A 144,179-nucleotide genomic window follows, 5' to 3' on the forward strand; every position below is an offset into this window, starting at 1 on the left:
TCAAGCTTCTCTCAGCTTGATATGCTTCCACACTGTACATAAGGGCATTCTCGATCATAGGTGAAGAGTTTACATGTGTATTTGCAAGTTTACATAACAATTAATCAAACTCTTGAAACCAAGTCAGTTTTGACCTGAAACAACATGAAATGTTGTAGAATTGCATTTGTGAGCATATGTAATGCAGTTGAGCACATCTAACTTTACAGAATGAAGATATTGCAAAACCATCCAAATCAAGCTTCTCTCAGCTTGATATGCTTCCACACTGTACATAAGGGCATTCTCTATCATAGGTGAAGAGTTTACATGTGTATTTGCAAGTTTACATTGAAATTCATCAAACTCTTGAAACCAAGTCAGTTTTGACCTGAAACAACATGAAATGTTGTACAATTGCATTTGTGAGCATATGTAATGCAGTTGAGCACATCTAACTTTACAGAATGAAGATATTGCAAAACCATCCAAATCAAGCTTCTCTCAGCTTGATATGCTTCCACACTGTACATAAGGGCATTCTCTATCATAGGTGAAGAGTTTACATGTGTATTTGCAAGTTTACATTACAATTCATCAAACTCTTGAAACCAAGTCAGTTCTGACCTGAAACAACATGAAATGTTGTACAATTGCAATTGTAAGCATATGTAATGCAGTTGAGCACATCTAACTTCACAGAATGAAGATATTGCAAAACCATCCAAATCAAGCTTCTCTCAGCTTGATATGCTTCCACACTGTACATAAGGGCATTCTCTATCATAGGTGAAGAGTTTACATGTGTATTTGCAAGTTTACATTACAATTCATCAAACTCTTGAAACCAAGTCAGTTTTGACCTGAAACAACATGAAATGTTGTACAATTGCATTTGTGAGCATATGTAATGCAGTTGAGCACATCTTACTTTACAGAATGAAGATATTGCAAAACCATCCAAATCAAGCTTCTCTCAGCTTGATATGCTTCCACACTGTACATAAGGGCATTCTCTATCATAGGTGAAGAGTTTACATGTGTATTTGCAAGTTTACATAACAATTAATCAAACTCTTGAAACCAAGTCAGTTTTGACCTGAAACAACATGAAATGTTGTACAATTGCATTTGTGAGCATATGTAATGCAGTTGAGCACATCTAACTTTACAGAATGAAGATATTGCAAAACCATCCAAATCAAGCTTCTCTCAGCTTGATATGCTTCCACACTGTACATAAGGGCATTCTCTATCATAGGTGAAGAGTTTACATGTGTATTTGCAAGTTTACATTACAATTCATCAAACTCTTGAAACCAAGTCAGTTCTGACCTGAAACAACATGAAATGTTGTAAAATTGCAATTGTAAGCATATGTAATGCAGTTGAGCACATCTATCTTTGCAGAATGAAGATATTGCAAAACCATCCAAATCAAGCTTCTCTCAGCTTGATATGCTTCCATACTGTACATAAGGGCGTTCTCTATCATAGGTGAAGAGTTTACATGTGTATTTGCAAGTTTACATTACAATTAATCAAACTCTTGAAACCAAGTCAGTTTTGACCTGAAACAACATGAAATGTTGTACAATTGCATTTGTGAGCATATGTAATGCAGTTGAGCACATCTAACTTTACAAAATGAAGATATTGCAAAACCATCCAAATCAAGCTTCTCTCAGCTTGATATGCTTCCACACTGTACATAAGGGCATTCTCTATCATAGGTGAAGAGTTTACATGTGTATTTGCAAGTTTACATTACAATTCATCAAACTCTTGAAACCAAGTCAGTTCTGACCTGAAACAACATGAAATGTTGTAAAATTGCAATTGTAAGCATATGTAATGCAGTTGAGCACATCTATCTTTGCAGAATGAAGATATTGCAAAACCATCCAAATCAAGCTTCTCTCAGCTTGATATGCTTCCACACTGTACATAAGGGCATTCTCGATCATAGGTGAAGAGTTTACATGTGTATTTGCAAGTTTACATTACAATTCATCAAACTCTTGAAACCAAGTCAGTTTTGACCTGAAACAACATGAAATGTTGTACAATTGCATTTGTGAGCATATGTAATGCAGTTGAGCACATCTTACTTTACAGAATGAAGATATTGCAAAACCATCCAAATCAAGCTTCTCTCAGCTTGATATGCTTCCACACTGTACATAAGGGCATTCTCTATCATAGGTGAAGAGTTTACATGTGTATTTGCAAGTTTACATTACAATTCATCAAACTCTTGAAACCAAGTCAGTTTTGACCTGAAACAACATGAAATGTTGTAAAATTGCATTTGTGAGCATATGTAATGCAGTTGAGCACATCTAACTTTACAGAATGAAGATATTGCAAAACCATCCAAATCAAGCTTCTCTCAGCTTGATATGCTTCCACACTGTACATAAGGGCATTCTCTATCATAGGTGAAGAGTTTACATGTGTATTTGCAAGTTTACATTACAATTCATCAAACTCTTGAAACCAAGTCAGTTCTGACCTGAAACAACATGAAATGTTGTACAATTGCAATTGTAAGCATATGTAATGCAGTTGAGCACATCTAACTTCACAGAATGAAGATATTGCAAAACCATCCAAATCAAGCTTCTCTCAGCTTGATATGCTTCCACACTGTACATAAGGGCATTCTCTATCATAGGTGAAGAGTTTACATGTGTATTTGCAAGTTTACATTACAATTCATCAAACTCTTGAAACCAAGTCAGTTTTGACCTGAAACAACATGAAATGTTGTAAAATTGCATTTGTGAGCATATGTAATTCAGTTGAGCACATCTAACTTTACAGAATGAAGATATTGCAAAACCATCCAAATCAAGCTTCTCTCAGCTTGATATGCTTCCACACTGTACATAAGGGCATTCTCTATCATAGGTGAAGAGTTTACATGTGTATTTGCAAGTTTACATTACAATTCATCAAACTCTTGAAACCAAGTCAGTTCTGACCTGAAACAACATGAAATGTTGTAAAATTGCAATTGTAAGCATATGTAATGCAGTTGAGCACATCTATCTTTGCAGAATGAAGATATTGCAAAACCATCCAAGTCAAGCTTCTCTCAGCTTGATATGCTTCCACACTGTACATAAGGGCATTCTCTATCATAGGTGAAGAGTTTACATGTGTATTTGCAAGTTTACATAACAATTAATCAAACTCTTGAAACCAAGTCAGTTTTGACCTGAAACAACATGAAATGTTGTAGAATTGCATTTGTGAGCATATGTAATGCAGTTGAGCACATCTAACTTTACAGAATGAAGATATTGCAAAACCATCCAAATCAAGCTTCTCTCAGCTTGATATGCTTCCACACTGTACATAAGGGCATTCTCTATCATAGGTGAAGAGTTTACATGTGTATTTGCAAGTTTACATTACAATTCATCAAACTCTTGAAACCAAGTCAGTTCTGTCCTGAAACAACATGAAATGTTGTAAAATTGCAATTGTAAGCATATGTAATGCAGTTGAGCACATCTATCTTTGCAGAATGAAGATATTGCAAAACCATCCAAGTCAAGCTTCTCTCAGCTTGATATGCTTCCACACTGTACATAAGGGCATTCTCTATCATAGGTGAAGAGTTTACATGTGTATTTGCAAGTTTACATAACAATTAATCAAACTCTTGAAACCAAGTCAGTTTTGACCTGAAACAACATGAAATGTTGTAGAATTGCATTTGTGAGCATATGTAATGCAGTTGAGCACATCTAACTTTACAGAATGAAGATATTGCAAAACCATCCAAATCAAGCTTCTCTCAGCTTGATATGCTTCCACACTGTACATAAGGGCATTCTCTATCATAGGTGAAGAGTTTACATGTGTATTTGCAAGTTTACATTACAATTCATCAAACTCTTGAAACCAAGTCAGTTCTGACCTGAAACAACATGAAATGTTGTAAAATTGCAATTGTAAGCATATGTAATGCAGTTGAGCACATCTATCTTTGCAGAATGAAGATATTGCAAAACCATCCAAATCAAGCTTCTCTCAGCTTGATATGCTTCCACACTGTACATAAGGGCATTCTCTATCATAGGTGAAGAGTTTACATGTGTATTTGCAAGTTTACATTACAATTCATCAAACTCTTGAAACCAAGTCAGTTTTGACCTGAAACAACATGAAATGTTGTAAAATTGCATTTGTGAGCATATGTAATGCAGTTGAGCACATCTAACTTTACAGAATGAAGATATTGCAAAACCATCCAAATCAAGCTTCTCTCAGCTTGATATGCTTCCACACTGTACATAAGGGCATTCTCTATCATAGGTGAAGAGTTTACATGTGTATTTGCAAGTTTACATTACAATTCATCAAACTCTTGAAACCAAGTCAGTTCTGACCTGAAACAACATGAAATGTTGTAAAATTGCATTTGTGAGCATATGTAATGCAGTTGAGCACATCCAACTTTACAGAATGAAGATATTGCAAAACCATCCAAATCAAGCTTCTCTCTGCTTGATATGCTTCCACACTGTACATAAGGGCATTCTCTATCATAGGTGAAGAGTTTACATGTGTATTTGCAAGTCTACATTACATTTCATCAAACTCTTGAAACCAAGTCAGTTCTGACCTGAAACAACATGAAATGTTGTAAAATTGCAATTGTAAGCATATGTAATGCAGTTGAGCACATCTATCTTTGCAGAATGAAGATATTGCAAAACCATCCAAATCAAGCTTCTCTCAGCTTGATATGCTTCCACACTGTACATAAGGGCATTCTCTATCATAGCTGAAGAGTTTACATGTGTATTTGCAAGTTTACATTACAATTCATCAAACTCTTGAAACCAAGTCAGTTTTGACCTGAAACAACATGAAATGTTGTAGAATTGCATTTGTGAGCATATGTAATGCAGTTGAGCACATCTAACTTTACAGATTGAAGATATTGCAAAACCATCCAAATCATGCTTCTCTCAGCCTGATATGCTTCCACACTGTACATAAGGGCATTCTCTATCATAGGTGAAGAGTTTACATGTGTATTTGCAAGTTTACATTACAATTCATCAAACTCTTGAAACCAAGTCAGTTTGGACCTGAAACAACATGAAATGTTGTACAATTGCATTTGTGAGCATATGTAATGCAGTTGAGCACATCTAACTTTACAGAATGAAGATATTGCAAAACCATCCAAATCAAGCTTCTATCAGCTTGATATGCTTCCACACTGTACATAAGGGCATTCTCTATCATAGGTGAAGAGTTTACATGTGTATTTGCAAGTTTACATTACAATTCATCAAACTCTTGAAACCAAGTCAGTTCTGACCTGAAACAACATTAAATGTTGTAGAATTGCATTTGTGAGCATATGTAATGCAGTTGAGCACATCCAACTTTACAGAATGAAGATATTGCAAAACCATCCAAATCAAGTTTCTCTCAGCTTGATATGCTTCCACACTGTACATAAGGGCATTCTCTATCATAGGTGAAGAGTTTACATGTGTATTTGCAAGTTTACATTACAATTCATCAAACTCTTGAAACCAAGTCAGTTCTGACCTGAAACAACATGAAATGTTGTAAAATGGCATTTGTAAGCATATGTAATTCAGTTGAGCACATCTATCTTTGCAGAATGAAGATATTGCAAAACCATCCAAATCAAGCTTCTCTCAGCTTGATATGCTTCCACACTGTACATGTAGCTCCCTCCAGTAGTCAACACGAAGCACGAGGTCTTGGTTAAAAAACGGGGTTTTATTTCAACAACATATCATGTCAACCCGTGAGAACTGGGTTGAAAGAGAGAAAAAAAATAAAAGGAAATTATAAATACAATGCATGTATGTATGTCTTGAATACAGTTTGTGCCGTTACAGTTACACACTAGTTAACACAAGCTATGCACATGAAATATATCACAGACAACTGGATACAAAAGAAACATACCTCGTAGGCTGCTTCCTACTTAGGAGGGGCTAAATCTCAAAAGCCTTCTTCCTTGTCTTCTTTACTCGGATAATATACATTTAGATATCTTTATATTCTTAATATTTACTTAGCTCGGAGAGCTCTTGCGATGCTATGTTTTAGCTCTACACTTTAGATGTTGTGCCCCCTTTAATTACGTGCGGAACACAAGGATGGCGCTAATTAGTTCCACCTCTACGATATCCTATTAATTTTAGGTAGGAACCAAAAAAATAGTCACAAACTTAACTAAAGCTGAGAGGCAGTTACACTCCCACCAAATCACAAGTGATTTCTCAGAACAGCTTGGAGACACACATACTGCATATAAACTGCACATAATATTAATTTCAAAGTACTAACTATTTACTTATTATCTTAACTTAAGAACTAGTTGAAAGAGTGACTGGAGGATGCTGGAGTCTTCAGTCTGCTTCCAACAATGTAACTGTCTTATGGATGGGCCTCTCCAAATGAACAGGTTTAGAGATGCGCTTTCCTCTTCCATCCAGAGTTGAATCGCCGATAAGCAACTTGAGCCTTCTCACTCTTCCGTCCTTTCCTGGGTACACTTCAATAACCTTTGCTAACTTCCACTGGTTTCGTGGTGTAGCATCATCTTGCAAAATGACAATATCATTGACCTTAGCGTTTCTGCGGTCTTTGGTCCACTTCTGTCTCTGTTGGAGATTGAGGAGGTATTCCTTTTTCCACCGTGTCCAAAAGTTGTTGGCTAAGAGTTGAACTCTGCGCCATCTTTTACGGAGGTACAGATCTTCCCTGACGAACTTTCCAGGAGGTGGAGAGATGATCGTGGATTTCATGGTCAGGATGTGATTTGGTGTCAAGGGCTCTGGACAGGATGGATCGTTCAGATGATCAGTGGTCAGAGGTCTGCTATTTACAACCGCCATAACTTCATATAGGAATGTTCGTAGTGAGGAGCAGTCAAGTTGTCTGGCTGACTGTTCTAGAATGGACGTCAAGACACTTCTGATAGTGCGAATTTGTCTTTCCCAGACGCCACCCATATGACTTGAAGCTGGGGTGTTCATGATGAACTCACATCTCAGTTCTTTGAGTTCCTCTTGATCCATCTCCTTTAATGCTTGAATGAACTCACGCCTGGCACCAACAAAGTTTGTCCCTTGATCACACCTTATTTGCCGTACTGTTCCACGAATAGCGATGCATGAACGCAGAGCGTTAATGAAGGCATCTGTGGTCAAGTCGTCGAGCATTTCAATATGCACTGCTCTGGAACACATGCAGGTAAGTAAGAGTCCATAACGCTTTAACTCTTTTCTTCCTTCCTTGATGTGGAATGGCCCGAAGCAGTCCATCCCGCAGTAAGTAAATGGAGGGGTTGTTTCCATTCGATCTTCCGGGAGATTTGCCATCCTTTGTTGTTCTGTGCATCTTCTGAACTTCCTGCACGTTGTGCATTTGTAAATATGGGATGACACTGCCCTGCTGCATCCCAGGATCCATATACCATTGGATCGGATCTCATTTATGGTCATTCCCCGTCCCTGATGGTGCACTCTCTCGTGATAGTGCTTGACGAGTAATGCCGACACGTGACTGTCTCTAGGGAGAACAGCTGGATGCTTCACATGTGGATGAAGAGCAGCATGAGTTAAGCGGCCTCCGACTCTGAGGATACCTTGGTCATCCAGGAATGGACCCAACTTGTGTAACTTGTTGGCCTTGTCTTTGATTTGTGAGTTCTTATGACACTGGATGCCCTGTATTTCTTGAGAGAGGGTTGCTTGTTGGACCATCTTGATTATGCTGAGCTCTGCATCTCTCCTTTCCTCTAAACTGGTGCTTTCCCAGGACCTTGGCCTGAGGCCTTTCGCTTCCCTTGCACGCCGCTTTAGTCTGGCTATAGCTTTCACCATTCTTGACCAGTCAGAGAACTTTCGTAGACAATCTAACAGTGACCTTATTTCCTTTGCCAGGGTGTCATGAGCCTGGGCCTTCTTGATCTCTGGATCACTACTTGCAATCTCTCCCACCTTGACTACTTCGCTGGTCAGCTCTTTCTGCCAAAGAAAGCTTGGACCCGTGAACCAGTTGGAAGCTACAAGTTGTTTTGCTGCAAGACCTCTTGAGGCATGATCTGCTGGATTCTCTTCGGAAGCCACATACCTCCATTGCGCAGACTCCGTACTTTGCTTGATGCGTTCCACACGGTTTGCCACGAACACATGAAATCTCCTGGCCTCGTTACTGATGTATCCGAGGACAACCTTTGAATCGGTCCAGAAGAATTCTTGTAGGCAATCTATCTCCAGTTCCCTTTTGAGCATGTCACTGGTGCGGACGGCTACGACTGCTGCTGACAGCTCAAGTCTTGGTATGGTGGTAACCTTAGCAGGGGCTACTCTTGACTTCCCCATTACCAAAGAGCAGTGGACTTCACCTGATGCACTGACTGCTCTGAGGTACGAACACTCGCCATAACCTGACACGCTGGCATCAGAGAAATGATGGAGCTCGTAGCTCTGAACCTTAAAGTTTAATGGAATGTAGCATCTCTGAATCTTTACACCAGCCAGGTTTTGCAGGTCTTGGAGCCAAAACTCCCACAGGGGTCGAAGATCATCAGGTAAGATGTCATCCCAACTGAGCTTGTTATGACACATCTGCTGCAGAATCTGTTTTCCCACCAGGATGAACGGTGCCACAAATCCGAGTGGATCGTATACTGAAGCGACAGTGGATAAAACTCCTCTTCGGGTAAGTGGATTTTCTTTCACAATCACTCTGAACTGGAACTCGTCAGAAGCCACGCACCACTGTATGCCAAGTGCTCTTTCCACGTGTAGCTCTCCCAGGGCCATGTCCAGGTCTTGGGCGGCTTTTGCACATTCTTCTTTGGGGATTGAGGCTAGGACTTTCTTGCTGTTGGAAATGAACTTGTGCAGCCTGAGTTTGCCTTTGTTGCAGAGCTCTCTTGCCTCCTTCACTAACTGAATAGCTTGGCTTTCAGACGCTAAGCTTGACAAGCCGTCATCAACGTAAAAGTTCTTCTGAATGAACTTGATGGTGGCTTCACTGAAGTGTCCGTGTCCTTCGGCTGCGAGGTGCTTGAGTCCATAGTTAGCGCAGCCAGGTGATGAAGCAGCGCCAAACAAGTGGACCTTCATCCGGTAGATGGATGGTTTGGCTTCAAGATTTCCATTCTCCCACCACAGGAATCTTAGGTAATCTTGGTCTTCTGCTTTAACGTGGAACTGGTGGAACATGCGTTCAATGTCACACATGATTGCCACTGGACCTTTCCGGAAACGACACAGAACTCTCACCAAGGTGTTTGTCAGCTCTGGACCGGTCAGGAGATGGTCGTTTAAGGATGTCTCTTGAAATCTCGCCGAACAATCGAAGACAACACGTATCTTCCCAGGCTTTTGGGGATGATACACCCCATGGTGTGGGATGTACCATGCTGGAGCTTTATTGAGGTCTTCTTCTGGGACCCTTTCTGCATCTCCACGTGTTATGATCTCATCCATGAAGGTCTTGTAGTCTTTGTAGTACTGTTTGTTTCTTTTCAGCTTCCGTTCTAGGCATCTGAGACGGTGGATGGCGCACACCATGTTATCTGGTAAGTTGGGTCTTTCATTCTTGAATGGCAGTGGCATCTCATAATGACCATTGTCCTTGAGCCTGATGCCTCTTTCCATCTTTGACAGGAATCGGAGATCCTCTTGAGAGATGTGACTGTCCTCCAAAGACCTTTCGACAAAGTCCGATTCCAGCACCTTGATGACATCTGCAGGTGAGACTACCTCTTTGACTTGAGTTCTACAGACATAGTGAACTTCGCTTGTGAGGTTTGAAGAGGACTGAAGACCAGGCATCACTTGCCTCACGATGACCTGGTGACTTACTCCAATTTCATCTCCATAGTCAAGACATGGGTTGCCATAGCCAACTACGCTCCAGCCCAGGTCTGTTCTCTGAGCAAAGGGCTGATTTTCTTTACCAGGCACCACTTGCCTTGGGACAAGAGCTTGAGGACAGTTGTAGCCGATTAGCAGGCCCACGTCGCAGCTTTGTTGAGGAGCAATCTCGTCTGCGATGTGTTCCAGATGAGGCCATGCCTTTGCAGTCTCTGGTGTGGGAATATGATCTCTGTTTGCAGGGATGAATTCTCTTGAGTAGGTCACTGGCAGAGGAATTATCTTGTCTGAGTAGAATCCTCTCACTTGTAGTCCAGTCAGTTTCCGACAGGACACAACTGTGTTTCTTGAAGCCATTGTGGAGAGCTTTAGCTGAACTGGTTCCTTCTTTGTGTGAAGAGTCTTTGCCGTTTCTTCCAGGATGAATGTCGTGTCGCTCTGTGTATCGAGGAGTGCATACACAAGAACTTCACGATCTGGCTCACTTGTGACTGACAACCACACTGGAATGACTGTGGATGTATGAGTGTCTTTAACATTCTGTAAAACTCTGTTGGATGTTGACTCACGTGATGATCTTGCTGCCCTATCTTGTGGCCGCTCTATTTTCCTTTCCCTTGACTTGCCACTGTTCCCTGCTCCACTAAGCCGTGTTGACATCCTTTCTTCTTTGGTGCGATTATCATGGAGGCAAGCTGGATGTCTTTTTTCACACATATCGCAGATCTCTCTGTTTTCACAGTCCTTCGAGCGATGGCCAAACTTCAGACAGCCGAAACACAATTTCTTCTCTTGAACAAACTTGACTCGCTCTGAAATAGTCTCATCCATAAATTTGCGACACTTGTGTAGACTGTGACCTGCCTTCTCACAGAAGACACAGCTTGTGGTAACAGCTTTCTCGTCTGAGTTGGTTGCCAATACCTTTGCTCCATGACCTCTTGTCTTTGAAACCTTGATCTTCTCATTTTCACTTGGTTTTAGAGCGTGGAGGGACGTTATTGGGTTACAGGCGATTTTGGCTTCACGTGTGAGAAACTTGACGAACTGGCTAAAGCTTGGGAACGTGTGACTTTGTTCTTCCACTTCTATCACCTTCCTATTCCATCTTGAGGTCAGCCAGTCTGGAAGTTTAGAGAGTATTTTCTGATTTTCGTTGCAGTCGTTGAGTACTTCAAGACCTCTGATCTGAGACATGGCCGCCTCACAGCTGCGAAGGAAGTCAGCGAGTTCTTGAAGTTCCACACTCCCCTTAGAGTTTATTTTGGGCCACGTATCAAGCTTATCTCTGAAGGCCTTGGCGATAAGGAATGGATTGCCGTATCTCTCTTCTAGGATGGTCCACGCTGCACAATAAGCTGACTCTGTGCCTAGCAAGAAGTAGCTTTCAATGGCCTTTTTGGCTGGTCCACCCACATACTTTCGCAGATAGTATATTTTCTCTTCAGCTGGTATGTTTTTCCTGTCAATAAGTGTCTGAAAGGAGACTTTCCAGTCATTAAATCTGAGTGGGTCGCCGTTGAACGTTGTTGGTTCAGGTACGGGAAGACGACTCGCACTGATGGACTCTGCGAATGCTCTAACAAGAGCTGCAGTATTGTCTTCTTGTTTTGGTTGTGTCAGAGAGTGAGGTGGGGAGCGATGCTGCAATAGGCTACTTTCATGCTTGACTTCCTCATTCTCCTTCGGAGGGACACATTGATGGAGCAGCCCAAATATTTCTTCATCTGAGCATTCACTTTGTTCATATACTTGCTGTCTCGCCTTAGCAGCCTCTAGCTTCTTGATTGTCTCCAATCTTTCTAGTTCTCTGCGCTTGGCTTCCAGCACCCTTTGTCTTTCTGCATTTTCTGCCTCTTGATTAGCTCGTAAATTGGCTGCTTCAGTTTCGAGTCTTTCAAGTTCTTTGATATGACGTTCTTGCTCTAGCAGTACTTTTAAAGTGGCTTCATTGGCAGCAACTTCAGCAGCAGCATCTCGTCTTGCAGAAGACTGGCTTGAACGGGATGTTATTCTTGAGTTAGTTTGAGAATGAGCAGACGACTTGGTGCGGTGAGAGTTGACGCTTACTTTGTCTGAGGCTGCAGCTTCAATTACAGACTCTATTGATTTCACTCTTTGTTCTTCACCCCCTCTTGTGTCTAGAAGAGCCTTTGCAGTCTGGATGATTGTTCTTGTTACTGCTTCGCAGGTGTCTGCTCTGCGACGTGTGTCTTGGTCGGGAATGTCAATGTGCCTTAAATCTTCATAAACAACGTTCAGATTATCTGAGGCATTGCTTATCTTAGTGATGTGGTCACGCAGCAGGTTGTTTGAGCATTGTCCACTCAGCGCTTGTTTGGCATCCTTAGCGATAGCTTTCCACTTCTCGTAGCTCACACTGAAACGGTGTGCAAATCTTCTTACTTGCTGATCGTGCAGTTCTTGGCCCTTTTCCGTAAACCTGCGGACCCTTTGGCTTCTATGTGGCTCTTGTGAGGAAGTGTGGTTATCTCCTGTGCCTTCAGCAGCTTGTGGTTGCATGTCTGCGCAGTGCTGCTGCGCGTCTTCACCTGCACCCTCTTTGTCACTCTCAAAGAAAAGCTCAAACTCTGACATTTTGCTTTAGTTTGGTTTAAATCTAAACTTGTTTTTTAGTTGAGTAAATTACCTTGTTCACAATAATCTAAGTTATGTTTAACTTAGCTTAAGCTCAATTGAGTAGTTGTTTTTAATCTCTGATATGTGAATAGTCAGCCTTTAATTACTTGCAGCTACTGACACTACTTTGGAGAAAAATTACTCTCTGCAGCTAAATTAACTTGCTTTTTCCAAAATAGAAACTGTACTAACTGTACTCAAAGACTAGTAACACTCACTTTGTGATCTATGGAGCTATGGTCTTCTTGCCTGATAACTTGTTATAGTTATATATGGCCTTATTTAAATCTTAAATTACCACAAATGAAATTAAACAAACCAAAAATATTAACTCTTAGTTAAACTTGTACATATACCACATTAAGTAATAACCATTCACTTTTAAGTCTAAATATGACCAATTCTGCCTTACTCTCGGTACTAATAGTTCTTAATATTCACATCCTACTCATCAGTAGACACAATATCAACACAGTAGCAATATCAATCCACTTCAATTTGAGAAAAGGTAAGTAAACAAAACATTAACTAATGGGAAATGCAAAGAAATGTCTCATTCTCTTGCCCAGAACGCTTAATGTCTCTGAATTACAGCTTAATTTGCGTTATGAAACCTGATTCTTCCGTGGGCACTGCCTCTTCTCGCGCTGGAATGAAGGCGCGCACGCGCTGCGATGTGGAGATGTGTCGGCCCAGCCACGATTCGCGCTCTCCTATGCCGTCTTCCTCGCCTACTCATGCGGAGCAGTCGAGTTCTCACTGTAGCTCCCTCCAGTAGTCAACACGAAGCACGAGATCTTGGTTAAAAAACGGGGTTTTATTTCAACAACATATCATGTCAACCCGTGAGAACTGGGTTGAAAGAGAGAAAAAAAATAAAAGGAAATTATAAATACAATGCATGTATGTATGTCTTGAATACAGTTTGTGCCGTTATAGTTACACACTAGTTAACACAAGCTATGCACATGAAATATATCACAGACAACTGGATACAAAAGAAACATACCTCGTAGGCTGCTTCCTACTTAGGAGGGGCTAAATCTCAAAAGCATTCTTCCTTGTCTTCTTTACTCGGATAATATACATTTAGATATCTTTATATTCTTAATATTTACTTAGCTCGGAGAGCTCTTGCGATGCTATGTTTTAGCTCTACACTTTAGATGTTGTGCCCCCTTTAATTACGTGCGGAACACAAGGATGGCGCTAATTAGTTCCGCCTCTACGATATCCTATTAATTTTAGGTAGGAACCAAAAAAATAGTCACAAACTTAACTAAAGCTGAGAGGCAGTTACAGTACATAAGGGCATTCTCTATCATAGGTGAAGAGTTTACATGTGTATTTGCAAGTTTACATTACAATTCATCAAACTCTTGAAACCAAGTCAGTTTTGACCTGAAACAACATGAAATGTTTTACAATTGCATTTGTAAGCATATGTAATTCAGTTGAGCACATTTATCTTTACAGAATGAAGATATTGCAAAACCATCCAAATCAAGCTTCTCTCAGCTTGATATGCTTCCACACTGTACATAAGGGCATTCTCTATCATAGGTGAAGAGTTTACATGTGTATTTGCAAGTTTACATTACAATTCATCAAACTCTTGAAACCAAGTCAGTTCTGACCTGAAACAACATGAAATGTTGTAAAATTGCAATTGTAAGCATATGTAATTCAGTTGAGCACATCTATCTTTGCAGAATGAAGATATTGCAAAACCATCCAAATCAAGCTTCTCTCAGCTTGATATGCTTCCACACTGTACATAAGGACATTCTCTATCATAGGTGAAGAGTTTACATGTGTACTTGCAAGTTTACATTACAATTCATCAAACTCTTGAAACCAAGTCAGTTCTGACCTGAAACAACATGAAATGTTGTAAAATTGCATTTGTGAGCATATGTAATGCAGTTGAGCACATCCAACTTTACAGAATGAAGATATTGCAAAACCATCCAAATCAAGCTTCTCTCTGCTTGATATGCTTCCACACTGTACATAAGGGCATTCTCTATCATAGGTGAAGAGTTTACATGTGTATTTGCAAGTTTACATTACAATTCATCAAACTCTTGAAACCAAGTCAGTTCTGACCTGAAACAACATGAAATGTTGTAAAATGGCATTTGTAAGCATATGTAATTCAGTTGAGCACATCTATCTTTGCAGAATGAAGATATTGCAAAACCATCCAAATCAAGCTTCTCTCAGCTTGATATGCTTCCACACTGTACATAAGGGCATTCTCTATCATAGGTGAAGAGTTTACATGTGTATTTGCAAGTTTACATTACAATTCATCAAACTCTTGAAACCAAGTCAGTTTTGACCTGAAACAACATGAAATGTTGTACAATTGCATTTGTGAGCATATGTAATGCAGTAGAGCACATCTAACTTTACAGAATGAAGATATTGCAAAACCATCCAAATCATGCTTCTCTCAGCTTGATATGCTTCCACACTGTACATAAGGGCATTCTCTATCATAGGTGAAGAGTTTACATGTGTATTTGCAAGTTTACATTACAATTCATCAAACTCTTGAAACCAAGTCAGTTTTGACCTGAAACAACATGAAATGTTGTACAATTGCATTTGTGAGCATATGTAATGCAGTTGAGCACATCTTACTTTACAGAATGAAGATATTGCAAAACCATCCAAATCAAGCTTCTCTCAGCTTGATATGCTTCCACACTATACATAAGGGCATTCTCTATCATAGGTGAAGAGTTTACATGTGTATTTGCAAGTTTACATTACAATTCATCAAACTCTTGAAACCAAGTCAGTTTTGACCTGAAACAACATGAAATGTTGTACAATTGCATTTGTGAGCATATGTAATGCAGTAGAGCACATCTAACTTTACAGAATGAAGATATTGCAAAACCATCCAAATCATGCTTCTCTCAGCATGATATGCTTCCACACTGTACATAAGGGCATTCTCTGTCATAGGTGAAGAGTTTACATGTGTATTTGCAAGTTTACATTACAATTCATCAAACTCTTGAAACCAAGTCAGTTTTGACCTGAAACAACATGAAATGTTTTACAATTGCATTTGTAAGCATATGTAATTCAGTTGAGCACATTTATCTTTACAGAATGAAGATATTGCAAAACCATCCAAATCAAGCTTCTCTCAGCTTGATATGCTTCCACACTGTACATAAGGGCATTCTCTATCATAGGTGAAGAGTTTACATGTGTATTTGCAAGTTTACATTACAATTCATCAAACTCTTGAAACCAAGTCAGTTTTGACCTGAAACAACATGAAATGTTGTAAAATTGCAATTGTAAGCATATGTAATTCAGTTGAGCACATCTATCCTTGCAGAATGAAGATATTGCAAAACCATCCAAATCAAGCTTCTCTCAGCTTGATATGCTTCCACACTGTACATAAGGACATTCTCTATCATAGGTGAAGAGTTTACATGTGTACTTGCAAGTTTACATTACAATTCATCAAACTCTTGAAACCAAGTCAGTTTTGACCTGAAACAACTTGAAATGTTGTAGAATTGCATTTGTGAGCATATGTAATGCAGTTGAGCACATCTAACTTTACAGAATGAAGATATTGCAAAACCATCCAAATCAAGCTTCTCTCAGCTTGATATGCTTCCACACTGTACATAAGGGCATTCTCTATCATAGGTAAAGAGTTTACATGTGTATTTGCAAGTTTACATTACAATTCATCAAACTCTTGAAACCAAGTCAGTTCTGACCTGAAACAACATGAAATGTTGTAAAATTGCAATTGTAAGCATATGTAATGCAGTTGAGCACATCTATCTTTGCAGAATGAAGATATTGCAAAACCATCCAAATCAAGCTTCTCTCAGCTTGATATGCTTCCACACTGTACATAAGGGCATTCTCTATCATAGCTGAAGAGTTTACATGTGTATTTGCAAGTTTACATTACAATTCATCAAACTCTTGAAACCAAGTCAGTTTTGACCTGAAACAATATGAAATGTTGTAGAATTGCATTTGTGAGCATATGTAATGCAGTTGAGCACATCTAACTTTACAGATTGAAGATATTGCAAAACCATCCAAATCATGCTTCTCTCAGCTTGATATGCTTCCACACTGTACATAAGGGCATTCTCTATCATAGGTGAAGAGTTTACATGTGTATTTGCAAGTTAACATTACAATTCATCAAACTCTTGAAACCAAGTCAGTTTGGACCTGAAACAACATGAAATGTTGTACAATTGCATTTGTGAGCATATGTAATGCAGTTGAGCACATCTAACTTTACAGAATGAAGATATTGCAAAACCATCCAAATCAAGCTTCTATCAGCTTGATATGCTTCCACACTGTACATAAGGGCATTCTCTATCATAGGTGAAGAGTTTACATGTGTATTTGCAAGTTTACATTACATTTCATCAAACTCTTGAAACCAAGTCAGTTCTGACCTGAAACAACATGAAATGTTGTAAAATTGCTATTGTAAGCATATGTAATGCAGTTGAGCACATCTATCTTTGCAGAATGAAGATATTGCAAAACCATCCAAATCAAGCTTCTCTCAGCTTGATATGCTTCCACACTGTACATAAGGGCATTCTCTATCATAGCTGAAGAGTTTACATGTGTATTTGCAAGTTTACATTACAATTCATCAAACTCTTGAAACCAAGTCAGTTTTGACCTGAAACAACATTAAATGTTGTAGAATTGCATTTGTGAGCATATGTAATGCAGTTGAGCACATCTAACTTTACAGATTGAAGATATTGCAAAACCATCCAAATCATGCTTCTCTCAGCTTGATATGCTTCCACACTGTACATAAGGGCATTCTCTATCATAGGTGAAGAGTTTACATGTGTATTTGCAAGTTTACATTACAATTCATCAAACTCTTGAAACCAAGTCAGTTCTGACCTGAAACAACATGAAATGTTGTAAAATGGCATATGTAAGCATATGTAATTCAGTTGAGCACATCTATCTTTGCAGAATGAAGATATTGCAAAACCATCCAAATCAAGCTTCTCTCAGCTTGATATGCTTCCACACTGTACATAAGGGCATTCTCTATTACATAGGTGAAGAGTTTACATGTGTATTTGCAAGTTTACATTACAATTCATCAAACTCTTGAAACCAAGTCAGTTTTGACCTGAAACAACATGAAATGTTGTACAATTGCATTTGTGAGCATATGTAATGCAGTTGAGCACATCTAACTTTACAGAATGAAGATATTGCAAAACCATCCAAATCAAGCTTCTCTCTGCTTGATATGCTTCCACACTGTACATAAGGGCATTCTCTATCATAGGTGAAGAGTTTACATGTGTATTTGCAAGTTTACATTACAATTCATCAAACTCTTGAAACCAAGTCAGTTTTGACCTGAAACAACATGAAATGTTTTACAATTGCAATTGTAAGCATATGTAATGCAGTTGAGCACATCTATCTTTGCTGAATGAAGATATTGCAAAACCATCCAAATCCAGCTTCTCTCAGCTTGATATGCTTCCACACTGTACATAAGGACATTCTCTATCATAGGTGAAGAGTTTACATGTGTACTTGCAAGTTTACATTACAATTCATCAAACTCTTGAAACCAAGTCAGTTTTGACCTGAAACAACTTGAAATGTTGCAGAATTGCATTTGTGAGCATATGTAATGCAGTTGAGCACATCTAACTTTACAGAATGAAGATATTGCAAAACCATCCAAATCAAGCTTCTCTCAGCTTGATATGCTTCCACACTGTACATAAGGGCATTCTCTATCATAGGTGAAGAGTTTACATGTGTATTTGCAAGTTTACATTACAATTCATCAAACTCTTGAAACCAAGTCAGTTCTGACCTGAAACAACATGAAATGTTGTAAAATTGCATTTGTGAGCATATGTAATGCAGTTGAGCACATCTAACTTTACAGAATGAAGATATTGCAAAACCATCCAAATCAAGCTTCTCTCAGCTTGATATGCTTCCACACTGTACATAAGGGCATTCTCTATCATAGGTGAAGAGTTTACATGTGTATTTGCAAGTTTACATTACATTTCATCAAACTCTTGAAACCAAGTCAGTTCTGACCTGAAACAACATGAAATGTTGTACAATTGCATCTGTGAGCATATGTAATGCAGTTGAGCACATCTAACTTTACAGAATGAAGATATTGCAAAACCATCCAAATCAAGCTTCTCTCAGCTTGATATGCTTCCACACTGTACATAAGGGCATGCTCTATCATAGGTGAAGAGTTTACATGTGTATTTGCAAGTTTACATTACAATTCATCAAACTCTTGAAACCAAGTCAGTTCTGACCTGAAACAACATGAAATGTTGTAAAATGGCATTTGTGAGCATATGTAATTCAGTTGAGCACATTTATCTTTGCAGAATGAAGATATTGCAAAATCATCCAAATCAAGCTTCTCTCAGCTTGATATGCTTCCACACTGTACATAAGGGCATTCTCTATCATAGGTGAAGAGTTTACATGTGTATTTGCAAGTTTACATTACAATTCATCAAACTCTTGAAACCAAGTCAGTTTTGACCTGAAACAACATGAAATGTTTTACAATTGCATTTGTGAGCATATGTAATGCAGTTGAGCACATCTTACTTTACAGAATGAAGATATTGCAAAACCATCCAAATCAAGCTTCTCTCAGCTTGATATGCTTCCACACTGTACATAAGGGCATTCTCTATCATAGGTGAAGAGTTTACATGTGTATTTGCAAGTTTACATTACAATTCATCAAACTCTTGAAACCAAGTCAGTTTGGACCTGAAACAACATGAAATGTTGTACAATTGCATTTGTGAGCATATGTAATGCAGTTGAGCACATCTATCTTTACAGAATGAAGATATTGCAAAACCATCCAAATCAAGCTTCTATCAGCTTGATATGCTTCCACACTGTACATAAGGGCATTCTCTATCATAGGTGAAGAGTTTACATGTGTATCTGCAAGTTTACATTACATTTCATCAAACTCTTGAAACCAAGTCAGTACTGACCTGAAACAACATGAAATGTTGTAAAATTGCAATTGTAAGCATATGTAATGCAGTTGAGCACATCTATCTTTGCAGAATGAAGATATTGCAAAACCATCCAAATCAAGCTTCTCTCAGCTTGATATGCTTCCACACTGTACATAAGGACATTCTCTATCATAGCTGAAGAGTTTACATGTGTATTTGCAAGTTTACATTACAATTCATCTAACTCTTGAAACCAAGTCAGTTTTGACCTGAAACAACATGAAATGTTGTAGAATTGCATTTGTGAGCATATGTAATGCAGTTGAGCACATCTAACTTTACAGATTGAAGATATTGCAAAACCATCCAAATCATGCTTCTCTCAGCTTGATATGCTTCCACACTGTACATAAGGGCATTCTCTATCATAGGTGAAGAGTTTACATGTGTATTTGCAAGTTTACATTACAATTCATCAAACTCTTGAAACCAAGTCAGTTTGGACCTGAAACAACATGAAATGTTGTACAATTGCATTTGTGAGCATATGTAATGCAGTTGAGCACATCTAACTTTACAGAATGAAGATATTGCAAAACCATCCAAATCAAGCTTCTATCAGCTTGATATGCTTCCACACTGTACATAAGGGCATTCTCTATCATAGGTGAAGAGTTTACATGTGTATTTGCACGTTTACATTACAATTCATCAAACTCTTGAAACCAAGTCAGTTCTAACCTGAAACAACATGAAATGTTGTAAAATGGCATTTGTAAGCATATGTAATTCAGTTGAGCACATTTATCTTTGCAGAATGAAGATATTGCAAAACCATCCAAATCAAGCTTCTCTCAGCTTGATATGCTTCCACACTGTACATAAGGGCATTCTCTATCATAGATGAAGAGTTTACATGTGTATTTGCAAGTTTACATTACAATTCATCAAACTCTTGAAACCAAGTCAGTTCTGACCTGAAACAACTTGAAATGTTGTAGAATTGCATTTGTGAGCATATGTAATGCAGTTGAGCACATCTAACTTTACAGAATGAAGATATTGCAAAACCATCCAAATCAAGCTTCTCTCAGCTTGATATGCTTCCACACTGTACATAAGGGCATTCTCTATCATAGGTGAAGAGTTTACATGTGTATTTGCAAGTTTACATTACAATTCATCAAACTCTTGAAACCAAGTCAGTTCTGACCTGAAACAACATGAAATGTTGTAGAATTGCATTTGTGAGCATATGTAATGCAGTTGAGCACATCCAACTTTACAGAATGAAGATATTGCAAAACCATCCAAATCAAGCTTCTCTCAGCTTGATATGCTTCCACACTGTACATAAGGGCATTCTCTATCATAGCTGAAGAGTTTACATGTGTATTTGCAAGTTTACATTACAATTCATCAAACTCTTGAAACCAAGTCAGTTTTGACCTGAAACAACTTGAAATGTTGTAGAATTGCATTTGTGAGCATATGTAATGCAGTTGAGCACATCTAACTTTACAGAATGAAGATATTGCAAAACCATCCAAATCAAGCTTCTCTCAGCTTGATATGCTTCCACACTGTACATAAGGGCATTCTCTATCATAGGTGAAGAGTTTACATGTGTATTTGCAAGTTTACATTACAATTCATCAAACTCTTGAAACCAAGTCAGTTCTGACCTGAAACAACATGAAATGTTGTACAATTGCATTTGTGAGCATATGTAATGCAGTTGAGCACATCTAACTTTACAGAATGAAGATATTGCAAAACCATCCAAATCAAGCTTCTCTCTGCTTGATATGCTTCCACACTGTACATAAGGGCATTCTCTATCATAGGTGAAGAGTTTACATGTGTATTTGCAAGTTTACATTACAATTCATCAAACTCTTGAAACCAAGTCAGTTCTGACCTGAAACAACATGAAATGTTGTAAAATGGCATTTGTAAGCATATGTAATTCAGTTGAGCACATTTATCTTTACAGAATGAAGATATTGCAAAACCATCCAAATCAAGCTTCTCTCAGCTTGATATGCTTCCACACTGTACATAAGGACATTCTCTATCATAGGTGAAGAGTTTACATGTGTACTTGCAAGTTTACATTACAATTCATCAAACTCTTGAAACCAAGTCAGTTCTGACCTGAAACAACATGAAATGTTGTAAAATTGCATTTGTGAGCATATGTAATGCAGTTGAGCACATCCAACTTTACAGAATGAAGATATTGCAAAACCATCCAAATCAAGCTTCTCTCTGCTTGATATGCTTCCACACTGTACATAAGGGCATTCTCTATCATAGGTGAAGAGTTTACATGTGTATTTGCAAGTTTACATTACAATTCATCAAACTCTTGAAACCAAGTCAGTTCTGACCTGAAACAACATGAAATGTTGTAAAATGGCATTTGTAAGCATATGTAATTCAGTTGAGCACATCTATCTTTGCAGAATGAAGATATTGCAAAACCATCCAAATCAAGCTTCTCTCAGCTTGATATGCTTCCACACTGTACATAAGGGCATTCTCTATCATAGGTGAAGAGTTTACATGTGTATTTGCAAGTTTACATTACAATTAATCAAACTCTTGAAACCAAGTCAGTTTTGACCTGAAACAACATGAAATGTTGTACAATTGCATTTGTGAGCATATGTAATGCAGTAGAGCACATCTAACTTTACAGAATGAAGATATTGCAAAACCATCCAAATCATGCTTCTCTCAGCTTGATATGCTTCCACACTGTACATAAGGGCATTCTCTATCATAGGTGAAGAGTTTACATGTGTATTTGCAAGTTTACATTACAATTCATCAAACTCTTGAAACCAAGTCAGTTTTGACCTGAAACAACATGAAATGTTTTACAATTGCAATTGTAAGCATATGTAATTCAGTTGAGCACATCTATCTTTGCTGAATGAAGATATTGCAAAACCATCCAAATCAAGCTTCTCTCAGCTTGATATGCTTCCACACTGTACATAAGGACATTCTCTATCATAGGTGAAGAGTTTACATGTGTACTTGCAAGTTTACATTACAATTCATCAAACTCTTGAAACCAAGTCAGTTTTGACCTGAAACAACTTGAAATGTTGTAGAATTGCATTTGTGAGCATATGTAATGCAGTTGAGCACATCTAACTTTACAGAATGAAGATATTGCAAAACCATCCAAATCAAGCTTCTCTCAGCTTGATATGCTTCCACACTGTACATAAGGGCATTCTCTATCATAGGTGAAGAGTTTACATGTGTATTTGCAAGTTTACATTACAATTCATCAAACTCTTGAAATCAAGTCAGTTCTGACCTGAAACAACATGAAATGTTGTAAAATTGCATTTGTGAGCATATGTAATGCAGTTGAGCACATCTAACTTTACAGAATGAAGATATTGCAAAACCATCCAAATCAAGCTTCTCTCAGCTTGATATGCTTCCACACTGTACATAAGGGCATTCTCTATCATAGGTGAAGAGTTTACATGTGTATTTGCAAGTTTACATTACAATTCATCAAACTCTTGAAACCAAGTCAGTTCTGACCTGAAACAACATGAAATGTTGTAAAATGGCATTTGTGAGCATATGTAATTCAGTTGAGCACATTTATCTTTGCAGAATGAAGATATTGCAAAATCATCCAAATCAAGCTTCTCTCAGCTTGATATGCTTCCACACTGTACATAAGGGCATTCTCTATCATAGGTGAAGAGTTTACATGTGTATTTGCAAGTTTACATTACAATTCATCAAACTCTTGAAACCAAGTCAGTTCTGACCTGAAACAACATGAAATGTTGTAAAATGGCATTTGTAAGCATATGTAATTCAGTTGAGCACATCTATCTTTGCAGAATGAAGATATTGCAAAACCATCCAAATCAAGCTTCTCTCAGCTTGATATGCTTCCACACTGTACATAAGGGCATTCTCTATATCATAGGTGAAGAGTTTACATGTGTATTTACAAGTTTACATTACAATTCATCAAACTCTTGAAACCAAGTCAGTTTTGACCTGAAACAACATGAAATGTTTTACAATTGCATTTGTGAGCATATGTAATGCAGTTGAGCACATCTTACTTTACAGAATGAAGATATTGCAAAACCATCCAAATCAAGCTTCTCTCAGCTTGATATGCTTCCACACTGTACATAAGGGCATTCTCTATCATAGGTGAAGAGTTTACATGTGTATTTGCAAGTTTACATTACAATTCATCAAACTCTTGAAACCAAGTCAGTTTGGACCTGAAACAACATGAAATGTTGTACAATTGCATTTGTGAGCATATGTAATGCAGTTGAGCACATCTATCTTTACAGAATAAAGATATTGCAAAACCATCCAAATCAAGCTTCTATCAGCTTGATATGCTTCCACACTGTACATAAGGGCATTCTCTATCATAGGTGAAGAGTTTACATGTGTATTTGCAAGTTTACATTACATTTCATCAAACTCTTGAAACCAAGTCAGTACTGACCTGAAACAACATGAAATGTTGTAAAATTGCAATTGTAAGCATATGTAATGCAGTTGAGCACATCTATCTTTGCAGAATGAAGATATTGCAAAACCATCCAAATCAAGCTTCTCTCAGCTTGATATGCTTCCACACTGTACATAAGGACATTCTCTATCATAGCTGAAGAGTTTACATGTGTATTTGCAAGTTTACATTACAATTCATCTAACTCTTGAAACCAAGTCAGTTTTGACCTGAAACAACATGAAATGTTGTAGAATTGCACTTGTGAGCATATGTAATGCAGTTGAGCACATCCAACTTTACAGATTGAAGATATTGCAAAACCATCCAAATCATGCTTCTCTCAGCTTGATATGCTTCCACACTGTACATAAGGGCATTCTCTATCATAGGTGAAGAGTTTACATGTGTATTTGCAAGTTTACATTACAATTCATCAAACGCTTGAAACCAAGTCAGTTTGGACCTGAAACAACATGAAATGTTGTACAATTGCATTTGTGAGCATATGTAATGCAGTTGAGCACATCTAACTTTACAGAATGAAGATATTGCAAAACCATCCAAATCAAGCCTATCAGCTTGATATGCTTCCACACTGTACATAAGGGCATTCTCTATCATAGGTGAAGAGTTTACATGTGTATTTGCACGTTTACATTACAATTCATCAAACTCTTGAAACCAAGTCAGTTCTGACCTGAAACAACATGAAATGTTGTAAAATGGCATTTGTAAGCATATGTAATTCAGTTGAGCACATTTATCTTTGCAGAATGAAGATATTGCAAAACCATCCAAATCAAGCTTCTCTCAGCTTGATATGCTTCCACACTGTACATAAGGGCATTCTCTATCATAGGTGAAGAGTTTACATGTGTATTTGCAAGTTTACATTACAATTCATCAAACTCTTGAAACCAAGTCAGTTTTGACCTGAAACAACTTGAAATGTTGTAGAATTGCATTTGTGAGCATATGTAATGCAGTTGAGCACATCTAACTTTACAGAATGAAGATATTGCAAAACCATCCAAATCAAGCTTCTCTCAGCTTGATATGCTTCCACACTGTACATAAGGGCATTCTCTATCATAGGTGAAGAGTTTACATGTGTATTTGCAAGTTTACATTACAATTCATCAAACTCTTGAAACCAAGTCAGTTCTGACCTGAAACAACATGAAATGTTGTAAAATTGCATTTGTGAGCATATGTAATGCAGTTGAGCACATCTATCATTGCAGAATGAAGATATTGCAAAACCATCCAAATCAAGCTTCTCTCAGCTTGATATGCTTCCACACTGTACATAAGGGCATTCTCTATCATAGCTGAAGAGTTTACATGTGTATTTGCAAGTTTACATTACAATTCATCAAACTCTTGAAACCAAGTCAGTTTTGACCTGAAACAACATGAAATGTTGTAGAATTGCATTTGTGAGCATATGTAATGCAGTTGAGCACATCTAACTTTACAGATTGAAGATATTGCAAAACCATCCAAATCATGCTTCTCTCTGCTTGATATGCTTCCACACTGTACATAAGGGCATTCTCTATCATAGGTGAAGAGTTTACATGTGTATTTGCAAGTTTACATTATAATTCATCAAACTCTTGAAACCAAGTCAGTTTGGACCTGAAACAACATGAAATGTTGTACAATTGCATTTGTGAGCATATGTAATGCAGTTGAGCACATCTAACTTTACAGAATGAAGATATTGCAAAACCATCCAAATCAAGCTTCTATCAGCTTGATATGCTTCCACACTGTACATAAGAGCATTCTCTATCATAGGTGAAGAGTTTACATGTGTATTTGCAAGTTTACATTACAATTCATCAAACTCTTGAAACCAAGTCAGTTCTGACCTGAAACAACATGAAATGTTGTAAAATTGCATTTGTGAGCATATGTAATGCAGTTGAGCACATCCAACTTTACAGAATGAAGATATTGCAAAACCATCGAAATCAAGCTTCTCTCTGCTTGATATGCTTCCACACTGTACATAAGGGCATTCTCTATCATAGGTGAAGATTTTACATGTGTATTTGCAAGTGTACATTACAATTCATCAAACTCTTGAAACCAAGTCAGTTCTGACCTGAAACAACATGAAATGTTGTAAAATGGCATTTGTAAGCATATGTAATTCAGTTGAGCACATCTATCTTTGCAGAATGAAGATATTGCAAAACCATCCAAATCAAGCTTCTCTCAGCTTGATATGCTTCCACACTGTACATAAGGGCATTCTCTATCATAGGTGAAGAGTTTACATGTGTATTTCAAGTTTACATTACAATTCATCAAACTCTTGAAACCAAGTCAGTTTTGACCTGAAACAACATGAAATGTTGTACAATTGCATTTGTGAGCATATGTAATGCAGTAGAGCACATCTAACTTTACAGAATGAAGATATTGCAAAACCATCCAAATCATGCTTCTCTCAGCTTGATATGCTTTCACACTGTTTATAAGGGCATTCTCTATCATAGGTGAAGAGTTTACATGTGTATTTGCAAGTTTACATTACAATTCATCAAACTCTTGAAACCAAGTCAGTTTTGACCTGAAACAACATGAAATGTTGTACAATTGCATTTGTGAGCATATGTAATGCAGTTGAGCACATCTAACTTTACAGAATGAAGATATTGCAAAACCATCCAAATCAAGCTTCTCTCAGCTTGATATGCTTCCACACTGTACATAAGGGCATTCTCTATCATAGGTGAAGAGTTTACATGTGTATTTGCAAGTTTACATTACAATTCATCAAACTCTTGAAACCAAGTCAGTTCTGACCTGAAACAACATGAAATGTTGTAAAATTGCATTTGTGAGCATATGTAATGCAGTTGAGCACATCCAACTTTACAGAATGAAGATATTGCAAAACCATCCAAATCAAGCTTCTCTCTGCTTGATATGCTTCCACACTGTACATAAGGGCATTCTATATCATAGGTGAAGAGTTTACATGTGTATTTGCAAGTTTACATTACATTTCATCAAACTCTTGAAACCAAGTCAGTTCTGACCTGAAACAACATGAAATGTTGTAAAATTGCAATTGTAAGCATATGTAATGCAGTTGAGCACATCTATCATTGCAGAATAAAGATATTGCAAAACCATCCAAATCAAGCTTCTCTCAGCTTGATATGCTTCCACACTGTACATAAGGGCATTCTCTATCATAGGTGAAGAGTTTACATGTGTATTTGCAAGTTTACATTACAATTCATCAAACTCTTGAAACCAAGTCAGTTCTGACCTGAAACAACATGAAATGTTGTAAAATTGCATTTGTGAGCATATGTAATGCAGTTGAGCACATCCAACTTTACAGAATGAAGATATTGCAAAACCATCCAAATCAAGCTTCTCTCTGCTTGATATGCTTCCACACTGTACATAAGGGCATTCTCTATCATAGGTGAAGAGTTTACATGTGTATTTGCAAGTTTACATTACAATTCATCAAACTCTTGAAACCAAGTCAGTTTGGACCTGAAACAACATGAAATGTTGTACAATTGCATTTGTGAGCATATGTAATGCAGTTGAGCACATCTAACTTTACAGAATGAAGATATTGCAAAACCATCCAAATCAAGCTTCTATCAGCTTGATATGCTTCCACACTGTACATAAGGGCATTCTCTATCATAGGTGAAGAGTTTACATGTGTATTTGCAAGTTTACATTACATTTCATCAAACTCTTGAAACCAAGTCAGTTCTGACCTGAAACAACATGAAATGTTGTAAAATTGCAATTGTAAGCATATGTAATGCAGTTGAGCACATCTATCTTTGCAGAATGAAGATATTGCAAAACCATCCAAATCAAGCTTCTCTCAGCTTGATATGCTTCCACACTGTACATAAGGGCATTCTCTATCATAGCTGAAGAGTTTACATGTGTATTTGCAAGTTTACATTACATTTCATCAAACTCTTGAAACCAAGTCAGTTTAGACCTGAAACAACATGAAATGTTGTAGAATTGCATTTGTGAGCATATGTAATGCAGTTGAGCACATCTAACTTTACAGATTGAAGATATTGCAAAACCATCCAAATCATGCTTCTCTCAGCTTGATATGCTTCCACACTGTACATAAGGGCATTCTCTATCATAGGTGAAGAGTTTACATGTGTATTTGCAAGTTTACATTACAATTCATCAAACTCTTGAAACCAAGTCAGTTTGGACCTGAAACAACATGAAATGTTGTACAATTGCATTTTTGAGCATATGTAATGCAGTTGAGCACATCTAACTTTACAGAATGAAGATATTGCAAAACCATCCAAATCAAGCTTCTATCAGCTTGATATGCTTCCACACTGTACATACGGGCATTCTCTATCATAGGTGAAGAGTTTACATGTGTATTTGCAAGTTTACAATACAATTCATCAAACTCTTGAAACCAAGTCAGTTTTGACCTGAAACAACATGAAATGTTGTACAATTGCATTTGTGAGCATATGTAATGCAGTAGAGCACATCTAACTTTACAGAATGAAGATATTGCAAAACCATCCAAATCATGCTTCTCTCAGCTTGATATGCTTCCACACTGTACATAAGGGCATTCTCTATCATAGGTGAAGAGTTTACATGTGTATTTGCAAGTTTACATTACAATTCATCAAACGCTTGAAACCAAGTCAGTTTTGACCTGAAACAACATGAAATGTTGTACAATTGCATTTGTGAGCATATGTAATGCAGTAGAGCACATCTAACTTTACAGAATGAAGATATTGCAAAACCATCCAAATCATGCTTCTCTCAGCTTGATATGCTTTCACACTGTTTATAAGGGCATTCTCTATCATAGGTGAAGAGTTTACATGTGTATTTGCAAGTTTACATTACAATTCATCAAACTCTTGAAACCAAGTCAGTTTTGACCTGAAACAACATGAAATGTTGTACAATTGCATTTGTGAGCATATGTAATGCAGTTGAGCACATCTAACTTTACAGAATGAAGATATTGCAAAACCATCCAAATCAAGCTTCTCTCAGCTTGATATGCTTCCACACTGTACATAAGGGCATTCTCTATCATAGGTGAAGAGTTTACATGTGTATTTGCAAGTTTACATTACAATTCATCAAACTCTTGAAACCAAGTCAGTTCTGACCTGAAACAACATGAAATGTTGTAAAATTGCATTTGTGAGCATATGTAATGCAGTTGAGCACATCCAACTTTACAGAATGAAGATATTGCAAAACCATCCAAATCAAGCTTCTCTCTGCTTGATATGCTTCCACACTGTACATAAGGGCATTCTCTATCATAGGTGAAGAGTTTACATGTGTATTTGCAAGTTTACATTACAATTCATCAAACTCTTGAAACCAAGTCAGTTCTGACCTGAAACAACATGAAATGTTGTAAAATTGCATTTGTGAGCATATGTAATGCAGTTGAGCACATCCAACTTTACAGAATGAAGATATTGCAAAACCATCCAAATCAAGCTTCTCTCTGCTTGATATGCTTCCACACTGTACATAAGGGCATTCTCTATCATAGGTGAAGAGTTTACATGTGTATTTGCAAGTTTACATTACAATTCATCAAACTCTTGAAACCAAGTCAGTTTGGACCTGAAACAACATGAAATGTTGTACAATTGCATTTGTGAGCATATGTAATGCAGTTGAGCACATCTAACTTTACAGAATGAAGATATTGCAAAACCATCCAAATCAAGCTTCTATCAGCTTGATATGCTTCCACACTGTACATAAGGGCATTCTCTATCATAGGTGAAGAGTTTACATGTGTATTTGCAAGTTTACATTACATTTCATCAAACTCTTGAAACCAAGTCAGTTCTGACCTGAAACAACATGAAATGTTGTAAAATTGCAATTGTAAGCATATGTAATGCAGTTGAGCACATCTATCTTTGCAGAATGAAGATATTGCAAAACCATCCAAATCAAGCTTCTCTCAGCTTGATATGCTTCCACACTGTACATAAGGGCATTCTCTATCATAGCTGAAGAGTTTACATGTGTATTTGCAAGTTTACATTACATTTCATCAAACTCTTGAAACCAAGTCAGTTTAGACCTGAAACAACATGAAATGTTGTAGAATTGCATTTGTGAGCATATGTAATGCAGTTGAGCACATCTAACTTTACAGATTGAAGATATTGCAAAACCATCCAAATCATGCTTCTCTCAGCTTGATATGCTTCCACACTGTACATAAGGGCATTCTCTATCATAGGTGAAGAGTTTACATGTGTATTTGCAAGTTTACATTACAATTCATCAAACTCTTGAAACCAAGTCAGTTTTGACCTGAAACAACATGAAATGTTGTACAATTGCATTTGTGAGCATATGTAATGCAGTAGAGCACATCTAACTTTACAGAATGAAGATATTGCAAAACCATCCAAATCATGCTTCTCTCAGCTTGATATGCTTTCACACTGTTTATAAGGGCATTCTCTATCATAGGTGAAGAGTTTACATGTGTATTTGCAAGTTTACATTACAATTCATCAAACTCTTGAAACCAAGTCAGTTTTGACATGAAACAACATGAAATGTTGTACAATTGCATTTGTGAGCATATGTAATGCAGTTGAGCACATCTAACTTTACAGAATGAAGATATTGCAAAACCATCCAAATCAAGCTTCTCTCAGCTTGATATGCTTCCACACTGTACATAAGGGCATTCTCTATCATAGGTGAAGAGTTTACATGTGTATTTGCAAGTTTACATTACAATTCATCAAACTCTTGAAACCAAGTCAGTTTTGACCTGAAACAACTTGAAATGTTGTAGAATTGCATTTGTGAGCATATGTAATGCAGTTGAGCACATCTAACTTTACAGAATGAAGATATTGCAAAACCATCCAAATCAAGCTTCTCTCAGCTTGATATGCTTCCACACTGTACATAAGGGCATTCTCTATCATAGGTGAAGAGTTTACATGTGTATTTGCAAGTTTACATTACAATTCATCAAACTCTTGAAACCAAGTCAGTTCTGACCTGAAACAACATGAAATGTTGTAAAATTGCATTTGTGAGCATATGTAATGCAGTTGAGCACATCCAACTTTACAGAATGAAGATATTGCAAAACCATCCAAATCAAGCTTCTCTCTGCTTGATATGCTTCCACACTGTACATAAGGGCATTCTCTATCATAGGTGAAGAGTTTACATGTGTATTTGCAAGTTTACATTACAATTCATCAAACTCTTGAAACCAAGTCAGTTTGGACCTGAAACAACATGAAATGTTGTACAATTGCATTTGTGAGCATATGTAATGCAGTTGAGCACATCTAACTTTACAGAATGAAGATATTGCAAAACCATCCAAATCAAGCTTCTATCAGCTTGATATGCTTCCACACTGTACATAAGGGCATTCTCTATCATAGGTGAAGAGTTTACATGTGTATTTGCAAGTTTACATTACAATTCATCAAACTCTTGAAACCAAGTCAGTTTGGACCTGAAACAACATGAAATGTTGTACAATTGCAATTGTGAGCATATGTAATGCAGTTGAGCACATCTAACTTTACAGAATGAAGATATTGCAAAACCATCCAAATCAAGCTTCTATCAGCTTGATATGCTTCCACACTGTACATAAGGGCATTCTCTATCATAGGTGAAGAGTTTACATGTGTATTTGCAAGTTTACATTACATTTCATCAAACTCTTGAAACCAAGTCAGTTCTGACCTGAAACAACATGAAATGTTGTAAAATTGCAATTGTAAGCATATGTAATGCAGTTGAGCACATCTATCTTTGCAGAATGAAGATATTGCAAAACCATCCAAATCAAGCTTCTCTCAGCTTGATATGCTTCCACACTGTACATAAGGGCATTCTCTATCATAGCTGAAGAGTTTACATGTGTATTTGCAAGTTTACATTACATTTCATCAAACTCTTGAAACCAAGTCAGTTTAGACCTGAAACAACATGAAATGTTGTAGAATTGCATTTGTGAGCATATGTAATGCAGTTGAGCACATCTAACTTTACAGATTGAAGATATTGCAAAACCATCCAAATCATGCTTCTCTCAGCTTGATATGCTTCCACACTGTACATAAGGGCATTCTCTATCATAGGTGAAGAGTTTACATGTGTATTTGCAAGTTTACATTACAATTCATCAAACTCTTGAAACCAAGTCAGTTTTGACCTGAAACAACATGAAATGTTGTACAATTGCATTTGTGAGCATATGTAATGCAGTAGAGCACATCTAACTTTACAGAATGAAGATATTGCAAGACCATCCAAATCATGCTTCTCTCAGCTTGATATGCTTTCACACTGTTTATAAGGGCATTCTCTATCATAGGTGAAGAGTTTACATGTGTATTTGCAAGTTTACATTACAATTCATCAAACTCTTGAAACCAAGTCAGTTTTGACATGAAACAACATGAAATGTTGTACAATTGCATTTGTGAGCATATGTAATGCAGTTGAGCACATCTAACTTTACAGAATGAAGATATTGCAAAACCATCCAAATCAAGCTTCTCTCAGCTTGATATGCTTCCACACTGTACATAAGGGCATTCTCTATCATAGGTGAAGAGTTTACATGTGTATTTGCAAGTTTACATTACAATTCATCAAACTCTTGAAACCAAGTCAGTTCTGACCTGAAACAACATGAAATGTTGTAAAATTGCATTTGTGAGCATATGTAATGCAGTTGAGCACATCTATCATTGCAGAATGAAGATATTGCAAAACCATCCAAATCAAGCTTCTCTCAGCTTGATATGCTTCCACACTGTACATAAGGGCATTCTCTATCATAGCTGAAGAGCTTACATGTGTATTTGCAAGTTTACATTACAATTCATCAAACTCTTGAAACCAAGTCAGTTTTGACCTGAAACAACATGAAATGTTGTAGAATTGCATTTGTGAGCATATGTAATGCAGTTGAGCACATCAAACTTTACAGATTGAAGATATTGCAAAACCATCCAAATCATGCTTCTCTCTGCTTGATATGCTTCCACACTGTACATAAGGGCATTCTCTATCATAGGTGAAGAGTTTACATGTGTATTTGCAAGTTTACATTACAATTCATCAAACTCTTGAAACCAAGTCAGTTTGGACCTGAAACAACATGAAATGTTGTACAATTGCATTTGTGAGCATATGTAATACAGTTGAGCACATCTAACTTTACAGAATGAAGATATTGCAAAACCATCCAAATCAAGCTTCTATCAGCTTGATATGCTTCCACACTGTACATAAGAGCATTCTCTATCATAGGTGAAGAGTTTACATGTGTATTTGCAAGTTTACATTACAATTCATCAAACTCTTGAAACCAAGTCAGTTCTGACCTGAAACAACATGAAATGTTGTAAAATTGCATTTGTGAGCATATGTAATGCAGTTGAGCACATCCAACTTTACAGAATGAAGATATTGCAAAACCATCGAAATCAAGCTTCTCTCTGCTTGATATGCTTCCACACTGTACATAAGGGCATTCTCTATCATAGGTGAAGATTTTACATGTGTATTTGCAAGTTTACATTACAATTCATCAAACTCTTGAAACCAAGTCAGTTTTGACCTGAAACAACTTGAAATGTTGTAGAATTGCATTTGTGAGCATATGTAATGCAGTTGAGCACATCTAACTTTACAGAATGAAGATATTGCAAAACCATCCAAATCAAGCTTCTCTCAGCTTGATATGCTTCCACACTGTACATAAGGGCATTCTCTATCATAGGTGAAGAGTTTACATGTGTATTTGCAAGTTTACATTACAATTCATCAAACTCTTGAAACCAAGTCAGTTCTGACCTGAAACAACATGAAATGTTGTAAAATTGCATTTGTGAGCATATGTAATGCAGTTGAGCACATCTATCATTGCAGAATGAAGATATTGCAAAACCATCCAAATCAAGCTTCTCTCAGCTTGATATGCTTCCACACTGTACATAAGGGCATTCTCTATCATAGCTGAAGAGCTTACATGTGTATTTGCAAGTTTACATTACAATTCATCAAACTCTTGAAACCAAGTCAGTTTTGACCTGAAACAACATGAAATGTTGTAGAATTGCATTTGTGAGCATATGTAATGCAGTTGAGCACATCAAACTTTACAGATTGAAGATATTGCAAAACCATCCAAATCATGCTTCTCTCTGCTTGATATGCTTCCACACTGTACATAAGGGCATTCTCTATCATAGGTGAAGAGTTTACATGTGTATTTGCAAGTTTACATTACAATTCATCAAACTCTTGAAACCAAGTCAGTTTGGACCTGAAACAACATGAAATGTTGTACAATTGCATTTGTGAGCATATGTAATACAGTTGAGCACATCTAACTTTACAGAATGAAGATATTGCAAAACCATCCAAATCAAGCTTCTATCAGCTTGATATGCTTCCACACTGTACATAAGAGCATTCTCTATCATAGGTGAAGAGTTTACATGTGTATTTGCAAGTTTACATTACAATTCATCAAACTCTTGAAACCAAGTCAGTTCTGACCTGAAACAACATGAAATGTTGTAAAATTGCATTTGTGAGCATATGTAATGCAGTTGAGCACATCCAACTTTACAGAATGAAGATATTGCAAAACCATCGAAATCAAGCTTCTCTCTGCTTGATATGCTTCCACACTGTACATAAGGGCATTCTCTATCATAGGTGAAGATTTTACATGTGTATTTGCAAGTGTACATTACAATTCATCAAACTCTTGAAACCAAGTCAGTTCTGACCTGAAACAACATGAAATGTTGTAAAATGGCATTTGTAAGCATATGTAATTCAGTTGAGCACATCTATCTTTGCAGAATGAAGATATTGCAAAACCATCCAAATCAAGCTTCTCTCAGCTTGATATGCTTCCACACTGTACATAAGGGCATTCTCTATCATAGGTGAAGAGTTTACATGTGTATTTCAAGTTTACATTACAATTCATCAAACTCTTGAAACCAAGTCAGTTTTGACCTGAAACAACATGAAATGTTGTACAATTGCATTTGTGAGCATATGTAATGCAGTAGAGCACATCTAACTTTACAGAATGAAGATATTGCAAAACCATCCAAATCATGCTTCTCTCAGCTTGATATGCTTTCACACTGTTTATAAGGGCATTCTCTATCATAGGTGAAGAGTTTACATGTGTATTTGCAAGTTTACATTACAATTCATCAAACTCTTGAAACCAAGTCAGTTTTGACCTGAAACAACATGAAATGTTGTACAATTGCATTTGTGAGCATATGTAATGCAGTTGAGCACATCTAACTTTACAGAATGAAGATATTGCAAAACCATCCAAATCAAGCTTCTCTCAGCTTGATATGCTTCCACACTGTACATAAGGGCATTCTCTATCATAGGTGAAGAGTTTACATGTGTATTTGCAAGTTTACATTACAATTCATCAAACTCTTGAAACCAAGTCAGTTCTGACCTGAAACAACATGAAATGTTGTAAAATTGCATTTGTGAGCATATGTAATGCAGTTGAGCACATCCAACTTTACAGAATGAAGATATTGCAAAACCATCCAAATCAAGCTTCTCTCTGCTTGATATGCTTCCACACTGTACATAAGGGCATTCTCTATCATAGGTGAAGAGTTTACATGTGTATTTGCAAGTTTACATTACAATTCATCAAACTCTTGAAACCAAGTCAGTTCTGACCTGAAACAACATGAAATGTTGTAAAATTGCATTTGTGAGCATATGTAATGCAGTTGAGCACATCCAACTTTACAGAATGAAGATATTGCAAAACCATCCAAATCAAGCTTCTCTCTGCTTGATATGCTTCCACACTGTACATAAGGGCATTCTCTATCATAGGTGAAGAGTTTACATGTGTATTTGCAAGTTTACATTACAATTCATCAAACTCTTGAAACCAAGTCAGTTTGGACCTGAAACAACATGAAATGTTGTACAATTGCATTTGTGAGCATATGTAATGCAGTTGAGCACATCTAACTTTACAGAATGAAGATATTGCAAAACCATCCAAATCAAGCTTCTATCAGCTTGATATGCTTCCACACTGTACATAAGGGCATTCTCTATCATAGGTGAAGAGTTTACATGTGTATTTGCAAGTTTACATTACATTTCATCAAACTCTTGAAACCAAGTCAGTTCTGACCTGAAACAACATGAAATGTTGTAAAATTGCAATTGTAAGCATATGTAATGCAGTTGAGCACATCTATCTTTGCAGAATGAAGATATTGCAAAACCATCCAAATCAAGCTTCTCTCAGCTTGATATGCTTCCACACTGTACATAAGGGCATTCTCTATCATAGCTGAAGAGTTTACATGTGTATTTGCAAGTTTACATTACATTTCATCAAACTCTTGAAACCAAGTCAGTTTAGACCTGAAACAACATGAAATGTTGTAGAATTGCATTTGTGAGCATATGTAATGCAGTTGAGCACATCTAACTTTACAGATTGAAGATATTGCAAAACCATCCAAATCATGCTTCTCTCAGCTTGATATGCTTCCACACTGTACATAAGGGCATTCTCTATCATAGGTGAAGAGTTTACATGTGTATTTGCAAGTTTACATTACAATTCATCAAACTCTTGAAACCAAGTCAGTTTTGACCTGAAACAACATGAAATGTTGTACAATTGCATTTGTGAGCATATGTAATGCAGTAGAGCACATCTAACTTTACAGAATGAAGATATTGCAAAACCATCCAAATCATGCTTCTCTCAGCTTGATATGCTTTCACACTGTTTATAAGGGCATTCTCTATCATAGGTGAAGAGTTTACATGTGTATTTGCAAGTTTACATTACAATTCATCAAACTCTTGAAACCAAGTCAGTTTTGACATGAAACAACATGAAATGTTGTACAATTGCATTTGTGAGCATATGTAATGCAGTTGAGCACATCTAACTTTACAGAATGAAGATATTGCAAAACCATCCAAATCAAGCTTCTCTCAGCTTGATATGCTTCCACACTGTACATAAGGGCATTCTCTATCATAGGTGAAGAGTTTACATGTGTATTTGCAAGTTTACATTACAATTCATCAAACTCTTGAAACCAAGTCAGTTTTGACCTGAAACAACTTGAAATGTTGTAGAATTGCATTTGTGAGCATATGTAATGCAGTTGAGCACATCTAACTTTACAGAATGAAGATATTGCAAAACCATCCAAATCAAGCTTCTCTCAGCTTGATATGCTTCCACACTGTACATAAGGGCATTCTCTATCATAGGTGAAGAGTTTACATGTGTATTTGCAAGTTTACATTACAATTCATCAAACTCTTGAAACCAAGTCAGTTCTGACCTGAAACAACATGAAATGTTGTAAAATTGCATTTGTGAGCATATGTAATGCAGTTGAGCACATCCAACTTTACAGAATGAAGATATTGCAAAACCATCCAAATCAAGCTTCTCTCTGCTTGATATGCTTCCACACTGTACATAAGGGCATTCTCTATCATAGGTGAAGAGTTTACATGTGTATTTGCAAGTTTACATTACAATTCATCAAACTCTTGAAACCAAGTCAGTTTGGACCTGAAACAACATGAAATGTTGTACAATTGCATTTGTGAGCATATGTAATGCAGTTGAGCACATCTAACTTTACAGAATGAAGATATTGCAAAACCATCCAAATCAAGCTTCTATCAGCTTGATATGCTTCCACACTGTACATAAGGGCATTCTCTATCATAGGTGAAGAGTTTACATGTGTATTTGCAAGTTTACATTACATTTCATCAAACTCTTGAAACCAAGTCAGTTCTGACCTGAAACAACATGAAATGTTGTAAAATTGCAATTGTAAGCATATGTAATGCAGTTGAGCACATCTATCTTTGCAGAATGAAGATATTGCAAAACCATCCAAATCAAGCTTCTCTCTGCTTGATATGCTTCCACACTGTACATAAGGGCATTCTCTATCATAGGTGAAGAGTTTACATGTGTATTTGCAAGTTTACATTACAATTCATCAAACTCTTGAAACCAAGTCAGTTTGGACCTGAAACAACATGAAATGTTGTACAATTGCATTTGTGAGCATATGTAATGCAGTTGAGCACATCTAACTTTACAGAATGAAGATATTGCAAAACCATCGAAATCAAGCTTCTATCAGCTTGATATGCTTCCACACTGTACATAAGGGCATTCTCTATCATAGGTGAAGAGTTTACATGTGTATTTGCAAGTTTACATTACATTTCATCAAACTCTTGAAACCAAGTCAGTTCTGACCTGAAACAACATGAAATGTTGTAAAATTGCAATTGTAAGCATATGTAATGCAGTTGAGCACATCTATCTTTGCAGAATGAAGATATTGCAAAACCATCCAAATCAAGCTTCTCTCAGCTTGATATGCTTCCACACTGTACATAAGGGCATTCTCTATCATAGCTGAAGAGTTTACATGTGTATTTGCAAGTTTACATTACATTTCATCAAACTCTTGAAACCAAGTCAGTTTAGACCTGAAACAACATGAAATGTTGTAGAATTGCATTTGTGAGCATATGTAATGCAGTTGAGCACATCTAACTTTACAGATTGAAGATATTGCAAAACCATCCAAATCATGCTTCTCTCAGCTTGATATGCTTCCACACTGTACATAAGGGCATTCTCTATCATAGGTGAAGAGTTTACATGTGTATTTGCAAGTTTACATTACAATTCATCAAACTCTTGAAACCAAGTCAGTTTGGACCTGAAACAACATGAAATGTTGTAAAATTGCATTTGTGAGCATATGTAATGCAGTTGAGCACATCTAACTTTACAGAATGAAGATATTGCAACACCATCCAAATCAAGCTTCTATCAGCTTGATATGCTTCCACACTGTACATAAGGGCATTCTCTATCATAGGTGAAGAGTTTACATGTGTATTTGCAAGTTTACATTACAATTCATCAAACTCTTGAAACCAAGTCAGTTTAGACCTGAAACAACATGAAATGTTTAACAATTGCATTTGTGAGCATATGTAATGCAGTAGAGCACATCTAACTTTACAGAATGAAGATATTGCAAAACCATCCAAATCAAGCTTCTCTCAGCTTGATATGCTTCCACACTGTACATAAGGGCATTCTCTATCATAGGTGAAGAGTTTACATGTGTATTTGCAAGTTTACATTACAATTCATCAAACTCTTGAAACCAAGTCAGTTCTGACCTGAAACAACATGAAATGTTGTAAAATTGCATTTGTGAGCATATGTAATGCAGTTGAGCACATCCAACTTTACAGAATGAAGATATTGCAAAACCATCGAAATCAAGCTTCTCTCTGCTTGATATGCTTCCACACTGTACATAAGGGCATTCTCTATCATAGGTGAAGATTTTACATGTGTATTTGCAAGTGTACATTACAATTCATCAAACTCTTGAAACCAAGTCAGTTCTGACCTGAAACAACATGAAATGTTGTAAAATGGCATTTGTAAGCATATGTAATTCAGTTGAGCACATCTATCATTGCAGAATGAAGATATTGCAAAACCATCCAAATCAAGCTTCTCTCAGCTTGATATGCTTCCACACTGTACATAAGGGCATTCTCTATCATAGGTGAAGAGTTTACATGTGTATTTCAAGTTTACATTACAATTCATCAAACTCTTGAAACCAAGTCAGTTTTGACCTGAAACAACATGAAATGTTGTACAATTGCATTTGTGAGCATATGTAATGCAGTAAAGCACATCTAACTTTACAGAATGAAGATATTGCAAAACCATCCAAATCATGCTTCTCTCAGCTTGATATGCTTCCACACTGTACATAAGGGCATTCTCTATCATAGGTGAAGAGTTTACATGTGTATTTGCAAGTTTACATTACAATTCATCAAACTCTTGAAACCAAGTCAGTTTTGACCTGAAACAACATGAAATGTTGTACAATTGCATTTGTGAGCATATGTAATGCAGTTGAGCACATCTAACTTTACAGAATGAAGATATTGCAAAACCATCCAAATCAAGCTTCTCTCAGCTTGATATGCTTCCACACTGTACATAAGGGCATTCTCTATCATAGGTGAAGAGTTTACATGTGTATTTGCAAGTTTACATTACAATTCATCAAACTCTTGAAACCAAGTCAGTTCTGACCTGAAACAACATGAAATGTTGTAAAATTGCATTTGTGAGCATATGTAATGCAGTTGAGCACATCCAACTTTACAGAATGAAGATATTGCAAAACCATCCAAATCAAGCTTCTCTCTGCTTGATATGCTTCCACACTGTACATAAGGGCATTCTCTATCATAGGTGAAGAGTTTACATGTGTATTTGCAAGTTTACATTACAATTCATCAAACTCTTGAAACCAAGTCAGTTTGGACCTGAAACAACATGAAATGTTGTACAATTGCATTTGTGAGAATATGTAATGCAGTTGAGCACATCTAACTTTACAGAATGAAGATATTGCAAAACCATCCAAATCAAGCTTCTATCAGCTTGATATGCTTCCACACTGTACATAAGGGCATTCTCTATCATAGGTGAAGAGTTTACATGTGTATTTGCAAGTTTACATTACATTTCATCAAACTCTTGAAACCAAGTCAGTTTTGACCTGAAACAACATGAAATGTTGTAAAATTGCAATTGTAAGCATATGTAATGCAGTTGAGCACATCTATCTTTGCAGAATGAAGATATTGCAAAACCATCCAAATCAAGCTTCTCTCAGCTTGATATGCTTCCACACTGTACATAAGGGCATTCTCTATCATAGGTGAAGAGTTTACATGTGTATTTGCAAGTTTACATTACAATTCATCAAACTCTTGAAACCAAGTCAGTTTTGACCTGAAACAACATGAAATGTTGTACAATTGCATTTGTGAGCATATGTAATGCAGTTGAGCACATCTAACTTTACAGAATGAAGATATTGCAAAACCATCCAAATCAAGCTTCTCTCAGCTTGATATGCTTCCACACTGTACATAAGGGCATTCTCTATCATAGGTGAAGAGTTTACATGTGTATTTGCAAGTTTACATTACAATTCATCAAACTCTTGAAACCAAGTCAGTTCTGACCTGAAACAACATGAAATTTTGTAAAATTGCATTTGTGAGCATATGTAATGCAGTTGAGCACATCCAACTTTACAGAATGAAGATATTGCAAAACCATCCAAATCAAGCTTCTCTCTGCTTGATATGCTTCCACACTGTACATAAGGGCATTCTATATCATAGGTGAAGAGTTTACATGTGTATTTGCAAGTTTACATTACATTTCATCAAACTCTTGAAACCAAGTCAGTTCTGACCTGAAACAACATGAAATGTTGTAAAATTGCAATTGTAAGCATATGTAATGCAGTTGAGCACATCTATCATTGCAGAATAAAGATATTGCAAAACCATCCAAATCAAGCTTCTCTCAGCTTGATATGCTTCCACACTGTACATAAGGGCATTCTCTATCATAGGTGAAGAGTTTACATGTGTATTTGCAAGTTTACATTACAATTCATCAAACTCTTGAAACCAAGTCAGTTCTGACCTGAAACAACATGAAATGTTGTAAAATTGCATTTGTGAGCATATGTAATGCAGTTGAGCACATCCAACTTTACAGAATGAAGATATTGCAAAACCATCCAAATCAAGCTTCTCTCTGCTTGATATGCTTCCACACTGTACATAAGGGCATTCTCTATCATAGGTGAAGAGTTTACATGTGTATTTGCAAGTTTACATTACAATTCATCAAACTCTTGAAACCAAGTCAGTTTGGACCTGAAACAACATGAAATGTTGTACAATTGCATTTGTGAGCATATGTAATGCAGTTGAGCACATCTAACTTTACAGAATGAAGATATTGCAAAACCATCCAAATCAAGCTTCTATCAGCTTGATATACTTCCACACTGTACATAAGGGCATTCTCTATCATAGGTGAAGAGTTTACATGTGTATTTGCAAGTTTACATTACATTTCATCAAACTCTTGAAACCAAGTCAGTTCTGACCTGAAACAACATGAAATGTTGTAAAATTGCAATTGTAAGCATATGTAATGCAGTTGAGCACATCTATCTTTGCAGAATGAAGATATTGCAAAACCATCCAAATCAAGCTTCTCTCAGCTTGATATGCTTCCACACTGTACATAAGGGCATTCTCTATCATAGCTGAAGAGTTTACATGTGTATTTGCAAGTTTACATTAAATTTCATCAAACTCTTGAAACCAAGTCAGTTTAGACCTGAAACAACATGAAATGTTGTAGAATTGCATTTGTGAGCATATGTAATGCAGTTGAGCACATCTAACTTTACAGATTGAAGATATTGCAAAACCATCCAAATCATGCTTCTCTCAGCTTGATATGCTTCCACACTGTACATAAGGGCATTCTCTATTATAGGTGAAGAGTTTACATGTGTATTTGCAAGTTTACATTACAATTCATCAAACTCTTGAAACCAAGTCAGTTTGGACCTGAAACAACATGAAATGTTGTACAATTGCATTTTTGAGCATATGTAATGCAGTTGAGCACATCTAACTTTACAGAATGAAGATATTGCAAAACCATCCAAATCAAGCTTCTATCAGCTTGATATGCTTCCACACTGTACATAAGGGCATTCTCTATCATAGGTGAAGAGTTTACATGTGTATTTGCAAGTTTACATTACATTTCATCAAACTCTTGAAACCAAGTCAGTTTTGACCTGAAACAACATGAAATGTTGTAAAATTGCAATTGTAAGCATATGTAATGCAGTTGAGCACATCTATCTTTGCAGAATGAAGATATTGCAAAACCATCCAAATCAAGCTTCTCTCAGCTTGATATGCTTCCACACTGTACATAAGGGCATTCTCTATCATAGGTGAAGAGTTTACATGTGTATTTGCAAGTTTACATTACAATTCATCAAACTCTTGAAACCAAGTCAGTTTTGACCTGAAACAACATGAAATGTTGTACAATTGCATTTGTGAGCATATGTAATGCAGTTGAGCACATCTAACTTTACAGAATGAAGATATTGCAAAACCATCCAAATCAAGCTTCTCTCAGCTTGATATGCTTCCACACTGTACATAAGGGCATTCTCTATCATAGGTGAAGAGTTTACATGTGTATTTGCAAGTTTACATTACAATTCATCAAACTCTTGAAACCAAGTCAGTTCTGACCTGAAACAACATGAAATTTTGTAAAATTGCATTTGTGAGCATATGTAATGCAGTTGAGCACATCCAACTTTACAGAATGAAGATATTGCAAAACCATCCAAATCAAGCTTCTCTCTGCTTGATATGCTTCCACACTGTACATAAGGGCATTCTATATCATAGGTGAAGAGTTTACATGTGTATTTGCAAGTTTACATTACATTTCATCAAACTCTTGAAACCAAGTCAGTTCTGACCTGAAACAACATGAAATGTTGTAAAATTGCAATTGTAAGCATATGTAATGCAGTTGAGCACATCTATCATTGCAGAATAAAGATATTGCAAAACCATCCAAATCAAGCTTCTCTCAGCTTGATATGCTTCCACACTGTACATAAGGGCATTCTCTATCATAGGTGAAGAGTTTACATGTGTATTTGCAAGTTTACATTACAATTCATCAAACTCTTGAAACCAAGTCAGTTCTGACCTGAAACAACATGAAATGTTGTAAAATTGCATTTGTGAGCATATGTAATGCAGTTGAGCACATCCAACTTTACAGAATGAAGATATTGCAAAACCATCCAAATCAAGCTTCTCTCTGCTTGATATGCTTCCACACTGTACATAAGGGCATTCTCTATCATAGGTGAAGAGTTTACATGTGTATTTGCAAGTTTACATTACAATTCATCAAACTCTTGAAACCAAGTCAGTTTGGACCTGAAACAACATGAAATGTTGTACAATTGCATTTGTGAGCATATGTAATGCAGTTGAGCACATCTAACTTTACAGAATGAAGATATTGCAAAACCATCCAAATCAAGCTTCTATCAGCTTGATATACTTCCACACTGTACATAAGGGCATTCTCTATCATAGGTGAAGAGTTTACATGTGTATTTGCAAGTTTACATTACATTTCATCAAACTCTTGAAACCAAGTCAGTTCTGACCTGAAACAACATGAAATGTTGTAAAATTGCAATTGTAAGCATATGTAATGCAGTTGAGCACATCTATCTTTGCAGAATGAAGATATTGCAAAACCATCCAAATCAAGCTTCTCTCAGCTTGATATGCTTCCACACTGTACATAAGGGCATTCTCTATCATAGCTGAAGAGTTTACATGTGTATTTGCAAGTTTACATTAAATTTCATCAAACTCTTGAAACCAAGTCAGTTTAGACCTGAAACAACATGAAATGTTGTAGAATTGCATTTGTGAGCATATGTAATGCAGTTGAGCACATCTAACTTTACAGATTGAAGATATTGCAAAACCATCCAAATCATGCTTCTCTCAGCTTGATATGCTTCCACACTGTACATAAGGGCATTCTCTATTATAGGTGAAGAGTTTACATGTGTATTTGCAAGTTTACATTACAATTCATCAAACTCTTGAAACCAAGTCAGTTTGGACCTGAAACAACATGAAATGTTGTACAATTGCATTTTTGAGCATATGTAATGCAGTTGAGCACATCTAACTTTACAGAATGAAGATATTGCAAAACCATCCAAATCAAGCTTCTATCAGCTTGATATGCTTCCACACTGTACATAAGGGCATTCTCTATCATAGGTGAAGAGTTTACATGTGTATTTGCAAGTTTACAATACAATTCATCAAACTCTTGAAACCAAGTCAGTTTTGACCTGAAACAACATGAAATGTTGTACAATTGCATTTGTGAGCATATGTAATGCAGTAGAGCACATCTAACTTTACAGAATGAAGATATTGCAAAACCATCCAAATCATGCTTCTCTCAGCTTGATATGCTTTCACACTGTTTATAAGGGCATTCTCTATCATAGGTGAAGAGTTTACATGTGTATTTGCAAGTTTACATTACAATTCATCAAACTCTTGAAACCAAGTCAGTTTTGACATGAAACAACATGAAATGTTGTACAATTGCATTTGTGAGCATATGTAATGCAGTTGAGCACATCTAACTTTACTGAATGAAGATATTGCAAAACCATCCAAATCAAGCTTCTATCAGCTTGATATGCTTCCACACTGTACATAAGGGCATTCTCTATCATAGGTGAAGAGTTTACATGTGTATTTGCAAGTTTACATTACATTTCATCAAACTCTTGAAACCAAGTCAGTTCTGACCTGAAACAACATGAAATGTTGTAAAATTGCAATTGTAAGCATATGTAATGCAGTTGAGCACATCTATCTTTGCAGAATGAAGATATTGCAAAACCATCCAAATCAAGCTTCTCTCTGCTTGATATGCTTCCACACTGTACATAAGGGCATTCTCTATCATAGGTGAAGAGTTTACATGTGTATTTGCAAGTTTACATTACAATTCATCAAACTCTTGAAACCAAGTCAGTTTGGACCTGAAACAACATGAAATGTTGTACAATTGCATTTGTGAGCATATGTAATGCAGTTGAGCACATCTAACTTTACAGAATGAAGATATTGCAAAACCATCCAAATCAAGCTTCTATCAGCTTGATATGCTTCCACACTGTACAAAAGGGCATTCTCTATCATAGGTGAAGAGTTTACATGTGTATTTGCAAGTTTACATTACATTTCATCAAACTCTTGAAACCAAGTCAGTTCTGACCTGAAACAACATGAAATGTTGTAAAATTGCAATTGTAAGCATATGTAATGCAGTTGAGCACATCTATCTTTGCAGAATGAAGATATTGCAAAACCATCCAAATCAAGCTTCTCTCAGCTTGATATGCTTCCACACTGTACATAAGGGCATTCTCTATCATAGCTGAAGAGTTTACATGTGTATTTGCAAGTTTACATTACATTTCATCAAACTCTTGAAACCAAGTCAGTTTAGACCTGAAACAACATGAAATGTTGTAGAATTGCATTTGTGAGCATATGTAATGCAGTTGAGCACATCTAACTTTACAGATTGAAGATATTGCAAAACCATCCAAATCATGCTTCTCTCAGCTTGATATGCTTCCACACTGTACATAAGGGCATTCTCTATCATAGGTGAAGAGTTTACATGTGTATTTGCAAGTTTACATTACAATTCATCAAACTCTTGAAACCAAGTCAGTTTGGACCTGAAACAACATGAAATGTTGTAAAATTGCATTTGTGAGCATATGTAATGCAGTTGAGCACATCTAACTTTACAGAATGAAGATATTGCAACACCATCCAAATCAAGCTTCTATCAGCTTGATATGCTTCCACACTGTACATAAGGGCATTCTCTATCATAGGTGAAGAGTTTACATGTGTATTTGCAAGTTTACATTACAATTCATCAAACTCTTGAAACCAAGTCAGTTTTGACCTGAAACAACATGAAATGTTGTACAATTGCATTTGTGAGCATATGTAATGCAGTTGAGCACATCTAACTTTACAGAATGAAGATATTGCAAAACCATCCAAATCATGCTTCTCTCAGCTTGATATGCTTCCACACTGTACATAAGGGCATTCTCTATCATAGGTGAAGAGTTTACATGTGTATTTGCAAGTTTACATTACAATTCATCAAACTCTTGAAACCAAGTCAGTTTGGACCTGAAACAACATGAAATGTTGTAAAATTGCATTTGTGAGCATATGTAATGCAGTTGAGCACATCTAACTTTACAGAATGAAGATATTGCAACACCATCCAAATCAAGCTTCTATCAGCTTGATATGCTTCCACACTGTACATAAGGGCATTCTCTATCATAGGTGAAGAGTTTACATGTGTATTTGCAAGTTTACATTACAATTCATCAAACTCTTGAAACCAAGTCAGTTTGGACCTGAAACAACATGAAATGTTGTAAAATTGCATTTGTGAGCATATGTAATGCAGTTGAGCACATCTAACTTTACAGAATGAAGATATTGCAACACCATCCAAATCAAGCTTCTATCAGCTTGATATGCTTCCACACTGTACATAAGGGCATTCTCTATCATAGGTGAAGAGTTTACATGTGTATTTGCAAGTTTACATTACAATTCATCAAACTCTTGAAACCAAGTCAGTTTTGACCTGAAACAACTTGAAATGTTGTAGAATTGCATTTGTGAGCATATGTAATGCAGTTGAGCACATCTAACTTTACAGAATGAAGATATTGCAAAACCATCCAAATCAAGCTTCTCTCAGCTTGATATGCTTCCACACTGTACATAAGGGCATTCTCTATCATAGGTGAAGATTTTACATGTGTATTTGCAAGTTTACATTACAATTCATCAAACTCTTGAAACCAAGTCAGTTCTGACCTGAAACAACATGAAATGTTGTAAAATTGCATTTGTGAGCATATGTAATGCAGTTGAGCACATCCAACTTTACAGAATGAAGATATTGCAAAACCATCCAAATCAAGCTTCTCTCTGCTTGATATGCTTCCACACTGTACATAAGGGCATTCTATATCGTAGGAGAAGAGTTTACATGTGTATTTGCAAGTTTACATTACATTTCATCAAACTCTTGAAACCAAGTCAGTTCTGACCTGAAACAACATGAAATGTTGTAAAATTGCAATTGTAAGCATATGTAATGCAGTTGAGCACATCTATCATTGCAGAATGAAGATATTGCAAAACCATCCAAATCAAGCTTCTCTCAGCTTGATATGCTTCCACACTGTACATAAGGGCATTCTCTATCATAGCTGAAGAGTTTACATGTGTATTTGCAAGTTTACATTACAATTCATCAAACTCTTGAAACCAAGTCAGTTTTGACCTGAAACAACTTGAAATGTTGTAGAATTGCATTTGTGAGCATATGTAATGCAGTTGAGCACATCTAACTTTACAGAATGAAGATATTGCAAAACCATCCAAATCAAGCTTCTCTCAGCTTGATATGCTTCCACACTGTACATAAGGGCATTCTCTATCATAGGTGAAGAGTTTACATGTGTATTTGTAAGTTTACATTACAATTCATCAAACTCTTGAAACCAAGTCAGTTCTGACCTGAAACAACATGAAATGTTGTAAAATTGCATTTGTGAGCATATGTAATGCAGTTGAGCACATCCAACTTTACAGAATGAAGATATTGCAAAACCATCCAAATCAAGCTTCTCTCTGCTTGATATGCTTCCACACTGTACATAAGGGCATTCTCTATCATAGGTGAAGAGTTTACATGTGTATTTGCAAGTTTACATTACATTTCATCAAACTCTTGAAACCAAGTCAGTTCTGACCTGAAACAACATGAAATGTTGTAAAATTGCAATTGTAAGCATATGTAATGCAGTTGAGCACATCTATCTTTGCAGAATGAAGATATTGCAAAACCATCCAAATCAAGCTTCTCTCAGCTTGATATGCTTCCACACTGTACATAAGGGCATTCTCTATCATAGCTGAAGAGTTTACATGTGTATTTGCATGTTTACATTACAATTCATCAAACTCTTGAAACCAAGTCAGTTTAGACCTGAAACAACATGAAATGTTGTAGAATTGCATTTGTGAGCATATGTAATGCAGTTGAGCACATCTAACTTTACAGATTGAAGATATTGCAAAACCATCCAAATCATGCTTCTCTCAGCTTGATATGCTTCCACACTGTACATAAGGGCATTCTCTATCATAGGTGAAGATTTTACATGTGTATTTGCAAGTTTACATTACAATTCATCAAACTCTTGAAACCAAGTCAGTTTTGACCTGAAACAACATGAAATGTTGTAAAATTGCATTTGTGAGCATATGTAATGCAGTTGAGCACATCCAACTTTACAGAATGAAGATATTGCAAAACCATCCAAATCATGCTTCTCTCTGCTTGATATGCTTCCACACTGTACATAAGGGCATTCTATATCGTAGGAGAAGAGTTTACATGTGTATTTGCAAGTTTACATTACATTTCATCAAACTCTTGAAACCAAGTCAGTTCTGACCTGAAACAACATGAAATGTTGTAAAATTGCAATTGTAAGCATATGTAATGCAGTTGAGCACATCTATCTTTGCAGAATGAAGATATTGCAAAACCATCCAAATCAAGCTTCTCTCAGCTTGATATGCTTCCACACTGTACATAAGGGCATTCTCTATCATAGCTGAAGAGTTTACATGTGTATTTGCAAGTTTACATTACAATTCATCAAACTCTTGAAACCAAGTCAGTTTTGACCTGAAACAACTTGAAATGTTGTAGAATTGCATTTGTGAGCATATGTAATGCAGTTGAGCACATCTAACTTTACAGAATGAAGATATTGCAAAATCATCCAAATCAAGCTTCTCTCAGCTTGATATGCTTCCACACTGTACATAAGGGCATTCTCTATCATAGGTGAAGAGTTTACATGTGTATTTGCAAGTTTACATTACAATTCATCAAACTCTTGAAACCAAGTCAGTTTGGACCTGAAACAACATGAAATGTTGTAAAATTGCATTTGTGAGCATATGTAATGCAGTTGAGCACATCTAACTTTACAGAATGAAGATATTGCAACACCATCCAAATCAAGCTTCTATCAGCTTGATATGCTTCCACACTGTACATAAGGGCATTCTCTATCATAGGTGAAGAGTTTACATGTGTATTTGCAAGTTTACATTACAATTCATCAAACTCTTGAAACCAAGTCAGTTTGGACCTGAAACAACATGAAATGTTGTAAAATTGCATTTGTGAGCATATGTAATGCAGTTGAGCACATCTAACTTTACAGAATGAAGATATTGCAACACCATCCAAATCAAGCTTCTATCAGCTTGATATGCTTCCACACTGTACATAAGGGCATTCTCTATCATAGGTGAAGAGTTTACATGTGTATTTGCAAGTTTACATTACAATTCATCAAACTCTTGAAACCAAGTCAGTTTTGACCTGAAACAACTTGAAATGTTGTAGAATTGCATTTGTGAGCATATGTAATGCAGTTGAGCACATCTAACTTTACAGAATGAAGATATTGCAAAACCATCCAAATCAAGCTTCTCTCAGCTTGATATGCTTCCACACTGTACATAAGGGCATTCTCTATCATAGGTGAAGATTTTACATGTGTATTTGCAAGTTTACATTACAATTCATCAAACTCTTGAAACCAAGTCAGTTCTGACCTGAAACAACATGAAATGTTGTAAAATTGCATTTGTGAGCATATGTAATGCAGTTGAGCACATCCAACTTTACAGAATGAAGATATTGCAAAACCATCCAAATCAAGCTTCTCTCTGCTTGATATGCTTCCACACTGTACATAAGGGCATTCTATATCGTAGGAGAAGAGTTTACATGTGTATTTGCAAGTTTACATTACATTTCATCAAACTCTTGAAACCAAGTCAGTTCTGACCTGAAACAACATGAAATGTTGTAAAATTGCAATTGTAAGCATATGTAATGCAGTTGAGCACATCTATCATTGCAGAATGAAGATATTGCAAAACCATCCAAATCAAGCTTCTCTCAGCTTGATATGCTTCCACACTGTACATAAGGGCATTCTCTATCATAGCTGAAGAGTTTACATGTGTATTTGCAAGTTTACATTACAATTCATCAAACTCTTGAAACCAAGTCAGTTTTGACCTGAAACAACTTGAAATGTTGTAGAATTGCATTTGTGAGCATATGTAATGCAGTTGAGCACATCTAACTTTACAGAATGAAGATATTGCAAAACCATCCAAATCAAGCTTCTCTCAGCTTGATATGCTTCCACACTGTACATAAGGGCATTCTCTATCATAGGTGAAGAGTTTACATGTGTATTTGCAAGTTTACATTACAATTCATCAAACTCTTGAAACCAAGTCAGTTCTGACCTGAAACAACATGAAATGTTGTAAAATTGCATTTGTGAGCATATGTAATGCAGTTGAGCACATCCAACTTTACAGAATGAAGATATTGCAAAACCATCCAAATCAAGCTTCTCTCTGCTTGATATGCTTCCACACTGTACATAAGGGCATTCTCTATCATAGGTGAAGAGTTTACATGTGTATTTGCAAGTTTACATTACATTTCATCAAACTCTTGAAACCAAGTCAGTTCTGACCTGAAACAACATGAAATGTTGTAAAATTGCAATTGTAAGCATATGTAATGCAGTTGAGCACATCTATCTTTGCAGAATGAAGATATTGCAAAACCATCCAAATCAAGCTTCTCTCAGCTTGATATGCTTCCACACTGTACATAAGGGCATTCTCTATCATAGCTGAAGAGTTTACATGTGTATTTGCATGTTTACATTACAATTCATCAAACTCTTGAAACCAAGTCAGTTTAGACCTGAAACAACATGAAATGTTGTAGAATTGCATTTGTGAGCATATGTAATGCAGTTGAGCACATCTAACTTTACAGATTGAAGATATTGCAAAACCATCCAAATCATGCTTCTCTCAGCTTGATATGCTTCCACACTGTACATAAGGGCATTCTCTATCATAGGTGAAGATTTTACATGTGTATTTGCAAGTTTACATTACAATTCATCAAACTCTTGAAACCAAGTCAGTTTTGACCTGAAACAACATGAAATGTTGTAAAATTGCATTTGTGAGCATATGTAATGCAGTTGAGCACATCCAACTTTACAGAATGAAGATATTGCAAAACCATCCAAATCAAGCTTCTCTCTGCTTGATATGCTTCCACACTGTACATAAGGGCATTCTATATCGTAGGAGAAGAGTTTACATGTGTATTTGCAAGTTTACATTACATTTCATCAAACTCTTGAAACCAAGTCAGTTCTGACCTGAAACAACATGAAATGTTGTAAAATTGCAATTGTAAGCATATGTAATGCAGTTGAGCACATCTATCATTGCAGAATGAAGATATTGCAAAACCATCCAAATCAAGCTTCTCTCAGCTTGATATGCTTCCACACTGTACATAAGGGCATTCTCTATCATAGCTGAAGAGTTTACATGTGTATTTGCAAGTTTACATTACAATTCATCAAACTCTTGAAACCAAGTCAGTTTTGACCTGAAACAACTTGAAATGTTGTAGAATTGCATTTGTGAGCATATGTAATGCAGTTGAGCACATCTAACTTTACAGAATGAAGATATTGCAAAACCATCCAAATCAAGCTTCTCTCAGCTTGATATGCTTCCACACTGTACATAAGGGCATTCTCTATCATAGGTGAAGAGTTTACATGTGTATTTGCAAGTTTACATTACAATTCATCAAACTCTTGAAACCAAGTCAGTTCTGACCTGAAACAACATGAAATGTTGTAAAATTGCATTTGTGAGCATATGTAATGCAGTTGAGCACATCCAACTTTACAGAATGAAGATATTGCAAAACCATCCAAATCAAGCTTCTCGCTGCTTGATATGCTTCCACACTGTACATAAGGGCATTCTCTATCATAGGTGAAGAGTTTACATGTGTATTTGCAAGTTTACATTACAATTCATCAAACTCTTGAAACCAAGTCAGTTTGGACCTGAAACAACATGAAATGTTGTAAAATTGCATTTGTGAGCATATGTAATGCAGTTGAGCACATCCAACTTTACAGAATGAAGATATTGCAAAACCATCCAAATCAAGCTTCTCGCTGCTTGATATGCTTCCACACTGTACATAAGGGCATTCTCTATCATAGGTGAAGAGTTTACATGTGTATTTGCAAGTTTACATTACAATTCATCAAACTCTTGAAACCAAGTCAGTTTGGACCTGAAACAACATGAAATGTTGTACAATTGCATTTGTGAGCATATGTAATGCAGTTGAGCACATCTAACTTTACAGAATGAAGATATTGCAAAACCATCCAAATCAAGCTTCTATCAGCTTGATATGCTTCCACACTGTACATAAGGGCATTCTCTATCATAGCTGAAGATTTTACATGTGTATTTGCAAGTTTACATTACATTTCATCAAACTCTTGAAACCAAGTCAGTTCTGACCTGAAACAACATGAAATGTTGTAAAATTGCAATTGTAAGCATATGTAATGCAGTTGAGCACATCTAACTTTACAGATTGAAGATATTGCAAAACCATCCAAATCATGCTTCTCTCAGCTTGATATGCTTCCACACTGTACATAAGGGCATTCTCTATCATAGGTGAAGAGTTTACATGTGTATTTGCAAGTTTACATTACAATTCATCAAACTCTTGAAACCAAGTCAGTTTGGACCTGAAACAACATGAAATGTTGTACAATTGCATTTGTGAGCATATGTAATGCAGTTGAGCACATCTAACTTTACAGAATGAAGATATTGCAAAACCATCCAAATCAAGCTTCTATCAGCTTGATATGCTTCCACACTGTACATAAAGGGCATTCTCTATCAGATGTGAATAGTTTACATGTGTATTTGCAAGTTTACATTACAATTCATCAAACTCTTGAAACCAAGTCAGTTTTGACCTGAAACAACATGAAATGTTGTAGAATTGCATTTGTGAGCATATGTAATGCAGTTGAGCACATCTAACTTTACAGATTGAAGATATTGCAAAACCATCCAAATCATGCTTCTCTCAGCTTGATATGCTTCCACACTGTACATAAGGGCATTCTCTATCATAGGTGAAGAGTTTACATGTGTATTTGCAAGTTTACATTACAATTCATCAAACTCTTGAAACCAAGTCAGTTTGGACCTGAAACAACATGAAATGTTGTACAATTGCATTTGTGAGCATATGTAATGCAGTTGAGCACATCTAACTTTACAGAATGAAGATATTGCAAAACCATCCAAATCAAGCTTCTATCAGCTTGATATGCTTCCACACTGTACATAAGGGCATTCTCTATCATAGGTGAAGAGTTTACATGTGTATTTGCAAGTTTACATTACAATTTATCAAACTCTTGAAACCAAGTCAGTTTTGACCTGAAACAACATGAAATGTTGTACAATTGCATTTGTGAGCATATGTAATGCAGTTGAGCACATCTAACTTTACAGAATGAAGATATTGCAAAACCATCCAAATCAAGCTTCTCTCAGCTTGATATGCTTCCACACTGTACATATGGGCATTCTCTATCATAGGTGAAGAGTTTACATGTGTATTTGCAAGTTTACATTACAATTCATCAAACTCTTGAAACCAAGTCAGTTTTGACCTGAAACAACTTGAAATGTTGTAGAATTGCATTTGTGAGCATATGTAATGCAGTTGAGCACATCTAACTTTACAGAATGAAGATATTGCAAAACCATCCAAATCAAGCTTCTCGCTGCTTGATATGCTTCCACACTGTACATAAGGGCATTCTCTATCATAGGTGAAGAGTTTACATGTGTATTTGCAAGTTTACATTACAATTCATCAAACTCTTGAAACCAAGTCAGTTTGGACCTGAAACAACATGAAATGTTGTACAATTGCATTTGTGAGCATATGTAATGCAGTTGAGCACATCTAACTTTACAGAATGAAGATATTGCAAAACCATCCAAATCAAGCCTCTATCAGCTTGATATGCTTCCACACTGTACATAAGGGCATTCTCTATCATAGGTGAAGAGTTTACATGTGTATTTGCAAGTTTACATTACATTTCATCAAACTCTTGAAACCAAGTCAGTTCTGACCTGAAACAACATGAAATGTTGTAAAATTGCAATTGTAAGCATATGTAATGCAGTTGAGCACATCTATCTTTGCAGAATGAAGATATTGCAAAACCATCCAAATCAAGCTTCTCTCAGCTTGATATGCTTCCACACTGTACATAAGGGCATTCTCTATCATAGCTGAAGAGTTTACATGTGTATTTGCATGTTTACATTACAATTCATCAAACTCTTGAAACCAAGTCAGTTTAGACCTGAAACAACATGAAATGTTGTAGAATTGCATTTGTGAGCATATGTAATGCAGTTGAGCACATCTAACTTTACAGATTGAAGATATTGCAAAACCATCCAAATCATGCTTCTCTCAGCTTGATATGCTTCCACACTGTACATAAGGGCATTCTCTATCATAGGTGAAGAGTTTACATGTGTATTTGCAAGTTTACATTACAATTCATCAAACTCTTGAAACCAAGTCAGTTTGGACCTGAAACAACATGAAATGTTGTACAATTGCATTTGTGAGCATATGTAATGCAGTTGAGCACATCTAACTTTACAGAATGAAGATATTGCAAAACCATCCAAATCAAGCTTCTATCAGCTTGATATGCTTCCACACTGTACATAAAGGGCATTCTCTATCAGATGTGAATAGTTTACATGTGTATTTGCAAGTTTACATTACAATTCATCAAACTCTTGAAACCAAGTCAGTTTTGACCTGAAACAACATGAAATGTTGTAGAATTGCATTTGTGAGCATATGTAATGCAGTTGAGCACATCTAACTTTACAGAATGAAGATATTGCAAAACCATCCAAATCAAGCTTCTATCAGCTTGATATGCTTCCACACTGTACATAAGGGCATTCTCTATCATAGGTGAAGAGTTTACATGTGTATTTGCAAGTTTACATTACAATTCATCAAACTCTTGAAACCAAGTCAGTTTTGACCTGAAACAACATGAAATGTTGTAGAATTGCATTTGTGAGCATATGTAATGCAGTTGAGCACATCTAACTTTACAGAATGAAGATATTGCAAAACCATCCAAATCAAGCTTCTCTCAGCTTGATATGCTTCCACACTGTACATATGGGCATTCTCTATCATAGGTGAAGAGTTTACATGTGTATTTGCAAGTTTACATTACAATTCATCAAACTCTTGAAACCAAGTCAGTTTTGACCTGAAACAACTTGAAATGTTGTAGAATTGCATTTGTGAGCATATGTAATGCAGTTGAGCACATCTAACTTTACAGAATGAAGATATTGCAAAACCATCCAAATCAAGCTTCTCTCAGCTTGATATGCTTCCACACTGTACATAAGGGCATTCTCTATCATAGGTGAAGATTTTACATGTGTATTTGCAAGTTTACATTACAATTCATCAAACTCTTGAAACCAAGTCAGTTCTGACCTGAAACAACATGAAATGTTGTAAAATTGCATTTGTGAGCATATGTAATGCAGTTGAGCATATCCAACTTTACAGAATGAAGATATTGCAAAACCATCCAAATCAAGCTTCTCTCAGCTTGATATGCTTCCACACTGTACATAAGGGCATTCTCTATCATAGGTGAAGAGTTTACATGTGTACATGCAAGTTTACATTACAATTCATCAAACTCTTGAAACCAAGTCAGTTTAGACCTGAAACAACATGAAATGTTGTAGAATTGCATTTGTGAGCATATGTAATGCAGTTGAGCACATCTAACTTTACAGATTGAAGATATTGCAAAACCATCCAAATCATGCTTCTCTCAGCTTGATATGCTTCCACACTGTACATGAGGTCATTCTCTATCATAGGTGAAGAGTTTACATGTGTATTTGCAAGTTTACATTACAATTCATCAAACTCTTGAAACCAAGTCAGTTTGGACCTGAAACAACATGAAATGTTGTACAATTGCATTTGTGAGCATATGTAATGCAGTTGAGCACATCTAACTTTACAGAATGAACATATTGCAAAACCATCCAAATCAAGCTTCTATCAGCTTGATATGCTTCCACACTGTACATAAGGGCATTCTCTATCATAGGTGAAGAGTTTACATGTGTACTTGCAAGTTTACATTACAATTCATCAAACTCTTGAAACCAAGTCAGTTTAGACCTGAAACAACATGAAATGTTGTAGAATTGCATTTGTGAGCATATGTAATGCAGTTGAGCACATCTAACTTTACAGATTGAAGATATTGCAAAACCATCCAAATCATGCTTCTCTCAGCTTGATATGCTTCCACACTGTACATAAGGGCATTCTCTATCATAGGTGAAGAGTTTACATGTGTATTTGCAAGTTTACATTACAATTCATCAAACTCTTGAAACCAAGTCAGTTCTGACCTGAAACAACATGAAATGTTGTAAAATTGCATTTGTGAGCATATGTAATGCAGTTGAGCACATCCAACTTTACAGAATGAAGATATTGCAAAACCATCCAAATCAAGCTTCTCTCTGCTTGATATGCTTCCACACTGTACATAAGGGCATTCTCTATCATAGGTGAAGAGTTTACATGTGTATTTGCAAGTTTACATTACATTTCATCAAACTCTTGAAACCAAGTCAGTTCTGACCTGAAACAACATGAAATGTTGTAAAATTGCAATTGTAAGCATATGTAATGCAGTTGAGCACATCTATCTTTGCAGAATGAAGATATTGCAAAACCATCCAAATCATGCTTCTCTCAGCTTGATATGCTTCCACACTGTACATAAGGGCATTCTCTATCATAGGTGAAGATTTTACATGTGTATTTGCAAGTTTACATTACAATTCATCAAACTCTTGAAACCAAGTCAGTTCTGACCTGAAACAACATGAAATGTTGTAAAATTGCATTTGTGAGCATATGTAATGCAGTTGAGCACATCCAACTTTACAGAATGAAGATATTGCAAAACCATCCAAATCAAGCTTCTCTCTGCTTGATATGCTTCCACACTGTACATAAGGGCATTCTATATCGTAGGAGAAGAGTTTACATGTGTATTTGCAAGTTTACATTACATTTCATCAAACTCTTGAAACCAAGTCAGTTCTGACCTGAAACAACATGAAATGTTGTAAAATTGCAATTGTAAGCATATGTAATGCAGTTGAGCACATCTATCATTGCAGAATGAAGATATTGCAAAACCATCCAAATCAAGCTTCTCTCAGCTTGATATGCTTCCACACTGTACATAAGGGCATTCTCTATCATAGCTGAAGAGTTTACATGTGTATTTGCAAGTTTACATTACAATTCATCAAACTCTTGAAACCAAGTCAGTTCTGACCTGAAACAACATGAAATGTTGTAAAATTGCATTTGTGAGCATATGTAATGCAGTTGAGCACATCCAACTTTACAGAATGAAGATATTGCAAAACCATCCAAATCAAGCTTCTCGCTGCTTGATATGCTTCCACACTGTACATAAGGGCATTCTCTATCATAGGTGAAGAGTTTACATGTGTATTTGCAAGTTTACATTACAATACATCAAACTCTTGAAACCAAGTCAGTTTGGACCTGAAACAACATGAAATGTTGTACAATTGCATTTGTGAGCATATGTAATGCAGTTGAGCACATCTAACTTTACAGAATGAAGATATTGCAAAACCATCCAAATCAAGCTTCTATCAGCTTGATATGCTTCCACACTGTACATAAGGGCATTCTCTATCATAGGTGAAGAGTTTACATGTGTATTTGCAAGTTTACATTACATTTCATCAAACTCTTGAAACCAAGTCAGTTCTGACCTGAAACAACATGAAATGTTGTAAAATTGCAATTGTAAGCATATGTAATACAGTTGAGCACATCTATCTTTGCAGAATGAAGATATTGCAAAACCATCCAAATCAAGCTTCTCTCAGCTTGATATGCTTCCACACTGTACATAAGGGCATTCTCTATCATAGCTGAAGAGTTTACATGTGTATTTGCATGTTTACATTACAATTCATCAAACTCTTGAAACCAAGTCAGTTTAGACCTGAAACAACATGAAATGTTGTAGAATTGCATTTGTGAGCATATGTAATGCAGTTGAGCACATCTAACTTTACAGATTGAAGATATTGCAAAACCATCCAAATCATGCTTCTCTCAGCTTGATATGCTTCCACACTGTACATAAGGGCATTCTCTATCATAGGTGAAGAGTTTACATGTGTATTTGCAAGTTTACATTACAATTCATCAAACTCTTGAAACCAAGTCAGTTTGGACCTGAAACAACATGAAATGTTGTACAATTGCATTTGTGAGCATATGTAATGCAGTTGAGCACATCTAACTTTACAGAATGAAGATATTGCAAAACCATCCAAATCAAGCTTCTATCAGCTTGATATGCTTCCACACTGTACATAAGGGCATTCTCTATCATAGGTGAAGAGTTTACATGTGTATTTGCAAGTTTACATTACAATTCATCAAACTCTTGAAACCAAGTCAGTTTTGACCTGAAACAACATGAAATGTTGTACAATTGCATTTGTGAGCATATGTAATGCAGTTGAGCACATCTAACTTTACAGAATGAAGATATTGCAAAACCATCCAAATCAAGCTTCTCTCAGCTTGATATGCTTCCACACTGTACATATGGGCATTCTCTATCATAGGTGAAGAGTTTACATGTGTATTTGCAAGTTTACATTACAATTCATCAAACTCTTGAAACCAAGTCAGTTTTGACCTGAAACAACTTGAAATGTTGTAGAATTGCATTTGTGAGCATATGTAATGCAGTTGAGCACATCTAACTTTACAGAATGAAGATATTGCAAAACCATCCAAATCAAGCTTCTCTCAGCTTGATATGCTTCCACACTGTACATAAGGGCATTCTCTATCATAGGTGAAGATTTTACATGTGTATTTGCAAGTTTACATTACAATTCATCAAACTCTTGAAACCAAGTCAGTTCTGACCTGAAACAACATGAAATGTTGTAAAATTGCATTTGTGAGCATATGTAATGCAGTTGAGCACATCCAACTTTACAGAATGAAGATATTGCAAAACCATCCAAATCAAGCTTCTCTCAGCTTGATATGCTTCCACACTGTACATAAGGGCATTCTCTATCATAGGTGAAGAGTTTACATGTGTACTTGCAAGTTTACATTACAATTCATCAAACTCTTGAAACCAAGTCAGTTTAGACCTGAAACAACATGAAATGTTGTAGAATTGCATTTGTGAGCATATGTAATGCAGTTGAGCACATCTAACTTTACAGATTGAAGATATTGCAAAACCATCCAAATCATGCTTCTCTCAGCTTGATATGCTTCCACACTGTACATAAGGGCATTCTCTATCATAGGTGAAGAGTTTACATGAGTATTTGCAAGTTTACATTACAATTCATCAAACTCTTGAAACCAAGTCAGTTTGGACCTGAAACAACATGAAATGTTGTAAAATTGCATTTGTGAGCATATGTAATACAGTTGAGCACATCTATCTTTGCAGAATGAAGATATTGCAAAACCATCCAAATCAAGCTTCTCTCAGCTTGATATGCTTCCACACTGTACATAAGGGCATTCTCTATCATAGCTGAAGAGTTTACATGTGTATTTGCATGTTTACATTACAATTCATCAAACTCTTGAAACCAAGTCAGTTTAGACCTGAAACAACATGAAATGTTGTAGAATTGCATTTGTGAGCATATGTAATGCAGTTGAGCACATCTAACTTTACAGATTGAAGATATTGCAAAACCATCCAAATCATGCTTCTCTCAGCTTGATATGCTTCCACACTGTACATAAGGGCATTCTCTATCATAGGTGAAGAGTTTACATGTGTATTTGCAAGTTTACATTACAATTCATCAAACTCTTGAAACCAAGTCAGTTTGGACCTGAAACAACATGAAATGTTGTACAATTGCATTTGTGAGCATATGTAATGCAGTTGAGCACATCTAACTTTACAGAATGAAGATATTGCAAAACCATCCAAATCAAGCTTCTATCAGCTTGATATGCTTCCACACTGTACATAAAGAGCATTCTCTATCAGATGTGAATAGTTTACATGTGTATTTGCAAGTTTACATTACAATTCATCAAACTCTTGAAACCAAGTCAGTTTTGACCTGAAACAACATGAAATGTTGTACAATTGCATTTGTGAGCATATGTAATGCAGTTGAGCACATCTAACTTTACAGATTGAAGATATTGCAAAACCATCCAAATCATGCTTCTCTCAGCTTGATATGCTTCCACACTGTACATAAGGGCATTCTCTATCATAGGTGAAGAGTTTACATGTGTATTTGCAAGTTTACATTACAATTCATCAAACTCTTGAAACCAAGTCAGTTTGGACCTGAAACAACATGAAATGTTGTACAATTGCATTTGTGAGCATATGTAATGCAGTTGAGCACATCTAACTTTACAGAATGAAGATATTGCAAAACCATCCAAATCAAGCTTCTATCAGCTTGATATGCTTCCACACTGTACATAAGGGCATTCTCTATCATAGGTGAAGAGTTTACATGTGTATTTGCAAGTTTACATTACAATTCATCAAACTCTTGAAACCAAGTCAGTTTTGACCTGAAACAACATGAAATGTTGTACAATTGCATTTGTGAGCATATGTAATGCAGTTGAGCACATCTAACTTTACAGAATGAAGATATTGCAAAACCATCCAAATCAAGCTTCTCTCAGCTTGATATGCTTCCACACTGTACATATGGGCATTCTCTATCATAGGTGAAGAGTTTACATGTGTATTTGCAAGTTTACATTACAATTCATCAAACTCTTGAAACCAAGTCAGTTTTGACCTGAAACAACTTGAAATGTTGAAGAATTGCATTTGTGAGCATATGTAATGCAGTTGAGCACATCTAACTTTACAGAATGAAGATATTGCAAAACCATCCAAATCAAGCTTCTCTCAGCTTGATATGCTTCCACACTGTACATAAGGGCATTCTCTATCATAGGTGAAGATTTTACATGTGTATTTGCAAGTTTACATTACAATTCATCAAACTCTTGAAACCAAGTCAGTTCTGACCTGAAACAACATGAAATGTTGTAAAATTGCATTTGTGAGCATATGTAATGCAGTTGAGCACATCCAACTTTACAGAATGAAGATATTGCAAAACCATCCAAATCAAGCTTCTCTCAGCTTGATATGCTTCCACACTGTACATAAGGGCATTCTCTATCATAGGTGAAGAGTTTACATGTGTACTTGCAAGTTTACATTACAATTCATCAAACTCTTGAAACCAAGTCAGTTTAGACCTGAAACAACATGAAATGTTGTAGAATTGCATTTGTGAGCATATGTAATGCAGTTGAGCACATCTAACTTTACAGATTGAAGATATTGCAAAACCATCCAAATCATGCTTCTCTCAGCTTGATATGCTTCCACACTGTACATAAGGGCATTCTCTATCATAGGTGAAGAGTTTACATGTGTATTTGCAAGTTTATATTACAATTCATCAAACTCTTGAAACCAAGTCAGTTTGGACCTGAAACAACATGAAATGTTGTAAAATTGCATTTGTGAGCATATGTAATGCAGTTGAGCACATCTAACTTTACAGAATGAAGATATTGCAAAACCATCCAAATCAAGCTTCTATCAGCTTGATATGCTTCCACACTGTTTATAAGGGCATTCTCTATCATAGGTGAAGAGTTTACATGTGTATTTGCAAGTTTACATTACAATTCATCAAACTCTTGAAACCATGTCAGTTTTGACATGAAACAACATGAAATGTTGTACAATTGCATTTGTGAGCATATGTAATGCAGTTGAGCACATCTAACTTTACAGAATGAAGATATTGCAAAACCATCCAAATCAAGCTTCTCTCAGCTTGATATGCTTCCACACTGTACATAAGGGCATTCTCTATCATAGGTGAAGAGTTTACATGTGTATTTGCAAGTTTACATTACAATTCATCAAACTCTTGAAACCAAGTCAGTTTGGACCTGAAACAACATGAAATGTTGTACAATTGCATTTGTGAGCATATGTAATGCAGTTGAGCACATCTAACTTTACAGAATGAAGATATTGCAAAACCATCCAAATCAAGCTTCTATCAGCTTGATATGCTTCCACACTGTACATAAGGGCATTCTCTATCATAGGTGAAGAGTTTACATGTGTATTTGCAAGTTTACATTACAATTCATCAAACTCTTGAAACCAAGTCAGTTTTGACCTGAAACAACATGAAATGTTGTACAATTGCATTTGTGAGCATATGTAATGCAGTTGAGCACATCTAACTTTACAGAATGAAGATATTGCAAAACCATCCAAATCAAGCTTCTCTCAGCTTGATATGCTTCCACACTGTACATATGGGCATTCTCTATCATAGGTGAAGAGTTTACATGTGTATTTGCAAGTTTACATTACAATTCATCAAACTCTTGAAACCAAGTCAGTTTTGACCTGAAACAACTTGAAATGTTGTAGAATTGCATTTGTGAGCATATGTAATGCAGTTGAGCACATCTAACTTTACAGAATGAAGATATTGCAAAACCATCCAAATCAAGCTTCTCTCAGCTTGATATGCTTCCACACTGTACATAAGGGCATTCTCTATCATAGGTGAAGATTTTACATGTGTATTTGCAAGTTTACATTACAATTCATCAAACTCTTGAAACCAAGTCAGTTCTGACCTGAAACAACATGAAATGTTGTAAAATTGCATTTGTGAGCATATGTAATGCAGTTGAGCACATCCAACTTTACAGAATGAAGATATTGCAAAACCATCCAAATCAAGCTTCTCTCAGCTTGATATGCTTCCACACTGTACATAAGGGCATTCTCTATCATAGGTGAAGAGTTTACATGTGTACTTGCAAGTTTACATTACAATTCATCAAACTCTTGAAACCAAGTCAGTTTAGACGTGAAACAACATGAAATGTTGTAGAATTGCATTTGTGAGCATATGTAATGCAGTTGAGCACATCTAACTTTACAGATTGAAGATATTGCAAAACCATCCAAATCATGCTTCTCTCAGCTTGATATGCTTCCACACTGTACATAAGGGCATTCTCTATCATAGGTGAAGAGTTTACATGTGTATTTGCAAGTTTACATTACAATTCATCAAACTCTTGAAACCAAGTCAGTTTGGACCTGAAACAACATGAAATGTTGTAAAATTGCATTTGTGAGCATATGTAATGCAGTTGAGCACATCTAACTTTACAGAATGAAGATATTGCAAAACCATCCAAATCAAGCTTCTATCAGCTTGATATGCTTCCACACTGTACATAAGGGCATTCTCTATCATAGGTGAAGAGTTTGCATGTGTATTTGCAAGTTTACATTACAATTCATCAAACTCTTGAAACCAAGTCAGTTTTGACCTGAAACAACATGAAATGTTGTACAATTGCATTTGTGAGCATATGTAATGCAGTAGAGCACATCTAACTTTACAGAATGAAGATATTGCAAAACCATCCAAATCATGCTTCTCTCAGCTTGATATGCTTTCACACTGTTTATAAGGGCATTCTCTATCATAGGTGAAGAGTTTACATGTGTATTTGCAAGTTTACATTACAATTCATCAAACTCTTGAAACCATGTCAGTTTTGACATGAAACAACATGAAATGTTGTACAATTGCATTTGTGAGCATATGTAATGCAGTTGAGCACATCTAACTTTACAGAATGAAGATATTGCAAAACCATCCAAATCAAGCTTCTCTCAGCTTGATATGCTTCCACACTGTACATAAGGGCATTCTCTATCATAGGTGAAGAGTTTACATGTGTATTTGCAAGTTTACATTACAATTCATCAAACTCTTGAAACCAAGTCAGTTTTGACCTGAAACAACTTGAAATGTTGTAGAATTGCATTTGTGAGCATATGTAATGCAGTTGAGCACATCTAACTTTACAGAATGAAGATATTGCAAAACCATCCAAATCAAGCTTCTCTCAGCTTGATATGCTTCCACACTGTACATAAGGGCATTCTCTATCATAGCTGAAGAGTTTACATGTGTATTTGCAAGTTTACATTACAATTCATCAAACTCTTGAAACCAAGTCAGTTTTGACCTGAAACAACTTGAAATGTTGTAGAATTGCATTTGTGAGCATATGTAATGCAGTTGAGCACATCTAACTTTACAGAATGAAGATATTGCAAAACCATCCAAATCAAGCTTCTCTCAGCTTGATATGCTTCCACACTGTACATAAGGGCATTCTCTATCATAGGTGAAGAGTTTACATGTGTATTTGCAAGTTTACATTACAATTCATCAAACTCTTGAAACCAAGTCAGTTCTGACCTGAAACAACATGAAATGTTGTAAAATTGCATATGTAATGCAGTTGAGCACATCCAACTTTACAGAATGAAGATATTGCAAAACCATCCAAATCAAGCTTCTCTCTGCTTGATATGCTTCCACACTGTACATAAGGGCATTCTCTATCATAGGTGAAGAGTTTACATGTGTATTTGCAAGTTTACATTACAATTCATCAAACTCTTGAAACCAAGTCAGTTTGGACCTGAAACAACATGAAATGTTGTACAATTGCATTTGTGAGCATATGTAATGCAGTTGAGCACATCTAACTTTACAGAATGAAGATATTGCAAAACCATCCAAATCAAGCTTCTATCAGCTTGATATGCTTCCACACTGTACATAAGGGCATTCTCTATCATAGGTGAAGAGTTTACATGTGTATTTGCAAGTTTACATTACATTTCATCAAACTCTTGAAACCAAGTCAGTTCTGACCTGAAACAACATGAAATGTTGTAAAATTGCAATTGTAAGCATATGTAATGCAGTTGAGCACATCTATCATTGCAGAATGAAGATATTGCAAAACCATCCAAATCAAGCTTCTCTCAGCTTGATATGCTTCCACACTGTACATAAGGGCATTCTCTATCATAGCTGAAGAGTTTACATGTGTATTTGCATGTTTACATTACAATTCATCAAACTCTTGAAACCAAGTCAGTTTAGACCTGAAACAACATGAAATGTTGTAGAATTGCATTTGTGAGCATATGTAATGCAGTTGAGCACATCTAACTTTACAGATTGAAGATATTGCAAAACCATCCAAATCATGCTTCTCTCAGCTTGATATGCTTCCACACTGTACATAAGGGCATTCTCTATCATAGGTGAAGAGTTTACATGTGTATTTGCAAGTTTACATTACAATTCATCAAACTCTTGAAACCAAGTCAGTTTGGACCTGAAACAACATGAAATGTTGTACAATTGCATTTGTGAGCATATGTAATGCAGTTGAGCACATCTAACTTTACAGAATGAAGATATTGCAAAACCATCCAAATCAAGCTTCTATCAGCTTGATATGCTTCCACACTGTACATAAAGGGCATTCTCTATCCGATGTGAATAGTTTACATGTGTATTTGCAAGTTTACATTACAATTCATCAAACTCTTGAAACCAAGTCAGTTTTGACCTGAAACAACATGAAATGTTGTAGAATTGCATTTGTGAGCATATGTAATGCAGTTGAGCACATCTAACTTTACAGATTGAAGATATTGCAAAAACATCCAAATCATGCTTCTCTCAGCTTGATATGCTTCCACACTGTACATAAGGGCATTCTCTATCATAGGTGAAGAGTTTACATGTGTATTTGCAAGTTTACATTACAATTCATCAAACTCTTGAAACCAAGTCAGTTTGGACCTGAAACAACATGAAATGTTGTACAATTGCATTTGTGAGCATATGTAATGCAGTTGAGCACATCTAACTTTACAGAATGAAGATATTGCAAAACCATCCAAATCAAGCTTCTATCAGCTTGATATGCTTCCACACTGTACATAAGGGCATTCTCTATCATAGGTGAAGAGTTTACATGTGTATTTGCAAGTTTACATTACAATTCATCAAACTCTTGAAACCAAGTCAGTTTTGACCTGAAACAACATGAAATGTTGTACAATTGCATTTGTGAGCATATGTAATGCAGTAGAGCACATCTAACTTTACAGAATGAAGATATTGCAAAACCATCCAAATCATGCTTCTGTCAGCTTGATATGCTTTCACACTGTTTATAAGGGCATTCTCTATCATAGGTGAAGAGTTTACATGTGTACTTGCAAGTTTACATTACAATTCATCAAACTCTTGAAACCAAGTCAGTTTGGACCTGAAACAACATTAAATGTTGTACAATTGCATTTGTGAGCATATGTAATGCAGTTGATCACATCCAACTTTACAGAATGAAGATATTGCAAAACCATCCAAATCAAGCTTCTCTCAGCTTGATATGCTTCCACACTGTACATAAGGGCATTCTCTATCATAGCTGAAGAGTTTACATGTGTATTTGCATGTTTACATTACAATTCATCAAACTCTTGAAACCAAGTCAGTTTAGACCTGAAACAACATGAAATGTTGTAGAATTGCATTTGTGAGCATATGTAATGCAGTTGAGCACATCTAACTTTACAGATTGAAGATATTGCAAAACCATCCAAATCATGCTTCTCTCAGCTTGATATGCTTCCACACTGTACATAAGGGCATTCTCTATCATAGGTGAAGAGTTTACATGTGTACTTGCAAGTTTACATTACAATTCATCAAACTCTTGAAACCAAGTCAGTTTGGACCTGAAACAACATGAAATGTTGTACAATTGCATTTGTGAGCATATGTAATGCAGTTGAGCACATCTAACTTTACAGAATGAAGATATTGCAAAACCATCCAAATCAAGCTTCTATCAGCTTGATATGCTTCCACACTGTACATAAGGGCATTCTCTATCATAGGTGAAGAGTTTACATGTGTATTTGCAAGTTTACATTACAATTCATCAAACTCTTGAAACCAAGTCAGTTCTGACCTGAAACAACATGAAATGTTGTAAAATTGCATTTGTGAGCATATGTAATGCAGTTGAGCACATCCAACTTTACAGAATGAAGATATTGCAAAACCATCCAAATCAAGCTTCTCTCTGCTTGATATGCTTCCACACTGTACATAAGGGCATTCTCTATCATAGGTGAAGATTTTACATGTGTATTTGCAAGTTTACATTACAATTCATCAAACTCTTGAAACCAAGTCAGTTCTGACCTGAAACAACATGAAATGTTGTAAAATGGCATTTGTAAGCATATGTAATTCAGTTGAGCACATCTATCTTTGCAGAATGAAGATATTGCAAAACCATCCAAATCAAGCATCTCTCAGCTTGATATGCATCCACACTGTACATAAGGGCATTCTCTATCATAGGTGAAGAGTTTACATGTGTATTTCAAGTTTACATTACAATTCATCAAACTCTTGAAACCAAGTCAGTTTTGACCTGAAACAACATGAAATGTTGTACAATTGCATTTGTGAGCATATGTAATGCAGTTGAGCACATCTAACTTTACAGAATGAAGATATTGCCAAACCATCCAAATCAAGCTTCTCTCAGCTTGATATGCTTCCACACTGTACATAAGGGCATTCTCTATCATAGGTGAAGAGTTTACATGTGTATTTGCAAGTTTACATTACAATTCATCAAACTCTTGAAACCAAGTCAGTTCTGACCTGAAACAACATGAAATGTTGTAAAATGGCATTTGTAAGCATATGTAATTCAGTTGAGCACATTTATCTTTGCAGAATGAAGATATTGCAAAATCATCCAAATCAAGCTTCTCTCAGCTTGATATGCTTCCACACTGTACATAAGGGCATTCTCTATCATAGGTGAAGAGTTTACATGTGTATTTCAAGTTTACATTACAATTCATCAAACTCTTGAAACCAAGTCAGTTTTGACCTGAAACAACATGAAATGTTGTACAATTGCATTTGTGAGCATATGTAATGCAGTAGAGCACATCTAACTTTACAGAATGAAGATATTGCAAAACCATCCAAATCATGCTTCTCTCAGCTTGATATGCTTTCACACTGTTTATAAGGGCATTCTCTATCATAGGTGAAGAGTTTACATGTGTATTTGCAAGTTTACATTACAATTCATCAAACTCTTGAAACCAAGTCAGTTTTGACCTGAAACAACATGAAATGTTGTACAATTGCATTTGTGAGCATATGTAATGCAGTTGAGCACATCTAACTTTACAGAATGAAGATATTGCAAAACCATCCAAATCAAGCTTCTCTCAGCTTGATATGCTTCCACACTGTACATAAGGGCATTCTCTATCATAGCTGAAGAGTTTACATGTGTATTTGCATGTTTACATTACAATTCATCAAACTCTTGAAACCAAGTCAGTTTAGACCTGAAACAACATGAAATGTTGTAGAATTGCATTTGTGAGCATATGTAATGCAGTTGAGCACATCTAACTTTACAGATTGAAGATATTGCAAAACCATCCAAATCATGCTTCTCTCAGCTTGATATGCTTCCACACTGTACATAAGGGCATTCTCTATCATAGGTGAAGATTTTACATGTGTATTTGCAAGTTTACATTACAATTCATCAAACTCTTGAAACCAAGTCAGTTCTGACCTGAAACAACATGAAATGTTGTAAAATTGCATTTGTGAGCATATGTAATGCAGTTGAGCACATCCAACTTTACAGAATGAAGATATTGCAAAACCATCCAAATCAAGCTTCTCTCAGCTTGATATGCTTCCACACTGTACATAAGGGCATTCTCTATCATAGGTGAAGAGTTTACATGTGTATTTGCAAGTTTACATTACAATTCATCAAACTCTTGAAACCAAGTCAGTTCTGACCTGAAACAACATGAAATGTTGTAAAATTGCATTAGTGAGCATATGTAATGCAGTTGAGCACATCTAACTTTACAGAATGAAGATATTGCAAAACCATCCAAATCAAGCTTCTATCAGCTTGATATGCTTCCACACTGTACATAAGGGCATTCTCTATCATAGGTGAAGAGTTTACATGTGTATTTGCAAGTTTACATTACATTTCATCAAACTCTTGAAACCAAGTCAGTTCTGACCTGAAACAACATGAAATGTTGTAAAATTGCAATTGTAAGCATATGTAATGCAGTTGAGCACATCTATCTTTGCAGAATGAAGATATTGCAAAACCATCCAAATCAAGCTTCTCTCAGCTTGATATGCTTCCACACTGTACATAAGGGCATTCTCTATCATAGGTGAAGAGTTTACATGTGTATTTGCAAGTTTACATTACAATTCATCAAACTCTTGAAACCAAGTCAGTTTGGACCTGAAACAACATGAAATGTTGTACAATTGCATTTGTGAGCATATGTAATGCAGTTGAGCACATCTAACTTTACAGAATGAAGATATTGCAAAACCATCCAAATCAAGCTTCTATCAGCTTGATATGCTTCCACACTGTACATAAGGGCATTCTCTATCATAGGTGAAGAGTTTACATGTGTATTTGCAAGTTTACATTACAATTCATCAAACTCTTGAAACCAAGTCAGTTTTGACCTGAAACAACATGAAATGTTGTACAATTGCATTTGTGAGCATATGTAATGCAGTAGAGCACATCTAACTTTACAGAATGAAGATATTGCAAAACCATCCAAATCATGCTTCTGTCAGCTTGATATGCTTTCACACTGTTTATAAGGGCATTCTCTATCATAGGTGAAGAGTTTACATGTGTACTTGCAAGTTTACATTACAATTCATCAAACTCTTGAAACCAAGTCAGTTTGGACCTGAAACAACATTAAATGTTGTACAATTGCATTTGTGAGCATATGTAATGCAGTTGATCACATCCAACTTTACAGAATGAAGATATTGCAAAACCATCCAAATCAAGCTTCTCTCAGCTTGATATGCTTCCACACTGTACATAAGGGCATTCTCTATCATAGCTGAAGAGTTTACATGTGTATTTGCATGTTTACATTACAATTCATCAAACTCTTGAAACCAAGTCAGTTTAGACCTGAAACAACATGAAATGTTGTAGAATTGCATTTGTGAGCATATGTAATGCAGTTGAGCACATCTAACTTTACAGATTGAAGATATTGCAAAACCATCCAAATCATGCTTCTCTCAGCTTGATATGCTTCCACACTGTACATAAGGGCATTCTCTATCATAGGTGAAGAGTTTACATGTGTACTTGCAAGTTTACATTACAATTCATCAAACTCTTGAAACCAAGTCAGTTTGGACCTGAAACAACATGAAATGTTGTACAATTGCATTTGTGAGCATATGTAATGCAGTTGAGCACATCTAACTTTACAGAATGAAGATATTGCAAAACCATCCAAATCAAGCTTCTATCAGCTTGATATGCTTCCACACTGTACATAAGGGCATTCTCTATCATAGGTGAAGAGTTTACATGTGTATTTGCAAGTTTACATTACAATTCATCAAACTCTTGAAACCAAGTCAGTTCTGACCTGAAACAACATGAAATGTTGTAAAATTGCATTTGTGAGCATATGTAATGCAGTTGAGCACATCCAACTTTACAGAATGAAGATATTGCAAAACCATCCAAATCAAGCTTCTCTCTGCTTGATATGCTTCCACACTGTACATAAGGGCATTCTCTATCATAGGTGAAGATTTTACATGTGTATTTGCAAGTTTACATTACAATTCATCAAACTCTTGAAACCAAGTCAGTTCTGACCTGAAACAACATGAAATGTTGTAAAATGGCATTTGTAAGCATATGTAATTCAGTTGAGCACATCTATCTTTGCAGAATGAAGATATTGCAAAACCATCCAAATCAAGCTTCTCTCAGCTTGATATGCATCCACACTGTACATAAGGGCATTCTCTATCATAGGTGAAGAGTTTACATGTGTATTTCAAGTTTACATTACAATTCATCAAACTCTTGAAACCAAGTCAGTTTTGACCTGAAACAACATGAAATGTTGTACAATTGCATTTGTGAGCATATGTAATGCAGTTGAGCACATCTAACTTTACAGAATGAAGATATTGCCAAACCATCCAAATCAAGCTTCTCTCAGCTTGATATGCTTCCACACTGTACATAAGGGCATTCTCTATCATAGGTGAAGAGTTTACATGTGTATTTGCAAGTTTACATTACAATTCATCAAACTCTTGAAACCAAGTCAGTTCTGACCTGAAACAACATGAAATGTTGTAAAATGGCATTTGTAAGCATATGTAATTCAGTTGAGCACATTTATCTTTGCAGAATGAAGATATTGCAAAATCATCCAAATCAAGCTTCTCTCAGCTTGATATGCTTCCACACTGTACATAAGGGCATTCTCTATCATAGGTGAAGAGTTTACATGTGTATTTCAAGTTTACATTACAATTCATCAAACTCTTGAAACCAAGTCAGTTTTGACCTGAAACAACATGAAATGTTGTACAATTGCATTTGTGAGCATATGTAATGCAGTAGAGCACATCTAACTTTACAGAATGAAGATATTGCAAAACCATCCAAATCATGCTTCTCTCAGCTTGATATGCTTTCACACTGTTTATAAGGGCATTCTCTATCATAGGTGAAGAGTTTACATGTGTATTTGCAAGTTTACATTACAATTCATCAAACTCTTGAAACCAAGTCAGTTTTGACCTGAAACAACATGAAATGTTGTACAATTGCATTTGTGAGCATATGTAATGCAGTTGAGCACATCTAACTTTACAGAATGAAGATATTGCAAAACCATCCAAATCAAGCTTCTCTCAGCTTGATATGCTTCCACACTGTACATAAGGGCATTCTCTATCATAGCTGAAGAGTTTACATGTGTATTTGCATGTTTACATTACAATTCATCAAACTCTTGAAACCAAGTCAGTTTAGACCTGAAACAACATGAAATGTTGTAGAATTGCATTTGTGAGCATATGTAATGCAGTTGAGCACATCTAACTTTACAGATTGAAGATATTGCAAAACCATCCAAATCATGCTTCTCTCAGCTTGATATGCTTCCACACTGTACATAAGGGCATTCTCTATCATAGGTGAAGATTTTACATGTGTATTTGCAAGTTTACATTACAATTCATCAAACTCTTGAAACCAAGTCAGTTCTGACCTGAAACAACATGAAATGTTGTAAAATTGCATTTGTGAGCATATGTAATGCAGTTGAGCACATCCAACTTTACAGAATGAAGATATTGCAAACCCATCCAAATCAAGCTTCTCTCAGCTTGATATGCTTCCACACTGTACATAAGGGCATTCTCTATCATAGGTGAAGAGTTTACATGTGTATTTGCAAGTTTACATTACAATTCATCAAACTCTTGAAACCAAGTCAGTTCTGACCTGAAACAACATGAAATGTTGTAAAATTGCATTAGTGAGCATATGTAATGCAGTTGAGCACATCTAACTTTACAGAATGAAGATATTGCAAAACCATCCAAATCAAGCTTCTATCAGCTTGATATGCTTCCACACTGTACATAAGGGCATTCTCTATCATAGGTGAAGAGTTTACATGTGTATTTGCAAGTTTACATTACATTTCATCAAACTCTTGAAACCAAGTCAGTTCTGACCTGAAACAACATGAAATGTTGTAAAATTGCAATTGTAAGCATATGTAATGCAGTTGAGCACATCTATCTTTGCAGAATGAAGATATTGCAAAACCATCCAAATCAAGCTTCTCTCAGCTTGATATGCTTCCACACTGTACATAAGGGCATTCTCTATCATAGCTGAAGAGTTTACATGTGTATTTGCATGTTTACATTACAATTCATCAAACTCTTGAAACCAAGTCAGTTTAGACCTGAAACAACATGAAATGTTGTAGAATTGCATTTGTGAGCATATGTAATGCAGTTGAGCACATCTAACTTTACAGATTGAAGATATTGCAAAACCATCCAAATCAAGCTTCTATCAGCTTGATATGCTTCCACACTGTACATAAGGGCATTCTCTATCATAGGTGAAGAGTTTACATGTGTATTTGCAAGTTTACATTACAATTCATCAAACTCTTGAAACCAAGTCAGTTCTGACCTGAAACAACATGAAATGTTGTAAAATTGCATTTGTGAGCATATGTAATGCAGTTGAGCACATCCAACTTTACAGAATGAAGATATTGCAAAACCATCCAAATCAAGCTTCTCTCTGCTTGATATGCTTCCACACTGTACATAAGGGCATTCTCTATCATAGGTGAAGATTTTACATGTGTATTTGCAAGTTTACATTACAATTCATCAAACTCTTGAAACCAAGTCAGTTCAGACCTGAAACAACATGAAATGTTGTAAAATGGCATTTGTAAGCATATGTAATTCAGTTGAGCACATCTATCTTTGCAGAATGAAGATATTGCAAAACCATCCAAATCAAGCATCTCTCAGCTTGATATGCATCCACACTGTACATAAGGGCATTCTCTATCATAGGTGAAGAGTTTACATGTGTATTTCAAGTTTACATTACAATTCATCAAACTCTTGAAACCAAGTCAGTTTTGACCTGAAACAACATGAAATGTTGTACAATTGCATTTGTGAGCATATGTAATGCAGTAGAGCACATCTAACTTTACAGAATGAAGATATTGCAAAACCATCCAAATCATGCTTCTGTCAGCTTGATATGCTTTCACACTGTTTATAAGGGCATTCTCTATCATAGGTGAAGAGTTTACATGTGTATTTGCAAGTTTACATTACAATTCATCAAACTCTTGAAACCAAGTCAGTTTTGACCTGAAACAACATGAAATGTTGTAAAATTGCATTTGTGAGCATATGTAATGCAGTTGAGCACATCTAACTTTACAGAATGAAGATATTGCCAAACCATCCAAATCAAGCTTCTCTCAGCTTGATATGCTTCCACACTGTACATAAGGGCATTCTCTATCATAGGTGAAGAGTTTACATGTGTATTTGCAAGTTTACATTACAATTCATCAAACTCTTGAAACCAAGTCAGTTCTGACCTGAAACAACATGAAATGTTGTAAAATGGCATTTGTAAGCATATGTAATTCAGTTGAGCACATTTATCTTTGCAGAATGAAGATATTGCAAAATCATCCAAATCAAGCTTCTCTCAGCTTGATATGCTTCCACACTGTACATAAGGGCATTCTCTATCATAGGTGAAGAGTTTACATGTGTATTTCAAGTTTACATTACAATTCATCAAACTCTTGAAACCAAGTCAGTTTTGACCTGAAACAACATGAAATGTTGTACAATTGCATTTGTGAGCATATGTAATGCAGTAGAGCACATCTAACTTTACAGAATGAAGATATTGCAAAACCATCCAAATCATGCTTCTCTCAGCTTGATATGCTTTCACACTGTTTATAAGGGCATTCTCTATCATAGGTGAAGAGTTTACATGTGTATTTGCAAGTTTACATTACAATTCATCAAACTCTTGAAACCAAGTCAGTTTTGACCTGAAACAACATGAAATGTTGTACAATTGCATTTGTGAGCATATGTAATGCAGTTGAGCACATCTAACTTTACAGAATGAAGATATTGCAAAACCATCCAAATCAAGCTTCTCTCAGCTTGATATGCTTCCACACTGTACATAAGGGCATTCTCTATCATAGGTGAAGAGTTTACATGTGTATTTGCAAGTTTACATTACAATTCATCAAACTCTTGAAACCAAGTCAGTTCTGACCTGAAACAACATGAAATGTTGTAAAATGGCATTTGTAAGCATATGTAATTCAGTTGAGCACATTTATCTTTGCAGAATGAAGATATTGCAAAATCATCCAAATCAAGCTTCTCTCAGCTTGATATGCTTCCACACTGTACATAAGGGCATTCTCTATATCATAGGTGAAGAGTTTACATGTGTATTTGCAAGTTTACATTACAATTCATCAAACTCTTGAAACCAAGTCAGTTCTGACCTGAAACAACATGAAATGTTGTAAAATGGCATTTGTGAGCATATGTAATTCAGTTGAGCACATCTATCTTTGCAGAATGAAGGTATTGCAAAACCATCCAAATCAAGCTTCTCTCAGCTTGATATGCTTCCACACTGTACATAAGGGCATTCTCTATATCATAGGTGAAGAGTTTACATGTGTATTTGCAAGTTTACATTACAATTCATCAAACTCTTGAAACCAAGTCAGTTTTGACCTGAAACAACATGAAATGTTGTACAATTGCATTTGTGAGCATATGTAATGCAGTTGAGCACATCTTACTTTACAGAATGAAGATATTGCAAAACCATCCAAATCAAGCTTCTCTCAGCTTGATATGCTTCCACACTGTACATAAGGGCATTCTCTATCATAGGTGAAGAGTTTACATGTGTATTTGCAAGTTTACATTACAATTCATCAAACTCTTGAAACCAAGTCAGTTTTGACCTGAAACAACATGAAATGTTGTACAATTGCATTTGTGAGCATATGTAATGCAGTTGAGCACATCTAACTTTACAGAATGAAGATATTGCAAAACCATCCAAATCAAGCTTCTCTCAGCTTGATATGCTTCCACACTGTACATAAGGGCATTCTCTATCATAGGTGAAGAGTTTACATGTGTATTTGCAAGTTTACATTACAATTCATCAAACTCTTGAAACCAAGTCAGTTCTGACCTGAAACAACATGAAATGTTGTAAAATGGCATTTGTAAGCATATGTAATTCAGTTGAGCACATTTATCTTTGCAGAATGAAGATATTGCAAAATCATCCAAATCAAGCTTCTCTCAGCTTGATATGCTTCCACACTGTACATAAGGGCATTCTCTATATCATAGGTGAAGAGTTTACATGTGTATTTGCAAGTTTACATTACAATTCATCAAACTCTTGAAACCAAGTCAGTTCTGACCTGAAACAACATGAAATGTTGTAAAATGGCATTTGTGAGCATATGTAATTCAGTTGAGCACATCTATCTTTGCAGAATGAAGGTATTGCAAAACCATCCAAATCAAGCTTCTCTCAGCTTGATATGCTTCCACACTGTACATAAGGGCATTCTCTATATCATAGGTGAAGAGTTTACATGTGTATTTGCAAGTTTACATTACAATTCATCAAACTCTTGAAACCAAGTCAGTTTTGACCTGAAACAACATGAAATGTTGTACAATTGCATTTGTGAGCATATGTAATGCAGTTGAGCACATCTTACTTTACAGAATGAAGATATTGCAAAACCATCCAAATCAAGCTTCTCTCAGCTTGATATGCTTCCACACTGTACATAAGGGCATTCTCTATCATAGGTGAAGAGTTTACATGTGTATTTGCAAGTTTACATTACAATTCATCAAACTCTTGAAACCAAGTCAGTTTTGACCTGAAACAACATGAAATGTTGTACAATTGCATTTGTGAGCATATGTAATGCAGTTGAGCACATCTAACTTTACAGAATGAAGATATTGCAAAACCATCCAAATCAAGCTTCTCTCAGCTTGATATGCTTCCACACTGTACATAAGGGCATTCTCTATCATAGGTGAAGAGTTTACATGTGTATTTGCAAGTTTACATTACAATTCATCAAACTCTTGAAACCAAGTCAGTTCTGACCTGAAACAACATGAAATGTTGTAAAATGGCATTTGTAAGCATATGTAATTCAGTTGAGCACATTTATCTTTGCAGAATGAAGATATTGCAAAATCATCCAAATCAAGCTTCTCTCAGCTTGATATGCTTCCACACTGTACATAAGGGCATTCTCTATATCATAGGTGAAGAGTTTACATGTGTATTTGCAAGTTTACATTACAATTCATCAAACTCTTGAAACCAAGTCAGTTCTGACCTGAAACAACATGAAATGTTGTAAAATGGCATTTGTGAGCATATGTAATTCAGTTGAGCACATCTATCTTTGCAGAATGAAGGTATTGCAAAACCATCCAAATCAAGCTTCTCTCAGCTTGATATGCTTCCACACTGTTCATAAGGGCATTCTCTATATCATAGGTGAAGAGTTTACATGTGTATTTGCAAGTTTACATTACAATTCATCAAACTCTTGAAACCAAGTCAGTTTTGACCTGAAACAACATGAAATGTTGTACAATTGCATTTGTGAGCATATGTAATGCAGTTGAGCACATCTTACTTTACAGAATGAAGATATTGCAAAACCATCCAAATCAAGCTTCTCTCAGCTTGATATGCTTCCACACTGTACATAAGGGCATTCTCTATCATAGGTGAAGAGTTTACATGTGTATTTGCAAGTTTACATTACAATTAATCAAACTCTTGAAACCAAGTCAGTTCTGACCTGAAACAACATGAAATGTTGTAAAATTGCAATTGTAAGCATATGTAATGCAGTTGAGCACATCTATCTTTGCAGAATGAAGATATTGCAAAACCATCCAAATCAAGCTTCTCTCAGCTTGATATGCTTCCACACTGTACATAAGGGCATTCTCTATCATAGCTGAAGAGTTTACATGTGTATTTGCAAGTTTACATTACATTTCATCAAACTCTTGAAACCAAGTCAGTTCTGACCTGAAACAACATGAAATGTTGTAAAATTGCAATTGTAAGCATATGTAATGCAGTTGAGCACATCTATCTTTGCAGAATGAAGATATTGCAAAACCATCCAAATCAAGCTTCTCTCAGCTTGATATGCTTCCACACTGTACATAAGGGCATTCTCTATCATAGCTGAAGAGTTTACATGTGTATTTGCATGTTTACATTACAATTCATCAAACTCTTGAAACCAAGTCAGTTTTGACCTGAAACAACATGAAATGTTGTAGAATTGCATTTGTGAGCATATGTAATGCAGTTGAGCACATCTAACTTTACAGATTGAAGATATTGCAAAACCATCCAAATCATGCTTCTCTCAGCTTGATATGCTTCCACACTGTACATAAGGGCATTCTCTATCATAGGTGAAGAGTTTACATGTGTATTTGCAAGTTTACATTACAATTCATCAAACTCTTGAAACCAAGTCAGTTTGGACCTGAAACAACATGAAATGTTGTACAATTGCATTTGTGAGCATATGTAATGCAGTTGAGCACATCTAACTTTACAGAATGAAGATATTGCAAAACCATCCAAATCAAGCTTCTATCAGCTTGATATGCTTCCACACTGTACATAAGGGCATTCTCTATCATAGGTGAAGAGTTTACATGTGTATTTGCAAGTTTACATTACAATTCATCAAACTCTTGAAACCAAGTCAGTTCTGACCTGAAACAACATGAAATGTTGTAAAATTGCATTTGTAAGCATATGTAATTCAGTTGAGCACATTTATCCTTGCAGAATGAAGATATTGCAAAATCATCCAAATCAAGCTTCTCTCAGCTTGATATGCTTCCACACTGTACATAAGGGCATTCTCTATCATAGGTGAAGAGTTTACATGTGTATTTGCAAGTTTACATTACAATTCATCAAACTCTTGAAACCAAGTCAGTTCTGACCTGAAACAACATGAAATGTTGTAAAATGGCATTTGTGAGCATATGTAATTCAGTTGAGCACATCTATCTTTGCAGAATGAAGGTATTGCAAAACCATCCAAATCAAGCTTCTCTCAGCTTGATATGCTTCCACACTGTACATAAGGGCATTCTCTATATCATAGGTGAAGAGTTTACATGTGTATTTGCAAGTTTACATTACAATTCATCAAACTCTTGAAACCAAGTCAGTTTTGACCTGAAACAACATGAAATGTTGTACAATTGCATTTGTGAGCATATGTAATGCAGTTGAGCACATCTTACTTTACAGAATGAAGATATTGCAAAACCATCCAAATCAAGCTTCTCTCAGCTTGATATGCTTCCACACTGTACATAAGGGCATTCTCTATCATAGGTGAAGAGTTTACATGTGTATTTGCAAGTTTACATTACAATTAATCAAACTCTTGAAACCAAGTCAGTTCTGACCTGAAACAACATCAAATGTTGTAAAATTGCAATTGTAAGCATATGTAATGCAGTTGAGCACATCTATCTTTGCAGAATGAAGATATTGCAAAACCATCCAAATCAAGCTTCTCTCAGCTTGATATGCTTCCACACTGTACATAAGGGCATTCTCTATCATAGCTGAAGAGTTTACATGTGTATTTGCAAGTTTACATTACAATTCATCAAACTCTTGAAACCAAGTCAGTTTTGACCTGAAACATCATGAAATGTTGTAGAATTACATTTGTGAGCATATGTAATGCAGTTGAGCACATCTAACTTTACAGATTGAAGATATTGCAAAACCATCCAAATCATGCTTCTCTCAGCTTGATATGCTTCCACACTGTACATAAGGGCATTCTCTATCATAGGTGAAGAGTTTACATGTGTATTTGCAAGTTTACATTACAATTCATCAAACTCTTGAAACCAAGTCAGTTTGGACCTGAAACAACATGAAATATTGTACAATTGCATTTGTGAGCATATGTAATGCAGTTGAGCACATCTAACTTTACAGAATGAAGATATTGCAAAACCATCCAAATCAAGCTTCTATCAGCTTGATATGCTTCCACACTGTACATAAGGGCATTCTCTATCATAGGTGAAGAGTTTACATGTGTATTTGCAAGTTTACATTACAATTCATCAAACTCTTGAAACCAAGTCAGTTCTGACCTGAAACAACATGAAATGTTGTAAAATTGCAATTGTAAGCATATGTAATGCAGCTGAGCACATCTATCTTTGCAGAATGAAGATATTGCAAAACCATCCAAATCAAGCTTCTCTCAGCTTGATATGCTTCCACACTGTACATAAGGGCATTCTCTATCATAGCTGAAGAGTTTACATGTGTATTTGCAAGTTTACATTACAATTCATCAAACTCTTGAAACCAAGTCAGTTTTGACCTGAAACAACTTGAAATGTTGTAGAATTGCATTTGTGAGCATATGTAATGCAGTTGAGCACATCTAACTTTACAGATTGAAGATATTGCAAAACCATCCAAATCATGCTTCTCTCAGCTTGATATGCTTCCACACTGTACATAAGGGCATTCTCTATCATAGCTGAAGAGTTTACATGTGTATTTCAAGTTTACATTACAATTCATCAAACTCTTGAAACCAAGTCAGTTTTGACCTGAAACAACATGAAATGTTGTACAATTGCATTTGTGAGCATTTGTAATGCAGTAGAGCACATCTAACTTTACAGAATGAAGATATTGCAAAACCATCCAAATCATGCTTCTCTCAGCTTGATATGCTTTCACACTGTTTATAAGGGCATTCTCTATCATAGGTGAAGAGTTTACATGTGTATTTGCAAGTTTACATTACAATTCATCAAACTCTTGAAACCAAGTCAGTTCTGACCTGAAACAACATGAAATGTTGTACAATTGCATTTGTGAGCATATGTAATGCAGTTGAGCACATCTAACTTTACAGAATGAAGATATTGCAAAACCATCCAAATCAAGCTTCTATCAGCTTGATATGCTTCCACACTGTACATAAGGGCATTCTCTATCATAGGTGAAGAGTTTACATGTGTATTTTCAAGTTTACATTACAATTCATCAAACTCTTGAAACCAAGTCAGTTCTGACCTGAAACAACATTAAATGTTGAAAAATTGCATTTGTGAGCATATGTAATGCAGTTGAGCACATCCAACTTTACAGAATGAAGATATTGCAAAACCATCCAAATCAAGCTTCTCTCTGCTTGATATGCTTCCACACTGTACATAAGGGCATTCTCTATCATAGGTGAAGATTTTACATGTGTATTTGCAAGTTTACATTACAATTCATCAAACTCTTGAAACCAAGTCAGTTCTGACCTGAAACAACATGAAATGTTGTAAAATGGCATTTGTGAGCATATGTAATTCAGTTGAGCACATCTATCTTTGCAGAATGAAGATATTGCAAAACCATCCAAATCAAGCTTCTCTCAGCTTGATATGCTTCCACACTGTACATAAGGGCATTCTCTATCATAGGTGAAGAGTTTACATGTGTATTTGCAAGTTTACATTACAATTCATCAAACTCTTGAAACCAAGTCAGTTCTGACCTGAAACAACATGAAATGTTGTAAAATTGCATTTGTGAGCATATGTAATGCAGTTGAGCACATCCAACTTTACAGAATGAAGATATTGCAAAACCATCCAAATCAAGCTTCTCTCTGCTTGATATGCTTCCACACTGTACATAAGGGCATTCTCTATCATAGGTGAAGAGTTTACATGTGTATTTGCAAGTTTACATTACAATTCATCAAACTCTTGAAACCAAGTCAGTTCTGACCTGAAACAACATGAAATGTTGTAAAATGGCATTTGTAAGCATATGTAATTCAGTTGAGCACATCTATCTTTGCAGAATGAAGATATTGCAAAACCATCCAAATCAAGCTTCTCTCAGCTTGATATGCTTCCACACTGTACATAAGGGCATTCTCTATCATAGGTGAAGAGTTTACATTTGTATTTCAAGTTTACATTACAATTCATCAAACTCTTGAAACCAAGTCAGTTTTGACCTGAAACAACATGAAATGTTGTACAATTGCATTTGTGAGCATATGTAATGCAGTAGAGCACATCTAACTTTACAGAATGAAGATATTGCAAAACCATCCAAATCATGCTTCTCTCAGCTTGATATGCTTTCACACTGTTTATAAGGGCATTCTCTATCATAGGTGAAGAGTTTACATGTGTATTTGCAAGTTTACATTACAATTCATCAAACTCTTGAAACCAAGTCAGTTTTGACCTGAAACAACATGAAATGTTGTACAATTGCATTTGTGAGCATATGTAATGCAGTTGAGCACATCTAACTTTACAGAATGAAGATATTGCAAAACCATCCAAATCAAGCTTCTCTCAGCTTGATATGCTTCCACACTGTACATAAGGGCATTCTCTATCATAGGTGAAGAGTTTACATGTGTATTTGCAAGTTTACATTACAATTCATCAAACTCTTGAAACCAAGTCAGTTCTGACCTGAAACAACATGAAATGTTGTAAAATGGCATTTGTAAGCATATGTAATTCAGTTGAGCACATTTATCTTTGCAGAATGAAGATATTGCAAAATCATCCAAATCAAGCTTCTCTCAGCTTGATATGCTTCCACACTGTACATAAGGGCATTCTCTATCATAGGTGAAGAGTTTACATGTGTATTTGCAAGTTTACATTACAATTCATCAAACTCTTGAAACCAAGTCAGTTCTGACCTGAAACAACATGAAATGTTGTAAAATTGCAATTGTAAGCATATGTAATGCAGTTGAGCACATCTATCTTTGCAGAATGAAGATATTGCAAAACCATCCAAATCAAGCTTCTCTCAGCTTGATATGCTTCCACACTGTACATAAGGGCATTCTCTATCATAGCTGAAGAGTTTACATGTGTATTTGCATGTTTACATTACAATTCATCAAACTCTTGAAACCAAGTCAGTTTTGACCTGAAACAACATGAAATGTTGTAGAATTGCATTTGTGAGCATATGTAATGCAGTTGAGCACATCTAACTTTACAGATTGAAGATATTGCAAAACCATCCAAATCATGCTTCTCTCAGCTTGATATGCTTCCACACTGTACATAAGGGCATTCTCTATCATAGGTGAAGAGTTTACATGTGTATTTGCAAGTTTACATTACAATTCATCAAACTCTCGAAACCAAGTCAGTTTGGACCTGAAACAACATGAAATGTTGTACAATTGCATTTGTGAGCATATGTAATGCAGTTGAGCACATCTAACTTTACAGAATGAAGATATTGCAAAACCATCCAAATCAAGCTTCTATCAGCTTGATATGCTTCCACACTGTACATAAGGGCATTCTCTATCATAGGTGAAGAGTTTACATGTGTATTTGCAAGTTTACATTACAATTCATCAAACTCTTGAAACCAAGTCAGTTCTGACCTGAAACAACATGAAATGTTGTAAAATTGCATTTGTAAGCATATGTAATTCAGTTGAGCACATTTATCCTTGCAGAATGAAGATATTGCAAAATCATCCAAATCAAGCTTCTCTCAGCTTGATATGCTTCCACACTGTACATAAGGGCATTCTCTATCATAGGTGAAGAGTTTACATGTGTATTTGCAAGTTTACATTACAATTCATCAAACTCTTGAATCCAAGTCAGTTCTGACCTGAAACAACATGAAATGTTGTAAAATGGCATTTGTGAGCATATGTAATTCAGTTGAGCACATCTATCTTTGCAGAATGAAGGTATTGCAAAACCATCCAAATCAAGCTTCTCTCAGCTTGATATGCTTCCACACTGTACATAAGGGCATTCTCTATATCATAGGTGAAGAGTTTACATGTGTATTTGCAAGTTTACATTACAATTCATCAAACTCTTGAAACCAAGTCAGTTTTGACCTGAAACAACATGAAATGTTGTACAATTGCATTTGTGAGCATATGTAATGCAGTTGAGCACATCTTACTTTACAGAATGAAGATATTGCAAAACCATCCAAATCAAGCTTCTCTCAGCTTGATATGCTTCCACACTGTACATAAGGGCATTCTATATCATAGGTGAAGAGTTTACATGTGTATTTGCAAGTTTACATTACAATTAATCAAACTCTTGAAACCAAGTCAGTTCTGACCTGAAACAACATCAAATGTTGTAAAATTGCAATTGTAAGCATATGTAATGCAGTTGAGCACATCTATCTTTGCAGAATGAAGATATTGCAAAACCATCCAAATCAAGCTTCTCTCAGCTTGATATGCTTCCACACTGTACATAAGGGCATTCTCTATCATAGCTGAAGAGTTTACATGTGTATTTGCAAGTTTACATTACAATTCATCAAACTCTTGAAACCAAGTCAGTTTTGACCTGAAACATCATGAAATGCTGTAGAATTGCATTTGTGAGCATATGTAATGCAGTTGAGCACATCTAACTTTACAGATTGAAGATATTGCAAAACCATCCAAATCATGCTTCTCTCAGCTTGATATGCTTCCACACTGTACATAAGGGCATTCTCTATCATAGGTGAAGAGTTTACATGTGTATTTGCAAGTTTACATTACAATTCATCAAACTCTTGAAACCAAGTCAGTTTGGACCTGAAACAACATGAAATATTGTACAATTGCATTTGTGAGCATATGTAATGCAGTTGAGCACATCTAACTTTACAGAATGAAGATATTGCAAAACCATCCAAATCAAGCTTCTATCAGCTTGATATGCTTCCACACTGTACATAAGGGCATTCTCTATCATAGGTGAAGAGTTTACATGTGTATTTGCAAGTTTACATTACAATTCATCAAACTCTTGAAACCAAGTCAGTTCTGACCTGAAACAACATGAAATGTTGTAAAATTGCAATTGTAAGCATATGTAATGCAGCTGAGCACATCTATCTTTGCAGAATGAAGATATTGCAAAACCATCCAAATCAAGCTTCTCTCAGCTTGATATGCTTCCACACTGTACATAAGGGCATTCTCTATCATAGCTGAAGAGTTTACATGTGTATTTGCAAGTTTACATTACAATTCATCAAACTCTTGAAACCAAGTCAGTTTTGACCTGAAACAACTTGAAATGTTGTAGAATTGCATTTGTGAGCATATGTAATGCAGTTGAGCACATCTAACTTTACAGATTGAAGATATTGCAAAACCATCCAAATCATGCTTCTCTCAGCTTGATATGCTTCCACACTGTACATAAGGACATTCTCTATCATAGCTGAAGAGTTTACATGTGTATTTCAAGTTTACATTACAATTCATCAAACTCTTGAAACCAAGTCAGTTTTGACCTGAAACAACATGAAATGTTGTACAATTGCATTTGTGAGCATTTGTAATGCAGTAGAGCACATCTAACTTTACAGAATGAAGATATTGCAAAACCATCCAAATCATGCTTCTCTCAGCTTGATATGCTTTCACACTGTTTATAAGGGCATTCTCTATCATAGGTGAAGAGTTTACATGTGTATTTGCAAGTTTACATTACAATTCATCAAACTCTTGAAACCAAGTCAGTTCTGACCTGAAACAACATGAAATGTTGTACAATTGCATTTGTGAGCATATGTAATGCAGTTGAGCACATCTAACTTTACAGAATGAAGATATTGCAAAACCATCCAAATCAAGCTTCTCTCAGCTTGATATGCTTCCACACTGTACATAAGGGCATTCTCTATCATAGGTGAAGAGTTTACATGTGTATTTGCAAGTTTACATTACAATTCATCAAACTCTTGAAACCAAGTCAGTTCTGACCTGAAACAACATGAAATGTTGTACAATTGCATTTGTGAGCATATGTAATGCAGTTGAGCACATCTAACTTTACAGAATGAAGATATTGCAAAACCATCCAAATCAAGCTTCTATCAGCTTGATATGCTTCCACACTGTACATAAGGGCATTCTCTATCATAGGTGAAGAGTTTACATGTGTATTTGCAAGTTTACATTACAATTCATCAAACTCTTGAAACCAAGTCAGTTCTGACCTGAAACAACATTAAATGTTGAAAAATTGCATTTGTGAGCATATGTAATGCAGTTGAGCACATCCAACTTTACAGAATGAAGATATTGCAAAACCATCCAAATCAAGCTTCTCTCTGCTTGATATGCTTCCACACTGTACATAAGGGCATTCTCTATCATAGGTGAAGATTTTACATGTGTATTTGCAAGTTTACATTACAATTCATCAAACTCTTGAAACCAAGTCAGTTCTGACCTGAAACAACATGAAATGTTGTAAAATGGCATTTGTAAGCATATGTAATTCAGTTGAGCACATCTATCTTTGCAGAATGAAGATATTGCAAAACCATCCAAATCAAGCTTCTCTCAGCTTGATATGCTTCCACACTGTACATAAGGGCATTCTCTATCATAGGTGAAGAGTTTACATGTGTATTTGCAAGTTTACATTACAATTCATCAAACTCTTGAAACCAAGTCAGTTCTGACCTGAAACAACATGAAATGTTGTAAAATTGCATTTGTGAGCATATGTAATGCAGTTGAGCACATCCAACTTTACAGAATGAAGATATTGCAAAACCATCCAAATCAAGCTTCTCTCTGCTTGATATGCTTCCACACTGTACATAAGGGCATTCTCTATCATAGGTGAAGATTTTACATGTGTATTTGCAAGTTTACATTACAATTCATCAAACTCTTGAAACCAAGTCAGTTCTGACCTGAAACAACATGAAATGTTGTAAAATGGCATTTGTAAGCATATGTAATTCAGTTGAGCACATCTATCTTTGCAGAATGAAGATATTGCAAAACCATCCAAATCAAGCTTCTCTCAGCTTGATATGCTTCCACACTGTACATAAGGGCATTCTCTATCATAGGTGAAGAGTTTACATGTGTATTTGCAAGTTTACATTACAATTCATCAAACTCTTGAAACCAAGTCAGTTCTGACCTGAAACAACATGAAATGTTGTAAAATGGCATTTGTAAGCATATGTAATTCAGTTGAGCACATTTATCTTTGCAGAATGAAGATATTGCAAAATCATCCAAATCAAGCTTCTCTCAGCTTGATATGCTTCCACACTGTACATAAGGGCATTCTCTATCATAGGTGAAGAGTTTACATGTGTATTTGCAAGTTTACATTACAATTCATCAAACTCTTGAAACCAAGTCAGTTCTGACCTGAAACAACATGAAATGTTGTAAAATGGCATTTGTGAGCATATGTAATTCAGTTGAGCACATCTATCTTTGCAGAATGAAGGTATTGCAAAACCATCCAAATCAAGCTTCTCTCAGCTTGATATGCTTCCACACTGTACATAAGGGCATTCTCTATATCATAGGTGAAGAGTTTACATGTGTATTTGCAAGTTTACATTACAATTCATCAAACTCTTGAAACCAAGTCAGTTTTGACCTGAAACAACATGAAATGTTGTACAATTGCATTTGTGAGCATATGTAATGCAGTTGAGCACATCTTACTTTACAGAATGAAGATATTGCAAAACCATCCAAATCAAGCTTCTCTCAGCTTGATATGCTTCCACACTGTACATAAGGGCATTCTCTATAATAGGTGAAGAGTTTACATGTGTATTTGCAAGTTTACATTACAATTAATCAAACTCTTGAAACCAAGTCAGTTCTGACCTGAAACAACATGAAATGTTGTAAAATTGCAATTGTAAGCATATGTAATGCAGTTGAGCACATCTATCTTTGCAGAATGAAGATATTGCAAAACCATCCAAATCAAGCTTCTCTCAGCTTGATATGCTTCCACACTGTACATAAGGGCATTCTCTATCATAGGTGAAGAGTTTACATGTGTATTTCAAGTTTACATTACAATTCATCAAACTCTTGAAACCAAGTCAGTTTTGACCTGAAACAACATGAAATGTTGTACAATTGCATTTGTGAGCATATGTAATGCAGTAGAGCACATCTAACTTTACAGAATGAAGATATTGCAAAACCATCCAAATCATGCTTCTCTCAGCTTGATATGCTTTCACACTGTTTATAAGGGCATTCTCTATCATAGGTGAAGAGTTTACATGTGTATTTGCAAGTTTACATTACAATTCATCAAACTCTTGAAACCAAGTCAGTTTTGACCTGAAACAACATGAAATGTTGTACAATTGCATTTGTGAGCATATGTAATGCAGTTGAGCACATCTAACTTTACAGAATGAAGATATTGCAAAACCATCCAAATCAAGCTTCTCTCAGCTTGATATGCTTCCACACTGTACATAAGGGCATTCTCTATCATAGGTGAAGAGTTTACATGTGTATTTGCAAGTTTACATTACAATTCATCAAACTCTTGAAACCAAGTCAGTTCTGACCTGAAACAACATGAAATGTTGTAAAATGGCATTTGTAAGCATATGTAATTCAGTTGAGCACATTTATCTTTGCAGAATGAAGATATTGCAAAATCATCCAAATCAAGCTTCTCTCAGCTTGATATGCTTCCACACCGTACATAAGGGCATTCTCTATCATAGGTGAAGAGTTTACATTTGTATTTGCATGTTTACATTACAATTCATCAAACTCTTGAAACCAAGTCAGTTCTGACCTGAAACAACATGAAATGTTGTAAAATGGCATTTGTGAGCATATGTAATTCAGTTGAGCACATCTATCTTTGCAGAATGAAGGTATTGCAAAACCATCCAAATCAAGCTTCTCTCAGCTTGATATGCTTCCACACTGTACATAAGGGCATTCTCTATATCATAGGTGAAGAGTTTACATGTGTATTTGCAAGTTTACATTGCAATTCATCAAACTCTTGAAACCAAGTCAGTTTTGACCTGAAACAACATGAAATGTTGTACAATTGCATTTGTGAGCATATGTAATGCAGTTGAGCACATCTTACTTCACAGAATGAAGATATTGCAAAACCATCCAAATCAAGCTTCTCTCAGCTTGATATGCTTCCACACTGTACATAAGGGCATTCTCTATCATAGGTGAAGAGTTTACATGTGTATTTGCAAGTTTACATTACAATTAATCAAACTCTTGAAACCAAGTCAGTTCTGACCTGAAACAACATGAAATGTTGTAAAATTGCAATTGTAAGCATATGTAATGCAGTTGAGCACATCTATCTTTGCAGAATGAAGATATTGCAAAACCATCCAAATCAAGCTTCTCTCAGCTTGATATGCTTCCACACTGTACATAAGGGCATTCTCTATCATAGCTGAAGAGTTTACATGTGTATTTGCAAGTTTACATTACATTTCATCAAACTCTTGAAACCAAGTCAGTTCTGACCTGAAACAACATGAAATGTTGTAAAATTGCATTTGTGAGCATATGTAATGCAGTTGAGCACATCTAACTTTACAGAATGAAGATATTGCAAAACCATCCAAATCAAGCTTCTATCAGCTTGATATGCTTCCACACTGTACATAAGGGCATTCTCTATCATAGGTGAAGAGTTTACATGTGTATTTGCAAGTTTACATTACAATTCATCAAACCCTTGAAACCAAGTCAGTTCTGACCTGAAACAACATGAAATGTTGTAAAATTGCATTTGTAAGCATATGTAATTCAGTTGAGCACATTTATCTTTGCAGAATGAAGATATTGCAAAATCATCCAAATCAAGCTTCTCTCAGCTTGATATGCTTCCACACTGTACATAAGGGCATTCTCTATCATAGGTGAAGAGTTTACATGTGTATTTGCAAGTTTACATTACAATTAATCAAACTCTTGAAACCAAGTCAGTTCTGACCTGAAACAACATGAAATGTTGTAAAATGGCATTTGTGAGCATATGTAATTCAGTTGAGCACATCTATCTTTGCAGAATGAAGGTATTGCAAAACCATCCAAATCAAGCTTCTCTCAGCTTGATATGCTTCCACACTGTACATAAGGGCATTCTCTATATCATAGGTGAAGAGTTTACATGTGTATTTGCAAGTTTACATTACAATTCATCAAACTCTTGAAACCAAGTCAGTTTTGACCTGAAACAACATGAAATGTTGTACAATTGCATTTGTGAGCATATGTAATGCAGTTGAGCACATCTTACTTTACAGAATGAAGATATTGCAAAACCATCCAAATCAAGCTTCTCTCAGCTTGATATGCTTCCACACTGTACATAAGGGCATTCTCTATCATAGGTGAAGAGTTTACATGTGTATTTGCAAGTTTACATTACAATTAATCAAACTCTTGAAACCAAGTCAGTTCTGACCTGAAACAACATGAAATGTTGTAAAATTGCAATTGTAAGCATATGTAATGCAGTTGAGCACATCTATCTTTGCAGAATGAAGATATTGCAAAACCATCCAAATCAAGCTTCTCTCAGCTTGATATGCTTCCACACTGTACATAAGGGCATTCTCTATCATAGCTGAAGAGTTTACATGTGTATTTGCAAGTTTACATTACATTTCATCAAACTCTTGAAACCAAGTCAGTTCTGACCTGAAACAACATGAAATGTTGTAAAATTGCAATTGTAAGCATATGTAATGCAGTTGAGCACATCTATCTTTGCAGAATGAAGATATTGCAAAACCATCCAAATCAAGCTTCTCTCAGCTTGATATGCTTCCACACTGTACATAAGGGCATTCTCTATCATAGCTGAAGAGTTTACATGTGTATTTGCATGTTTACATTACAATTCATCAAACTCTTGAAACCAAGTCAGTTTTGACCTGAAACAACATGAAATGTTGTATAATTGCATTTGTGAGCATATGTAATGCAGTTGAGCACATCTAACTTTACAGATTGAAGATATTGCAAAACCATCCAAATCATGCTTCTCTCAGCTTGATATGCTTCCACACTGTACATAAGGGCATTCTCTATCATAGGTGAAGAGTTTACATGTGTATTTGCAAGTTTACATTACAATTCATCAAACTCTTGAAACCAAGTCAGTTTGGACCTGAAACAACATGAAATGTTGTACAATTGCATTTGTGAGCATATGTAATGCAGTTGAGCACATCTAACTTTTCAGAATGAAGATATTGCAAAACCATCCAAATCAAGCTTCTATCAGCTTGATATGCTTCCACACTGTACATAAGGGCATTCTCTATCTTAGGTGAAGAGTTTACATGTGTATTTGCAAGTTTACATTACAATTCATCAAACTCTTGAAACCAAGTCAGTTCTGACCTGAAACAACATGAAATGTTGTAAAATGGCATTTGTGAGCATATGTAATTCAGTTGAGCACATCTATCTTTGCAGAATGAAGATATTGCAAAATCATCCAAATCAAGCTTCTCTCAGCTTGATATGCTTCCACACTGTACATAAGGGCATTCTCTATCATAGGTGAAGAGTTTACATGTGTATTTGCAAGTTTACATTACAATTCATCAAACTCTTGAAACCAAGTCAGTTCTGACCTGAAACAACATGAAATGTTGTAAAATGGCATTTGTGAGCATATGTAATTCAGTTGAGCACATCTATCTTTGCAGAATGAAGGTATTGCAAAACCATCCAAATCAAGCTTCTCTCAGCTTGATATGCTTCCACACTGTACATAAGGGCATTCTCTATATCATAGGTGAAGAGTTTACATGTGTATTTGCAAGTTTACATTACAATTCATCAAACTCTTGAAACCAAGTCAGTTTTGACCTGAAACAACATGAAATGTTGTACAATTGCATTTGTGAGCATATGTAATGCAGTTGAGCACATCTTACTTTACAGAATGAAGATATTGCAAAACCATCCAAATCAAGCTTCTCTCAGCTTGATATGCTTCCACACTGTACATAAGGGCATTCTCTATCATAGGTGAAGAGTTTACATGTGTATTTGCAAGTTTACATTACAATTAATCAAACTCTTGAAACCAAGTCAGTTCTGACCTGAAACAACATGAAATGTTGTAAAATTGCAATTGTAAGCATATGTAATGCAGTTGAGCACATCTATCTTTGCAGAATGAAGATATTGCAAAACCATCCAAATCAAGCTTCTCTCAGCTTGATATGCTTCCACACTGTACATAAGGGCATTCTCTATCATAGCTGAAGAGTTTACATGTGTATTTGCAAGTTTACATTACAATTCATCAAACTCTTGAAACCAAGTCAGTTTGGACCTGAAACAACATGAAATGTTGTACAATTGCATTTGTGAGCATATGTAATGCAGTTGAGCACATCTAACTTTACAGAATGAAGATATTGCAAAACCATCCAAATCAAGCTTCTATCAGCTTGATATGCTTCCACACTGTACATAAGGGCATTCTCTATCATAGGTGAAGAGTTTACATGTGTATTTGCAAGTTTACATTACATTTCATCAAACTCTTGAAACCAAGTCAGTTCTGACCTGAAACAACATGAAATGTTGTAAAATTGCAATTGTAAGCATATGTAATGCAGTTGAGCACATCTATCTTTGCAGAATGAAGATATTGCAAAACCATCCAAATCAAGCTTCTCTCAGCTTGATATGCTTCCACACTGTACATAAGGGCATTCTCTATCATAGCTGAAGAGTTTACATGTGTATTTGCAAGTTTACATTACAATTCATCAAACTCTTGAAACCAAGTCAGTTCTGACCTGAAACAACATGAAATGTTGTAAAATTGCAATTGTAAGCATATGTAATGCAGTTGAGCACATCTATCTTTGCATAATGAAGATATTGCAAAACCATCCAAATCAAGCTTCTCTCAGCTTGATATGCTTCCACACTGTACATAAGGGCATTCTCTATCATAGCTGAAGAGTTTACATGTGTATTTGCAAGTTTACATTACATTTCATCAAACTCTTGAAACCAAGTCAGTTTTGACCTGAAACAACATGAAATGTTGTAGAATTGCATTTGTGAGCATATGTAATGCAGTTGAGCACATCTAACTTTACAGATTGAAGATATTGCAAAACCATCCAAATCATGCTTCTCTCAGCTTGATATGCTTCCACACTGTACATAAGGGCATTCTCTATCATAGGTGAAGAGATTACATGTGTATTTGCAAGTTTACATTACAATTCATCAAACTCTTGAAACCAAGTCAGTTTGGACCTGAAACAACATGAAATGTTGTACAATTGCATTTGTGAGCATATGTAATGCAGTTGAGCACATCTAACTTTACAGAATGAAGATATTGCAAAACCATCCAAATCAAGCTTCTATCAGCTTGATATGCTTCCACACTGTACATAAGGGCATTCTCTATCTTAGGCGAAGAGTTTACATGTGTATTTGCAAGTTTACATTACAATTCATCAAACTCTTGAAACCAAGTCAGTTCTGACCTGAAACAACATGAAATGTTGTAAAATTGCATTTGTAAGCATATGTAATTCAGTTGAGCACATTTATCTTTGCAGAATGAAGATATTGCAAAATCATCCAAATCAAGCTTCTCTCAGCTTGATATGCTTCCACACTGTACATAAGGGCATTCTCTATCATAGGTGAAGAGTTTACATGTGTATTTGCAAGTTTACATTACAATTAATCAAACTCTTGAAACCAAGTCAGTTCTGACCTGAAACAACATGAAATGTTGTAAAATGGCATTTGTGAGCATATGTAATTCAGTTGAGCACATCTATCTTTGCAGAATGAAGGTATTGCAAAACCATCCAAATCAAGCTTCTCTCAGCTTGATATGCTTCCACACTGTACATAAGGGCATTCTCTATATCATAGGTGAAGAGTTTACATGTGTATTTGCAAGTTTACATTACAATTCATCAAACTCTTGAAACCAAGTCAGTTTTGACCTGAAACAACATGAAATGTTGTACAATTGCATTTGTGAGCATATGTAATGCAGTTGAGCACATCTTACTTTACAGAATGAAGATATTGCAAAACCATCCAAATCAAGCTTCTCTCAGCTTGATATGCTTCCACACTGTACATAAGGGCATTCTCTATCATAGGTGAAGAGTTTACATGTGTATTTGCAAGTTTACATTACAATTAATCAAACTCTTGAAACCAAGTCAGTTCTGACCTGAAACAACATGAAATGTTGTAAAATTGCAATTGTAAGCATATGTAATGCAGTTGAGCACATCTATCTTTGCAGAATGAAGATATTGCAAAACCATCCAAATCAAGCTTCTCTCAGCTTGATATGCTTCCACACTGTACATAAGGGCATTCTCTATCATAGCTGAAGAGTTTACATGTGTATTTGCAAGTTTACATTACAATTCATCAAACTCTTGAAACCAAGTCAGTTTTGACCTGAAACAACATGAAATGTTGTAGAATTGCATTTGTGAGCATATGTAATGCAGTTGAGCACATCTAACTTTACAGATTGAAGATATTGCAAAACCATCCAAATCATGCTTCTCTCAGCTTGATATGCTTCCACACTGTACATAACGGCATTCTCTATCATAGGTGAAGAGTTTACATGTGTATTTGCAAGTTTACATTACAATTCATCAAACTCTTGAAACCAAGTCAGTTTGGACCTGAAACAACATGAAATGTTGTACAATTGCATTTGTGAGCATATGTAATGCAGTTGAGCACATCTAACTTTACAGAATGAAGATATTGCAAAACCATCCAAATCAAGCTTCTCTCAGCTTGATATGCTTCCACACTGTACATAAGGGCATTCTCTATCATAGGTGAAGAGTTTACATGTGTATTTGCAAGTTTACATTACAATTAATCAAACTCTTGAAACCAAGTCAGTTCTGACCTGAAACAACATGAAATGTTGTAAAATTGCAATTGTAAGCATATGTAATGCAGTTGAGCACATCTATCTTTGCAGAATGAAGATATTGCAAAACCATCCAAATCAAGCTTCTCTCAGCTTGATATGCTTCCACACTGTACATAAGGGCATTCTCTATCATAGCTGAAGAGTTTACATGTGTATTTGCAAGTTTACATTACATTTCATCAAACTCTTGAAACCAAGTCAGTTCTGACCTGAAACAACATGAAATGTTGTAAAATTGCAATTGTAAGCATATGTAATGCAGTTGAGCACATCTATCTTTGCAGAATGAAGATATTGCAAAACCATCCAAATCAAGCTTCTCTCAGCTTGATATGCTTCCACACTGTACATAAGGGCATTCTCTATCATAGCTGAAGAGTTTACATGTGTATTTGCATGTTTACATTACAATTCATCAAACTCTTGAAACCAAGTCAGTTTTGACCTGAAACAACATGAAATGTTGTAGAATTGCATTTGTGAGCATATGTAATGCAGTTGAGCACATCTAACTTTACAGATTGAAGATATTGCAAAACCATCCAAATCATGCTTCTCTCAGCTTGATATGCTTCCACACTGTACATAAGGGCATTCTCTATCATAGGTGAAGAGTTTACATGTGTATTTGCAAGTTTACATTACAATTCATCAAACTCTTGAAACCAAGTCAGTTTGGACCTGAAACAACATGAAATGTTGTACAATTGCATTTGTGAGCATATGTAATGCAGTTGAGCACATCTAACTTTACAGAATGAAGATATTGCAAAACCATCCAAATCAAGCTTCTATCAGCTTGATATGCTTCCACACTGTACATAAGGGCATTCTCTATCTTAGGTGAAGAGTTTACATGTGTATTTGCAAGTTTACATTACAATTCATCAAACTCTTGAAACCAAGTCAGTTCTGACCTGAAACAACATGAAATGTTGTAAAATTGCATTTGTAAGCATATGTAATTCAGTTGAGCACATTTATCTTTGCAGAATGAAGATATTGCAAAATCATCCAAATCAAGCTTCTCTCAGCTTGATATGCTTCCACACTGTACATAAGGGCATTCTCTATCATAGGTGAAGAGTTTACATGTGTATTTGCAAGTTTACATTACAATTAATCAAACTCTTGAAACCAAGTCAGTTCTGACCTGAAACAACATGAAATGTTGTAAAATGGCATTTGTGAGCATATGTAATTCAGTTGAGCACATCTATCTTTGCAGAATGAAGGTATTGCAAAACCATCCAAATCAAGCTTCTCTCAGCTTGATATGCTTCCACACTGTACATAAGGGCATTCTCTATATCATAGGTGAAGAGTTTACATGTGTATTTGCAAGTTTACATTACAATTCATCAAACTCTTGAAACCAAGTCAGTTTTGACCTGAAACAACATGAAATGTTGTACAATTGCATTTGTGAGCATATGTAATGCAGTTGAGCACATCTTACTTTACAGAATGAAGATATTGCAAAACCATCCAAATCAAGCTTCTCTCAGCTTGATATGCTTCCACACTGTACATAAGGGCATTCTCTATCATAGGTGAAGAGTTTACATGTGTATTTGCAAGTTTACATTACAATTAATCAAACTCTTGAAACCAAGTCAGTTCTGACCTGAAACAACATGAAATGTTGTAAAATTGCAATTGTAAGCATATGTAATGCAGTTGAGCACATCTATCTTTGCAGAATGAAGATATTGCAAAACCATCCAAATCAAGCTTCTCTCAGCTTGATATGCTTCCACACTGTACATAAGGGCATTCTCTATCATAGCTGAAGAGTTTACATGTGTATTTGCAAGTTTACATTACAATTCATCAAACTCTTGAAACCAAGTCAGTTTTGACCTGAAACAACATGAAATGTTGTAGAATTGCATTTGTGAGCATATGTAATGCAGTTGAGCACATCTAACTTTACAGATTGAAGATATTGCAAAACCATCCAAATCATGCTTCTCTCAGCTTGATATGCTTCCACACTGTACATAACGGCATTCTCTATCATAGGTGAAGAGTTTACATGTGTATTTGCAAGTTTACATTACAATTCATCAAACTCTTGAAACCAAGTCAGTTTGGACCTGAAACAACATGAAATGTTGTACAATTGCATTTGTGAGCATATGTAATGCAGTTGAGCACATCTAACTTTACAGAATGAAGATATTGCAAAACCATCCAAATCAAGCTTCTATCAGCTTGATATGCTTCCACTCTGTACATAAGGGCATTCTCTATCATAGGTGAAGAGTTTACATGTGTATTTGCAAGTTTACATTACATTTCATCAAACTCTTGAAACCAAGTCAGTTCTGACCTGAAACAACATGAAATGTTGTAAAATTGCAATTGTAAGCATATGTAATGCAGTTGAGCACATCTATCTTTGCAGAATGAAGATATTGCAAAACCATCCAAATCAAGCTTCTCTCAGCTTGATATGCTTCCACACTGTACATAAGGGCATTCTCTATCATAGCTGAAGAGTTTACATGTGTATTTGCAAGTTTACATTACAATTCATCAAACTCTTGAAACCAAGTCAGTTCTGACCTGAAACAACATGAAATGTTGTACAATTGCATTTGTGAGCATATGTAATGCAGTTGAGCACATCTAACTTTACAGAATGAAGATATTGCAAAACCATCCAAATCAAGCTTCTATCAGCTTGATATGCTTCCACACTGTACATAAGGGCATTCTCTATCATAGGTGAAGAGTTTACATGTGTATTTGCAAGTTTACATTACAATTCATCAAACTCTTGAAACCAAGTCAGTTCTGACCTGAAACAACATGAAATGTTGTAAAATTGCAATTGTAAGCATATGTAATGCAGTTGAGCACATCTATCTTTGCAGAATGAAGATATTGCAAAACCATCCAAATCAAGCTTCTCTCAGCTTGATATGCTTCCACACTGTACATAAGGGCATTCTCTATCATAGCTGAAGAGTTTACATGTGTATTTGCAAGTTTACATTACAATTCATCAAACTCTTGAAACCAAGTCAGTTCTGACCTGAAACAACATGAAATGTTGTAAAATTGCAATTGTAAGCATATGTAATGCAGTTGAGCACATCTAACTTTACAGAATGAAGGTATTGCAAAACCATCCAAATCAAGCTTCTCTCAGCTTGATATGCTTCCACACTGTACATAAGGGCATTCTCTATATCATAGGTGAAGAGTTTACATGTGTATTTGCAAGTTTACATTACAATTCATCAAACTCTTGAAACCAAGTCAGTTTTGACCTGAAACAACATGAAATGTTGTACAATTGCATTTGTGAGCATATGTAATGCAGTTGAGCACATCTTACTTTACAGAATGAAGATATTGCAAAACCATCCAAATCAAGCTTCTCTCAGCTTGATATGCTTCCACACTGTACATAAGGGCATTCTCTATCATAGGTGAAGAGTTTACATGTGTATTTGCAAGTTTACATTACAATTAATCAAACTCTTGAAACCAAGTCAGTTCTGACCTGAAACAACATGAAATGTTGTAAAATTGCAATTGTAAGCATATGTAATGCAGTTGAGCACATCTATCTTTGCAGAATGAAGATATTGCAAAACCATCCAAATCAAGCTTCTCTCAGCTTGATATGCTTCCACACTGTACATAAGGGCATTCTCTATCATAGCTGAAGAGTTTACATGTGTATTTGCAAGTTTACATTACATTTCATCAAACTCTTGAAACCAAGTCAGTTCTGACCTGAAACAACATGAAATGTTGTAAAATTGCAATTGTAAGCATATGTAATGCAGTTGAGCACATCTATCTTTGCAGAATGAAGATATTGCAAAACTATCCAAATCATGCTTCTCTCAGCTTGATATGCTTCCACACTGTACATAAGGGCATTCTCTATCATAGGTGAAGAGTTTACATGTGTATTTGCAAGTTTACATTACAATTCATCAAACTCTTGAAACCAAGTCAGTTTGGACCTGAAACAACATGAAATGTTGTACAATTGCATTTGTGAGCATATGTAATGCAGTTGAGCACATCTAACTTTACAGAATGAAGATATTGCAAAACCATCCAAATCAAGCTTCTATCAGCTTGATATGCTTCCACACTGTACATAAGGGCATTCTCTATCATAGGTGAAGAGTTTACATGTGTATTTGCAAGTTTACATTACAATTCATCAAACTCTTGAAACCAAGTCAGTTCTGACCTGAAACAACATGAAATGTTGTAAAATTGCATTTGTAAGCATATGTAATTCAGTTGAGCACATCTATCTTTGCAGAATGAAGATATTGCAAAATCATCCAAATCAAGCTTCTCTCAGCTTGATATGCTTCCACACTTGTACATAAGAGCATTCTCTATCATAGCTGAAGAGTTTACATGTGTATTTGCAAGTTTACATTACAATTCATCAAACTCTTGAAACCAAGTCAGTTCTGACCTGAAACAACATGAAATGTTGTAAAATGGCATTTGTGAGCATATGTAATTCAGTTGAGCACATCTATCTTTGCAGAATGAAGGTATTGCAAAACCATCCAAATCAAGCTTCTCTCAGCTTGATATGCTTCCACACTGTACATAAGGGCATTCTCTATATCATAGGTGAAGAGTTTACATGTGTATTTGCATGTTTACATTACAATTCATCAAACTCTTGAAACCAAGTCAGTTTGGACCTGAAACAACATGAAATGTTGTACAATTGCATTTGTGAGCATATGTAATGCAGTTTCGCACATCTAACTTTACAGAATGAAGATATTGCAAAACCATCCAAATCAAGCTTCTATCAGCTTGATATGCTTCCACACTGTACATAAGGGCATTCTCTATCTTAGGTGAAGAGTTTACATGTGTATTTGCAAGTTTACATTACAATTCATCAAACTCTTGAAACCAAGTCAGTTCTGACCTGAAACAACATGAAATGTTGTAAAATTGCATTTGTAAGCATATGTAATTCAGTTGAGCACATCTATCTTTGCAGAATGAAGATATTGCAAAATCATCCAAATCAAGCTTCTCTCAGCTTGATATGCTTCCACACTTGTACATAAGAGCATTCTCTATCATAGCTGAAGAGTTTACATGTGTATTTGCAAGTTTACATTACAATTCATCAAACTCTTGAAACCAAGTCAGTTCTGACCTGAAACAACATGAAATGTTGTAAAATGGCATTTGTGAGCATATGTAATTCAGTTGAGCACATCTATCTTTGCAGAATGAAGGTATTGCAAAACCATCCAAATCAAGCTTCTCTCAGCTTGATATGCTTCCACACTGTACATAAGGGCATTCTCTATATCATAGGTGAAGAGTTTACATGTGTATTTGCATGTTTACATTACAATTCATCAAACTCTTGAAACCAAGTCAGTTTGGACCTGAAACAACATGAAATGTTGTACAATTGCATTTGTGAGCATATGTAATGCAGTTTCGCACATCTAACTTTACAGAATGAAGATATTGCAAAACCATCCAAATCAAGCTTCTATCAGCTTGATATGCTTCCACACTGTACATAAGGGCATTCTCTATCTTAGGTGAAGAGTTTACATGTGTATTTGCAAGTTTACATTACAATTCATCAAACTCTTGAAACCAAGTCAGTTCTGACCTGAAACAACATGAAATGTTGTAAAATTGCATTTGTAAGCATATGTAATTCAGTTGAGCACATTTATCTTTGCAGAATGAAGATATTGCAAAATCATCCAAATCAAGCTTCTCTCAGCTTGATATGCTTCCACACTGTACATAAGGGCATTCTCTATCATAGGTGAAGAGTTTACATGTGTATTTGCAAGTTTACATTACCATTCATCAAACTCTTGAAACCAAGTCAGTTCTGACCTGAAACAACATGAAATGTTGTAAAATGGCATTTGTGAGCATATGTAATTCAGTTGAGCACATCTATCTTTGCAGAATGAAGGTATTGCAAAACCATCCAAATCAAGCTTCTCTCAGCTTGATATGCTTCCACACTGTACATAAGGGCATTCTCTATATCATAGGTGAAGAGTTTACATGTGTATTTGCAAGTTTACATTACAATTCATCAAACTCTTGAAACCAAGTCAGTTTTGACCTGAAACAACATGAAATGTTGTACAATTGCATTTGTGAGCATATGTAATGCAGTTGAGCACATCTTACTTTACAGAATGAAGATATTGCAAAACCATCCAAATCAAGCTTCTATCAGCTTGATATGCTTCCACACTGTACATAAGGGCATTCTCTATCATAGGTGAAGAGTTTACATGTGTATTTGCAAGTTTACATTACAATTCATCAAACTCTTGAAACCAAGTCAGTTCTGACCTGAAACAACATGAAATGTTGTAAAATTGCAATTGTAAGCATATGTAATGCAGTTGAGCACATCTATCTTTGCAGAATGAAGATATTGCAAAACCATCCAAATCAAGCTTCTCTCAGCTTGATATGCTTCCACACTGTACATAAGGGCATTCTCTATCATAGCTGAAGAGTTTACATGTGTATTTGCAAGTTTACATTACAATTCATCAAACTCTTGAAACCAAGTCAGTTTTGACCTGAAACAACATGAAATGTTGTAGAATTGCATTTGTGAGCATATGTAATGCAGTTCAGCACATCTAACTTTACAGAATGAAGGTATTGCAAAACCATCCAAATCAAGCTTCTCTCAGCTTGATATGCTTCCACACTGTACATAAGGGCATTCTCTATATCATAGGTGAAGAGTTTACATGTGTATTTGCAAGTTTACATTACAATTCATCAAACTCTTGAAACCAAGTCAGTTTTGACCTGAAACAACATGAAATGTTGTACAATTGCATTTGTGAGCATATGTAATGCAGTTGAGCACATCTTACTTTACAGAATGAAGATATTGCAAAACCATCCAAATCAAGCTTCTCTCAGCTTGATATGCTTCCACACTGTACATAAGGGCATTCTCTATCATAGGTGAAGAGTTTACATGTGTATTTGCAAGTTTACATTACAATTAATCAAACTCTTGAAACCAAGTCAGTTCTGACCTGAAACAACATGAAATGTTGTAAAATTGCAATTGTAAGCATATGTAATGCAGTTGAGCACATCTATCTTTGCAGAATGAAGATATTGCAAAACCATCCAAATCAAGCTTCTCTCAGCTTGATATGCTTCCACACTGTACATAAGGGCATTCTCTATCATAGCTGAAGAGTTTACATGTGTATTTGCAAGTTTACCTTACATTTCATCAAACTCTTGAAACCAAGTCAGTTCTGACCTGAAACAACATGAAATGTTGTAAAATTGCAATTGTAAGCATATGTAATGCAGTTGAGCACATCTATCTTTGCAGAATGAAGATATTGCAAAACCATCCAAATCATGCTTCTCTCAGCTTGATATGCTTCCACACTGTACATAAGGGCATTCTCTATCATAGGTGAAGAGTTTACATGTGTATTTGCAAGTTTACATTACAATTCATCAAACTCTTGAAACCAAGTCAGTTTGGACCTGAAACAACATGAAATGTTGTACAATTGCATTTGTGAGCATATGTAATGCAGTTGAGCACATCTAACTTTACAGAATGAAGATATTGCAAAACCATCCAAATCAAGCTTCTATCAGCTTGATATGCTTCCACACTGTACATAAGGGCATTCTCTATCATAGGTGAAGAGTTTACATGTGTATTTGCAAGTTTACATTACAATTCATCAAACTCTTGAAACCAAGTCAGTTCTGACCTGAAACAACATGAAATGTTGTAAAATTGCATTTGTAAGCATATGTAATTCAGTTGAGCACATTTATCTTTGCAGAATGAAGATATTGCAAAATCATCCAAATCAAGCTTCTCTCAGCTTGATATGCTTCCACACTGTACATAAGGGCATTCTCTATCATAGGTGAAGAGTTTACATGTGTATTTGCAAGTTTACATTACAATTCATCAAACTCTTGAAACCAAGTCAGTTCTGACCTGAAACAACATGAAATGTTGTAAAATGGCATTTGTGAGCATATGTAATTCAGTTGAGCACATCTATCTTTGCAGAATGAAGGTATTGCAAAACCATCCAAATCAAGCTTCTCTCAGCTTGATATGCTTCCACACTGTACATAAGGGCATTCTCTATATCATAGGTGAAGAGTTTACATGTGTATTTGCATGTTTACATTACAATTCATCAAACTCTTGAAACCAAGTCAGTTTTGACCTGAAACAACATGAAATGTTGTAGAATTGCATTTGTGAGCATATGTAATGCAGTTGAGCACATCTAACTTTACAGATTGAAGATATTGCAAAACCATCCAAATCATGCTTCTCTCAGCTTGATATGCTTCCACACTGTACATAAGGGCATTCTCTATCATAGGTGAAGAGTTTACATGTGTATTTGCAAGTTTACATTACAATTCATCAAACTCTTGAAACCAAGTCAGTTCTGACCTGAAACAACATGAAATGTTGTAAAATTGCAATTGTAAGCATATGTAATGCAGTTGAGCACATCTATCTTTGCAGAATGAAGATATTGCAAAACCATCCAAATCAAGCTTCTCTCAGCTTGATATGCTTCCACACTGTACATAAGGGCATTCTCTATCATAGGTGAAGAGTTTACATGTGTATTTGCAAGTTTACATTACAATTCATCAAACTCTTGAAACCAAGTCAGTTTTGACCTGAAACAACATGAAATGTTGTAAATATGCATTTGTGAGCATATGTAATGCAGTTGAGCACATCTAACTTTACAGAATGAAATTATTGCAAAACCATCCAAATCAAGCTTCTCTCAGCTTGATATGCTTCCACACTGTACATAAGGGCATTCTCTATCATAGGTGAAGAGTTTACATGTGTATTTGCAAGTTTACATTACAATTCATCAAACTCTTGAAACCAAGTCAGTTCTGACCTGAAACAACATGAAATGTTGTAAAATTGCAATTGTAAGCATATGTAATGCAGTTGAGCACATCTATCTTTGCAGAATGAAGATATTGCAAAACCATCCAAATCAAGCTTCTCTCAGCTTGATATGCTTCCACACTGTACATAAGGGCATTCTCTATCATAGGTGAAGAGTTTACATGTGTATTTGCAAGTTTACATTACAATTCATCAAACTCTTGAAACCAAGTCAGTTCTGACCTGAAACAACATGAAATGTTGTAAAATTGCAATTGTAAGCATATGTAATGCAGTTGAGCACATCTATCTTTGCAGAATGAAGATATTGCAAAACCATCCAAATCAAGCTTCTCTCAGCTTGATATGCTTCCACACTGTACATAAGGGCATTCTCTATCATAGGTGAAGAGTTTACATGTGTATTTGCAAGTTTACATTACAATTCATCAAACTCTTGAAACCAAGTCAGTTCTGACCTGAAACAACATGAAATGTTGTAAAATTGCAATTGTAAGCATATGTAATGCAGTTGAGCACATCTATCTTTGCAGAATGAAGATATTGCAAAACCATCCAAATCAAGCTTCTCTCAGCTTGATATGCTTCCACACTGTACATAAGGGCATTCTCTATCATAGCTGAAGAGTTTACATGTGTATTTGCAAGTTTACATTACATTTCATCAAACTCTTGAAACCAAGTCAGTTCTGACCTGAAACAACATGAAATGTTGTAAAATTGCAATTGTAAGCATATGTAATGCAGTTGAGCACATCTATCTTTGCAGAATGAAGATATTGCAAAACCATCCAAATCATGCTTCTCTCAGCTTGATATGCTTCCACACTGTACATAAGGGCATTCTCTATCATAGGTGAAGAGTTTACATGTGTATTTGCAAGTTTACATTACAATTCATCAAACTCTTGAAACCAAGTCAGTTTGGACCTGAAACAACATGAAATGTTGTACAATTGCATTTGTGAGCATATGTAATGCAGTTGAGCACATCTAACTTTACAGAATGAAGATATTGCAAAACCATCCAAATCAAGCTTCTATCAGCTTGATATGCTTCCACACTGTACATAAGGGCATTCTCTATCATAGGTGAAGAGTTTACATGTGTATTTGCAAGTTTACATTACAATTCATCAAACTCTTGAAACCAAGTCAGTTCTGACCTGAAACAACATGAAATGTTGTAAAATTGCATTTGTAAGCATATGTAATTCAGTTGAACACATTTATCTTTGCAGAATGAAGATATTGCAAAATCATCCAAATCAAGCTTCTCTCAGCTTGATATGCTTCCACACTGTACATAAGGGCATTCTCTATCATAGGTGAAGAGTTTACATGTGTATTTGCAAGTTTACATTACAATTCATCAAACTCTTGAAACCAAGTCAGTTCTGACCTGAAACAACATGAAATGTTGTAAAATGGCATTTGTGAGCATATGTAATTCAGTTGAGCACATCTATCTTTGCAGAATGAAGGTATTGCAAAACCATCCAAATCAAGCTTCTCTCAGCTTGATATGCTTCCACACTGTACATAAGGGCATTCTCTATATCATAGGTGAAGAGTTTACATGTGTATTTGCATGTTTACATTACAATTCATCAAACTCTTGAAACCAAGTCAGTTTTGACCTGAAACAACATGAAATGTTGTAGAATTGCATTTGTGAGCATATGTAATGCAGTTGAGCACATCTAACTTTGCAGAATGAAGATATTGCAAAACCATCCAAATCAAGCTTCTCTCAGCTTGATATGCTTCCACACTGTACATAAGGGCATTCTCTATCATAGGTGAAGAGTTTACATGTGTATTTGCAAGTTTACATTACAATTCATCAAACTCTTGAAACCAAGTCAGTTTTGACCTGAAACAACATGAAATGTTGTAAATATGCATTTGTGAGCATATGTAATGCAGTTGAGCACATCTAACTTTACAGAATGAAATTATTGCAAAACCATCCAAATCAAGCTTCTCTCAGCTTGATATGCTTCCACACTGTACATAAGGGCATTCTCTATCATAGGTGAAGAGTTTACATGTGTATTTGCAAGTTTACATTACAATTCATCAAACTCTTGAAACCAAGTCAGTTCTGACCTGAAACAACATGAAATATTGTAAAATTGCAATTGTAAGCATATGTAATGCAGTTGAGCACATCTATCTTTGCAGAATGAAGATATTGCAAAACCATCCAAATCAAGCTTCTCTCAGCTTGATATGCTTCCACACTGTACATAAGGGCATTCTCTATCATAGGTGAAGAGTTTACATGTGTATTTCCAAGTTTACATTACAATTCATCAAACTCTTGAAACCAAGTCAGTTCTGACCTGAAACAACATGAAATGTTGTAAAATTGCAATTGTAAGCATATGTAATGCAGTTGAGCACATCTATCTTTGCAGAATGAAGATATTGCAAAACCATCCAAATCAAGCTTCTCTCAGCTTGATATGCTTTCCACACTGTACATAAGGGCATTCTCTATCATAGGTGAAGAGTTTACATGTGTATTTGCAAGTTTACATTACAATTCATCAAACTCTTGAAACCAAGTCAGTTTTGACCTGAAACAACATGAAATGTTGTACAATTGCATTTGTGAGCATATGTAATGCAGTTGAGCACATCTAACTTTACAGAATGAAATTATTGCAAAACCATCCAAATCAAGCTTCTCTCAGCTTGATATGCTTCCACACTGTACATAAGGGCATTCTCTATCATAGGTGAAGAGTTTACATGTGTATTTGCAAGTTTACATTACAATTCATCAAACTCTTGAAACCAAGTCAGTTTTGACCTGAAACAACATGAAATGTTGTAAATTGGCATTTGTGAGCATATGTAATTCAGTTGAGCACATCTATCTTTGCAGAATGAAGGTATTGCAAAACCATCCAAATCAAGCTTCTCTCAGCTTGATATGCTTCCACACTGTACATAAGGGCATTCTCTATATCATATGTGAAGAGTTTACATGTGTATTTGCAAGTTTACATTACAATTCATCAAACTCTTGAAACCAAGTCAGTTTTGACCTGAAACAACATGAAATGTTGTAGAATTGCATTTGTGAGCATATGTAATGCAGTTGAGCACATCTTACTTTACAGAATGAAGATATTGCAAAACCATCCAAATCAAGCTTCTATCAGCTTGATATGCTTCCACACTGTACATAAGGGCATTCTCTATCATAGGTGAAGAGTTTACATGTGTATTTGCAAGTTTACATTACAATTCATCAAACTCTTGAAACCAAGTCAGTTCTGACCTGAAACAACATGAAATGTTGTAAAATTGCAATTGTAAGCATATGTAATGCAGTTGAGCACATCTATCTTTGCAGAATGAAGATATTGCAAAACCATCCAAATCAAGCTTCTCTCAGCTTGATATGCTTCCACACTGTACATAAGGGCATTCTCTATCATAGCTGAAGAGTTTACATGTGTATTTGCATGTTTACATTACAATTCATCAAACTCTTGAAACCAAGTCAGTTTTGACCTGAAACAACATGAAATGTTGTAGAATTGCATTTGTGAGCATATGTAATGCAGTTGAGCACATCTAACTTTACAGATTGAAGATATTGCAAAACCATCCAAATCATGCTTCTCTCAGCTTGATATGCTTCCACACTGTACATAAGGGCATTCTCTATCATAGGTGAAGAGTTTACATGTGTATTTGCAAGTTTACATTACAATTCATCAAACTCTTGAAACCAAGTCAGTTTGGACCTGAAACAACATGAAATGTTGTACAATTGCATTTGTGAGCATATGTAATGCAGTTGAGCACATCTAACTTTACAGAATGAAGATATTGCAAAACCATCCAAATCAAGCTTCTATCAGCTTGATATGCTTCCACACTGTACATAAGGGCATTCTCTATCATAGGTGAAGAGTTTACATGTGTATTTGCAAGTTTACATTACAATTCATCAAACTCTTGAAACCAAGTCAGTTCTGACCTGAAACAACATGAAATGTTGTAAAATTGCATTTGTAAGCATATGTAATTCAGTTGAGCACATTTATCTTTGCAGAATGAAGATATTGCAAAATCATCCAAATCAAGCTTCTCTCAGCTTGATATGCTTCCACACTGTACATAAGGGCATTCTCTATCATAGGTGAAGAGTTTACATGTGTATTTGCAAGTTTACATTACAATTCATCAAACTCTTGAAACCAAGTCAGTTCTGACCTGAAACAACATGAAATGTTGTAAAATGGCATTTGTGAGCATATGTAATTCAGTTGAGCACATCTATCTTTGCAGAATGAAGGTATTGCAAAACCATCCAAATCAAGCTTCTCTCAGCTTGATATGCTTCCACACTGTACATAAGGGCATTCTCTATATCATAGGTGAAGAGTTTACATGTGTATTTGCAAGTTTACATTACAATTCATCAAACTCTTGAAACCAAGTCAGTTTTGACCTGAAACAACATGAAATGTTGTACAATTGCATTTGTGAGCATATGTAATGCAGTTGAGCACATCTTACTTTACAGAATGAAGATATTGCAAAACCATCCAAATCAAGCTTCTATCAGCTTGATATGCTTCCACACTGTACATAAGGGCATTCTCTATCATAGGTGAAGAGTTTACATGTGTATTTGCAAGTTTACATTACAATTCATCAAACTCTTGAAACCAAGTCAGTTCTGACCTGAAACAACATGAAATGTTGTAAAATTGCAATTGTAAGCATATGTAATGCAGTTGAGCACATCTATCTTTGCAGAATGAAGATATTGCAAAACCATCCAAATCAAGCTTCTCTCAGCTTGATATGCTTCCACACTGTACATAAGGGCATTCTCTATCATAGCTGAAGAGTTTACATGTGTATTTGCAAGTTTACATTACAATTCATCAAACTCTTGAAACCAAGTCAGTTTTGACCTGAAACAACATGAAATGTTGTAGAATTGCATTTGTGAGCATATGTAATGCAGTTGAGCACATCTAACTTTACAGAATGAAGGTATTGCAAAACCATCCAAATCAAGCTTCTCTCAGCTTGATATGCTTCCACACTGTACATAAGGGCATTCTCTATATCATAGGTGAAGAGTTTACATGTGTATTTGCAAGTTTACATTACAATTCATCAAACTCTTGAAACCAAGTCAGTTTTGACCTGAAACAACATGAAATGTTGTACAATTGCATTTGTGAGCATATGTAATGCAGTTGAGCACATCTTACTTTACAGAATGAAGATATTGCAAAACCATCCAAATCAAGCTTCTCTCTGCTTGATATGCTTCCACACTGTACATAAGGGCATTCTCTATCATAGGTGAAGAGTTTACATGTGTATTTGCAAGTTTACATTACAATTAATCAAACTCTTGAAACCAAGTCAGTTCTGACCTGAAACAACATGAAATGTTGTAAAATTGCAATTGTAAGCATATGTAATTCAGTTGAGCACATCTATCTTTGCAGAATGAAGATATTGCAAAACCATCCAAATCAAGCTTCTCTCAGCTTGATATGCTTCCACACTGTACATAAGGGCATTCTCTATCATAGCTGAAGAGTTTACATGTGTATTTGCAAGTTTACATTACATTTCATCAAACTCTTGAAACCAAGTCAGTTCTGACCTGAAACAACATGAAATGTTGTAAAATTGCAATTGTAAGCATATGTAATGCAGTTGAGCACATCTATCTTTGCAGAATGAAGATATTGCAAAACCATCCAAATCATGCTTCTCTCAGCTTGATATGCTTCCACACTGTACATAAGGGCATTCTCTATCATAGGTGAAGAGTTTACATGTGTATTTGCAAGTTTACATTACAATTCATCAAACTCTTGAAACCAAGTCAGTTTGGACCTGAAACAACATGAAATGTTGTACAATTGCATTTGTGAGCATATGTAATGCAGTTGAGCACATCTAACTTTACAGAATGAAGATATTGCAAAACCATCCAAATCAAGCTTCTATCAGCTTGATATGCTTCCACACTGTACATAAGGGCATTCTCTATCATAGGTGAAGAGTTTACATGTGTATTTGCAAGTTTACATTACAATTCATCAAACTCTTGAAACCAAGTCAGTTCTGACCTGAAACAACATGAAATGTTGTAAAATTGCATTTGTAAGCATATGTAATTCAGTTGAGCACATTTATCTTTGCAGAATGAAGATATTGCAAAATCATCCAAATCAAGCTTCTCTCAGCTTGATATGCTTCCACACTGTACATAAGGGCATTCTCTATCATAGGTGAAGAGTTTACATGTGTATTTGCAAGTTTACATTACAATTCATCAAACTCTTGAAACCAAGTCAGTTCTGACCTGAAACAACATGAAATGTTGTAAAATGGCATTTGTGAGCATATGTAATTCAGTTGAGCACATCTATCTTTGCAGAATGAAGGTGTTGCAAAACCATCCAAATCAAGCTTCTCTCAGCTTGATATGCTTCCACACTGTACATAAGGGCATTCTCTATATCATAGGTGAAGAGTTTACATGTGTATTTGCATGTTTACATTACAATTCATCAAACTCTTGAAACCAAGTCAGTTTTGACCTGAAACAACATGAAATGTTGTAGAATTGCATTTGTGAGCATATGTAATGCAGTTGAGCACATCTAACTTTACAGATTGAAGATATTGCAAAACCATCCAAATCATGCTTCTCTCAGCTTGATATGCTTCCACACTGTACATAAGGGCATTCTCTATCATAGGTGAAGAGTTTACATGTGTATTTGCAAGTTTACATTACAATTAATCAAACTCTTGAAACCAAGTCAGTTCTGACCTGAAACAACATGAAATGTTGTAAAATTGCAATTGTAAGCATATGTAATGCAGTTGAGCACATCTATCTTTGCAGAATGAAGATATTGCAAAACCATCCAAATCAAGCTTCTCTCAGCTTGATATGCTTCCACACTGTACATAAGGGCATTCTCTATCATAGGTGAAGAGTTTACATGTGTATTTGCAAGTTTACATTACAATTCATCAAACTCTTGAAACCAAGTCAGTTTTGACCTGAAACAACATGAAATGTTGTAAATATGCATTTGTGAGCATATGTAATGCAGTTGAGCACATCTAACTTTACAGAATGAAATTATTGCAAAACCATCCAAATCAAGCTTCTCTCAGCTTGATATGCTTCCACACTGTACATAAGGGCATTCTCTATCATAGGTGAAGAGTTTACATGTGTATTTGCAAGTTTACATTACAATTCACCAAACTCTTGAAACCAAGTCAGTTCTGACCTGAAACAACATGAAATGTTGTAAAATTGCAATTGTAAGCATATGTAATGCAGTTGAGCACATCTATCTTTGCAGAATGAAGATATTGCAAAACCATCCAAATCAAGCTTCTCTCAGCTTGATATGCTTCCACACTGTACATAAGGGCATTCTCTATCATAGGTGAAGAGTTTACATGTGTATTTGCAAGTTTACATTACAATTCATCAAACTCTTGAAACCAAGTCAGTTCTGACCTGAAACAACATGAAATGTTGTAAAATGGCATTTGTGAGCATATGTAATTCAGTTGAGCACATCTATCTTTGCAGAATGAAGGTATTGCAAAACCATCCAAATCAAGCTTCTCTCAGCTTGATATGCTTCCACACTGTACATAAGGGCATTCTCTATATCATAGGTGAAGAGTTTACATGTGTATTTGCATGTTTACATTACAATTCATCAAACTCTTGAAACCAAGTCAGTTTTGACCTGAAACAACATGAAATGTTGTAGAATTGCATTTGTGAGCATATGTAATGCAGTTGAGCACATCTAACTTTACAGATTGAAGATATTGCAAAACCATCCAAATCATGCTTCTCTCAGCTTGATATGCTTCCACACTGTACATAAGGGCATTCTCTATCATAGGTGAAGAGTTTACATGTGTATTTGCAAGTTTACATTACAATTCATCAAACTCTTGAAACCAAGTCAGTTCTGACCTGAAACAACATGAAATGTTGTAAAATTGCAATTGTAAGCATATGTAATGCAGTTGAGCACATCTATCTTTGCAGAATGAAGATATTGCAAAACCATCCAAATCAAGCTTCTCTCAGCTTGATATGCTTCCACACTGTACATAAGGGCATTCTCTATCATAGGTGAAGAGTTTACATGTGTATTTGCAAGTTTACATTACCATTCATCAAACTCTTGAAACCAAGTCAGTTCTGACCTGAAACAACATGAAATGTTGTAAAATTGCAATTGTAAGCATATGTAATGCAGTTGAGCACATCTATCTTTGCAGAATGAAGATATTGCAAAACCATCCAAATCAAGCTTCTCTCAGCTTGATATGCTTCCACACTGTACATAAGGGCATTCTCTATCATAGGTGAAGAGTTTACATGTGTATTTGCAAGTTTACATTACAATTCATCAAACTCTTGAAACCAAGTCAGTTCTGACCTGAAACAACATGAAATGTTGTAAAATTGCAATTGTAAGCATATGTAATGCAGTTGAGCACATCTATCTTTGCAGAATGAAGATATTGCAAAACCATCCAAATCAAGCTTCTCTCAGCTTGATATGCTTCCACACTGTACATAAGGGCATTCTCTATCATAGGTGAAGAGTTTACATGTGTATTTGCAAGTTTACTTTACAATTCATCAAACTCTTGAAACCAAGTCAGTTCTGACCTGAAACAACATGAAATGTTGTAAAATGGCATTTGTGAGCATATGTAATTCAGTTGAGCACATCTATCTTTGCAGAATGAAGGTATTGCAAAACCATCCAAATCAAGCTTCTCTCAGCTTGATATGCTTCCACACTGTACATAAGGGCATTCTCTATATCATAGGTGAAGAGTTTACATGTGTATTTGCAAGATTACATTACAATTCATCAAACTCTTGAAACCAAGTCAGTTTTGACCTGAAACAACATGAAATGTTGTACAATTGCATTTGTGAGCATATGTAATGCAGTTGAGCACATCTTACTTTACAGAATGAAGATATTGCAAAACCATCCAAATCAAGCTTCTTATCAGCTTGATATGCTTCCACACTGTACATAAGGGCATTCTCTATCATAGGTGAAGAGTTTACATGTGTATTTGCAAGTTTACATTACAATTCATCAAACTCTTGAAACCAAGTCAGTTCTGACCTGAAACAACATGAAATGTTGTAAAATTGCAATTGTAAGCATATGTAATGCAGTTGAGCACATCTATCTTTGCAGAATGAAGATATTGCAAAACCATCCAAATCAAGCTTCTCTCAGCTTGATATGCTTCCACACTGTACATAAGGGCATTCTCTATCATAGCTGAAGAGTTTACATGTGTATTTGCATGTTTACATTACAATTCATCAAACTCTTGAAACCAAGTCAGTTTTGACCTGAAACAACATGAAATGTTGTAGAATTGCATTTGTGAGCATATGTAATGCAGTTGAGCACATCTAACTTTACAGATTGAAGATATTGCAAAACCATCCAAATCATGCTTCTCTCAGCTTGATATGCTTCCACACTGTACATAAGGGCATTCTCTATCATAGGTGAAGAGTTTACATGTGTATTTGCAAGTTTACATTACAATTCATCAAACTCTTGAAACCAAGTCAGTTTGGACCTGAAACAACATGAAATGTTGTACAATTGCATTTGTGAGCATATGTAATGCAGTTGAGCACATCTAACTTTACAGAATGAAGATATTGCAAAACCATCCAAATCAAGCTTCTATCAGCTTGATATGCTTCCACACTGTACATAAGGGCATTCTCTATCATAGGTGAAGAGTTTACATGTGTATTTGCAAGTTTACATTACAATTCATCAAACTCTTGAAACCAAGTCAGTTCTGACCTGAAACAACATGAAATGTTGTAAAATTGCATTTGTAAGCATATGTAATTCAGTTGAGCACATTTATCTTTGCAGAATGAAGATATTGCAAAATCATCCAAATCAAGCTTCTCTCAGCTTGATATGCTTCCACACTGTACATAAGGGCATTCTCTATCATAGGTGAAGAGTTTACATGTGTATTTGCAAGTTTACATTACAATTCATCAAACTCTTGAAACCAAGTCAGTTCTGACCTGAAACAACATGAAATGTTGTAAAATGGCATTTGTGAGCATATGTAATTCAGTTGAGCACATCTATCTTTGCAGAATGAAGGTATTGCAAAACCATCCAAATCAAGCTTCTCTCAGCTTGATATGCTTCCACACTGTACATAAGGGCATTCTCTATATCATAGGTGAAGAGTTTACATGTGTATTTGCAAGTTTACATTACAATTCATCAAACTCTTGAAACCAAGTCAGTTTTGACCTGAAACAACATGAAATGTTGTACAATTGCATTTGTGAGCATATGTAATGCAGTTGAGCACATCTTACTTTACAGAATGAAGATATTGCAAAACCATCCAAATCAAGCTTCTATCAGCTTGATATGCTTCCACACTGTACATAAGGGCATTCTCTATCATAGGTGAAGAGTTTACATGTGTATTTGCAAGTTTACATTACAATTCATCAAACTCTTGAAACCAAGTCAGTTCTGACCTGAAACAACATGAAATGTTGTAAAATTGCAATTGTAAGCATATGTAATGCAGTTGAGCACATCTATCTTTGCAGAATGAAGATATTGCAAAACCATCCAAATCAAGCTTCTCTCAGCTTGATATGCTTCCACACTGTACATAAGGGCATTCTCTATCATAGCTGAAGAGTTTACATGTGTATTTGCAAGTTTACATTACAATTCATCAAACTCTTGAAACCAAGTCAGTTTTGACCTGAAACAACATGAAATGTTGTAGAATTGCATTTGTGAGCATATGTAATGCAGTTGAGCACATCTAACTTTACAGAATGAAGGTATTGCAAAACCATCCAAATCAAGCTTCTCTCAGCTTGATATGCTTCCACACTGTACATAAGGGCATTCTCTATATCATAGGTGAAGAGTTTACATGTGTATTTGCAAGTTTACATTACAATTCATCAAACTCTTGAAACCAAGTCAGTTTTGACCTGAAACAACATGAAATGTTGTACAATTGCATTTGTGAGCATATGTAATGCAGTTGAGCACATCTTACTTTACAGAATGAAGATATTGCAAAACCATCCAAATCAAGCTTCTCTCAGCTTGATATGCTTCCACACTGTACATAAGGGCATTCTCTATCATAGGTGAAGAGTTTACATGTGTATTTGCAAGTTTACATTACAATTAATCAAACTCTTGAAACCAAGTCAGTTCTGACCTGAAACAACATGAAATGTTGTAAAATTGCAATTGTAAGCATATGTAATGCAGTTGAGCACATCTATCTTTGCAGAATGAAGGTATTGCAAAACCATCCAAATCAAGCTTCTCTCAGCTTGATATGCTTCCACACTGTACATAAGGGCATTCTCTATATCATAGGTGAAGAGTTTACATGTGTATTTGCAAGTTTACATTACAATTCATCAAACTCTTGAAACCAAGTCAGTTTTGACCTGAAACAACATGAAATGTTGTACAATTGCATTTGTGAGCATATGTAATGCAGTTGAGCACATCTTACTTTACAGAATGAAGATATTGCAAAACCATCCAAATCAAGCTTCTCTCAGCTTGATATGCTTCCACACTGTACATAAGGGCATTCTCTATCATAGGTGAAGAGTTTACATGTGTATTTGCAAGTTTACATTACAATTAATCAAACTCTTGAAACCAAGTCAGTTCTGACCTGAAACAACATGAAATGTTGTAAAATTGCAATTGTAAGCATATGTAATGCAGTTGAGCACATCTATCTTTGCAGAATGAAGATATTGCAAAACCATCCAAATCAAGCTTCTCTCAGCTTGATATGCTTCCACACTGTACATAAGGGCATTCTCTATCATAGCTGAAGAGTTTACATGTGTATTTGCAAGTTTACATTACATTTCATCAAACTCTTGAAACCAAGTCAGTTCTGACCTGAAACAACATGAAATGTTGTAAAATTGCAATTGTAAGCATATGTAATGCAGTTGAGCACATCTATCTTTGCAGAATGAAGATATTGCAAAACCATCCAAATCAAGCTTCTCTCAGCTTGATATGCTTCCACACTGTACATAAGGGCATTCTCTATCATAGCTGAAGAGTTTACATGTGTATTTGCATGTTTACATTACAATTCATCAAACTCTTGAAACCAAGTCAGTTTTGACCTGAAACAACATGAAATGTTGTAGAATTGCATTTGTGAGCATATGTAATGCAGTTGAGCACATCTAACTTTACAGATTGAAGATATTGCAAAACCATCCAAATCATGCTTCTCTCAGCTTGATATGCTTCCACACTGTACATAAGGGCATTCTCTATCATAGGTGAAGAGTTTACATGTGTATTTGCAAGTTTACATTACAATTCATCAAACTCTTGAAACCAAGTCAGTTTGGACCTGAAACAACATGAAATGTTGTACAATTGCATTTGTGAGCATATGTAATGCAGTTGAGCACATCTAACTTTACAGAATGAAAATATTGCAAAACCATCCAAATCAAGCTTCTATCAGCTTGATATGCTTCCACACTGTACATAAGGGCATTCTCTATCATAGGTGAAGAGTTTACATGTGTATTTGCAAGTTTACATTACAATTCATCAAACTCTTGAAACCAAGTCAGTTCTGACCTGAAACAACATGAAATGTTGTAAAATTGCATTTGTAAGCATATGTAATTCAGTTGAGCACATTTATCTTTGCAGAATGAAGATATTGCAAAATCATCCAAATCAAGCTTCTCTCAGCTTGATATGCTTCCACACTGTACATAAGGGCATTCTCTATCATAGGTGAAGAGTTTACATGTGTATTTGCAAGTTTACATTACAATTCATCAAACTCTTGAAACCAAGTCAGTTCTGACCTGAAACAACATGAAATGTTGTAAAATGGCATTTGTGAGCATATGTAATTCAGTTGAGCACATCTATCTTTGCAGAATGAAGGTATTGCAAAACCATCCAAATCAAGCTTCTCTCAGCTTGATATGCTTCCACACTGTACATAAGGGCATTCTCTATATCATAGGTGAAGAGTTTACATGTGTATTTGCATGTTTACATTACAATTCATCAAACTCTTGAAACCAAGTCAGTTTTGACCTGAAACAACATGAAATGTTGTAGAATTGCATTTGTGAGCATATGTAATGCAGTTGAGCACATCTATCTTTGCAGAATGAAGATATTGCAAAACCATCCAAATCAAGCTTCTCTCAGCTTGATATGCTTCCACACTGTACATAAGGGCATTCTCTATCATAGGTGAAGAGTTTACATGTGTATTTGCAAGTTTACATTACAATTCATCAAACTCTTGAAACCAAGTCAGTTCTGACCTGAAACAACATGAAATGTTGTAAAATTGCAATTGTAAGCATATGTAATGCAGTTGAGCACATCTATCTTTGCAGAATGAAGATATTGCAAAACCATCCAAATCAAGCTTCTCTCAGCTTGATATGCTTCCACACTGTACATAAGGGCATTCTCTATCATAGGTGAAGAGTTTACATGTGTATTTGCAAGTTTACATTACAATTCATCAAACTCTTGAAACCAAGTCAGTTCTGACCTGAAACAACATGAAATGTTGTAAAATTGCAATTGTAAGCATATGTAATGCAGTTGAGCACATCTAACTTTACAGAATGAAGATATTGCAAAACCATCCAAATCAAGCTTCTCTCAGCTTGATATGCTTCCACACTGTACATAAGGGCATTCTCTATCATAGGTGAAGAGTTTACATGTGTATTTGCAAGTTTACATTACAATTCATCAAACTCTTGAAACCAAGTCAGTTTTGACCTGAAACAACATGAAATGTTGTAAATATGCATTTGTGAGCATATGTAATGCAGTTGAGCACATCTAACTTTACAGAATGAAATTATTGCAAAACCATCCAAATCATGCTTCTCTCAGCTTGATATGCTTCCACACTGTACATAAGGGCATTCTCTATCATAGGTGAAGAGTTTACATGTGTATTTGCAAGTTTACATTACAATTCATCAAACTCTTGAAACCAAGTCAGTTCTGACCTGAAACAACATGAAATGTTGTAAAATTGCAATTGTAAGCATATGTAATGCAGTTGAGCACATCTATCTTTGCAGAATGAAGATATTGCAAAACCATCCAAATCAAGCTTCTCTCAGCTTGATATGCTTCCACACTGTACATAAGGGCATTCTCTATCATAGGTGAAGAGTTTACATGTGTATTTGCAAGTTTACATTACAATTCATCAAACTCTTGAAACCAAGTCAGTTCTGACCTGAAACAACATGAAATGTTGTAAAATTGCAATTGTAAGCATATGTAATGCAGTTGAGCACATCTATCTTTGCAGAATGAAGATATTGCAAAACCATCCAAATCAAGCTTCTCTCAGCTTGATATGCTTCCACACTGTACATAAGGGCATTCTCTATCATAGGTGAAGAGTTTACATGTGTATTTGCAAGTTTACATTACAATTCATCAAACTCTTGAAACCAAGTCAGTTCTGACCTGAAACAACATGAAATGTTGTAAAATTGCAATTGTAAGCATATGTAATGCAGTTGAGCACATCTATCTTTGCAGAATGAAGATATTGCAAAACCATCCAAATCAAGCTTCTCTCAGCTTGATATGCTTCCACACTGTACATAAGGGCATTCTCTATCATAGGTGAAGAGTTTACATGTGTATTTGCAAGTTTACATTACAATTCATCAAACTCTTGAAACCAAGTCAGTTTTGACCTGAAACAACATGAAATGTTGTAAATATGCATTTGTGAGCATATGTAATGCAGTTGAGCACATCTAACTTTACAGAATGAAATTATTGCAAAACCATCCAAATCAAGCTTCTCTCAGCTTGATATGCTTCCACACTGTACATAAGGGCATTCTCTATCATAGGTGAAGAGTTTACATGTGTATTTGCAAGTTTACATTACAATTCATCAAACTCTTGAAACCAAGTCAGTTCTGACCTGAAACAACATGAAATGTTGTAAAATGGCATTTGTGAGCATATGTAATTCAGTTGAGCACATCTATCTTTGCAGAATGAAGGTATTGCAAAACCATCCAAATCAAGCTTCTCTCAGCTTGATATGCTTCCACACTGTACATAAGGGCATTCTCTATATCATAGGTGAAGAGTTTACATGTGTATTTGCAAGTTTACATTACAATTCATCAAACTCTTGAAACCAAGTCAGTTTTGACCTGAAACAACATGAAATGTTGTACAATTGCATTTGTGAGCATATGTAATGCAGTTGAGCACATCTTACTTTACAGAATGAAGATATTGCAAAACCATCCAAATCAAGCTTCTATCAGCTTGATATGCTTCCACACTGTACATAAGGGCATTCTCTATCATAGGTGAAGAGTTTACATGTGTATTTGCAAGTTTACATTACAATTCATCAAACTCTTGAAACCAAGTCAGTTCTGACCTGAAACAACATGAAATGTTGTAAAATTGCAATTGTAAGCATATGTAATGCAGTTGAGCACATCTATCTTTGCAGAATGAAGATATTGCAAAACCATCCAAATCAAGCTTCTCTCAGCTTGATATGCTTCCACACTGTACATAAGGGCATTCTCTATCATAGCTGAAGAGTTTACATGTGTATTTGCAAGTTTACATTACAATTCATCAAACTCTTGAAACCAAGTCAGTTTTGACCTGAAACAACATGAAATGTTGTAGAATTGCATTTGTGAGCATATGTAATGCAGTTGAGCACATCTAACTTTACAGAATGAAGGTATTGCAAAACCATCCAAATCAAGCTTCTCTCAGCTTGAAATGCTTCCACACTGTACATAAGGGCATTCTCTATATCATAGGTGAAGAGTTTACATGTGTATTTGCAAGTTTACATTACAATTCATCAAACTCTTGAAACCAAGTCAGTTTTGACCTGAAACAACATGAAATGTTGTACAATTGCATTTGTGAGCATATTTAATGCAGTTGAGCACATCTTACTTTACAGAATGAAGATATTGCAAAACCATCCAAATCAAGCTTCTCTCAGCTTGATATGCTTCCACACTGTACATAAGGGCATTCTCTATCATAGGTGAAGAGTTTACATGTGTATTTGCAAGTTTACATTACAATTCATCAAACTCTTGAAACCAAGTCAGTTCTGACCTGAAACAACATGAAATGTTGTAAAATTGCAATTGTAAGCATATGTAATGCAGTTGAGCACATCTATCTTTGCAGAATGAAGATATTGCAAAACCATCCAAATCAAGCTTCTCTCAGCTTGATATGCTTCCACACTGTACATAAGGGCATTCTCTATCATAGGTGAAGAGTTTACATGTGTATTTGCAAGTTTACATTACAATTCATCAAACTCTTGAAACCAAGTCAGTTCTGACCTGAAACAACATGAAATGTTGTAAAATTGCAATTGTAAGCATATGTAATGCAGTTGAGCACATCTATCTTTGCAGAATGAAGATATTGCAAAACCATCCAAATCAAGCTTCTCTCAGCTTGATATGCTTCCACACTGTACATAAGGGCATTCTCTATCATAGGTGAAGAGTTTACATGTGTATTTGCAAGTTTACATTACAATTCATCAAACTCTTGAAACCAAGTCAGTTCTGACCTGAAACAACATGAAATGTTGTAAAATTGCAATTGTAAGCATATGTAATGCAGTTGAGCACATCTATCTTTGCAGAATGAAGATATTGCAAAACCATCCAAATCAAGCTTCTCTCAGCTTGATATGCTTCCACACTGTACATAAGGGCATTCTCTATCATAGGTGAAGAGTTTACATGTGTATTTGCAAGTTTACATTACAATTCATCAAACTCTTGAAACCAAGTCAGTTCTGACCTGAAACAACATGAAATGTTGTAAAATTGCAATTGTAAGCATATGTAATGCAGTTGAGCACATCTATCTTTGCAGAATGAAGATATTGCAAAACCATCCAAATCAAGCTTCTCTCAGCTTGATATGCTTCCACACTGTACATAAGGGCATTCTCTATCATAGGTGAAGAGTTTACATGTGTATTTGCAAGTTTACATTACAATTCATCAAACTCTTGAAACCAAGTCAGTTTTGACCTGAAACAACATGAAATGTTGTAAATATGCATTTGTGAGCATATGTAATGCAGTTGAGCACATCTAACTTTACAGAATGAAATTATTGCAAAACCATCCAAATCATGCTTCTCTCAGCTTGATATGCTTCCACACTGTACATAAGGGCATTCTCTATCATAGGTGAAGAGTTTACATGTGTATTTGCAAGTTTACATTACAATTCATCAAACTCTTGAAACCAAGTCAGTTCTGACCTGAAACAACATGAAATGTTGTAAAATTGCAATTGTAAGCATATGTAATGCAGTTGAGCACATCTATCTTTGCAGAATGAAGATATTGCAAAACCATCCAAATCAAGCTTCTCTCAGCTTGATATGCTTCCACACTGTACATAAGGGCATTCTCTATCATAGGTGAAGAGTTTACATGTGTATTTGCAAGTTTACATTACAATTCATCAAACTCTTGAAACCAAGTCAGTTCTGACCTGAAACAACATGAAATGTTGTAAAATTGCAATTGTAAGCATATGTAATGCAGTTGAGCACATCTATCTTTGCAGAATGAAGATATTGCAAAACCATCCAAATCAAGCTTCTCTCAGCTTGATATGCTTCCACACTGTACATAAGGGCATTCTCTATCATAGGTGAAGAGTTTACATGTGTATTTGCAAGTTTACATTACAATTCATCAAACTCTTGAAACCAAGTCAGTTCTGACCTGAAACAACATGAAATGTTGTAAAATTGCAATTGTAAGCATATGTAATGCAGTTGAGCACATCTATCTTTGCAGAATGAAGATATTGCAAAACCATCCAAATCAAGCTTCTCTCAGCTTGATATGCTTCCACACTGTACATAAGGGCATTCTCTATCATAGGTGAAGAGTTTACATGTGTATTTGCAAGTTTACATTACAATTCATCAAACTCTTGAAACCAAGTCAGTTTTGACCTGAAACAACATGAAATGTTGTAAATATGCATTTGTGAGCATATGTAATGCAGTTGAGCACATCTAACTTTACAGAATGAAATTATTGCAAAACCATCCAAATCAAGCTTCTCTCAGCTTGATCTGCTTCCACACTGTACATAAGGGCATTCTCTATCATAGGTGAAGAGTTTACATGTGTATTTGCAAGTTTACATTACAATTCATCAAACTCTTGAAACCAAGTCAGTTCTGACCTGAAACAACATGAAATGTTGTAAAATGGCATTTGTGAGCATATGTAATTCAGTTGAGCATATCTATCTTTGCAGAATGAAGGTATTGCAAAACCATCCAAATCAAGCTTCTCTCAGCTTGATATGCTTCCACACTGTACATAAGGGCATTCTCTATATCATAGGTGAAGAGTTTACATGTGTATTTGCAAGTTTACATTACAATTCATCAAACTCTTGAAACCAAGTCAGTTTTGACCTGAAACAACATGAAATGTTGTACAATTGCATTTGTGAGCATATGTAATGCAGTTGAGCACATCTTACTTTACAGAATGAAGATATTGCAAAACCATCCAAATCAAGCTTCTATCAGCTTGATATGCTTCCACACTGTACATAAGGGCATTCTCTATCATAGGTGAAGAGTTTACATGTGTATTTGCAAGTTTACATTACAATTCATCAAACTCTTGAAACCAAGTCAGTTCTGACCTGAAACAACATGAAATGTTGTAAAATTGCAATTGTAAGCATATGTAATGCAGTTGAGCACATCTATCTTTGCAGAATGAAGATATTGCAAAACCATCCAAATCAAGCTTCTCTCAGCTTGATATGCTTCCACACTGTACATAAGGGCATTCTCTATCATAGCTGAAGAGTTTACATGTGTATTTGCAAGTTTACATTACAATTCATCAAACTCTTGAAACCAAGTCAGTTTTGACCTGAAACAACATGAAATGTTGTAGAATTGCATTTGTGAGCATATGTAATGCAGTTGAGCACATCTAACTTTACAGAATGAAGGTATTGCAAAACCATCCAAATCAAGCTTCTCTCAGCTTGATATGCTTCCACACTGTACATAAGGGCATTCTCTATATCATAGGTGAAGAGTTTACATGTGTATTTGCAAGTTTACATTACAATTCATCAAACTCTTGAAACCAAGTCAGTTTTGACCTGAAACAACATGAAATGTTGTAAATATGCATTTGTGAGCATATGTAATGCAGTTGAGCACATCTAACTTTACAGAATGAAATTATTGCAAAACCATCCAAATCAAGCTTCTCTCAGCTTGATCTGCTTCCACACTGTACATAAGGGCATTCTCTATCATAGGTGAAGAGTTTACATGTGTATTTGCAAGTTTACATTACAATTCATCAAACTCTTGAAACCAAGTCAGTTCTGACCTGAAACAACATGAAATGTTGTAAAATGGCATTTGTGAGCATATGTAATTCAGTTGAGCATATCTATCTTTGCAGAATGAAGGTATTGCAAAACCATCCAAATCAAGCTTCTCTCAGCTTGATATGCTTCCACACTGTACATAAGGGCATTCTCTATATCATAGGTGAAGAGTTTACATGTGTATTTGCAAGTTTACATTACAATTCATCAAACTCTTGAAACCAAGTCAGTTTTGACCTGAAACAACATGAAATGTTGTACAATTGCATTTGTGAGCATATGTAATGCAGTTGAGCACATCTTACTTTACAGAATGAAGATATTGCAAAACCATCCAAATCAAGCTTCTCTCAGCTTGATATGCTTCCACACTGTACATAAGGGCATTCTCTATCATAGCTGAAGAGTTTACATGTGTATTTGCAAGTTTACATTACAATTCATCAAACTCTTGAAACCAAGTCAGTTTTGACCTGAAACAACATGAAATGTTGTAGAATTGCATTTGTGAGCATATGTAATGCAGTTGAGCACATCTAACTTTACAGAATGAAGGTATTGCAAAACCATCCAAATCAAGCTTCTCTCAGCTTGATATGCTTCCACACTGTACATAAGGGCATTCTCTATATCATAGGTGAAGAGTTTACATGTGTATTTGCAAGTTTACATTACAATTCATCAAACTCTTGAAACCAAGTCAGTTTTGACCTGAAACAACATGAAATGTTGTACAATTGCATTTGTGAGCATATGTAATGCAGTTGAGCACATCTTACTTTACAGAATGAAGATATTGCAAAACCATCCAAATCAAGCTTCTCTCAGCTTGATATGCTTCCACACTGTACATAAGGGCATTCTCTATCATAGGTGAAGAGTTTACATGTGTATTTGCAAGTTTACATTATAATTAATCAAACTCTTGAAACCAAGTCAGTTCTGACCTGAAACAACATGAAATGTTGTAAAATTGCAATTGTAAGCATATGTAATGCAGTTGAGCACATCTATCTTTGCAGAATGAAGATATTGCAAAACCATCCAAATCAAGCATCTCTCAGCTTGATATGCTTCCACACTGTACATAAGGGCATTCTCTATCATAGCTGAAGAGTTTACATGTGTATTTGCAAGTTTACATTACATTTCATCAAACTCTTGAAACCAAGTCAGTTCTGACCTGAAACAACATGAAATGTTGTAAAATTGCAATTGTAAGCATATGTAATGCAGTTGAGCACATCTATCTTTGCAGAATGAAGATATTGCAAAACCATCCAAATCAAGCATCTCTCAGCTTGATATGCTTCCACACTGTACATAAGGGCATTCTCTATCATAGCTGAAGAGTTTACATGTGTATTTGCATGTTTACATTACAATTCATCAAACTCTTGAAACCAAGTCAGTTTTGACCTGAAACAACATGAAATGTTGTAGAATTGCATTTGTGAGCATATGTAATGCAGTTGAGCACATCTAACTTTACAGAATGAAATTATTGCAAAACCATCCAAATCAAGCTTCTCTCAGCTTGATATGCTTCCACACTGTACATAAGGGCATTCTCTATCATAGGTGAAGAGTTTACATGTGTATTTGCAAGTTTACATTACAATTCATCAAACTCTTGAATCCAAGTCAGTTCTGACCTGAAACAACATGAAATGTTGTAAAATGGCATTTGTGAGCATATGTAATTCAGTTGAGCACATCTATCTTTGCAGAATGAAGGTATTGCAAAACCATCCAAATCAAGCTTCTCTCAGCTTGATATGCTTCCACACTGTACATAAGGGCATTCTCTATATCATAGGTGAAGAGTTTACATGTGTATTTGCAAGTTTACATTACAATTCATCAAACTCTTGAAACCAAGTCAGTTTTGACCTGAAACAACATGAAATGTTGTACAATTGCATTTGTGAGCATATGTAATGCAGTTGAGCACATCTTACTTTACAGAATGAAGATATTGCAAAACCATCCAAATCAAGCTTCTATCAGCTTGATATGCTTCCACACTGTACATAAGGGCATTCTCTATCATAGGTGAAGAGTTTACATGTGTATTTGCAAGTTTACATTACAATTCATCAAACTCTTGAAACCAAGTCAGTTCTGACCTGAAACAACATGAAATGTTGTAAAATTGCAATTGTAAGCATATGTAATGCAGTTGAGCACATCTATCTTTGCAGAATGAAGATATTGCAAAACCATCCAAATCAAGCTTCTCTCAGCTTGATATGCTTCCACACTGTACATAAGGGCATTCTCTATCATAGCTGAAGAGTTTACATGTGTATTTGCAAGTTTACATTACAATTCATCAAACTCTTGAAACCAAGTCAGTTTTGACCTGAAACAACATGAAATGTTGTAGAATTGCATTTGTGAGCATATGTAATGCAGTTGAGCACATCTAACTTTACAGAATGAAGGTATTGCAAAACCATCCAAATCAAGCTTCTCTCAGCTTGATATGCTTCCACACTGTACATAAGGGCATTCTCTATATCATAGGTGAAGAGTTTACATGTGTATTTGCAAGTTTACATTACAATTCATCAAACTCTTGAAACCAAGTCAGTTTTGACCTGAAACAACATGAAATGTTGTACAATTGCATTTGTGAGCATATGTAATGCAGTTGAGCACATCTTACTTTACAGAATGAAGATATTGCAAAACCATCCAAATCAAGCTTCTCTCAGCTTGATATGCTTCCACACTGTACATAAGGGCATTCTCTATCATAGGTGAAGAGTTTACATGTGTATTTGCAAGTTTACATTACAATTAATCAAACTCTTGAAACCAAGTCAGTTCTGACCTGAAACAACATGAAATGTTGTAAAATTGCAATTGTAAGCATATGTAATGCAGTTGAGCACATCTATCTTTGCAGAATGAAGATATTGCAAAACCATCCAAATCAAGCTTCTCTCAGCTTGATATGCTTCCACACTGTACATAAGGGCATTCTCTATCATAGCTGAAGAGTTTACATGTGTATTTGCAAGTTTACATTACATTTCATCAAACTCTTGAAACCAAGTCAGTTCTGACCTGAAACAACATGAAATGTTGTAAAATTGCAATTGTAAGCATATGTAATGCAGTTGAGCACATCTATCTTTGCAGAATGAAGATATTGCAAAACCATCCAAATCAAGCTTCTCTCAGCTTGATATGCTTCCACACTGTACATAAGGGCATTCTCTATCATAGCTGAAGAGTTTACATGTGTATTTGCATGTTTACGTTACAATTCATCAAACTCTTGAAACCAAGTCAGTTTTGACCTGAAACAACATGAAATGTTGTAGAATTGCATTTGTGAGCATATGTAATGCAGTTGAGCACATCTAACTTTACAGATTGAAGATATTGCAAAACCATCCAAATCATGCTTCTCTCAGCTTGATATGCTTCCACACTGTACATAAGGGCATTCTCTATCATAGGTGAAGAGTTTACATGTGTATTTGCAAGTTTACATTACAATTCATCAAACTCTTGAAACCAAGTCAGTTTGGACCTGAAACAACATGAAATGTTGTACAATTGCATTTGTGAGCATATGTAATGCAGTTGAGCACATCTAACTTTACAGAATGAAGATATTGCAAAACCATCCAAATCAAGCTTCTATCAGCTTGATATGCTTCCACACTGTACATAAGGGCATTCTCTATCATAGGTGAAGAGTTTACATGTGTATTTGCAAGTTTACATTACAATTCATCAAACTCTTGAAACCAAGTCAGTTCTGACCTGAAACAACATGAAATGTTGTAAAATTGCATTTGTAAGCACATGTAATTCAGTTGAGCACATTTATCTTTGCAGAATGAAGATATTGCAAAATCATCCAAATCAAGCTTCTCTCAGCTTGATATGCTTCCACACTGTACATAAGGGCATTCTCTATCATAGGTGAAGAGTTTACATGTGTATTTGCAAGTTTACATTACAATTCATCAAACTCTTGAAACCAAGTCAGTTCTGACCTGAAACAACATGAAATGTTGTAAAATGGCATTTGTGAGCATATGTAATTCAGTTGAGCACATCTATCTTTGCAGAATGAAGGTATTGCAAAACCATCCAAATCAAGCTTCTCTCAGCTTGATATGCTTCCACACTGTACATAAGGGCATTCTCTATATCATAGGTGAAGAGTTTACATGTGTATTTGCAAGTTTACATTACAATTCATCAAACTCTTGAAACCAAGTCAGTTTTGACCTGAAACAACATGAAATGTTGTAGAATTGCATTTGTGAGCATATGTAATGCAGTTGAGCACATCTTACTTTACAGAATGAAGATATTGCAAAACCATCCAAATCAAGCTTCTCTCAGCTTGATATGCTTCCACACTGTACATAAGGGCATTCTCTATCATAGGTGAAGAGTTTACATGTGTATTTGCAAGTTTACATTACAATTAATCAAACTCTTGAAACCAAGTCAGTTCTGACCTGAAACAACATGAAATGTTGTAAAATTGCAATTGTAAGCATATGTAATGCAGTTGAGCACATCTATCTTTGCAGAATGAAGATATTGCAAAACCATCCAAATCAAGCTTCTCTCAGCTTGATATGCTTCCACACTGTACATAAGGGCATTCTCTATCATAGCTGAAGAGTTTACATGTGTATTTGCAAGTTTACATTACATTTCATCAAACTCTTGAAACCAAGTCAGTTCTGACCTGAAACAACATGAAATGTTGTAAAATTGCAATTGTAAGCATATGTAATGCAGTTGAGCACATCTATCTTTGCAGAATGAAGATATTGCAAAACCATCCAAATCAAGCTTCTCTCAGCTTGATATGCTTCCACACTGTACATAAGGGCATTCTCTATCATAGCTGAAGAGTTTACATGTGTATTTGCATGTTTACATTACAATTCATCAAACTCTTGAAACCAAGTCAGTTTTGACCTGAAACAACATGAAATGTTGTAGAATTGCATTTGTGAGCATATGTAATGCAGTTGAGCACATCTAACATTTTCAGATTGAAGATATTGCAAAACCATCCAAATCTTGCTTCTCTCAGCTTGATATGCTTCCACACTGTACATAAGGGCATTCTCTATCATAGGTGAAGAGTTTACATGTGTATTTGCAAGTTTACATTACAATTCATCAAACTCTTGAAACCAAGTCAGTTTGGACCTGAAACAACATGAAATGTTGTACAATTGCATTTGTGAGCATATGTAATGCAGTTGAGCACATCTAACTTTACAGAATGAAGATATTGCAAAACCATCCAAATCAAGCTTCTATCAGCTTGATATGCTTCCACACTGTACATAAGGGCATTCTCTATCATAGGTGAAGAGTTTACATGTGTATTTGCAAGTTTACATTACAATTCATCAAACTCTTGAAACCAAGTCAGTTCTGACCTGAAACAACATGAAATGTTGTAAAATTGCATTTGTAAGCATATGTAATTCAGTTGAGCACATTTATCTTTGCAGAATGAAGATATTGCAAAATCATCCAAATCAAGCTTCTCTCAGCTTGATATGCTTCCACACTGTACATAAGGGCATTCTCTATCATAGGTGAAGAGTTTACATGTGTATTTGCAAGTTTACATTACAATTCATCAAACTCTTGAAACCAAGTCAGTTCTGACCTGAAACAACATGAAATGTTGTAAAATGGCATTTGTGAGCATATGTAATTCAGTTGAGCACATCTATCTTTGCAGAATGAAGGTATTGCAAAACCATCCAAATCAAGCTTCTCTCAGCTTGATATGCTTCCACACTGTACATAAGGGCATTCTCTATATCATAGGTGAAGAGTTTACATGTGTATTTGCAAGTTTACATTACAATTCATCAAACTCTTGAAACCAAGTCAGTTTTGACCTGAAACAACATGAAATGTTGTACAATTGCATTTGTGAGCATATGTAATGCAGTTGAGCACATCTTACTTTACAGAATGAAGATATTGCAAAACCATCCAAATCAAGCTTCTCTCAGCTTGATATGCTTCCACACTGTACATAAGGGCATTCTCTATCATAGGTGAAGAGTTTACATGTGTATTTGCAAGTTTACATTACAATTAATCAAACTCTTGAAACCAAGTCAGTTCTGACCTGAAACAACATGAAATGTTGTAAAATTGCAATTGTAAGCATATGTAATGCAGTTGAGCACATCTATCTTTGCAGAATGAAGATATTGCAAAACCATCCAAATCAAGCTTCTCTCAGCTTGATATGCTTCCACACTGTACATAAGGGCATTCTCTATCATAGCTGAAGAGTTTACATGTGTATTTGCAAGTTTACATTACATTTCATCAAACTCTTGAAACCAAGTCAGTTCTGACCTGAAACAACATGAAATGTTGTAAAATTGCAATTGTAAGCATATGTAATGCAGTTGAGCACATCTATCTTTGCAGAATGAAGATATTGCAAAACCATCCAAATCAAGCTTCTCTCAGCTTGATATGCTTCCACACTGTACATAAGGGCATTCTCTATCATAGCTGAAGAGTTTACATGTGTATTTGCATGTTTACATTACAATTCATCAAACTCTTGAAACCAAGTCAGTTTTGACCTGAAACAACATGAAATGTTGTAGAATTGCATTTGTGAGCATATGTAATGCAGTTGAGCACATCTAACTTTACAGATTGAAGATATTGCAAAACCATCCAAATCTTGCTTCTCTCAGCTTGATATGCTTCCACACTGTACATAAGGGCATTCTCTATCATAGGTGAAGAGTTTACATGTGTATTTGCAAGTTTACATTACAATTCATCAAACTCTTGAAACCAAGTCAGTTTGGACCTGAAACAACATGAAATGTTGTACAATTGCATTTGTGAGCATATGTAATGCAGTTGAGCACATCTAACTTTACAGAATGAAGATATTGCAAAACCATCCAAATCAAGCTTCTATCAGCTTGATATGCTTCCACACTGTACATAAGGGCATTCTCTATCATAGGTGAAGAGTTTACATGTGTATTTGCAAGTTTACATTACAATTCATCAAACTCTTGAAACCAAGTCAGTTCTGACCTGAAACAACATGAAATGTTGTAAAATTGCATTTGTAAGCATATGTAATTCAGTTGAGCACATTTATCTTTGCAGAATGAAGATATTGCAAAATCATCCAAATCAAGCTTCTCTCAGCTTGATATGCTTCCACACTGTACATAAGGGCATTCTCTATCATAGGTGAAGAGTTTACATGTGTATTTGCAAGTTTACATTACAATTCATCAAACTCTTGAAACCAAGTCAGTTCTGACCTGAAACAACATGAAATGTTGTAAAATGGCATTTGTGAGCATATGTAATTCAGTTGAGCACATCTATCTTTGCAGAATGAAGGTATTGCAAAACCATCCAAATCAAGCTTCTCTCAGCTTGATGTGCTTCCACACTGTACATAAGGGCATTCTCTATATCATAGGTGAAGAGTTTACATGTGTATTTGCAAGTTTACATTACAATTCATCAAACTCTTGAAACCAAGTCAGTTTTGACCTGAAACAACATGAAATGTTGTACAATTGCATTTGTGAGCATATGTAATGCAGTTGAGCACATCTTACTTTACAGAATGAAGATATTGCAAAACCATCCAAATCAAGCTTCTCTCAGCTTGATATGCTTCCACACTGTACATAAGGGCATTCTCTATCATAGGTGAAGAGTTTACATGTGTATTTGCAAGTTTACATTACAATTAATCAAACTCTTGAAACCAAGTCAGTTCTGACCTGAAACAACATGAAATGTTGTAAAATTGCAATTGTAAGCATATGTAATGCAGTTGAGCACATCTATCTTTGCAGAATGAAGATATTGCAAAACCATCCAAATCAAGCTTCTCTCAGCTTGATATGCTTCCACACTGTACATAAGGGCATTCTCTATCATAACTGAAGAGTTTACATGTGTATTTGCAAGTTTACATTACAATTCATCAAACTCTTGAAACCAAGTCAGTTTTGACCTGAAACAACATGAAATGTTGTAGAATTGCATTTGTGAGCATATGTAATGCAGTTGAGCACATCTAACTTTACAGATTGAAGATATTGCAAAACCATCCAAATCATGCTTCTCTCAGCTTGATATGCTTCCACACTGTACATAACGGCATTCTCTATCATAGGTGAAGAGTTTACATGTGTATTTGCAAGTTTACATTACAATTCATCAAACTCTTGAAACCAAGTCAGTTTGGACCTGAAACAACATGAAATGTTGTACAATTGCATTTGTGAGCATATGTAATGCAGTTGAGCACATCTAACTTTACAGAATGAAGATATTGCAAAACCATCCAAATCAAGCTTCTATCAGCTTGATATGCTTCCACACTGTACATAAGGGCATTCTCTATCATAGGTGAAGAGTTTACATGTGTATTTGCAAGTTAACATTACATTTCATCAAACTCTTGAAACCAAGTCAGTTCTGACCTGAAACAACATGAAATGTTGTAAAATTGCAATTGTAAGCATATGTAATGCAGTTGAGCACATCTATCTTTGCAGAATGAAGATATTGCAAAACCATCCAAATCAAGCTTCTCTCAGCTTGATATGCTTCCACACTGTACATAAGGGCATTCTCTATCATAGCTGAAGAGTTTACATGTGTATTTGCAAGTTTACATTACAATTCATCAAACTCTTGAAACCAAGTCAGTTTGGACCTGAAACAACATGAAATGTTGTACAATTGCATTTGTGAGCATATGTAATGCAGTTGAGCACATCTAACTTTACAGAATGAAGATATTGCAAAACCATCCAAATCAAGCTTCTATCAGCTTGATATGCTTCCACACTGTACATAAGGGCATTCTCTATCATAGGTGAAGAGTTTACATGTGTATTTGCAAGTTTACATTACAATTCATCAAACTCTTGAAACCAAGTCAGTTCTGACCTGAAACAACATGAAATGTTGTAAAATTGCATTTGTAAGCATATGTAATTCAGTTGAGCACATTTATCTTTGCAGAATGAAGATATTGCAAAATCATCCAAATCAAGCTTCTCTCAGCTTGATATGCTTCCACACTGTACATAAGGGCATTCTCTATCATAGGTGAAGAGTTTACATGTGTATTTGCAAGTTTACATTACAATTCATCAAACTCTTGAAACCAAGTCAGTTCTGACCTGAAACAACATGAAATGTTGTAAAATGGCATTTGTGAGCATATGTAATTCAGTTGAGCACATCTATCTTTGCAGAATGAAGGTATTGCAAAACCATCCAAATCAAGCTTCTCTCAGCTTGATATGCTTCCACACTGTACATAAGGGCATTCTCTATATCATAGGTGAAGAGTTTACATGTGTATTTGCAAGTTTACATTACAATTAATCAAACTCTTGAAACCAAGTCAGTTCTGACCTGAAACAACATGAAATGTTGTAAAATTGCAATTGTAAGCATATGTAATGCAGTTGAGCACATCTATCTTTGCAGAATGAAGATATTGCAAAACCATCCAAATCAAGCTTCTCTCAGCTTGATATGCTTCCACACTGTACATAAGGGCATTCTCTATCATAACTGAAGAGTTTACATGTGTATTTGCAAGTTTACATTACAATTCATCAAACTCTTGAAACCAAGTCAGTTTTGACCTGAAACAACATGAAATGTTGTAGAATTGCATTTGTGAGCATATGTAATGCAGTTGAGCACATCTAACTTTACAGATTGAAGATATTGCAAAACCATCCAAATCATGCTTCTCTCAGCTTGATATGCTTCCACACTGTACATAACGGCATTCTCTATCATAGGTGAAGAGTTTACATGTGTATTTGCAAGTTTACATTACAATTCATCAAACTCTTGAAACCAAGTCAGTTTGGACCTGAAACAACATGAAATGTTGTACAATTGCATTTGTGAGCATATGTAATGCAGTTGAGCACATCTAACTTTACAGAATGAAGATATTGCAAAACCATCCAAATCAAGCTTCTATCAGCTTGATATGCTTCCACACTGTACATAAGGGCATTCTCTATCATAGGTGAAGAGTTTACATGTGTATTTGCAAGTTAACATTACATTTCATCAAACTCTTGAAACCAAGTCAGTTCTGACCTGAAACAACATGAAATGTTGTAAAATTGCAATTGTAAGCATATGTAATGCAGTTGAGCACATCTATCTTTGCAGAATGAAGATATTGCAAAACCATCCAAATCAAGCTTCTCTCAGCTTGATATGCTTCCACACTGTACATAAGGGCATTCTCTATATCATAGGTGAAGAGTTTACATGTGTATTTGCAAGTTTACATTACAATTCATCAAACTCTTGAAACCAAGTCAGTTTTGACCTGAAACAACATGAAATGTTGTACAATTGCATTTGTGAGCATATGTAATGCAGTTGAGCACATCTTACTTTACAGAATGAAGATATTGCAAAACCATCCAAATCAAGCTTCTCTCAGCTTGATATGCTTCCACACTGTACATAAGGGCATTCTCTATCATAGGTGAAGAGTTTACATGTGTATTTGCAAGTTTACATTACAATTAATCAAACTCTTGAAACCAAGTCAGTTCTGACCTGAAACAACATGAAATGTTGTAAAATTGCAATTGTAAGCATATGTAATGCAGTTGAGCACATCTATCTTTGCAGAATGAAGATATTGCAAAACCATCCAAATCAAGCTTCTCTCAGCTTGATATGCTTCCACACTGTACATAAGGGCATTCTCTATCATAGCTGAAGAGTTTACATGTGTATTTGCAAGTTTACATTACATTTCATCAAACTCTTGAAACCAAGTCAGTTCTGACCTGAAACAACATGAAATGTTGTAAAATTGCAATTGTAAGCATATGTAATGCAGTTGAGCACATCTATCTTTGCAGAATGAAGATATTGCAAAACCATCCAAATCAAGCTTCTCTCAGCTTGATATGCTTCCACACTGTACATAAGGGCATTCTCTATCATAGCTGAAGAGTTTACATGTGTATTTGCATGTTTACATTACAATTCATCAAACTCTTGAAACCAAGTCAGTTTTGACCTGAAACAACATGAAATGTTGTAGAATTGCATTTGTGAGCATATGTAATGCAGTTGAGCACATCTAACTTTACAGATTGAAGATATTGCAAAACCATCCAAATCTTGCTTCTCTCAGCTTGATATGCTTCCACACTGTACATAAGGGCATTCTCTATCATAGGTGAAGAGTTTACATGTGTATTTGCAAGTTTACATTACAATTCATCAAACTCTTGAAACCAAGTCAGTTTGGACCTGAAACAACATGAAATGTTGTACAATTGCATTTGTGAGCATATGTAATGCAGTTGAGCACATCTAACTTTACAGAATGAAGATATTGCAAAACCATCCAAATCAAGCTTCTATCAGCTTGATATGCTTCCACACTGTACATAAGGGCATTCTCTATCATAGGTGAAGAGTTTACATGTGTATTTGCAAGTTTACATTACAATTCATCAAACTCTTGAAACCAAGTCAGTTCTGACCTGAAACAACATGAAATGTTGTAAAATTGCATTTGTAAGCATATGTAATTCAGTTGAGCACATTTATCTTTGCAGAATGAAGATATTGCAAAATCATCCAAATCAAGCTTCTCTCAGCTTGATATGCTTCCACACTGTACATAAGGGCATTCTCTATCATAGGTGAAGAGTTTACATGTGTATTTGCAAGTTTACATTACAATTCATCAAACTCTTGAAACCAAGTCAGTTCTGACCTGAAACAACATGAAATGTTGTAAAATGGCATTTGTGAGCATATGTAATTCAGTTGAGCACATCTATCTTTGCAGAATGAAGGTATTGCAAAACCATCCAAATCAAGCTTCTCTCAGCTTGATATGCTTCCACACTGTACATAAGGGCATTCTCTATATCATAGGTGAAGAGTTTACATGTGTATTTGCAAGTTTACATTACAATTCATCAAACTCTTGAAACCAAGTCAGTTTTGACCTGAAACAACATGAAATGTTGTACAATTGCATTTGTGAGCATATGTAATGCAGTTGAGCACATCTTACTTTACAGAATGAAGATATTGCAAAACCATCCAAATCAAGCTTCTCTCAGCTTGATATGCTTCCACACTGTACATAAGGGCATTCTCTATCATAGGTGAAGAGTTTACATGTGTATTTGCAAGTTTACATTACAATTAATCAAACTCTTGAAACCAAGTCAGTTCTGACCTGAAACAACATGAAATGTTGTAAAATTGCAATTGTAAGCATATGTAATGCAGTTGAGCACATCTATCTTTGCAGAATGAAGATATTGCAAAACCATCCAAATCAAGCTTCTCTCAGCTTGATATGCTTCCACACTGTACATAAGGGCATTCTCTATCATAACTGAAGAGTTTACATGTGTATTTGCAAGTTTACATTACAATTCATCAAACTCTTGAAACCAAGTCAGTTTTGACCTGAAACAACATGAAATGTTGTAGAATTGCATTTGTGAGCATATGTAATGCAGTTGAGCACATCTAACTTTACAGATTGAAGATATTGCAAAACCATCCAAATCATGCTTCTCTCAGCTTGATATGCTTCCACACTGTACATAACGGCATTCTCTATCATAGGTGAAGAGTTTACATGTGTATTTGCAAGTTTACATTACAATTCATCAAACTCTTGAAACCAAGTCAGTTTGGACCTGAAACAACATGAAATGTTGTACAATTGCATTTGTGAGCATATGTAATGCAGTTGAGCACATCTAACTTTACAGAATGAAGATATTGCAAAACCATCCAAATCAAGCTTCTATCAGCTTGATATGCTTCCACACTGTACATAAGGGCATTCTCTATCATAGGTGAAGAGTTTACATGTGTATTTGCAAGTTAACATTACATTTCATCAAACTCTTGAAACCAAGTCAGTTCTGACCTGAAACAACATGAAATGTTGTAAAATTGCAATTGTAAGCATATGTAATGCAGTTGAGCACATCTATCTTTGCAGAATGAAGATATTGCAAAACCATCCAAATCAAGCTTCTCTCAGCTTGATATGCTTCCACACTGTACATAAGGGCATTCTCTATCATAGCTGAAGAGTTTACATGTGTATTTGCAAGTTTACATTACAATTCATCAAACTCTTGAAACCAAGTCAGTTTGGACCTGAAACAACATGAAATGTTGTACAATTGCATTTGTGAGCATATGTAATGCAGTTGAGCACATCTAACTTTACAGAATGAAGATATTGCAAAACCATCCAAATCAAGCTTCTATCAGCTTGATATGCTTCCACACTGTACATAAGGGCATTCTCTATCATAGGTGAAGAGTTTACATGTGTATTTGCAAGTTTACATTACAATTCATCAAACTCTTGAAACCAAGTCAGTTCTGACCTGAAACAACATGAAATGTTGTAAAATTGCATTTGTAAGCATATGTAATTCAGTTGAGCACATTTATCTTTGCAGAATGAAGATATTGCAAAATCATCCAAATCAAGCTTCTCTCAGCTTGATATGCTTCCACACTGTACATAAGGGCATTCTCTATCATAGGTGAAGAGTTTACATGTGTATTTGCAAGTTTACATTACAATTCATCAAACTCTTGAAACCAAGTCAGTTCTGACCTGAAACAACATGAAATGTTGTAAAATGGCATTTGTGAGCATATGTAATTCAGTTGAGCACATCTATCTTTGCAGAATGAAGGTATTGCAAAACCATCCAAATCAAGCTTCTCTCAGCTTGATATGCTTCCACACTGTACATAAGGGCATTCTCTATATCATAGGTGAAGAGTTTACATGTGTATTTGCAAGTTTACATTACAATTAATCAAACTCTTGAAACCAAGTCAGTTCTGACCTGAAACAACATGAAATGTTGTAAAATTGCAATTGTAAGCATATGTAATGCAGTTGAGCACATCTATCTTTGCAGAATGAAGATATTGCAAAACCATCCAAATCAAGCTTCTCTCAGCTTGATATGCTTCCACACTGTACATAAGGGCATTCTCTATCATAACTGAAGAGTTTACATGTGTATTTGCAAGTTTACATTACAATTCATCAAACTCTTGAAACCAAGTCAGTTTTGACCTGAAACAACATGAAATGTTGTAGAATTGCATTTGTGAGCATATGTAATGCAGTTGAGCACATCTAACTTTACAGATTGAAGATATTGCAAAACCATCCAAATCATGCTTCTCTCAGCTTGATATGCTTCCACACTGTACATAACGGCATTCTCTATCATAGGTGAAGAGTTTACATGTGTATTTGCAAGTTTACATTACAATTCATCAAACTCTTGAAACCAAGTCAGTTTGGACCTGAAACAACATGAAATGTTGTACAATTGCATTTGTGAGCATATGTAATGCAGTTGAGCACATCTAACTTTACAGAATGAAGATATTGCAAAACCATCCAAATCAAGCTTCTATCAGCTTGATATGCTTCCACACTGTACATAAGGGCATTCTCTATCATAGGTGAAGAGTTTACATGTGTATTTGCAAGTTAACATTACATTTCATCAAACTCTTGAAACCAAGTCAGTTCTGACCTGAAACAACATGAAATGTTGTAAAATTGCAATTGTAAGCATATGTAATGCAGTTGAGCACATCTATCTTTGCAGAATGAAGATATTGCAAAACCATCCAAATCAAGCTTCTCTCAGCTTGATATGCTTCCACACTGTACATAAGGGCATTCTCTATCATAGCTGAAGAGTTTACATGTGTATTTGCAAGTTTACATTACAATTCATCAAACTCTTGAAACCAAGTCAGTTTGGACCTGAAACAACATGAAATGTTGTACAATTGCATTTGTGAGCATATGTAATGCAGTTGAGCACATCTAACTTTACAGAATGAAGATATTGCAAAACCATCCAAATCAAGCTTCTATCAGCTTGATATGCTTCCACACTGTACATAAGGGCATTCTCTATCATAGGTGAAGAGTTTACATGTGTATTTGCAAGTTTACATTACAATTCATCAAACTCTTGAAACCAAGTCAGTTCTGACCTGAAACAACATGAAATGTTGTAAAATTGCATTTGTAAGCATATGTAATTCAGTTGAGCACATTTATCTTTGCAGAATGAAGATATTGCAAAATCATCCAAATCAAGCTTCTCTCAGCTTGATATGCTTCCACACTGTACATAAGGGCATTCTCTATCATAGGTGAAGAGTTTACATGTGTATTTGCAAGTTTACATTACAATTCATCAAACTCTTGAAACCAAGTCAGTTCTGACCTGAAACAACATGAAATGTTGTAAAATGGCATTTGTGAGCATATGTAATTCAGTTGAGCACATCTATCTTTGCAGAATGAAGGTATTGCAAAACCATCCAAATCAAGCTTCTCTCAGCTTGATATGCTTCCACACTGTACATAAGGGCATTCTCTATATCATAGGTGAAGAGTTTACATGTGTATTTGCAAGTTTACATTACAATTCATCAAACTCTTGAAACCAAGTCAGTTTTGACCTGAAACAACATGAAATGTTGTACAATTGCATTTGTGAGCATATGTAATGCAGTTGAGCACATCTTACTTTACAGAATGAAGATATTGCAAAACCATCCAAATCAAGCTTCTATCAGCTTGATATGCTTCCACACTGTACATAAGGGCATTCTCTATCATAGGTGAAGAGTTTACATGTGTATTTGCAAGTTTACATTACAATTCATCAAACTCTTGAAACCAAGTCAGTTCTGACCTGAAACAACATGAAATGTTGTAAAATTGCAATTGTAAGCATATGTAATGCAGTTGAGCACATCTATCTTTGCAGAATGAAGATATTGCAAAACCATCCAAATCAAGCTTCTCTCAGCTTGATATGCTTCCACACTGTACATAAGGGCATTCTCTATCATAGCTGAAGAGTTTACATGTGTATTTGCAAGTTTACATTACAATTCATCATACTCTTGAAACCAAGTCAGTTTTGACCTGAAACAACATGAAATGTTGTAGAATTGCATTTGTGAGCATATGTAATGCAGTTGAGCACATCTAACTTTACAGAATGAAGGTATTGCAAAACCATCCAAATCAAGCTTCTCTCAGCTTGATATGCTTCCACACTGTACATAAGGGCATTCTCTATATCATAGGTGAAGAGTTTACATGTGTATTTGCAAGTTTACATTACAATTCATCAAACTCTTGAAACCAAGTCAGTTTTGACCTGAAACAACATGAAATGTTGTACAATTGCATTTGTGAGCATATGTAATGCAGTTGAGCACATCTTACTTTACAGAATGAAGATATTGCAAAACCATCCAAATCAAGCTTCTCTCAGCTTGATATGCTTCCACACTGTACATAAGGGCATTCTCTATCATAGGTGAAGAGTTTACATGTGTATTTGCAAGTTTACATTACAATTAGTCAAACTCTTGAAACCAAGTCAGTTCTGACCTGAAACAACATGAAATGTTGTAAAATTGCAATTGTAAGCATATGTAATGCAGTTGAGCACATCTATCTTTGCAGAATGAAGATATTGCAAAACCATCCAAATCAAGCTTCTCTCAGCTTGATATGCTTCCACACTGTACATAAGGGCATTCTCTATCATAGCTGAAGAGTTTACATGTGTATTTGCAAGTTTACATTACATTTCATCAAACTCTTGAAACCAAGTCAGTTCTGACCTGAAACAACATGAAATGTTGTAAAATTGCAATTGTAAGCATATGTAATGCAGTTGAGCACATCTATCTTTGCAGAATGAAGATATTGCAAAACCATCCAAATCAAGCTTCTCTCAGCTTGATATGCTTCCACACTGTACATAAGGGCATTCTCTATATCATAGGTGAAGAGTTTACATGTGTATTTGCATGTTTACATTACAATTCATCAAACTCTTGAAACCAAGTCAGTTTTGACCTGAAACAACATGAAATGTTGTAGAATTGCATTTGTGAGCATATGTAATGCAGTTGAGCACATCTAACTTTACAGATTGAAGATATTGCAAAACCATCCAAATCATGCTTCTCTCAGCTTGATATGCTTCCACACTGTACATAAGGGCATTCTCTATCATAGGTGAAGAGTTTACATGTGTATTTGCAAGTTTACATTACAATTCATCAAACTCTTGAAACCAAGTCAGTTCTGACCTGAAACAACATGAAATGTTGTAAAATTGCAATTGTAAGCATATGTAATGCAGTTGAGCACATCTATCTTTGCAGAATGAAGATATTGCAAAACCATCCAAATCAAGCTTCTCTCAGCTTGATATGCTTCCACACTGTACATAAGGGCATTCTCTATCATAGGTGAAGAGTTTACATGTGTATTTGCAAGTTTACATTACAATTCATCAAACTCTTGAAACCAAGTCAGTTTTGACCTGAAACAACATGAAATGTTGTAAATATGCATTTGTGAGCATATGTAATGCAGTTGAGCACATCTAACTTTACAGAATGAAATTATTGCAAAACCATCCAAATCATGCTTCTCTCAGCTTGATATGCTTCCACACTGTACATAAGGGCATTCTCTATCATAGGTGAAGAGTTTACATGTGTATTTGCAAGTTTACATTACAATTCATCAAACTCTTGAAACCAAGTCAGTTCTGACCTGAAACAACATGAAATGTTGTAAAATTGCAATTGTAAGCATATGTAATGCAGTTGAGCACATCTATCTTTGCAGAATGAAGATATTGCAAAACCATCCAAATCAAGCTTCTCTCAGCTTGATATGCTTCCACACTGTACATAAGGGCATTCTCTATCATAGGTGAAGAGTTTACATGTGTATTTGCAAGTTTACATTACAATTCATCAAACTCTTGAAACCAAGTCAGTTCTGACCTGAAACAACATGAAATGTTGTAAAATTGCAATTGTAAGCATATGTAATGCAGTTGAGCACATCTATCTTTGCAGAATGAAGATATTGCAAAACCATCCAAATCAAGCTTCTCTCAGCTTGATATGCTTCCACACTGTACATAAGGGCATTCTCTATCATAGGTGAAGAGTTTACATGTGTATTTGCAAGTTTACATTACAATTCATCAAACTCTTGAAACCAAGTCAGTTCTGACCTGAAACAACATGAAATGTTGTAAAATTCCAATTGTAAACATATGTAATGCAGTTGAGCACATCTATCTTTGCAGAATGAAGATATTGCAAAACCATCCAAATCAAGCTTCTCTCAGCTTGATATGCTTCCACACTGTACATAAGGGCATTCTCTATCATAGGTGAAGAGTTTACATGTGTATTTGCAAGTTTACATTACAATTCATCAAACTCTTGAAACCAAGTCAGTTTTGACCTGAAACAACATGAAATGTTGTAAATATGCATTTGTGAGCATATGTAATGCAGTTGAGCACATCTAACTTTACAGAATGAAATTATTGCAAAACCATCCAAATCAAGCTTCTCTCAGCTTGATATGCTTCCACACTGTACATAAGGGCATTCTCTATCATAGGTGAAGAGTTTACATGTGTATTTGCAAGTTTACATTACAATTCATCAAACTCTTGAAACCAAGTCAGTTCTGACCTGAAACAACATGAAATGTTGTAAAATTGCATTTGTGAGCATATGTAATTCAGTTGAGCACATCTATCTTTGCAGAATGAAGGTATTGCAAAACCATCCAAATCAAGCTTCTCTCAGCTTGATATGCTTCCACACTGTACATAAGGGCATTCTCTATATCATAGGTGAAGAGTTTACATGTGTATTTACAAGTTTACATTACAATTCATCAAACTCTTGAAACCAAGTCAGTTTTGACCTGAAACAACATGAAATGTTGTACAATTGCATTTGTGAGCATATGTAATGCAGTTGAGCACATCTTACTTTACAGAATGAAGATATTGCAAAACCATCCAAATCAAGCTTCTATCAGCTTGATATGCTTCCACACTGTACATAAGGGCATTCTCTATCATAGGTGAAGAGTTTACATGTGTATTTGCAAGTTTACATTACAATTCATCAAACTCTTGAAACCAAGTCAGTTCTGACCTGAAACAACATGAAATGTTGTAAAATTGCAATTGTAAGCATATGTAATGCAGTTGAGCACATCTATCTTTGCAGAATGAAGATATTGCAAAACCATCCAAATCAAGCTTCTCTCAGCTTGATATGCTTCCACACTGTACATAAGGGCATTCTCTATCATAGGTGAAGAGTTTACATGTGTATTTGCAAGTTTACATTACAATTCATCAAACTCTTGAAACCAAGTCAGTTTTGACCTGAAACAACATGAAATGTTGTAGAATTGCATTTGTGAGCATATGTAATGCAGTTGAGCACATCTAACTTTACAGAATGAAGGTATTGCAAAACCATCCAAATCAAGCTTCTCTCAGCTTGATATGCTTCCACACTGTACATAAGGGCATTCTCTATCATAGGTGAAGAGTTTACATGTGTATTTGCAAGTTTACATTACAATTCATCAAACTCTTGAAACCAAGTCAGTTCTGACCTGAAACAACATGAAATGTTGTAAAATGGCATTTGTGAGCATATGTAATTCAGTTGAGCACATCTATCTTTGCAGAATGAAGGTATTGCAAAACCATCCAAATCAAGCTTCTCTCAGCTTGATATGCTTCCACACTGTACATAAGGGCATTCTCTATATCATAGGTGAAGAGTTTACATGTGTATTTGCATGTTTACATTACAATTCATCAAACTCTTGAAACCAAGTCAGTTTTGACCTGAAACAACATGAAATGTTGTAGAATTGCATTTGTGAGCATATGTAATGCAGTTGAGCACATCTAACTTTACAGATTGAAGATATTGCAAAACCATCCAAATCATGCTTCTCTCAGCTTGATATGCTTCCACACTGTACATAAGGGCATTCTCTATCATAGGTGAAGAGTTTACATGTGTATTTGCAAGTTTACATTACAATTCATCAAACTCTTGAAACCAAGTCAGTTCTGACCTGAAACAACATGAAATGTTGTAAAATTGCAATTGTAAGCATATGTAATGCAGTTGAGCACATCTATCTTTGCAGAATGAAGATATTGCAAAACCATCCAAATCAAGCTTCTCTCAGCTTGATATGCT

Source organism: Amia ocellicauda, chromosome 8 (assembly GCF_036373705.1).
Source record: "Amia ocellicauda isolate fAmiCal2 chromosome 8, fAmiCal2.hap1, whole genome shotgun sequence".
Lineage (NCBI taxonomy): Eukaryota > Metazoa > Chordata > Actinopteri > Amiiformes > Amiidae > Amia > Amia ocellicauda.